Below are 144,179 nucleotides of genomic sequence, written 5' to 3' on the forward strand. Positions count from 1 at the left end.
GAATTAAGCATTAATTATTACCCAAGAGTGTGTGTTAAATGATAGTAAAGACCTGACAATGCAATATGTAATTTCATCTAAGCAGCACTTGTTTCGACCAGATTTGTGCTGAAAAACATAGTTCACTTTGATTTTAGTTTATCTACGAAAATGATTTACGGTATGAAATGTAAGAAAAAGTTATAATAAATGTTATATTTAGAGTGTTTTAGCTCTGTTTTTCTCATTCCCTCTGCTATAAACTACATTGTTCATGCTTAATGCAAGCAAGAATTAGAGAAAGAGATAGAGAGATGGAGAGAGAGAGAGAGAGAGAGAGAGATGGTGTTTGACATAGCTTTTGTAGAGTTGGCCGGCCGCGGTAGTCTAGCGGTTCTAGGCGCTCAGTCCGGAACCGCGTGACTGCTACGGTCGCAGGTTCGAATCCTGCCTCGGGCATGGATGTGTGTGATGTCTTTAGGTTAGTTAGGTTTAAGTAGTTCTACGGGACTGATGACCACAGATCTTAAGTCCCATAGTGCTCAGAGCTATTTTGTAGAGTTGACATTCATCGCCTCTTAGCAGCCAGCTGCGCTTGCTATCAAACAACACATTGATGGCTTGAGGAGCCCTCTCTCTCTCTCTCTCTCTCTCTCTCTCTCTATCTATCTATCTATCTATCTATCTATCTCTCCCTCACTCTGTCTCATTGCAGTCTCTGTTGCGCTAGCTCAAGGTCTCTCTCTGTGTCAACCTGCCAACAGCAAAATTGAAGTCCATGTTCAAATTGAGGTTTGATGTGTGTGTGCGTTTTGCTGACACATTTCAGATCTGGAAATATGACAAGTTACACCCTTTTTGTAATTTCTGTGTGTTAAATGCTTCTGAACAAAACAAAAATTTCAGGTCGTTCAGATGATTTTTTTCACAGCCAAGTTGGCTGCTTTTGGGGCTACATTGTGATTTGTTGCTTCGTTTTCATGGTGTGTAAATTACTGGATGCCTGGCAGTTTCGTTTTAATGGCCGGTAAATATTTCGTTGCTATTGGAAGAAAAAGGGGGGAAGGGGTTCATCAGTGTCAGTCTTTCTTGTAACGTCGACGATGTTGACAAAACTGGATTATGCTTAATGGACGTTCATTCAGGTAGGAGATAAGGCACTTAGTCTATATCACTTATATTCTTTATTTAAAATAGAGTCACAAAAATTTTACATGCATCTTGCACGAAGAACTATGTACGGAAATCACCAACTGCGGCAGAGCATAGTCAACAAATCACGAAGGCGCTTTACGTCAGCTGCGTCGTCGCACGGGGTGGTCGTAGAGCACGGCCTGCAGGAACTGCGGCGAGCTGACCGAGGTGCGCACCGTGTGCTGGCGGCCGCCCGGCGACGTGGAGGAGCGCGCGCCCACGCGCACCAGCTTGTGGTCGCCCGTGTGCTCGTACATCAGGCCCTCGCGCGGCTCCGTGATCGCCTGCCAACGGAACAAGGGCCGTGCAGGGACGCCGGCTGTCACCCTCACAGCTACACAGCCACACTCGCTGGTTTTTTCTCCAGCTCGTGCGACTGCTTATGCACATGAGTACCAACGGAAAAACGCTCCTATCGGAGCACGGAAAATGTGGATATGTTACTGCTTATTTAAATTAAAAGACACTGACTGAAAAGTGGGGTACCTGCTGCCTCATTCCACCTACCTCAGCATCTATTTTTTTTAACACGCAATTCACCTCAAACTCCCAAACGCTCATACACACACACACACACACACACACACACACACACACACACACACACACACTGGTCTGTCGCTGTAAACCACTCACATCCATCCATCCACAGTTGCCCTCTCTCACTCAGTCATTCAGCCGAACTCGCTGTCATTATTTCTTTGTGTCTCTCCTTCATTGTCTCCTGTGTCACAGCCACAGTCCCCTTTGTTGTATTCTACTACTACAGTCTCCTCTCACTCTCGCAGTCACTGTCTCCCTCCTGCTCCTTCTTACTGCTAATATCCCATTACTTCCTTCCTACTGCTGTTGCTTTTTCTCACAGACACTATCACTCTATTCCTCATCGTCATTATCATATACTCGATCTCTGATTATTACTGGGAATCACCCACTTCCAATTTTCTCTCTACTCCTCCCTCCCCCTCCCCTGGCATTGTCTCCTTAACTCTGTTCCTAGCACTACTCTGCCACCATGCCCCTCTCTTTCTCTCACACTGTCACTGTCTCCGTCGGTCTTTCTATAACACGGCCACTGTCTACCATCTTCCAGAACTTATTATTTTTCCGTCTCTTCGCCACTGCCACTGTCTTCTTCTTTCTCAGCATAAAAAAGAGAGCATATGTTCACATACCCAAATTTTGGGAAAAGTTTTAAAGGTGTTGAGGAAGGAAGAATGAGGTCTTTTAAATAAATAGGAACATAGTCGCATTTTTCCTGCTCCGACAGGAGCACTATTCTGCTGGTTCCCCTCTTTTTCCCTGCTGTAGCAGAGCATACAACTCATGAGAAAATAAATTTATCAGTCATTAAAACTTAGGTAATTTATTTATGTGAAATTAAAATAACGCAAAACCAATTTTACACGGCAGACCGGATTTTACGTGAAAAAAACTCCATGTGCTTCAGTACTACAACATAGGGTTCCCAGATGATAACGGGAACATTTTACAGCGTATTTCTCCTTGCAACGTCACTTTGTAAACTACGTTTTAGCCTCACACCGGATTTTAATGCGTATTTTACGTGTACAAGTAGAGTAGCTTTCAACCTCTGTGTCTCGGAAACGGATAAAGATATCGACAAAATTTTCAAAATTGTTCGAGATCGGGATCTTAGAAATACATCGCCAAAATTATAGCTGTGCATAGCCATCTAGGATCCACGGCTGGGTTTTGGTACCCAAACAATAAGTTTTGGGAGTGTTTCCCGACAACGGATAAAGGTTTTTCAAAAGGGAGAGCTGTTTCTTCTAGATAAATGCCTAGAGAATGAATCATTAAAATTTGAGAGATTTGCTGTGGCCATTTATTATTTGGATTTCGCCTCATACCGTATTTTACGTGTAGAAGTAGGATAACTTTGAACCTCTATATTTTGGAAACGGATAAAGAAATCATCAAAATTTTCCACGTTGTTCGAGATCAAGATCTTAGGATTCTACTGTCAAAATTTCAGCCGTTTGCTGTTTATAGCCGTCCTAGAATCCTCGGCTGGGTTTTGATCCGCTGGTGACGGCAAAAATGCAATTAAAGAAACCGAGCAACTGCCCACCAAATATTGGTGCCTCCGTAACTCTCATCAAGCCCACCGTAGACCATATCAAATACTAAGATAACTAAACGATTTGCTCCATTGGCCTTAGCAGGAGGACCCTTTACTGTAGGATAGTGACACTAAGACGTTTCGTCTGTGGGTATACAGATGGCCCGTAGACCAAGGCCTATCCAGAGCACATGACCCTACCTTTTTACCACCAGTAGCACCCGAAGTATGAGCACCGGAAAATCCCTTTTTATGACTGGCCTTTTAGGACATATCAGTCACACAAGCTGTCGCATGCATACCGATGTACTATTCAGAGTTCATTTATACTGCAGTTAAAAAAACTTATGACTTTAGACACTTCTACCCTGCAAAGAGGATATTATACCTTTGTCCAAGTAATCCTAATCAAGTTAGCTTCTCCTCTCACGCCAGTAAAGGCTCGGCAGATATACTCTAATGCAACCTGTTGCTTCCCTGTCAGTAAACAGTAGCACGTGTTAGTGAGTATCAATGGCAAATTGTGATTTCAGTGCTCGTTGTGAAGTGTAGAGTTCTCGAGTGTAGAAGAGTTAGCATTTTTAGCTGGGATAGAAATAACATTGTAACACACATGTACGCACTTACAGTTACTACACTACTGGCCATTAAAATTGCTACACCACGAAGATGACGTGCTACAGACGCGAAATTTAACCGACAGGAAGAAGATGCTGTCTTATGCAAATGATCAGATTTTCAGAGCACTCACACAAGGTTGGCGTCGGTGGCGACACCTACAACGTGTTGACATGAGCAGAGTGTACAACCGATTTCTCATACACAAACAGCAGTTGACCGGCGTTGCCTGGTGAAACGTCGTTGTGATACCTCGTGTAAGGAGGAGAAATGCGTACCATCACGTTTCCGACTTTGATAAAGGTCGGATTGTAGCCTATCGCGATTGCAGTTCATCGTATCGCGACATTGCTGCTCGCGTTGGTCAAGATCCAATGACTGTTAGTAGAATATGGAATCGGTGGGTTCAGGAGGGTAATACGGAACGCCGTGCTGGATCCCAACGACTTCGTATCACTAGCAGTCGAGATGACAGGCATCTTATCCGCATGGCTGTAACGGATCGTGCAGCCACGTCTCGATCCCTGAGCCAACATATGGGGACGTTTGCAAGACAACAACCATCTGCACGAAGAGTTCGATGACTTTTGCAGCAGCATGGATTATCAGCTCGGAGACCATAGCTGCGGTTACCCTTGACGCTGCATCACAGACAGGAGCGCTTGCGATGGTGTACTCAACGACGAACCTCGGTGCACGAATGGCAAAACGTCATTTTTTCGGATGAATCCAGGTTCTGTTTACAGCATCATGATTGTCGCATCCGTGTTTGGCGACATAGTGGTGAACGCACATTCGAAGCGTGTAGTCGTCATCGCCATACTGGCGTATCACCCGGCGTGATGGTATGGGGTGCCATTGGTTTCACGTCCCGGTCACCTCTTGTTCGCATTGACGGCACTTTGAACAGTGGACGTTACATTTCAGATGTGTTACGACCCACGACTCTACCTTCATTGGATCGCTGCATTTCAGCAGGATAATGCACGATCGCATGTTGCAGGTCCTGTACGGGCCTTTCTGGATACAGAAAATGTTCGACTGCTGCCCTAGCCAGCACATTCTCTAGATCTCTCACCAACTGAAAACATCTGGTCAATGGTGGCCGAGCAACACACTCGTCACAATACGCCAGTCACTACTCTTGATGAACTGTAGTATCGTGTTGAAGCTACATGGGCAGCTGTACCTGTACACGCCATTAAAGCTCTGTTTGACTCAATGCCCAGGCGTATGAAGGCCGGTATTACGGCCAGAGGTCGTTGTTCTGGGTACTGATTTCTCAGGATCTATGCACCCAAATTGAGTGAAAATGTAAATCTAATATAATATATTTGTCCAATGAATACCCGTGTATCATCTGCATTTATTCTTGGTGTAATAATTTTAATGGCCAGTAGTGTATATTCGCCTATGTTTCATCTCCTTATATCTGTTCTTTAAATATTTTGGAAATACTTGAGCTATATCTCCCACGGGGAGATACTTGATAAGTATTGATGAGACCCAGGTAAACGAGAACAACGGTTTATTACGACAACAGTAGAGATATTTAATGGCAAAGGAAAACCCTTCTCAGCAAAAATACTTCTCAGACACTAACAGGCAAACGCCTGGAACACACAGCGAATAAACGTAGTGGGACGTGAAGACAATGCCACTGATAATCCCTGCTAAGAGCCGACGCATCAATTGGCCTAGAGCTCCGGTGAAGCGAACTGTAACGTGTCCGCTGTTCACTGAAAATAACAAGCCCCTCCTTGGCTTGACTGTGGCGCAGGATAACCGTTTTGTACGCTATTGCTGCGGTATGTAGTGTTTTCGGTGATGCTTTGCCTCACTTTGAGGATTTTCCTCCTGTGTGGATGGCTAATTGTTTTGGTGGCGGAGTAATGTTTTTCTACCTTACAATGACGGTATCACAATATCATTATACTACACGTTGAAGGTGTGGTGGTGGGAGACTTTAAGTCCCACGCCACCCTCTGATGGTTTAAGTTCAGAGTTGCTGATAAGGGTGACACAACTGCAAAGGTAGTTAGAGTGAGGGTCGCACCAAGGACTGCACAGAATGAGTGGCCATATTAAAACACATACTATTAGTTACCATACTGGGGCGACTGGGCTCTTGTTAGCCATGATCCAATCTGAGTCCTCGAGGATGGTCAGAGGAACAGGGTGGTATTCCCAATGCCAGGGAGTCGTGGTGCCAATGTGTTGCAATCCATTGACTGTGTCGTGCAGGGCGTCGACTTCGTCGTAGAGGGCCTCCCCTTCTCTGAATGGACGTCTTTAGAGGGATCATGTTGGTTTCCTCGTGTAAAGTAACAGTCCTCGTGAGTGGAGGGGCATGCAGGCTCCACCAAAGCACCTTATTCTGCAGGCATTGGAGGGTCTGCATCCAGAAGGCACTAATCATGGCCAAAGCACAAGAGCCATGGGGGAAGACTGGACAGCCGTCTGGTACATCTGGAGCTTGGTGACTATGGTCAGTTCCCTGCTGTAGCAGGAAGGGAAGAATACATTTATCAGCTTCTGCCCCTTTTGGGTGACGTATTCTGCATATCGATGGAAGAGCAGTTTTTATCCATCTGCACAACTAGATATTTGGTATCAGGTGACCATGGGACCAGGATGCCTGCAGTAGTGATGTTTTGGTGTAGGATAGGGCCCCGTTTGGTGGAGCAGACAGCTGCATTTTTGGCAGCATTGAGGGCAATCTTGTCTTAAAGACGCCAGGTGGCTGTTGCGTCCACCTCCCTCTGGAGATGAGCAGTGAGCTGGTCACTGTTGTGGTAGGTGGTGTAGAGCGCCGTATCGTCGGCGTATTGCATCAGGTGGCAGTGAGGGATGACTGGCAAATCATCAACATAAATATTAAAGAGTATGGGAGTTACAATAGAGTCTTGAGTAATACCCATCAACATGTGATGTATGCTCGAGTGTTCCCCTTGCTCAGTAAACAAGAAGATTCCATCAAGGAGAAAATCATCCATGTTCTTGATAAATGTCCAGGATGGTCGTCTGTGTCAGCAGTTTGCACACGAGATTGTCTTCTAAATCCTGTAGTAAGCATTCTGTAGGTCCAGGAAAATCGCTGGCGACGACATCTTGGAGCTAATGCCCTTGCTGATGTGTTCTGTGATCCTAAGGGCTTTAGTTCACCTGACAAGCGGGATGTGAAACAGCACTGTTCTAGACGGATCGTCCCAGCCGCTGCCAGAGGCTAGGGAATTCGGTGCAGGATCAAAGATTGGAGGACATTCGCCACAGTATTCAGAAGGCTAGTGGGTCTGTTGTTGGTAGGCACTGTAGGATCCTTTGAGGGCTTGGGAATGGCAATGACTTTTTGCTGCTTCCACTGTGGGGGGAAAAGGCCAGTTGTGCCACAGCAGTTCATGATATTGATGAATGAGAGTAGTGACTTGTGCAGGAGCCGACAGAGGTGTCCATTTTAAAAAAATGGTTCAGATGGCTCTGAGCACTATGAGACTTAACTTCTGAGGTCATCATTCACCTAGAACCTAGAACTAATTAAACCTAACTAACGTAAGGACATCACACACATCCATGTCTGAGGCAGGATTCGAACCTGGTCGCTCGGTTCCAGACTGTAGCGCCTAGAACCGCACGGCCACTGCGGCCGGCGGTGTTCATTTAAGATTCTGTCCAAACCGAGAGCTGACTACCAATGTTTCCACTGGAGGATCCTTTGGACTTTTGCTGGGAACATAATGTGAGGGGCAGTAAGATGTGGTCGATGTCTGAAAGTGGTAATGTCTGCCAGAATATCGTGTTCATACTGGAGTTCACCAAGTGTAAGCTCCTGGACGAGCAGTTGATTCTGGGCCTCAAATACATTGGCCAGAGTTTCCACAACACGGAGGGCATCATAAGTGAAACCACCCACTGTGCAGATGGGATGGTTGGTTATCAGTACACGCCTCAGATTTCAGACAACAGGCCATTCCGACTTATATTGGTGGAGAAAGGCGAAAATCTTGACCTCCCATTGTTCTGTTTTCCTATCGGAGAGGTGGTGGCAGAATTCACCCTGGAGATGCCTCACGCAATGCTGAACCCGAGGGTCACAAAACTGTTTCCTCTGCTTGCATAGTGGTTCGTCTGTATTTTAGTTCATTCAATGGAGGAGGCTAGGCGTCCAGTGGCGTTAGAGCCCTAGGTGCAATGGAAGCAGAGGTCTTAATTGCCTTCTGGTATTCCTTCGTTAGATAATCAACAGCACTAACCAGATTCACAAGCATTGCCAGCCTGAGGTTTTCCCCAGTTGTATTGCTGAGGACCCTGACAACTTTGTCACAATCGGTGACGTCCAAGGTAGAACAGATGTCCGAAGACAGAGCCACATCAGAAAGGTCCAGGAACACCAGGTCATGATCAGATCCCAGTTCATGGAGTGTTTCCAACCAAAACTGCACCACAATATTCTTGAAAATGGGCACATACAAGGCCATAGACTGACAGAGCCAGAGTATCCTCCTGTTCGAGGAGGAGTCTGCCCTTGGGATTAGCGATGCAAGAATGGCAAGCTGGATGTATGGTATTGAGATATGCCCCACTGAGTCTGGAAAGCGAGCTCAAAAAGTGGCTCAAATGGCTCTACCATCTGAGGACATCAGTCCCTTAGAACTACTTAAACCTAACTGACCTAAGGATATCACACACATCCGTTCCCGAGGCAGGATTCGAACCTGCGACTGTAGCAGTAGCGCGGTTCTGGACTGAAGCGCTTAGAACCGCTCGGCCACAGCGCCGGCTGAAAACGTGCAGAGTGAAGCTTCAAGAAGAGGCAGGTTGGGCTCAAGTTTGCACAACAAGTGTGATAGCTCCAATGTGGGTACAGACAGTTGCCAACATGGCCTCTATATGTTCCAGTGGTTGGAGAGCCTCGTGACTGTGGGAGAGTGCCTTATGGAGGAACACTGCCATGCCCCTATCTTGGTGATGGAGCAGGTCTGTGCGATAGCAAACCATGCTGCATAGACGAAAATTGTCCAACAGTTTCAGATATGTTCCCAATACAAGTAAAATTTCCCCATGATGGTCGGAGAGGGAGGTGATCAGTTCAGTTTTCACCTGTTTAATACCATTAGCATTAAAATACAGACAACTACAACCTGAGAGGGCTGGAGGTTGTGCAATGGGTGATTTGCCATTATAACAAAATCTGACTGACCCCTTCAACCAGCGCGACGACCTTTGTGGGCCCATCCTGTGACTAACGTACCTTCTGACCTGTTTTACAAATTACTGACCTGATGTGGGGATTTTTGTTGTTCTGTCACCAGAAGCCTGATGAGTGTAGTAACTCATTGCTTTCGACTTCACGAAGTTGAGTACTATGGGTAGTTATCATTTGGGTCAAGCAGGTATTTCACATGGTCTTTCTGATAAACTGCCAGCAATTGGGGTGAAAAAGGGGCTGCAGTTCAGTGTTCAGTTTAATATAACTCGTGGGATTGTAAATCATGATAGGAGGGATCTTCTCCTTCTTTGGTGGTGGTGGCGGTGGATTCTGAGCAGTGGGGTCAGGAGGGTGACGCATTGCCTGGTCCATGGCACCAACACATGCGGTTTCTCCTTGGTAGGGAAGCATCCATATCCGAATCACAGCCACTGCGATGGGTTCGAGCGGATGACCATCTAGATTTTCTGGCGCAGGGGGGAACGACAGGGGTGAAGATCCCAGAAGACTAGAGGGACCGACGAGCTGGTGTAGGAGAAACACCACCCAATGGTGCCTCCACATGGTGGTCGATTGTATCAGTGTCTGGAGCTTAAAAGGCGTGACAGGCAGTGGATGAGAGGTCTATCACTAGACAACCATGACAACTGTCAGATGATAACGTGGAAGATCAGTCGCTCATGCAGTGCTGTGGACAAGACATGTATCGGTATCACTGTCAGTGATTACTGGTGACTTGTGGTTGGAGGTACGTTGCGCACAGTCCTTAGACCATTGAACGGTGTCAGTATTGGCAGCATGCCAGGATGGATGTCCGTCAGCAGACTTCACATTGCCGCGTGAAAGGGTGGCCGAAGTTTCGTCTAGCCGTGGATTCCTGTCCTTGTTCCTGTTCATGTTTTGTCGCGGCCCGACTGACAAAAGACATAAATCCTGTCGCCTATAAATTCCAGGGAGACTGGGACACATACAAATAACAACAGTGCCTTAGAAGGCAAAAGAGAACTCAATGGCGACTCAGGAACTACGAATAGCAACGCTGAGTGGAACTCGTGACCTTAACACCAGGAAGAGCACATACTGGCAAGTAAACGAAGTCAGGGCTCCAACCTGGCTGAACTGTGCCAACATGTGGACTTGCGCCATCCTGTACAGCTGGGGTCCAGAGGAATTCGTGCCAATCCGGTTCCGCACAAGTGACACAGCCGAGGCAATAGGGCCCTAACACGGAGGACCTCTGGTGACTCTTGCCCTACCGTCTGTAGTCCCTATTGTGATCGACGCAATACCTTGTACACATCCAACCATGTGATTCTTCAGTGACTGAAGGGTTGCCGATCGCTTTCTCCACTTTTCGATGCATATATACAAAAGTGTGAAGATATCAAATGTAACAGAAGATTGTTAAACTTACAAGATTTCTGATCACACGCTGAATAGGCAGTTGAATTCCCAGCTACAACGCCCTGGCTAAGGCTGGCACACACGCCTGCAACATCAGTTTAGAAGTAGCAGTGTCAGTGACGCGGCATATCGAAACCACACTTGCAAACAATACAAGAAATCAACGTGTGAGCAATGGAGGTGGTTGCTAACCTTGTTAATTGCCACTGATTAAGAACTTGGATGGACGGAAAAATACACAGGGTCTCTCGCCTAAAAGTCGTCAGGCACATTTTCTCTGAAGTTCCCTAAGATATTTGCAATTTTGTTTCTGCATTGTATAGCTAAGTCAGCCAAAACCAATACTGCTCATCACTTTTCCCATGTGATGCTCAGATCCATCATAATTTAGGCACGTCTCACACTGTGAAAATGATTCTGAGATGCGAGATAATAAATCGCGCTCACGATCATCGCGCAGTTGCGCTACGCTTTGTTCTCTGCTTTCGAGAGAGCGTGAAGCAGCTGGGCGAACACGCTACAAACTTAGACGAGATTATCTGCCAATGGACGCCTGCGAGGCGCAAGACTATATACGGCACTCACGATCGGCCCTCAGTCAGGACTCTGTTTGGGTAAAGGTTTTCGAGGTTGGAGACAGTGTGTGGCACTCACGATCAGTACTCAGTGAGACAACAGATGGGATAGGGCAGGCAGAGACAGAAAAACAGTGCCAAGTTCGCCTAGACGCTGATCGACATCGACACCCGCTAAATAGAACGTCAAATTCGTCTAAGTACTCAGAAGAAAATCCAGAAATAATTGTGAGGCATGCTGAACTTCCTTTGGTTGATAAAAAAAGTGCATTTACAGATAATCGTATGACTGGTCCTAAATTGTACATTTTGTGAGGTTCTAAAATGGCAAAAAGAAGCGATGCGAATGTGTTGCTTGGGTGGAAAAGTGCATATTGGAATTTTTCGGAACCCCCTGAGATCTTGAAATCTCTGCTGGGTGGTGGCGATAGTCAAAATAGTTTTGGAAACGCTCTTGCGTACAATATGCGTTTCAAATGACATTTGGCGCGAAACAAAAAACGGAAGGAACATTCATCCTTACCTTTAAGGTTCAGAACCTAATTTACCACCTTACTGCTGCTTAGCCGTCTTTCGTTTCTAATTAAGAAGAAGAGGCAAATATTTGGAATCAAAATTTCCCACAGCTTAAAAACCATCTGACTGCTCTGCTTCGAAAGATGCTGCATCAAGTGAATCCATAAATCCACGGTTTTAAGGCTGCACTAGAGTCTCTTTCGCGAGGACAAAATAATTATTATAAATTTGTCTTTAATGAAGATAAACAACCATCTGCTCGACGTCGGTGCACTGCTTCGGTTTATCAAGAACGTGAGCGGCGTAACATATTATTGCGCTCCCAAGACGATCGCCTTCATGTAACACATCAGTCTTACGACGCCCTACAATATCTCTTAATTCATTTCCATGCAGCACGTGGTTGTAATTTTGGATTGCATCAAATCAACCCTACCACAAGATTGTCGAATATAAACAAAAAAATCACCCAACAATTTTATTTTCACCTAGTACATGTAAGACGAAATCGTTCTGTCTTCCTACAAGGATTTCGTGGACTGTTTAGCCTGTTTATCGTCGATACTTACTGCACTTAAACAACAACCAGAGAGGGCTAGGCAATGAAGATTATGTGCACTTGCGGGAGGCTAAATCACATTACTTCAAACGTTGCATACAGAGAATTTTTGTAAGCCAAAAGTAAATTCCACGTGTTGGAAGTGTCGGGCATACTACAGATAAATACCGGCACAACGTCAGCATTCTCAGTTACTTGAAAAGTAATTTTATACCAGTGTGCATATTCAACACTACCAAAAGTATTTTATAGTGACTGTGCCGAACTTCTGTTTCGCAAAAGATCTTAAAATAAAATCGTTCTCAGTAAAATCAAACCGAGTTCTTTTCTAAGAATAGAGAACGCAACAATAACAGCATTTTGAAAAAAGATTGTCGCAAATAGTTATTTACAATCTGTTTCTGTGAACTAAGGTTTTTGTGTTAATGTTCTTGTAATAGAAGTGTGATAAATGTTAACAGCATGATCACTGTAAAAGATGCCCTCCGAGAACTCGGTCGTTGGCTTCAAAGGTATCAGGGGTTGGTAGGATATTTCCAACGCGTGGACAAGTTCGCGAATTTGTGTTCTCTATGCCTGAGATCCTTGAATTGGAGTGCATTAGTTGGGGACCGTTTTCGTACCTTCAAAAAGCGATGAACGAACAGTACAGCAGTTAACAGCCACAGATCTATGATGATTAAAATTCAAAAACTGAAGGAAAGGAGGGAAAACTAGAACGATGAAGCATCACCAGGTCATTCTCTCCTGGAAACACTGGCAGGAAAAGAAGTTACACCTGGCGTTTAAGTAACATAGATGGGCACATTCCAGTAGGATGCAATGTGCAGACACGTGTATTAGTGTTAGCCAAGCGAGGCGTACCGTATGTTGGACACTTCCCTTTACGGCTTCAAAGAAACAAATATGTTTAACGGGAGGAAATCGTCTCATCGAAACTGTCGTTTCCCAAATTTGTCATCAAGAGGGGAGACATAGCGACCAGAATGTTCCTGTATCTGCATGCCGTGAGGAGTATTTCGCTGGACGACGTGGGCTGATACGTGTCACACGTTGACGAAAGGGCGAAAGGACCCCACAATCAAGGAACAACAAAAGCACCGATAAGCAAGTGTGGCAGGATAAACATATATCACCCTGGCTCTTTAGTGCCCTGGTTGATGTCGTCGTTTGATTATTACTTAAAAATTCTTCACGAAATTCCGGTTAAAAATGCTCTGGAAGTTGGCGTCACGTGGCAACAACTCTTCCCTCCAGTCGTAGAACTGTCAAATGTCGCAAGTTGTTCTAAACTCACTTTAAGGTTTTCTGTAGTTTTCTCAAATTATTCGAGGAGAATGCTAGAGCACTTCCCTGAATAAAGCGACCGTGCTCCGCCTCGTACTTCGTCTCCAATGCCCTCGACATATCAGGAGATTAAAATTTTTCTTCCCCGATTACGAATGATGTGTAGCGTACCTCCCTATGCTAAAGACCGGTGTTTGGAGTTTCTGTAGAGTGCTCCCTTAACTACCTCGATAAAGTCGCTCCTTAGGTGTTACAGCTACATGTACGTCGTACTACGAAAGCCACCTAACGATGTGTGACGGCTGGTACTTCTGGAACCACTAATTGCTGCTTCCCTTCCCTGTTCCACTCTCTAATGGCGTATGGGAAGAATGATTGTCCATAAGCCTCTGTATTGGCTCTAATTTCTCGAATTTTCTTACGTGGTCATTTCGTGATGTTTATGTAGGGAAGCAATATGTTGTCTGACTCATCCTGGAAACTGCTCTCTCGAAATTTCAACAGTAAACCTCAGTTGTAGCGCCTGCCACTGGTGTTTATTAAGCATTTATGTAACGCTCTCGCTCCGACTAAACGATCCCGTGACGAAACAGCTGCTCTTCATTGGATCTTGGCAGTCTCTTCTGTCAGCCGTAGGTGCTCACGCTCATGAGGATGATTTATCTGGACTTTAATAAAAGATACCTCTACAGGAAATTGATTTTCCAAACATTAATTGCTGCAGAAAGAACTTACCACTAGTTTGGGTCCGAATTCGTCTTCGAAGAGCAAACGTACCTGCAGCGAAGGATTGTTTTCCCCTGGGTAGAGTGGAATTATTGAACAACCTAATGTGCATTCCCACGCATCCAGCAGTGTGCGCAAGTGGCTGGTAGAACACAACTGGCGCTTGATCTTAACACAAAGTAGCATCTACAGCACCATTCTGGCCTTCAGAGCTGACAGATTAGCTACTGAGACTCAAGTAGTGCTATCAGCGCTTGCCTGCGTCACTCCTGCAGCTGTTATATGTGTTGTAAACTGCGATTCGTTAGTATCCAGCAGGTTGTTGCACGGGAAATTGCTGTTGTGAGTGTGAACTATAGACCCAGTCATGACTCATATAAAAAAATGGTTCAAATGGCTCTGAGCACTATGCGTCTTAATTTCTGAGGTCATCAGTCGCCTAGAACTTAGAACTAATTAAACCTAACTAACCTAAGGACGTCACACACATCCATGCCCGAGGCAGGATTCGAACCTGGGACCGTAGCGGTCGCTCGGTTCCATACTGTAGCGCCCAGAACCGCACGGCCACTCCGGCCGGCGATGACTTATATAGTGAAACACTATTCACACGTACCAGTTTGAGAGATAAAGTAGACTCTTTCAAAGTACGAAACTCAATGGATCTTGGACTTGATAGTTCAATGTGAAACCCATGCATGCTAATTTTCGTGCAACGTATCGCAGAAATCCTACCAGCCGTCCTGCTGTTTATAGGTGATACAAGCTGTTTTGGAGGCTGGTTGTTTAATACGTAGGAACAAATACTCGCGATTACTGGAAAATATCGTTGATGGACAAAGGAGAAGATCTGTCAATAGGCTCAAACCTCGACACCACTTGCTTCTGTTGAATAGCGCATTTGGTGAATACTTAAGACACATTTGCCAATTATATCTCATCATTTAACAGCAATACAGAAACCAAAAGACGCAGATTAAGAGATCTGCAGTGAATAGAATGTGACAATTGGAACCTCCACCCCCCCCCCCCCCCCTACATTTTCTGACCGCTAAGTCGTACCGTGAAGTTGGGCGAGGAATTGGTCTTGGTAACGCGCGTGTGCCAGTTGAAGTAGCCCAGGTCGGTGCAGCGCGGCCACAGCTTCTTGGCGCCGCTGAAGATGCGCAGCCAACTCTCTGAGGCGATGCGGTGGGCGAAGTCCACGTAGCCGGACACCTGGTGGCCCGCGCGGTCCACCAGCCGTATGAAGATGATCGTCTGCAGCACAGTGGAGGCTGTTCCTGCACGTCTGTGGTATGTTGTACTGGAAACCACACTGACCAGGCGCGTTGCTGTGGCCAAAGTGGTGTAGCAACTAGACGGGTTGCAAGTGCATGTCTAAGGAGCTGGAGCCATACCGCCTGCAGTGCTATCCGCAGACATCGAGCTGTGCCCAACGGAGCATCCACACAGCGAACATGACGGCCTAGTTAATCCGACAGATATTCCATTCGCTTACTCTGAATGCTTCATCGACTTCTAAAACTATATTAGCGCACTGCACATGAAATTAGGCAGGCAAATACTATGCATCACAGCCTCTAGCGTTGATAACGGCCTCAATTCAGTGAGGAAGAGGGTTCAGAAGTTGCTTCAGGTATGCCATATCCAGCGGGAGCCACTCATTGATGATTCGATTCCTTAGTGTTTCCAAATTTGGGGATGTTGACTGCTGTGTTTCACTCGTTGTTACAAAAAAGCGCAAGACATTACTGAGGGATTAAGATCGGACGACTTAGCGCGACAGTCAAGGTGTGATGGGGTTCCTGAGTGTCCGTAGACCAGGGACCTTGTAAACACAACTGTTGCTACGTTGGAAGACGGAAGTGTACACAGCATATACATTCCAATGTGTAGAAGGAAGATCAACACATGGTTATCAGGAATGATCAACCATACATCCTGGTACATGTTCACGATAACCTGAATGATTGGACCCATGTCATGATATGACGAACATCCTCCACACTTTAGGTTAAATGTATCATTGGGTCATCGGTTCACTCGACAACTTGCATCCTTTGAAAAGGATAAAAATCGTCATTCGTCCGAACGCACTACACTCTTGCAGTCACCTAATGTCCAGTTTCTGTGTTTCTTTTGACCACTGAAGACATGCAGTTGCATGCACTGCTCTTAGCAATGACCTTTCGGGAGGTATCTGGCTCCATATGTAACCGACATCGGCTGTCGTCGGCTAAACTTACCACTCCTCTCAGGTGGTTGTCGGTTAGGACCGTTTTACGACCATTGTTCTTATGCTGTGTTACTTAGCTGCGAGTGGTATGCCTCTCTTTCGTAGACACATTGTACAGCTCATGTTAATACACCTACTAATCAGACAACTTAATTCACTGTGTGGTGGTGGATACGTCGAAAAACGGTAGCACCTTTCTTCCAGTCTCCCACACAAGTGACAAGAATACAAACATGACTTGACAGGCTTGACTTACATCGATAGTGGAGTGTCACATGATCGCCTGCTACCACTTCTTAGTCATCTGCAGCGCTCCAAGTGACCTGTGTGCTCTTTTAAGGTGGTGGTTTATATTTTACGTTGAGAGCTTATCAACGTACCACTCATTTTGAACACGGCAAAATGAACTGTTCCAGGAAGTCTACATCGTGACCAAACACCTGACATTACAGTGACACCAGAATGGGTGTAGTCGTCAAAAGAGGGTAGTGCACAGCGACATGTGACTGCTGACTCTGCAAAAGATCCTACAGCACAGAAAGTTCATTAACTTGTCCATCCTTCATTGAGTCAACTCCCCGGGTCATATTTCAGCAACGTAGTCCTTGGTCATGTGTGATGAGGGATGTGAAAGACTTCTACGAAGAACGACAGATACCTCTACTTTTCTTGCCCGTACGCTCGCATGATATGTCGCCCATCGAATGAGATACGTCAAGGATATCGTTGGTCAGCGTCTTGCTCGACACGATTCCCCAGTGAAAAATCGTTGTTCCTTATGGACTCTCATACAAATCACGCAGCGAATTTATCCTGGCAATCTCTGATGGTGCTACATGGTATTTAGACCATCTACACGTGTGAACTAAATAACAAATTGCAATCATTTATGTATTGCCGTGTAATTAATCTCTAGAACGTAAGCTAATTTCAGTTGCAAATATCCTTCTTAAATGTTGTAATTTTCTAAAACGGTAGGATAATTACGATCAAGTGTTTCGAAATATTTGGAAATACATCAGTCACTGTATGAAGGCACTGAAGAATTCCATAACTTATATATTTCACTGCTCCAATGATTTACACCAAAAGAGGAACAAGTATATGTTCCTTGAAGCAACTCTGCAACAAAATATCCCATTTTAATGACATCTGGCAGTTTAGAGGTCAGAAAAGCTATCAGGTACAAGCATACTATAGCATTAAGCCAGGAAGTGAAAAGGGACATAATACTTACGAAGCATTCTGATTTCTCTCGGTTTCAGAGTACTCGAACATGCTGCAATAAGAAACTCCAGCGTCCTACCGACGTTGACGTTAACGTCGACATCATCAAAGGTAGTGCATCAACGCACTGAAGACAGCTGAAAAAGGATCCTGCTATAGCTTTGTTGAGGAGATTACAATGACCTGCAGTTGTAGTAGTTTAGACGCGATAATACTGTCGGTCGAAAGGGGATTTCAAACCACTCCACCGTACGGAGAAAATGTTTCCTCTGTTTTAGGAACAATTTTATTTTATAAATTTTACATTTACTAGATCTCTATAGCTAGCAGAAGCAATTCGCTGCCTTAAGCAGTGCTGTAGAATGTAATGGCAGCGAGTAGGAAGCTGGTTCTTTCGAAGGTAGAGGTGAGGAGTAGACCATACGGCGCGGTAGTCAATCATGCAAGTGGGGAGAAGTACGCAAGCCTCGAGAGCGAATCTTGCTTGACAGTCAATGCGTAGGAGTACTGCAAGTATTCTGAAGTGAAATTCACAATTTTCTTTATTAAATATTAGTCATTAAGATTCAAGTTTGATATAGCAAATACTAGGAGGAGGAGCCTACGGGTCATCAGCGCTTTAATACCATAATATCGCTATGCAATAAACCAGTTAATTTAGTAGAAACTGAACATTGTTAAATTACTAAAGATGTACGAAGAGCTACAAAGTTTTACATATTAAGCAGGAGATTTCGGCCATGCAACAACGTCGCCAGTTGGTAATAGAATACACTGGGTTGGTACATAAGTTCGTAGTGTTTTTCTGTAACTTAATAAGCACAACACATACACATTACAGAGACTTTAGTCTGCCAATTTTGGGATAACTTTCCGATGCTCCGACTGTAGTAATCACATGGTTTTGAAGCGAAGAACTCGTCGAGGTTTGTTCAGAGCAAATTTTCATCCACAAATGAAGTTCCTTGAAGGTTGTTCAATAGAGAGAGGGAAAGGTGAAAATCTGACGGCGCAAGACCACGTGAATATAGTGGGTGTGGAGTGACTTCCCAACCCAATTCATGCATAGTGTTTTTTGTAACTCTAGCAGAATGCAGGTGGGCGTTATCGTGGAGTAGCATCATTTCAAGCAGTCTTCCCTTTAGTTGTTCTCGGACTGCGAGTGCAAGACGTCTTGAGTTGTTGACAATAAATGTCAGCAGTGATGGTTAAACCTGGGGAAGCAGTTCATACTGCACCACGTCGTCACTGATCTACCAGATACATGACATTATCTTTTGGGAATGCACGTACGTCTTCGTGTGGTGAGTTGCTGCTTTGTTTGGACTCAAAACGTTCCTTACTTCTAGAAAAGACGAAATTATATAGCGGTTACGGCGAAATAATATACAATTCGATGACGGAATGAAGAAAGTGGAACTATTGGAACGTGTGTCACAACGTAAGCCACGACACCCGACATACGTCGTAGATGAAGTTGCCAACAAACATGGACATTCTGTAATTAGATTACCTCCCTATCATTGCACTTTAGTGCTATAGAGCTAATATGGGCCCAAATAAAGGGGTACATAGCACGAGAAAATAAGACATTCAGGCTTTCAGAAATGGAAAGACTTTTACACGAAGCTGTTTCTAAAGTAACTGTGGAAAACAGGAGTAGTGTGGCAGTACATACAAAAGCTGTCATTCAGGAGGCATGGAAGAACGAATCCTTATTGGAAGATAGTGTTTCCGAATTAATTATTGCCGTCGGGGAGTCATCTGAAAGTTCTAGCGACGCAGATATAAGCGGCGTTTTCCAGCTGTCGGACACAGAACACGTCGAGTGATGGTAAGCTGCAAAAAAAATTGTACCTTTTGGTGGTGTTGGTGTCGTTGTCTTGGTATTTTGAGTTTTGTGATTTTTTGCGAAATTCATGACACAAGACGGAAATGTAACTAACGGCGGTATATGTGCTGCTTTCTCCAACCCCACGTAAGTTATATCAGCACTTCAACGGTACGCACAATACTATTCTCGTCTTGGCGAAACTGTAGCACCCACCCACTTCCAACAAGCTCTAAAAATAAATTCAAACCTTTCCGAAACTTTTTCTTGCTTTGACGCCCCACGAAAAATGTAAAGGGAAAATGTTTGTCGCTTACTACATTTCTTATGTTGATTTGGAAAAAGTTCAGCGTCAGACGTGAGATTTTAATTTATTACCTCACTATTACTGTTTGTATTGCTCAGAAAGTTTGCAAACATTATCGAAATATGCCACTGAAGACAACATTAAAATTTTGTTGTTGTACGACACGTGGTTTAGGAGATACGGAATGATTAATATTGAGTAGCTTGAAAAACCAACTTTCGTCAAAAGTTAAATATTTCTCTATTTCAGCAGCACAAAATTTTCACTAAGCTAAAAAAAAGTGTTAGAAGGTAGCCCTCGTATCACTCTACTATGTACAGTTGCCAAATTATAAAAAACACGACTTACATTTTTTACAGCGGCAGCTGGCAACATTGCACGGCCGCTCAGCGAACTGTCAAGTACAAAGTAGTTTTAATCGCACTATAGTGAGACTGCCTACTTTACACTTGTCCGTCCTCCTTACTGCTGCGCGGTCTGGGATCCTTACCAGAGAGGATTAATGGGGTACATCTAGAAAGTTCAACGAAGAGCAGCACGTTTTGTATTATCTCGAAATAGGGGAGAGCGTATCATGGATATGATACAGGATTTGGTATGGACACTATTAAAACGAAGGCGTTTTTCGTTGCGGCGGAATCTTGCCACGAAATTTCAGTCATAAGCTTTCTCCTCCGAATCCGAAAATATTTTGTTGGCGCTTACCTAAATAAAGGGAAACGATGATCATAATAAAATAAGGGAAATCAGAGCTGGCACGGAAAGATGTAGGTGTTCATCTTTTCCGCGCGCTGTTCAAGAATGGAATAACAAAAAATTATTGCGAAGGTGGTTCGATGAACTCTCTGCCAGGCACTTGAGTGTTATTTCCAGAGTATCGATGTAGATGTAGATCTACAAGAAATATTGCAATGTTTAAAGCCACTAGCTATTCTGCGACTGCACGATACGTGTACTGCGTGTTATGACACGTCGCAGTTCGCTGCATGACCACTGTGGCGCGTCCAGTAGTCCCCTGTTCCATATGTCGGAGGACTACAACGTTGCGAATGGGGCTTTGAATTAGAAGTTACGAAATACTGGCCTCTCCTACCCTCGCAGCTGAAACTGGGTCCCACGTGCCATTGGATATTCAAGGGCCATTGAGCAGCATGTCATAAATTACTATTGTGTACCCATTTCTAGTCCTCTGATTACAGCACCAGTTCGCAAGGGTATACCACAGAACTGCTTAAGCGCCTAAACAAGTCTGTATTTGCAATGAGAATGATATCAGATGTAGGAGACATAAATATACAAAACTTCCACACTTTGCTAACTTTCATTCTATTATATCATATGGGATCATATTTTGGGGCAATTCATCAAACCGAGCAAAAGGCTTTAGGGTGGAAAAGCGTGTGATAAGAATCATTTGTGGTGTAAATTCAAGAATATCATGTAGAAAACTGTTCAAGGACCTTTGTATTCTAACCACTGCTTCTCAGTATATTCATTCCTTAATGAAATTTGTTGCAAGTAATTTATCTGTGTTTCCAACCACTAGCTCAATAGACAGTATCAAAACCAGGAATAAGAACAATCTACATAAAGACCTAAAATCACTTACCTTGGTCCAAAAAGGCGTTCAATATTCAGGAAGACACATTTTCAATAAATTGACAGCAACCATCAAAAACTTGGTTTCAGATAAAGCACGGTTTAAACAGAGTTTGAAAGACTTTTTGATAGGCAACTCCTTCTACTCCATAGATGAATATCTTAACAAGGACTGTTAAGCCAGCCTGAGTAAAAATGTCTGTTAGATTTCAGTTTTGACAGCACTTGGTGACAACAGTCAAAATTAGGTATTTTGTATATGTTAAATTTGTTAATAATGCATAACAATGTTTCATTCTGGCAGCGCGTTAATTCTGTAAGTATTGCCTGTTGCAGTTTACCACATCGTATTCATCTATTTCAACAATCTCCTGACAAATAAGCGGGGTAGTAAGTATTATATTCAAATGGTTTATGTCTTTATGTAATACTTTCTGACATCTACATCCACGAGAATCATATAATTTTTTGGGTCTGTGGAACGAAAACTGAAACTGAATCTGATCTAATATGATCTAATCTCTGAATATGTATCAAATTACTTGTTACTAGTAAATAAAAGAATACAAGATTTATTACAAGCGTTGAATTATAGAGTAGGTAGAACCGAGGAAAATCAGCTGTGACGCGGCGAAAACGCTACAGCCTGCTCCAGAGATATCGTCCCTCGCGTTTGCAGACATTCCCGCGGCAGCAGTTGCTGTTCCAACGGCTATGAATAGGAAGGAGTCGAGTTTTCGACTGTATACAGTGCATATTGTGTCTTCACCACTATACCGCTCAAAATAATAGAAGCTTCCAGATTACGGTAGCATTCAATAAGTATACCGCCATCTGTAATGGTAAGCTGAAGAATGTTTCATCGAAAGTGCAGCGTCTGCCAGTCAGTTCGCTAGCGGTTTGGAGCGTGGCACGTTAATGATTTCTATATTTTTTAACATTTTTGTTATTTTTCTATACAAATCTAAGAACATTAATACCTTTCAATGTTACAGTGGGCAGCATTTTACGCAAGGGCTGTGGAAGCAGAAATTCGTGGGGCTGGAGCTGGCGATTTTTATTTCTTTGTGAAACAATTAGACGCATTTTTGTAGTTAATTTCTAAGCAGTATGATGTAACATAATTGCAATTTACAGTTTTAGAGCACGCCCAGTCTGCACCCACACGTAGGTCCGTCATTTTATAATCGACGAACCAAAAGTTCACTGATAAGCATTCAGGGGTTGTTCAACGATACCTTCTGAGTATTTTGGTATAAGGGACCCTTGGTCTCCGTTGACTAGTTACAGACTAATAACAAACGCATAATTTATTGTTCGTTACTGCAGTCATTCTTGTTTCTGTGAAGATACCTTCACAACAGTGAAGAGGTCTGAAATATTAAGTAACCAAACGTGCATCACACAATGCAGAACACAGAGCAATGCAACAACCCTCTGACGAAACACTGCACTGCGTTGTAGTCGCCGTCGCTGCAGGAACAGCTGAGCATAGCGTACATGTGTCGCTCTTCCAGAGCACTCAGTAACCCAAACACGATTTGCATATTGGCCAGCCTTTCGTCATTAGTACTGCTGCGTATCACTGTGAACGTACAATGGATACTGCAGGAAAAACAAACACAAGACAAAACTGGGTAGCACTGACAGGAAGGTCGAAGACGAAGAATAAAAGGTGTACTACTGTTGCCAAGAGATGGTACCGTAAGCGAATGGAAACAAGACTCACAGCACATATCGTCGACATTTGCACTGTTGTGCACTAATTTCAGTGTAATATAGATACAAAGCTAACTGTGGTAAGAAACCAAACGAAATGCCGTAGCTCTAACGAGCCATCGTAACTGTCGGTCTGTTATACAAGAATACTCAAAGGCGTCCTTCAACAACCTCTGAAAGTTTGTCGCTGGAGTTCTGGTTCACCGTAGACAGGATGATACAAAAAAAAAAAACTAACATGGCACATCGGGCCTACAACAAGGATCAGTAACCACGCAGGAACCGTGGGTAGCAAACGCCACTAGAGGGCGCTATGGTCACTTGTGGGCTGGCATCGCCGGAAGTTGTTTCATGGGGCCGTACATTCTCCTGGAACCGACATGATGATCGTGATGGTCGCACGTATCTCGTATTCCTGCGACACGTTCTGCCGGACATGCTGAATGGTGTTCCCATGTCTATTCGTCGCCGCATTCGTTTTCCGCACGACGGCGCTCCCGCGCGTTTTAGCAGACAAATCAGGCGACATGTGCATGAACCTATCCCGGCCTTTGGATTGATCGCGGTGGGCGAGTCGCATGGGCTTCACGATCACGCGATCTGGCCCCAATCGACTTTTTCCTGCGGCGTTATCTGAAGGGCCTTATTTATGAAACACCTGCTACATCGCCGGAGGACCTACCGGGCAGCATTGCTGCAGCAGCAGGGTCTCTTCGACATACAACAGGTATCTTTGAGAGGATGCGCCGTTGAATGAAGCGTCGGTGTCAGCCGTGTTTCGATGCATCTGGACAAAACTTTGAGCTTCTCCTGCAATGGACGTCCATTTGCAGCATGTGAATAAATAACAGCAACGCCATTTAGTAGCCCCCCGATGGCCTTTGCGACTCCGGGTTCGTATATGATTATTGATCCTTGCTGTATGGCCGATGTGCAATGTCAGTTTGTAAACGTTTTTTTTAATTACCCTGATGGCCACATCGAGATTAATAATCCGCTGTGTAAGTATTTGTAGTTAAACTACAAGACTAATAAATGAAAACATAGCCTACAGTTCCTAAGTAAAGTGTTCCAAGACAAGTTTCATAAATTTCAATTCCCGTTTTATTAACTACTTCTGCTAGTATTTATCGACATAGACAGGGGGGGATGAGGAGACAAAAGTCAAGTGATACCTCCGAATATCGCGACGGACGTCTTTTTGCCCGGCGTAGTGCGTTAACTCGACGTGACACGGACAAAAGTCGTTGGAAGTCCCCTGCAGAGATACTGGCCATGCTGCCTCTACAGCGGTATATAATTACGAAAATGTTGCAGGTGCAGGACTTCGTGTACGAACTGACCTCTGGATTATTTCACACAAATGTTCGACAGCATTCATGTCGAGCGATCTGGGTGGCCAATTCATTAGCTCTAATTGTTCAGAATGTGCTTCAAATCAATCGCGAACAATTGTGGCTCAGTGACATGGCGCATTGTCATCCATAAAAATTCCATCGTTTGAGAACATGAAGCCCATGAGTGGCTGCAAATGGTTTCCAAGCAGCCGAACACAACCGTTTCCAGTCAATGATAGGTCCAGTTCGACCAGAGGGCCCAGTCTATTCCCAGTAAAGACAACGCACACCATTAGGGAGCGGCCACCAGTTGCACAGTGCCTTGTTGACAACTTGGGTCCATGGTTTCGTGGGTTTTGCGCCACACTCGAATCCCACCATCACCTCTGTAACTGGGACTAATCTGACCAGGCCACTGCTTCCCAGTCGTCTAGGGTCCAACCGATACGGTTACGAGTCCAGGAGACGCGCTGCAGGCGATGTCGTGCTTTTAGTAAAGGCACTCGCGTCGGTCGTCTGCTGCCACCGTCCATTAACGGCAAACTTTGCCACACTGTCCTCACAGATATGTTCGTCGTACGTTCCACATTCATCTTTGCGGTCATTCCATGCAGTGTTGCTTGTCTGTTACAACTGACAACTCTACGCAAACGACACTACTGTCTGTCGTTAAGGGAAGGCCGTCGATCATTACGTTGTCGGTGGTGAGAGGTAATTGGTATTGTCGCCACACTCTTGACATTGTGGATCTCGGAATATTCAATTAACGATCTCCGAAATGGAATGGTTCGTGCGTCTAGCTCCAAGTAACATTCCGCATTCAGTGTCTGTTAATTCCCGTCGAGTGGCCACGATCACGTCGGAGGCCTTTTCACGTGAATCACCCGAGTACAAATAACAGTTCCGCCAATGCACTGCCCATACACACCTTCTGTAGGCGATACTAACACCAACTTTATATGTGCATATCGCTATTCCACGACTTTTGTCTGCTGAGTCTATGGACATTGCACGATATTTCTGCTAAAACAAAATGTCATTTTCAAACTTTACGACAAAATGCTGTTTAAAATACTGTTTGAAATTTCTCTGTAAATCGCCCGAGTGTGGCGCGGTCAACGGCAAGAAACGATTTCATGCAATGTTGCTAGCGATATCACCAAAGATGTGTCAACGTCTCCGGGGCCCTTCAATCCCATGTTTATCTCAACGACTGTCACTTGCTATTAACATCCTCAGTATAACACTCTTACATGACATTACACAGAAAAATAAATTAGAGCAAGAACTTTATATGTCTGCGTTATCTGGAATGATGATATGTAATGGAGGAAGCGCGAGATGTGCTGAAACCTGGCTGCAGACGTAACAAATGAGTAGGTGTCAGTACGCACTCACAGCGAGGTCCCCGCGGCGGTTGGCCCTCTCGCGGTCGGCGAGCGCGACGAGCAGCGGGTCGGAGATGGGCCCGGCCAGCATGGAGCAGTCGCGCTGCTCCAGCAGCGCCGGCGTCTGGAAGAGCGCGGCCGCGCGCCGCCGGTGCTCGAACTGCTCCCGCGACAGGGTGTTGGGGTTCCTGCGCAGCAGCCGGTGCCGGCCTCACACACCACCCGCCTCGTAGCCCTGCCCTCTTCCGCCACTTACCACACTGCTACTCGTTACCTACCACTTCACTTCCATTTTCTGCACGCAATAGACCAGAATTTTCGCAGCAGTGGTCGTCAAACTTTTTTACTCGAGAAAAAATACTGACATTCTGGGGCGACGCCTCGGACCGCACAGGTATCGGTCGTATTACTAAATAGTTACCTACATAAATTAGTATTTTATGAGCCCCTAATATACCACCTATAGTAAGCGAGCGGCAATTTGACAGTTGGCAGCCAAGCACCGATCGTTAAAAGTCGGCACCTTTCGAAACATTTCGTGTCGACTGTTCTCTGTTTCACTTTCCTGCTCATCCACAGCGGCGCCAAAGTTGTAACAACGTACTTGCCTCACAACGTGTTGTGTTTTCTATGTGAGCGGGTGATTACCGGTAGCTGCTTAATAACAGTAATTATATTTAAATGCATTATGCAACACGAGAAATGCTTATTAACTGTTTCTAAACTTATTTTTCTTCTACACGTTGCGTTGTATTACAACAGTATTAATTTCATATTCCTCGGCACATACATGTGCCGCATTCCAGCAAGATCGTCTATACAGTCTGGTCCACTGACAGCGACCGGGCCAAATATCTCACGAAATAAGCAACAAACGAAAAAACTACAAAGAACGAAACTCGTCTAGCTTGAAGGGGGAAACCGGATGACGCTAAGGTTGGCCCCCTAGATGGCGCTGCCATAGGTCAAACGGAAATCAACTGCGTTTTTTTTAAATAGGAACCCCCATTTTTATTATATATTCGTGTGGTACGTAAAATATGAATGTTATAATTGGAGCACTTTTTTCGCTTTGTGATAGATGGTACTGTAACAGTCACAAACATATGGCTCACAATTTTAGACGAACAGTTGGTAACAGCTAGGTTTTTTAAATTAAAATACAGAACGTCGGTACGTTTGAACATTTTATTTCGTTTGTTCCAATGTGATACATGTACCTATGTGATTTATCATTTCTGAGAACGCATGCTGTTACAGCGTGATTACCTGTAAATACCAGATGAATGCAATAAATGGTCAAAATGACGTCCGTCAACTTCAATGCATTTGGCAATGCCGGTATGTGTAACGACATTCCTCTGAACAGTGAGTAGTTCGCCTTCCGTAATGTTCGCACATGCATTGACAATGCGCTCACGCATGTTGTCAGGCGTTGTCGGTGGATCATGATAGCAAAATATCCTTCAACTTTCCCCACAGAAAGAAACCCGCGGACGTCAGATCCGCTGAACGTCCGCTTCGACGACCAATCCACCTGTCATGAAATATGCTATTCGATACCGCTTCAACCGCTCGCGAGCTATGTGCCATCATGGTGTACGTACATCGCCATTCTGTCAAGCAGTAAAACATCTTGTAGTAACATCGGTAGAACATACGTAGGAAATCAGCATACATTGCACCATTTACATTGCCATCGATAAAATGGGGGCCAATTATCCTTCCTCCCATAATGCCGCACCATACATTAACCCACCAAGGTCGCTGATGTTTCACTTGTCGCAGCCATCGTGGATTTTCCGTTGCCCTATAGTGCGTATTACGCTGGTTTACGTTACCGGTGTTGGTGAATGACACTTCGTCGCTAAATAGAACGCGTGCAAAAAATATGTCATCGTCCCGTAATTTCTCTTGGGCCCTGTGGCAGAGCCGGCCGGAGTGGCCGTGCGGTTCTAGGCGCTACAGTCTGGAACCGAGCGACCGCTACGGTCGCAGGTTCGAATCCTGCCTCGGGCATGGATGTGTGTAATGTCCTTAGGTTAGTTAGGTTTAATTAGTTCTAAGTTCTAGGCGACTGATGACCTCCAAAGTTAAGTCGCATAGTGCTCAGAGCCATTTTGAACCCTGTGGCAGAACTGTACACGACGTTCAAAGTCGTCGCCATGCAATTCCTGGTGCATAGAAATATTGTACGAATGCAATGGATGTTGATGTAGCATTCTCAACACCGACGTTTTTGAGATTCCCGGCTCTCGCGCAATTTGTCTGCTACTGATGTGCGGATTAGCCGCGACAACAGCTACACCACCTACTTGGGCATCATCTTTTTTTGCAAATCGTGGTTGACGTTTCACATGTACCTGAACACTTCCTGTTTCCTTAAATAACATAACTATCCGGCGAACGGCCCGGACACTTGGATGATGTCGTCCAGGATACCGAGCAGCATACATAGCACACGCCCGTTGGGCATTTTGATCATAATAGACATACATCAACACTTATTTCGTGAGATATTTGGTCCGATCACGATCAATGGACCACCCTGTATAAATCACGAATCCGTGTTACTTCCGTATCAAAATTTATACCACAGCAGTACATCGGTAGGAGTCGCGCACGTCAGTGAGTTGTTACTACTGGCAGACAAACAATAAAACATTCTCCCTCTCACATCCTCTGATCTCGTAGTGGTAACGCCACTCCTCTGCCCCTGACATAAGCTGTCAATTTTATTCAGCTCATGTCCGAATTCACCAGCTTCAGTTAAAAGTAAGCACATCTTTAAAGTATTACTGTCTCTGTAATTATATTTGTTTGTTACTGGCCAGGAAAACTACGCTCGTAAGAACCTCTTAACGTTAGTTGAGGTTTTTGGATTCGGTTGTTAGAAGCATTTTCTGTTCTTCATATACATAAACTGAGGATGAGTGCTCGCTTCTGCCTGCATATTCGGGCTAGTCTCAAGGACTACTGTAGTGATTTGGATCGGGTTTTGACTGCCAGATAAACTGATTCACCAGGAAGATTTGTGTGTATAATTTTACAAATATATCGTTAAAATTGGATTGAAAACGATGCCATTGCCACATAACTGTACTGTCACCGCATCTGCAGACAACAGTGCAGCTTCAGCAGAATCTGAGTCTGATCTGGCGGTTTACCAGTAAAGCGCGTGCCTGAAAACCGAAAGCTCGCGGAATTTAATCCGATCGGACCACGGATTTTTCACTGTCTTATAACCTAGCATACATCTCTCAATGAAGCAGGAAATCGCCAGAGGCAGAATGAAGTTCGGATTCCATATCAAACGGTATAGTAGAAGTATAGTAGAACGGTATAGTAGTGGACTAGTGGTAAAGTGCATGCTTGGTAACGGAAGCGTCGTGGTATCGAATGCTTAAATAATTGATATGAAACTCATGATATTCAGTTAACTAACGTTGTTCTCTAACTTTTAATCATTACTCTATCGAGTGCCCCTTCAAATAAATTACGGCTTTCAAGTGGTCCGGTCGTTGATACTTTGCGTTACCAGTGCGAAACCGGGGCGGATCGCTAATACGAGTAAAATATGACTGAGACCTACTAAGGAGACTGCCTACACTAGGCTTGTCCGTCCTCTTTTAGAATACTGCTGCGCGGTGTGGCATCCTTACCAGATAGGATTGACGCAGTACATCGAAAAAGATCAAAGAAGGCCAGCATGTTTTGAATTATCGCGAAATATGGGAGAGAGTATCACTGAAGTGATACAGGGTTTGGGCTGGACGTCATTAAAAAAAGGCGTTTTTCGTTGTGACGGAGTATTCTCACGAAATTCCAATCACCAACTTTCTCCTCCGAATGAGAAAATATTTTGTTGACACCGACCTACATAGGGAGAAACTATCACCCTGATAAAACAAGGGAAATTAGAGCTGGTACGGAAAAATGTAGGTATTCGTTCATTCCGCGCGCTATACCAGATTGTAATAATAGAAAATTATGTAGATGGTTTGATGAACCCTCTCCCAGGCACTTAAATGTGATTTGCTGAGTATCCAGGTAGATGTAGATGAAGATATAGATGAGATCCGCGAGCTGCACGGATATTTGATTTGAGGTACATGCGGCCCACGGACCATAATTTGACAACCACTGATTTACAGGCTTCTTACATTTGAATCAAATTATACCTAATTTCCCAAAAACGCCAAAATATCCTAATGCTGATTACAAGTATAACGAAATAACTTCAACTGGCGACGCTCTCTACTTTCCAAGAAAAACATTAGCAGGAGCAGAGCAGTTGGTAAAAATGTGCAGTGGTTATACATTTCCTGGAGTGTTTCGAGATGTATACTGACGGTATCGAAACCACAGCTGAAGGCAGAGTGGGTTCCGCATTCCTATGTCCATGGAGAGGATGCAAGAAATTGATTCCCCTCCCCAGTGAGATACCGGGTGATTATAATTAAAGTGCAGCAACTCACATGCGTCGTATGGTAGCGAAACTTGGTACACATGGTAATGCGTTAATGTGGAACTGATTTATACTGGAAAAAATTAGTTCTAATTTTGGCTAGCAGCTGCAAATGTGGCGTTGCACACTGTTTGTACGGCAGTGAGACATAAAACAGATCGATAATAAGTTGTCAGAGTGCAGGACAAGTAAAAGAGAAAAAGAAAAGGAAACTTCCCACGCCAAATTGTGGGTGCTTTGGTTTACATTAATCAACCGTGTATGTTTGATGTCATGTATGTATGAGTTCTGACCCAGTGCTTATGCGAAAGCGTACATCCATTGTTATAATAATTTTAGCTTATCCAAAGGGACAAACGAGATGTACATCATCATGTCGGTTAAATATGATAACAAAATTGTTTATCTACACCTTCAAAACATTTTTGTAATGAATATTGTGTTTCACGGCATTTTAATTATTACGTAATGGCATTTTCGTACTATTACTATTTTTGTATGTTTGACTCCTTAGTCTTAACGTAACAGTTTACATAAGTCACGAATGTTGTACTTCTAACTTCCAGCGCCAGATGGTGGGTACTATGTTTTTCAAAAACTGTGTTATACATTTCATGTTATTCATATATTATTCTCTTTCCTTTTCTTTTTCTCTTTTGCTTGTCCTGCACTCTGACAACTTATTATCGATCTGTTTTATGTTTTGTAAGTTGTTTTTTTAAAATACAATACGCCAGTGTATTTTAGATGTTTCCTTCCCCCTTCGTCTGTTATGTTTTTTACGTACCTTTTTAAATTTGAATTACTTCATGAGTCACAAATGCACAAGAGGTATTTTGTGTTAATATCTTGCAAAACAAGTAATATTAAGTCTTCACGTGACACATGTCACATAGTGGGCGTTCCAAGCCCTGTCACACGGAGGTCTGCTGTACAGGCTCAGTTTATGTGATCGCTCAAAGCTTGTGGATATAGCTTGATACCAGTGCCTACCAATTTTAATTGTATATTACAGGTATGTTCCTAGCAACTGTTATGTTCATACGCAGGTGTAGTTGTGATTTTCGGTTTTATACTCTCTAGCCGGCCGGAGTGGCCGAGCGGTTCTAGGCGCTACAGTCTGGAACCGCGCGACCGCTACGGTCGCAGGTTCGAATCCTGCCTCGGACATGGATTTGTGTGATGTCCTTAGGTTAGTTAGGTTTAAGTAGTTCTAAGTTCTAGGCGACTGATGACGTTTGAAGTTAAGTACCATAGTGCTCAGAGCCATTTGAACCATTTTTTTATACTCTCTGGTCGTTATGTGAAAACTTTTAACTTCTAGAACTGAGGATGGTCACTAAGTGACTGAAAATCGATTTTGCTGACAATAAAACAACAAAATGCGGCCAATGCTGATTTTCCTTCCAATTCTATCCACTATTTGGTCGTGGTGCACACAACACGCCATGGAGTCGCCAATCAATTAATCTATTGTTATACTAAGTGGTTTATGACCACATTGGGGTTGAGTTATAACCCCCTGGGGATAACCCATCCTTCTGAGAAACTGTCCACCCCACACCCTCCACCTCCTCCTCTCCCACCCAAATGCAATAGAGACGCCAGTCCTGGGACACCTTTTTTGTCACCCTTCCACAGTTCAGTTCTAAGCCACTTTTCTCCCTCATGGGAAATCTACATCTACATCTACATCCACACTCCGCAAGCCACCTGACGGTGTGTGGCGGAGGGTACCTTGAGTACCTCTATCGGTTCTCCCTTCTATTCCAGTCTCGTATTGTTCGCGGAAAGAAAGGCTGTCGGTATGCCTCTGTGTGGGCTCTAATCTCTCTGATTTTATCCTCATGGTCTCTTCGCGAGATATATGTAGGAGGGAGCAATATACTGCTTGACTCTTCGGTGAAGGTATGTTCTCGAAACTTCAACAAAAGCCCATACCGAGCTACTGAGCGTCTCTCCTGCAGAGTCTTCCACTGGAGTTTATCTATCATCTCCGTAACGCTTTCGCAATTAGTAAATGATCCTATAACGAAGCGCGCTGCTCTCCGTTGGACCTTCTCTATCTCTTCTATCAACCCTATCTGGTACGGATCCCCCACCACAAGCAGCGGGCGACAAGCGTACTGTAACCTACTTCCTTTGTTTTCGGAATCCCGCCAACCCTCCCCTCCTCTCCCCAACTGCACCCTCCCACTTTCCCTCCCTTCCCTTCCACTTCTGAATTACTGGGAAAAAGACGCAGCCTGTGCTTAGATGCTGGAGAGGATGGATGTCATGACGCTAAATTCAAATCAGTGATAGTTACATTGCAGAACATATATCGTTTATTTATAAAACTCATTTTACATATTTTTTAATTAATCATTTTTTGAGAGACTAAATTCCTCCCCTCTCCTCCCCCACTTGTCAACTGGCGTAAAAAGGCTAGAGAGAAAGGCACTCCCTTTATTTTTGGTAGGAAATGTGTTCAGTTGACAAGATGTTGAGAGAGGAGCTTAATAAGTGTATTACCTGTACGTATACAACTGAGGATGTGTCCATAGCCTCCTACATAAAGAATGGAAGGAGGTGATAATGGATGAGTGTAGGGAGAATATTTTTCAGCAACTAATGGCGAATCAGTAGGATGTGTTGAGGATGATTTCCCAGCTCACCGAGACTATTGCAGTACTGCAGCTGTTCATATTTTTTGAAATGGCCTCTCAATCCACAGCACAGAAGATAACTTTGTTCTGTTGCATTACTCCGGACTGAATGAACCAGAGGAGCTTGTCTTGATGCATGGGGCTCGACTGAGGACACTTAAAATGGGTTTCGTTCCACTGGGAACCAACAGGAACGCTGCATTCCTCCCTCCCCCATCTGCAAATTGGAGGGTACCAAAAGGAATGCTGAATCTAGTAAAGTAATCATGACGTCAGCGGGTGGGGCAGCTTCCCAGGTTCATGTCATAGTCAGTCAGTGTAAGAACCATGAAGTGCTAAAAGCAACTAAGATTAACACCCACCTCCGCCTCACACAAGAAACTTAAAATTAAGAGCTTGTGGTTTAGCTCCATGCCTTTGTTCAGCTCCATGTCTTTTGTGTGTGGAATACTCATTGTTTCTTCTTCTTCTTTGTTCAGTGAGCTCTGACGTGTCCAGGCCAGCAGGAACCACCGCCAGTTCATCCGGACCTGCAGCGATCTCCGGCCCATCATGACCACCAGCAGCAGCAGCAGCAGGACCGTGGGATACTGTAGCACACTTGACCAGCATGTTGAAGCGGGACAATGAGCTGCTATTACTCATCCCGCTCCTCGATTTGTGTAATGAAGACATCCATCCAGTACCTGACTCTCGGAAGAATTGTGCTAGGGACCCTATACCATACAGTGCAGGTCAATATTGGTCTCTGACACACACGCCATCCCGTAACATTCCAGTGTTACTGCAAGGAAGCGTGTTTATGTGGCAGATGAGAAGTTACCGATTTATCCCGCTGCTCAACTGCTTTCACGTCAACTTATAATTTAACAGTTAGCTGTTCAAAGCGCTTAAATATTGGTATAAAAGCATCAGTGGACAGTGACTGGCGTGACTGGCGTGTTGTGTTAGAAATTGAAAATGGATTGAGAAGAGCTAAAGCTGGTTTACAGAGTTGGAATGGGATGAACTGCCGACGATTTAGAGCACTGCACTAATACGGTGCCAAAAGGAGAAGCTAAAGGAACACCATTCAGTTTGAGAGAAATACAAGCTGAATTCTGTGAACAAAAGAAAGTTTTATGTACTAAACTCTGCACAGGTCTGAAGATAAAGATGGAACCAGTTGATTTTTTTGATGTAGTGCACCCAATGTATGGCTGGTAAATAAAAATATGTCTGGTACAGCAAATCATGTTTATTTTTTTTCATACTGCTCATAATAATGTTATTGCTACCTGTATTCTCACTACAGTGTCTAGTACATGGCAGCAGCACCGAGCTGTCTGAATCACCTCGTCACCACAGTCAACGTCTCCAGTCATTGTTAAACTAAATGACAGATGGTACTTTCATGTGTATATATACTCTATGAGCATTGCAGCTCAGTTGGTGACATGTATATATATGTATATAAATACCTATTGCACTCCAAAAACTGACGTGTTGGTATGATGGCGGGGTGAGTGAAATGTCAGAACTTTGTTGTAAGTGACTGGTCCTGTGATGGTGTGGAAGAGGACCCGAAGCAGAATGGGATATTTCTACCCAGTAATACACAGGTGATAACTGTAGCTCAACTGAGCTGCAACAAGACAAATGTTCTCATGTCACTGCTAACAGACCCGAATGGAATCTGCTTTGACTCGTATGTGTATTTTCAAAAACGTTATTTTGGCCCTAGTACCAGCTCCTGGAAAAGAAACTGCAAGAATTCGATAACGCACATGACATTTAGTCAAAGCAGTCAAGTCCCTCCTCCAGAAAAAGTAAAGCCAAACACCGTATTCATATTTGATGGTGTTGCTGTGGAAAATCAGGATCAAATTCGACGATATTTCTGTTTTGGTCGTCATATGGGCCTTGACGTATTTTATTTGAGTCAGATATATTCCAGAATACCGAAACAGCTGGTGAGGGACAATGCAAACCTCATCATAGCCTTCAAACAAGATACTGTGAATTTAAAGCACATTTACCATGCTCATGTAGAAACTGACATGTCACTCAATCAATCTGTAATGATATGTGGAGATTGCTGGAATCACACACAGTACAGGTTTCTTGTTATTGATAAATTATGAAAACTGTATAACATTAAGTATAGACGAAACTTGCGGGGGTTTCTTTATAAATAGCTATGAGAAAAAGTGATGAGTTGAAAAATGGTTCAAATGACTCTAAACACTATGGGACTTAACATCTGAGGTCATCAGTCCCCTAGACTTAGAACTACTTTAACCTAAATAACCTAAAGACATCACACATATCCATGCCCGAGGCACGATTCGAACCTGCGACCATAGCAGCAGCGCGGTTCTGGACTGAAGCGCCTGGAACCGCTCTGCCACAGCGGCCGGCTAGGTGAGTTCATTAGTTAACATCACAAAACAGATAAGTTTGCTTGTATGTAAGGCACTCACCCCAAGAGACAGATGTGCACAGACAGAGAATGCGTCTGTAGATACATGGAAAATTTCAGCCACTCGAACACATATCGAGACTGAAACTGATTAACGACTTCGATCTAGGGTTAAGGAACTAGGGACATGCAGCCGGATGATTCTGAGAAAGGAGGTAGTCGACTTATCTGTGAAGTTTGATAGAATTTAAACGAATGTACACAACTTAACTGTAAAGATTGATAGAATTGGACGGAATGTTATAGGGTGCACCCTGCAAAGGAGTCTACTTATTATTCAGGAAGATAACGACTAAATATAAGGTCATTGCGGCAAATTAGGTTGTTCGAGAGAAATTATGACTGCTAAAGTCAGGACATTTTTATCGAGAGCAGACACTGAGAGAAACCCTTAGCCAGTTACTGAATCTCTCGATGAACTCTTAGCGCATTTACGCAATGACGACAGCGTTGCTGATTTCATTAACTGTCACAGTGGTGCTAGGATAGACAAAACATTTGGTGTCAGTGGTGAAAAACCGTACATGTTGGGCACCCAGCCTGTAAGTTTAAAAGAAAAAACCATACAGATAGGTGACAGGGAATTTCAGAGAACAACTGGCCTAATTAAACCTCTTCTACTGAATCCCAGAAAAACAGTAAATTATTCACCCAAAAATATTGTGATAGGATGAAATACTGCAGTTGACTGGTGTACATCAGAAAGTGGGAAACTGGTGACGTGCGAAATACAGAACCATTACAAAACCTCTATTAGATGTTCGATACAGTATTGGTGATGGTATTGACATCCAGCAGAAAAGAGTAAGCAATCGATCCCACAGTATATATGCAACGACGGTCCCAGTGAGCTAAAAGATAGACTGCGGCTCATGGCATCAGCTGCTGCTGGTAATACTGCTTATTTGAAGCTCCAAGCTTAGAGAGAGGCTTATATTAAAAAATGTATGGTGACAGTAATTCAAGAGCTGCTCAAAGCAGGACACAAAACATACCCTCGTAGGCATGTTATGATTAAAGGTCTGCATGACTTATGGCAGGCTAATCTTGTAGATAAGTGGAAGTATTCTTTCTCAAATAATGGATTCAAATATATTTAATGGTCATTGATACATACTCCTAATTTGCCTGGGAATTTTCTGTGAAAACAAAAATGGTGAGAGATGTCGCAGAGGTGTTTGAACATTTGTTGCTGAGAGTGACGAATCGATGCCCGGGCAACCTCCAAACTGATCATGCTGGAGAGTTTTACAATAGGTATTTCAAGACTGTGATCGATAGGTATGTAATACATCACTACTCAACATTCACCTACCTGAAGGCAAGTATCATGAAATGTTCGAACAGAAAAATAAAAACTCAAATATGGATGCATTTTAATCTTCACAGCTCATACAAATGGATGAATATCGTCGCAGAAATAGTTGCACAGTGTAATCCAACCAAGCATAGCAGAATAAAAATGAAACTAATCAAACAAACATAGAATAATAAAAATGAAAACAATCGACGCTCATGATAATGAACTACCGATAATGAATACTATCGTATTAAATTATTTTGTCCACATAAACTTAAATTTAATGTAGGTTTTTTTGAAAGATATCTAAAAGAGAAGACGTCATTTGAGAAGTCATACCTTTCAAACTGGTAGAATGAGATGCTCACAGTTTGAAAAATGCAGAGACCAAATCCCAGAACTTACATCTTAAAGGATAGAAATGGCACTGAAATTTCAGGATGCTTTTACAAAGAGGAAATACAGAAGAGTTCAGAACCACATGAGTTTCTCATAGAGCGTGGCATAAGGTGTTGAGGGAATACATCACCAGTTAAATGGCTTGTTTTTCCTGCAACCAAAGCTGCTGGACTGACTCCTGACAATTTGCTGTATAATGGGGTACGCGGAGCAGAGTCAGCACAATAGCATAACACGCATGATAGGAGACACATTCTAGATGGTGGTGGTATTCTCGACAAACTTCCAGCTGAATTGCACATTCTGGGGCACAATTACTGTGGACCTGGTTTTATTTATTTATTTAATCGCATGGCTATGACACCCCGTCGGGAAGGCCGTTCGCCGTGTGCCGGTCTTTCAATTTGACGCCACTTCAGGCTCCTGCAGTCGATGAGGATGATAGGATGATAATGAGGACAGCGCAACACCCAGTCTCTGGGCTAAGAAAATTCCCCGACCCCGCCGGGAATCGAACCCGGGCCCAGAGGATTGACAATCCGTCACGCTGGCCATTCAGCTACCGGGGGCAGACTGTGGACCTCGTAAAAGGCTTCAAAAACGGTTGGCTTTTCGTGATAAGGGGATTAATCTGCTTGATGAGGCGTAAGCTCTCCTAGAACGTCATGTTGCGGATCGAATTTTATCTGATAAAGCCAGGGAAATATGGGCGGGAACGTATATTGGTATGGGGCAGCGCATTGTAGTATTTTTAGTCGAAAAAACCATGCGTAGTAAAATTAAGTTGGGCTTGGGTGTGAACTGTAAACAAGTAATTAACGGCGCACGTCGTGCACTGAATAACAAGAAGAAGAAGACAACGACGACGAAGAAGAAGAAGCCATGGCAGGTGTGTTTAAAGAGCTGTATCTTAACAGCAATAAACGCAGGTAAAAGCGCCCTGAAGCATAAAGGACTGGTTAAAGCACCCCAGAATCTGCCAGTACCAAAGACATCAGGTGAGATTATCCTCTTCCTCATTCCTGCCCTCCCACGTATCTCAGCGATGGGTTCACTGACTGGTGGTGCACAGCTATCGCCAGAACAGTCATGAACGCATAGAACTCTCTGGAGCAGCCAGAGAAAGCAAGAATACACAACCACATGATTGAAGCAGCAGCCCTCGGGAAAGTACTATACCTGAAACCATACAAGAAAGGTCTTCATAAATAAAAGAAGCCCATTAGCTATCCTACCAAACAGATCCGTTACTAATACAGACCTGCTCAAGTATGTTAGAAAAAAAAATTCAGCATTCTAAGATTCCATGGTGTGTTTATGTGGGATACATAAATCTGGAGAGTGAGGAACTGTAAATTTAGATTTTACTGTGGTACCAGGAACCAATTGGGTAGCGTATATTAAGAAAATAACATCTTCTATTTCGACTCATTTGGAGACCTACAGCCATCAGAAGAGCTACACCGACAGAAGATGTGTGTTCTACAATTTTCATCGCCACCAACACTGTAATATTTACTTGTGTGGGCATCTGTGCATCATCTTCCTCCTAAAGTTTACGAAGATGGGTAAAGAAGGAGGTGCATTAAACATCCACTCATCAGTAGAAGTTCAGATGGACTGTCATATACACTGACTTTAAAAGAATAATAGTCAGTATTACACGCAAATTACATCCTACCAATTGAATTAAGCTATAGGTAATGGAGCATTGCACTGATTGGACTGGAGATATACAACAACATTCCGAATATCACTGAGGCTAACAATAAACTTCATTTCGCAATTAATGGTAGAACAGAAATTGTGGAAACAGAACCTGGTGCGTACGATACTGACGATTTAAATGATGTTTTAAAACGATTTGAAAAGGGTTTATGCTACGTGCAAACATCAATACACTTAAATCTGAAATAAAGACACTGAATACGGCGATTGACTTTCAGCAGGAAGGTTCAATAGGACGGCTACTGGATTTCACAAAGGGCAGGTTTTCACAGATCCTACCAGTCAGTAGTTATACATCCTGTCAGTATAACCCATGTTGAGTGTAACACTGCAACAAACTTTTATCTCAACAATAGATTGATTCATACAATATACGAATTCTTTCCATCAGCTGGAACAGGCTATAAAGTCTTTGAGACACCTACATACGCTACCTACCTTCTAGTCACAGTTTAGACATTGGACTATGCAGAGCTGCATATTGTGAACCAAGATAACCAAGTGCGTGGCAAGGAAATCATTGTACAACTACATCTAACGTGGACCGAACAGCGACCTCGAATATGCAGCAATGTGTCAGGACCGGAAGCGGTGGCGACCTTCAACTGGCTACGATCTGCAGTGGACCCAACAAATCTCTCGACGATAATAAAGACCCCGTCTTGCTGGGAGACCACAAGCGGCGGCAGCGACCTCAGCCAACCGGCACATGTCGAAGGAAGAAGCGACGATCTTTAACTTGCTGGACCAGAAGTGGCAGTGACGACTTTCAACTGGATTCGCAGCAGCTTCCCTGCGTCCTCATATTTTCAAAGACAGCAGGGGCAATGCAGAGTGCGGCACTTCACAACAGAACAGCAACGTGATAACACGTCCGAACTACGAGTTTCTTTCGGCTGATATACGAGTAACTAGCCCAGTGGAATACGACGAGTGCACTATATGCCAGGAATACTTCTCGGATAAACCTTATGCTTCAACCACATTTAATAAGAACAATAAAATTAAGATTATCATCCAGCACTAAGGCGCTTTAATCCTTCCAAGAAGGAGTTTCATATATCTTGATGGGTCATTTGCGAAAAGGGACGGTACTGCTGCAGTGGCATCGAACCCTGCACGTAATGCTTTAGCGTTTCTGCTTCATGAGATACAATATGAACTTAATGGGGTCGGTTGGTCATACATGCAATGTAGGCATAGCATCTACTCTTAAAACGTATTTCTCTGCTTCTCCATCGGATCTGAATGATTTATAAAATTCTGGATGGTTTATTGAAGAGCCAGTGGGTAGAACAATGGAAGAGACCAAAAGATTTACAGCTTGTATACCTCTAAAACTGCTTATGGCATACTTTGAAGACATGTGGAGAATTGTTCTGAATCCTGACAGGAACTTGTCCTAGCATGGAAAGCAACGGATAACAATTCATACATTTATAAAATTCCACACATCACTGTATCAGACAAGCAGCATTTGAAGCTTTTAAAAGTTCTGATTGCTGGTGTATTTATATCGTTATCTTTAGCTTCACAGGTGGTTTTCGATTACCCAGTGCTATCAACTGCAAGCAGATGTGGGCTATTAAAGCCTCTGCTCAACTGGAGACAGCCAGGTTAGTCGTACTTGCGTTTCAAACCAACAGAAGAGGGTATATAGCTAATTATTCCACAGAATTTGACAAACGCACGTTAAGAGTCTACCTACACTCTGAATTCTACCCATATTGTAATTTACACCAGCAGTGGAATGAAAATGTATACAGCCTAGCATATGACGTGTATGCTAGGTTCCGTCCTTCATATTATACTTATATCTGGACCTATAGATGTATGAACTGAACCTGAAGCTTTGGCAAATTTTCCAGGACACACTGAAACATGTAGTCTAGTTCTGACCGCTCACCAGTGTTGTGCAACGAGCTGTATACTTGAACAGGTGCTGAGTCATACCCAGAGCACCAGAGCATTTCACAATGGCATTCGAAGGTGCGAACACCATTGGACACACATCAATGATGCTGAGTGTAGACAGTTCATATTTGAAGAAGTTGCATTCATAGCGTACACAGAAGATGCCGGTATAACAGAGACATTCTCAGCAAACATTGCATCGCCAGGGTCTTTCAAGGATGTGAAGTGTGCTAAAACTGGATAACACGTTTCTACTACGGAATTCACTTGGATGTACCCTACAAAAGTATGGTAACCTCACTTCAGTTACTCGACCACACGAAGACAAGGAGAAAATCCCATGGATGCGTCGAATCTTCAATCTCGTTGCTATCCAAGACGTGGAAGTCTACAGGTGTCCTGCTCTCCGTCGACTCAAGAAGAAAATGTGTGAAAATAGTGCTGTGTCTGTTTATGAAAATGTAAAATTACTTTTAAGACAGATTAATAATAAATGAATTTTCACCTCACAATCTTTGTATGATTTCCTTTCACCCCGCTCCCACCTTGATACTATACAGCTTCGCCTAGATGCTACATCTGTGGTCTTCTTCAAGTAATGGTGATATAATTTTAGACATGTTTGCGATATATCTTGGGAAACGGACACTGTCACGTGCCTCCTCCTCCCATAAGCGCCCCCCCCCCCCCATAAGCCAACCATTCCAAATACTTTCTTATTATCCATGTTAAACTTCACCTTCATGTTCAAAACTAATGTTATTTGTGTACCACACACCCTTTATATATACAGTTGGGATAGGTTTTTTGCAGATAACAACAACAAACACGTACGGTAACTCTCGTTTATTCAGTTGCCACAGATACAATTTGATTCTTCGGAAACAATTTGGTTCTTGAGGTACAGTTTGGTTCTTGAGATGCAATTTGGTTTTAATATTCCAATGCAGAGATACGTTTTTTACACAATAAAAAAATTCACTGGTAGTAATGTTTGCAATTTTCAGATATATAGCTCTACACTCACACTAACACAGAGATACAACAACAAGAACAATTCTGATGGACTGTGAACTATGTATATATACATCTACAATTAAAAACTAATCAGAATTGGATGGCTTGTGGCAGGTAAAATTTAGAACTATTCTATTTACATGATGTGCAAGGTGAGTATATATATTTCTGCCATACAATTTTTTTGTCGATGCTGGCGGTGTACAGATAATTTACAAGTACTACTTTTGTTCACGAACATGGTGCACAGATACCTTCTTACATGGTGTATATCTACAAGTGTATACAGTACAGATTCCCCACAGATATGGTGTACGTAAATAAATAAAGAAATATTTACATGACACACGCACACACACCGACACACACACATACACACACATGTATGCAGACGCATGAGCACAATAACTTACACTATGGTAAAAGGGTCATATTACTCTGCAACATTTACACCCAATCTCCCTCTCCCCCTCACATACAATCAGAGTCCCCCAACCACCTCTCTCTCTCAACAAGTGAATAATGTGTGTCCATGAATAACCCTTTTATCATCATGAGGTGATAGGCCGATTTTAGATTCCAGCACAATGTAAAATCCTCTCGATCAAATACTACTTTGCTGCACCATATGCTGCAGCTGCAGCGAAGCACCTCGAGTACTATTGTACACGCCGCTTCTCAACTTGTGACCCATTCGTTTCATCTTTCTTTAGAGTGATAACCTTCTTGTTCTGTGGAACAATACCATAATGATTGTCGGCCGTGTATGAATACGTGTCAAATTCTTCACTGTGGCTCCTCACTGCTTCATATGGATTTTTTTTTTTTTTAGGCCAACTCGAAAGTTCTACTACCACTTCCACATAAGGATTAGTTTTCACTCAAGTGAAGTCTCGCAGGATGTGGGTACTGCGATGTTTGCGTACGTCTGGTTAATGTTAACCATTAATACGCGCTCATCTGGAGATAGATGGGGTCGAAAATCGAGCAACGGGTAGCGGTTTGAAGGGCAGAGGAGGGAAACAAGTGCCAAGGCAAACGCCATGGGAAGAAAACGTCTGCGACACTTAGGTCGAGTGGTAAGAGCAGTAGAGGGTGTTTTGCTGACTTATTCAGGTCATACAAGCGTAAGTTATTGTAATAGCGTGTATCGTGCAAGAGGATACCGTGTCAGTGCCATTGGTCGCTATGATAACTAAGGAGTCTGGTGCAGCAGCGCAGTGCGTTGCCTTGAGACCTCTGCGGCGCTGTGTAGTCAGTGATTTGGCACAGCATCATCAGGCTGGTGCTGAACGGCGGCACTGTGTGATCAAAGGGAGCTGCCGCCCCGTGGCTGCTGGCTCGGGCTTGCGTCCGCTATCACGGGAAGACGTCCGTGCAGTGGCGCTCACAACGCCGTGTGGGTGGCTAAATAGCGAACTAACTAGTATGCTGGTTGAGTAGCGGCAGAACAGGAATTTTTACGACGTACTACTTTGTATGTGTAGACCAGTTTATGGCTTTCTTTCACTATCAGTTTCAGCAATGTGTAATTGAGGCAATTTTCATCGATATTTCTTCTGAAGATACCCTGTTTTATCACAATTCATTGATGTTTTCCGGTGTGTGTGCTTTTATACCTGCACATATGAAATTTTTATATCTGTAGCAAGCACGGAATTATTAGAAGAGGCTCTTTTTCGTCGCAGTATTCCAGATGTGTTCCTGCGTCTAGTTCCAATTTTTCCGCATTACGCGGTGGGTTACAAAGCGTTTTTCGGTGTGTAGGCGAAATTATGTTTTTTTTTTTTTTTTTTTTTTTGTTTCAGTTATCAATATTTGAGCATTTTTCTACCTGTGGGCGAGTGCTTATTCATGATAGCGTTCTTCTATTGTTCCACCAATTTCAAGCAGTTGTCTTTGTTTGAATTTCCGACAGCAAGGCTGTAGGGTGATTGTCAGCTCGGTTTCCCTGCCAAAACAAAGAAAATTCTTCCAGATGCGGTTAAAGCACAATTTCCTGCCAGCAATGGCCCATACACCAAAGCGAGCAATTCTGGTTCATTCAGTCTGGGTTAGTCCATAGGACGAAGTTGTCTCCAGCCCTGTGGATTGACTGGCCATTTCGAAAAAAATACGAACAGCTCCAGCACAGGCAATAGTCTCTATGAGTTGTGAAATGCATCCCCAACCTATCACACTGTATCACCATTATTTGCTGAAAAATATTCCCCCTACACTCATCCATTATCACCTCTTTCCATTCCTCATGTAGCAAGCTATGGATGCAGTCCTCAGCTGTATGCTTACAAGCAATACACTTATTAAACTCATCTCTCAACATCTTGTCAACTGAACACATTTGCCACCAAAAATGAAGACAGAACCATCCTCTCCTACTTTTCCCCCACCAACTCACAACTGGGTGAGGAAAGTAGAAGAGCCCTCTCTTTCGCAGACTGAGTGAATAAAGAATATGCAAACTTAATTTTATTAATAAACAATATACCGAGCGAGGTGGCGCAGTGGTTATCACACTGGACTCGCATTCGGGAGAATGACGGTTCAATCCCGCGTCCGGCGATCCTGATTTAGGTTTTCCATGATTTCCCTAGATCACTTCAGGCAAATGCCAGGATGGTTCCTTTGAAAGGACACAGCCGATTTCCTTCCCCATCCTTCCTTCATCCGAACTCTAATGACCTCGTTGTCGATGGGACGTTAAACTCTATTCTCCTCCTCCTCCTCCTCCAATAAGCAATATATCTTTTGCAATATAATTGACACTGATCTGCAGTTTGCATTGTGAGATCCTTCCTCTCCAGCTGCTCGACACAGATTGCATCTTTTTCCCACCAGTTCATAAGTGGGGGAGAGGAGGGGATGGCTGGGGAATTTCCCAGGAGGGGAAAAGAGGCTCAGAACTGAACTGGGGAGGGGTGACAAAAACAGTGTCTCAGGATCGGTATTCAATTTCCAAACGGATGGAGGAGGAGAAGGTAGAGTGGGTGGGGTGGATTGTTTCTCAGAATGATGGGTTATCCCCAGGGGCTCATAAATCAACCTCCATATGTTCATAAACCAATTAGCATAACAATAGATTAATTGGGGGAGGGGAGAAGTGGAGAGAACCACTTAGCAGCACAAAAGGTTAAGGGACACCTGGGTTGAGGAAGGGTGGGGGTTACATGAAGAACCACTTAGCAGAACAGTAGGTTAAGTGGAAGGCGAGGGGATGGGATGGTTTAATTTATCAATTTAATTAATTATCAATTTGATATCAAAAGTGTAGAATCGGCTGTACCCCATTATTGGCATGTTATAACGGTGGAAGGTATTGATGAGATTGCTGTTGCTGTAACTTTCCATGCAGTACGTCAACTGGGTAGTACTAGTGTAATGTCACAAGAATTGTCCATCCCAGGGTCTGCTTTACCAAAAGTTTTACAGTCTGTTTCACACTGGTACTTGTACAAGATCCAGATAGTGCAACAACTGAAACCTCATGATCTGCAGCAACATTCAAAATGGTTCAAATGGCTCTGAGCACTATGGGACTTAACTTCTGAGGTCATCAGTCTCCTAGAACTTAGAACTACTTAAACCTAACTAATCTAAGGACATCACACACATCCATGCCCGAGGCAGGATTCGAACCTGTGACGTAGCGGTCGCGCGGTTCCAGACTGTAGCTCCTAGAACCGCTCGGCCACCACGGCCGGCAGCAACATTCTGAATATGTTCTTCAGTTCCTGGTATGGGCAGAAGTTGATCATGTGTGTCCAGCGAAATATTCTGTGAAGTGTCAAGGCACGTTTTATGCCACATCATGCAGTGAACAGAGCACTGCCGAATCTGGGGTACTGTTAAACCACATGTTGTGCATGAAGAGCCATTGCACCGACTATATGTGATTGTGAACTGAGGATTCACAGGCACCTTTATTTCTGGTACATTCTTCTTTGAAGAGAATATACCCAGAGGGGCTGTCAGGTGTAATATCTGGTTATCAAGACTTGCTTGTACAACATGTGATCCCTGCTTTGGAAGAGCATAACTGTATGGAAGCCACTGTTTTCATGCAAGATCGGACAACACATGTCGCTCGCGCAGTGAAAGATCTGTTTAATGCAACTTTTCACGAATGTGTTATCTCCAATCGAGTGCATGGACTACAAGATCACCTGATCTGAATCCAAGTGACTTTTGGCTCTGGGGATATTTAAAAGAACACTTCTCCCAGGGTCACTTTCTGTATCTACCTGATCTGAGGACCAGTGTACAGGAACACATTACTCATATTCCACTGGAACTTCTGCGAGCAACAGTTGATCATGTCGTTTCACGGATGCAGCGTCTGGTTCTCATACTGAACCAATTGTGTAAGCGGTGGTTAACAATAGAATCAACATTATACCTTTGTCATATGTTTGACCTTTCCTGTCCACGTCTCGTTCGTAGTACATTATATATGGAAACATTTCTATATATCCTTCTTGCATTTACACCGCCAGATTTGCATCTGCTGGCCAAAATTAGAATTAATTTTTTCCCAGCGTAAACCGGTTCCACACATTAGCATATTATCAAGTTTCGCTGCCATACGATATTTACAGCCCACACTGGACCTCTGTGAGTAGCTGCACCTTAATTATAACCCCACACTAAATAGATTTCTTTTTTCGTAGAAGCCACAGCTATATATGCAGCTTTACGTTGCTTGCAGAGCCTCGCATTAAAAAAACAATTTGATTTTAACGTATTACAAACGCTTGCTCCACGATGTACCAGCCCTTCTCAATAAACATAATCCACTGGTAATGCACATTATAAAATGCACCAAAATAAACGAAAATTTAGAGAAGAAGGTGAACTAGATATAGATCAAGAGACACCGTACCATTAGAAATAATGGAATGGTCGATCACTTACTAACGTCTCATTTAAAAATATTTTATTACCACCTAAAGACTACGTTATATAGAAGAAAAATACGGCAATGGGAAGACGAATATCAACCATCGATACCTAGTAATGGGAAATATTGTGAACAAATACAGCCAAACATTCCCTCAAAGCTCCGAGTCCACGTAACTGAGACAAATAAAAAGTTTATAAGGTCTGTAATTTCCATCATACGCAATCATCGCTCATTTCTCAGCCACCTTCACCGAATTAAAAGAACGTGATTAACCTTATTGTTAATCTGATTGCTTATCAGCTGGAGATTTAAATTACGTACTCTTCGAATGTAAACTGTATGCAAACCATCACACTGATTTCCTGCTACAGTTAATCAGATCTCATCAACCATTACCTTCTCATATAGGCAGCTCTACTTCATCAAAATACACAGTCCAGTCACATCAGTGTGACCACATGTGTGAAGCCTGAATAACCACCTTTTGCGGCGTGGAACGCTGCGAGGCATACAAGAGGAGAGTCAGAGAGGTTCTGGAAGGTACAAGAGAGGGATGTGGAGCCATACCGACTCCAGTGCGTGGCCAACTGCGCTAGGTTTCTGAGATGAGCATCCATGGAACGAACTGTCAGATGGAGGTGGCCCCGCAGATTCTCGATTGACTTTAAATACGAGGCGTCTGGTACTCAGAGGAGTACGGTACACTCGACCTGGTGCCCTTCAAATCACGCACGTACGACGTCTGTTAGAAAAGCATGTCACCTTAGGCCACGAAAAAAACTGGCTTACTTGAAGCTCTCGTGTCCTGACACAGGATAAAGGGAAGTTAAGGGATTGTGTTCACTCAGCAATTTCCCAGCGGTGAGAAGCAAATGCAGAAAGACAAATTCCCAGTGAAGGCAGGTTGATGACTTGGATCAGTGCCAAACAATGTCACATGTCATCTACGAGAGACGCGGTTTTTGGGACTCGATAGGATGCTTGTAGAAAAAGACTCATGGAATTCAGGGGCCTGATTAACACTGTTAATTTTCGATCAGACTAGCTGCTACACTGAAGGCTAATTCCAAACATTATAAAAAGCAAAGGAGGCAATTGTTTGCACAACAGAAATCAGTGTCAGAGGTCACGGGTCAGGTGCTAACAGAAGTAGCTAACACTAGCAGCACGTTAAGTACAAACTAGAGAGCAGCACTCCAAGTGAAAAAAAACAGACATGTCGCAGCTTACCGAGGCTTGCCAAGAGCAACAGAGAGTCGGCGCCCCAGCGGTCTGACTCAGAACTTCTTCTGGGTTTTTAAAGAATCGTGGCGGCGCACCATTTCTCCCTTCTTACAGTCGACTCGCCAGTCCACGGACACTTAACAAGTTCTGGCCGCTCTGGCGAGTCGTTCTGCATCTCCAGGGCGTCTCTGGCCAACCACATTTAGATTTTTCCCCTACTCTTGCTCTGTAGGCAGGGATTCTTGTGGATTTTACATTAACAAACTCCAAGTTTGGATCAACAGCGTTCACCTGAAGGCTAAATGTCATTGTCACTCTTACTACGGCCAGCAGCAACACTTATACGTCACTCAGCCCCGCCCCCCGCCCTTCTGTGTGTGGGGACTGCTGTAGCAGCACTCTAATCTGTGTAAAGCCACTGACGCTGCAGTTCTCAGGAGCAAGTATCAAGCTTGCTGCCTCTGCTAAGACGGTCCTTTTCGTGGCCATCTTCTACAATGACGACTTACGACAGCGTCTAGGCGGTGATAAAATTATCAGTTAATTCTCTGAAATGAAGCTTCTCCCCTGGGACAGAAGCACAGAGCGTCTGCAATTAATCTAGAGTTATTATTTATCTCCAGTAACCTAAACGCTATCACTTTTGCCTGCTCTCTGCATTGTAACTCTGATTTCCTACCTTGGAGTGCCCTTGATGCCTCCAAAGAACCTTAAGCGTAACGGTGTATAAGTCATTATGTTGTCAGCATATGACAAAACATTGGATACATAATCACCTTGAAAGCCCTTCCGTTGGAACTCCACACACTTGCTCCAGTGCTGCCGCCATTGTTGGAAGCATGCCGAAAAATCCTCTTTCGCAATTGACTTTAGCTCGTCAGTCGTTGCTGCCATAATGTCCACCCTTGTGTGAAATCGCGTTCCTTTCAATGGCGCCGTAAGTTTGGGGAACAGCCAGAAGTCGCAGGGGCCATATTAGGAGAGTAAGGAGCTTGCTAAAGCACAGAAATATGTTTTTTCGCCAAAAAAAGTCTGAATCAAGTGCGAGGAATGCGCTGGAGCATTGTCTGATGGAGGCACCAATTTCCTGTTGACAGGAAGTCCGGTTTCTTACGCTGCACAGCTTCACGTAAGCGACGGAGGACATCCCTACAGGACTCTCTGGTGATTGTTTGACCCTGTGGCGTGTAATCGTGGTGTACCACACCGCGGAATCAAAGAAAGCAGTCAGCATCACTTTGACGTTTCTGCGCATTTGGTGGGCTTCCTTTGGCCTTGGTGACGAGGAATGCTTACACTGTGATGACTGTGATTTGGTTTGCACAGTGGTTATGACGTTCACCAAGTGAGGGTCATTGTATGTGGTGTCCAGCATGGTCCTTTGAGACTTCAAAACGAAGTAACTTTTGTTCTGCCGTCAGCAGCTTCAGTACGGAATTCGCGGACACTCTCTTCGTGGCCAAATTTTCGGTCACAGGGGAATGTGCCGAAAAAATGGTCATGCCCATCTCTTCCGAAATTTCTCTGATAGTCACACGATGGTACCGCATTACCACAATGTTCATTTTGGCAATGACCTGGTCATTTTGGCATCTGATGGCCGACGAGCTTGGCTTGCTTTCCACCGATGTGCAGTCATCTTTAAACCAAAATCTGTGTGATGCCCACAGCATCGTCACCGAAAGCCGTTGAATCTTCCGAATACTTTCCTCCTGGCTTTCACCCAATTTGTGGCAAAATTTGACGCAGTAGCGCTGCTCCAGTCGTTCCGTCATTTCCATTGCAATGAAAAACCGACGCAAGCATTATACACTACCTCGCTCAACTGCTGCTTGCCAGCAACTGACGCTATCGACAAGCGGAAAAAAATCACGTATGTGCACGAAGATTCAGGATCAGCTCATGCAAGGGCGCTATATTTAAACCCATCAGACGTTCGGAAAAATAAAGTCGGACACCTTTGAAACAGACCTCATACACTGCGAGCTGTGTGACACGTTGCACTGTCCTACATCTACATCTACATTTATATACCGCAAGCCACCCAACGGTGTGTGGCGGAGGGTACTTTACGTGCCACTGTCATTACCTCCCTTTCCTGTTCCAGTCGCGTATGGTTCGCGGAAAGAACGACTGCTGGAAAGCCTCCGTGCGCGCTCGAATCTCTCTAATTTTACAATCGTGATCTCCCCTCTCGAAACCTGGCCAGCAAGCTATACCGCGATGCAGAGCGCCTCTCCTGCAGAGTCTGCCACTTGAGTTTGCTAAACATCTCCGTAACGCTATAACGCTTACCAAATATCCCAGTGACGAAACACACCGCTCTTCTTTGCATCTTCTCCATCTTCTGCGTCAACCCGACCTGGTACGGATCCCACACCGATGAGCAATACTCAAGTATAGGTCGAACGAGTGTTTTGTAAGCCACCTCCTTTGTTGATGGACTACATTTTCTAAGCACTCTCCCAATGAATCTCAACCTGGTACCCGCCTTACCAACAATTAATTTTATATGATCATTCCACTTCAAATCGTTCCGCACGCATACTCCCAGATATTTTACAGAATTAACTGCTACCAGTGTTTGTTCCGCTATCATATAATCATAGAATAAAGGATCCATCTTTCTATGTATTCGCAATAGTTTACATATGTCTATGTTAAGGGTCAGTTGCCACTCCCTGCACAAAGTGCCTATCCGCTGCAGATCTTCCTGCATTTCGCTACAATTTTCTAATGCTGCAACTTCTCTGTATACTACAGCATCATCCGCGAAAAGCCGCATGGAACTTCCGACACTATCTACTAGGTCATTTATATATATTGTGAAAAGCAATGGAAATGTCGTGTGGCTAGGGCCTCCCGTCGGGTAGACCGTTCGCCTGGTGCGGGTCTTTCGATTTGACGCCACTTCGGCGACCTGCGCGTCGATGGGGATGAAATGATGGTGATTAGGACAACACAACACCCAGTCCCTGAGCGGAGAAAATCTCCGACCCAGCCGGGAATCGAACCCGGGTTCTTAGGATTGACAGTCTGTCACGCTGACCACTCAGCTACCGGGGCGGACGTGAAAAGCAATGGTCCCATAACACTGCCCTGTGGCACGCCAGAGGTTACTTTAACGTCTGTAGACGTCTCTCCATTAAGAACAACATGCTCTGTTCTGTTTGCTAAAAACTCTTCGATCCAGCCACATAGCTGGTCTGATATTCCGTAGGCTCTTACTTTGTTTATCAGGGGACAGTGCGGAACTGCATCGAACGCCTTCCGAAAGTCAAGGAATGTCATATACCTGGGAGCCTGTATCCAATGTTTTCTGGGTCTCATGAACAAATAAAGCGAGTTGGGTCTCACACGATCGCTGTTTCCGGAATCCATGTTGATTCCTACAGAGTAGATTCTGGGTTTCCAGAAATGACATGATACACGATCAAAAAATATGTTCTAAAATTCTACTACAGATCGACGTCAGAGATATAGGTCTATAGTTTTGCGCGTCTGCTCGACGACCCTTCTTGAAAACTGCGGCTACCTGTGCTCTTTTCCAATCATTTGGAACCTTCCGTTCCTCTATAGACTTGCGGTACACGGCTGTTAGAAGGGGGGCAAGTTCTTTCGCGTACTCTGTGTAGAATCGAATTGTCCTGCTGGTAGATCCCATCGTACCGAGGAAAAAACAAACTGCATGGTCCCCAAGGATAGATGCATATTTCTGATTATCCACTGTGCCTTCCAGAATTATGAGATCACCCAGAGGATTCCACGAAAACATTATTCAGACATTAACACTCACTCCTCTGGCCTGGACCTTCCCGACCTTTGTTGCAAGGCTGCACACACCAACGGCGATCTGTCTGATGGAGCCTAAAACCTGATTCATCTGAAAAGACCTGTCACCACTCAGTGGATGTCCAGTAGCGATATTTGAGTACAAATTCCAGCCATTGTCGGCAATGCACAGCAGTCAGCTTGGGTGCAGCAGCAGGCACCTGCTGCAGAGGCCCATACATAGCAATGTTCGCTGAACGGTCGTTGTTACGGCACTGCTGGTTGCTCCTTGGTTCACCTGCACGGTCAGCTGCCCAACAGTTACATGTCTATCCGCCAGTACACGTCTCCGCAGGCGACGTTCATCTCTATCATCCTTGGCTCGTCGCGCATCGTAGTTGCCTCGGCGCCAGTTTTGGACAGCGCCATTTTGCCACGCACAGTGTCCTATAACCACGGCGGCACGCCAACATTTACAAACTTAGCGGTTCGGAAATGTTTCCACCCTTGGCCTGAAAGCCAATCAACATGCCCTTTTGGACGTCAGATGAATCGCTCCCTTTCCGCATTACGACAACGACTGCACTACTTTCTGAGCTCCCCCAACGCGCTTTATGTGCCCTCTACTGCTAGTGCTGCCAACTGCCGTTTCTGAGTGGTAATTGCACGTTGACGTCGGACATAGGCGGCGGTGACATTGATGTGACTGGAGCGTGTAGTATTTTTCTATTAAAACTAACTATGAAAAATTTAACTATACCTAATCTTAGAGTGAAAAATCCTAGAAAATTCCTGAAAAAGGGACATAAAAGAAATCGGCACGTTCACTCCTTAATTACCTACCTGACATTTGCACGCTACGACACCAACATACATTATTGTTCCTTTACCCGCTATCACAGTGCAGTATCACGCAATATCACATTGTCGGGGCTTATTTTCTCCTGACATAGTGAAACAAGTTTTACAAGTAGACGGAAAGTATTTTATTTATTTCCTCCACTATTTTTTGTCACTACAAAACTGGAAATGAAATTATATTAGTTTAAATAAGAGAAAATGACGGAATGTGAAGTGAATTAAAAGTATCCCTTTTTTCTTCATTTTTATGCAACTACATTTTGGCGCGGGGTGCTGAGAGAAACGTTCGTCCGTCAATGGAAGTGCGCTTTATGTGCCCACCTTCCTGCTATAACACACACTTCTGTCTGTAAACAAGAAACTATCGGCGTATGGACTGAATATTTAGGTAATCACATAAGGATAGTACAACGACCGAGCCACAAAATGGAGTAACTGCGACTGAGTTGTTGCGTCATAGATATTACAGTATACAGCTAGCACTCAGGCACTGTATTCTAGGAAATTCCTCTAGTTATTAAAGAAATCTCTTTCCCAAACATGCAAGTAACTGTGTCCTGTCCTTTACGTCTCAAAATAGCAACACATATGACTATAACGACGATGATGCTGCAGCACACACATTCATAGAAAAGGACTTTGGTGGGTGTTTTCACTTTACAGCATAGGTTGTACTTCGGAAATCTATGGATAGTAATTGTGATATTGAATTCATATCGTGTTGTGAGGCTTATAGATTCGTGGAATGTCGAGATGTGCACAGAATGATCACTTTCTGGTTCTCAGATGAGATGAATGATGTTAATGTGTTATTACTCTTGCATATTTCGTCGAACTCCACGTTCAGGTGAAACACGTTCACTCTGCATGGTAACTAACCAATGCAAAAGTTCAGAATTATACGGAACTCAGCGTTTCAGAAACTGCCATTAGTGTTCTTCAAAGGCATCATATGGCCTGTCTTCAAAATACCTATAATGAGTATTTTACCCTGCGGATGAAGTGTGTTCCAGACCGGGACCCTAACCCAGAACCTTAGCTTCTGCAGGCAACTCTTACCTGGTGAGCTATCTAGGCTCCGCAAAGCTGTGAGGGCGGGTTGTCACTCGTCCCGTGAAGAGTGCTGCCCGCAGAAAGTAACGTTGCGGGTATGACACCCAGTACGGTACAAAGTTCTAGTCTGCCGTATACAACACACAATATCTGCATATTCAGCATTTTTAAGTCGTTAGAAGCCACCTGCACAATTAAATACGTGATGCTGAAGTCTGACAGTCTCGCAATCACTCACAGTAACAAATTTTCAATAAGCAACAGCCAACTGGGACTTACACAACGCTGTTTAATAACAGCAAAAATAAGGAGGTCAGAGGTGCAAGGCGAAAAGGCATATTTGGGCAGCGTAGTAAGCGCGAGGTACTAGCGAAAACAACAGGAACATTTAATACGTTTTGTCTCTGGAATTCGAAATTGAACATTTTTGCTCCTTATAAATATTTCTGTTTCCTTCCACGATACTGACCTTCGTTGCTAGGAAATACTGTGTACAGCCAATGTCTAGTTCTCTATGGAAAATCCACCTCTCAGGAGCTTTATCAGCACCGACACGAAAAGTAGCGGCATAGTTAAAAGCACTAGTAGAGAGCTTCGCGCTTGTCGGTGTGCGAGTAGCTGCTATATTCCAATCAAGGGTTTAACAACGAAGTGAAAACCTCACGGAGTCTCCTTCACGCCCTGCCGACTACAGTCAAGTACGATTACTACGGCACGCAGCTCACACATCAGCTCACTGCCGCACTTAATCGCCATCTGCGCTCGCAGCCACTGGGTCAGCGCAGCTGCAGCCGCAGCTGCAGCCGCAGCTGCAGCGTTCTTGTATCCTGACAGCCCAACAACAAAAAGTCGAATTGTTAATAACGATGATAAGCTTCCAGACAGTATAGATTCAAATTTCATTTAGCACTATTTGCAAGGTCAGTTAAATAAAATCCAGCAAAACTACGCAATACGCTGCACAAAGGATCAAGAGGAAAGCGCAAGAAACGAGAGAGAACTAGCAGCAGGAAAACATCTCGCAAACATAGCATATTTCATGTATGTGAATACATGTCATGTATAAGCATATAGTCGATATTTCAAGAGAAGACAGCTAAGTTGTGATCTGTTTATCTTTCCGTGCACCTCATAAAAGCGGCACAGAAACTCCGGCTGACTCAGTCTTAGATATTCCCAAAATCTGCCGCATCGGTAGCGACTGATTTTTTTTCCAAAAATATCCCGAAGGTCTTAAGAACAATCTATTTTTCGCTGCTTTTTCACGGTTCTCTATGGAAAATCCACCTCTCAGGAGCTTTATCAGCACCGACAGGAAAAGTAGCGGCATAGTTAAAAGCACTTTTTCATGTTTCTCTACAGAAAGCATGGCAACTAAAAATATTTTTTACAGGGCATACGAACGACAAGACCGCCTGAGCACGACTGGAAGAACAAAGGCAGAAGGAAGGAAGATGATCAGTGGTTATCAGAGACGGAGCACGGATTAGGAAAGCATAGGGAAGGAAACCCATTCCGACATTTGCCTTAAGCGACTTAGGGAAATCACGGACAACCTATATCTGGATGGCCGAATGGGAATTTAAACTGCCGTATTCCAATGTGCTAACCACTGCACCATCTCCCACAGTTCGGGACAAAGAAAGTGACTGTCCAATTCTATTTGAAACACGAGCTACACGAGTGTAGCACTGAATATGGCGATTGACATGAACAGAGAAGTTTTTAAGTGTTTTACCGTGCCTCACTGTGCAACGCTAGAATAACAGCGAAATAACTGGTAGAGCCTTTACAGTGACGTCATATCAGGTGTAGCGCACTGCGTACGACGACGAGTCGTTAGGCATGCAAAGCGGGCGTTGTTTACATTGTGTTGCAAGCTACGATGAGCACACTGTTGCAGACGGTGATCAGACTGTCGGCGACTGGTGATCGGAGCTCACCTGTATCCCAGTTCCGCGATGGTGCGGGCCGCCTCCCTGGAGCGCAGGTACAGCAGGTCGTGCGCCGTCACCAGCGAGTCCAGGTAGTCCTCGTACGTGAGGAACTGCAGCAGCCACTGGTCCGTCGCCGGCTGCTTAGACATGGCGCTGCTCTAAGCCACGCTTCTGCACACACCAACACAGGCGCTACAGTGCTCAAGGCGAAAAATCGGTTAATACGAAACACTACTGCGTTCCCGTCGAGGTACTGTGTCTTTTCACTTTTTTTCTTTGGATACGAAACAAAATTTGTTTATCGCGAAAGATTTCGCTTCTCAGACGAACAAATACACTGCTAAGCCAAAATATTATGATCAATGACCACCGCGAAGTTTAATGCCGGCTGGGGCGCAGCGGATAAGTGAAGGGATAAGGAGAGTATTAAAGAGTTTTACAGAAAGGGCTTAATCGATAAAATTTTGATATGGAACGCAAGTCTGGAAATGTACCATTTGGATGTAAGACAAGTTTGAAAATCGGATCACAATTAAATCTTCGGCTCAATTCTAGTGTCTGATTCCACACATTGGTTCTTAGCAATGACGTCATACCTAAGGCAAAGACGCTACATGGAGGCAATCTTTGAAAGCAACTGATCATATTCGTATACAAACGAATGTAGCATACGACAAAAATACAATCACAGTTCAAATGATTAATTACTAAGTCTTGCGAAAGATATTCGTAAACAAAGGAATGTAGCGTACGATTGTGGTGTCACCGCCAGACACCACACTTGCTAGGTGGTAGCCTTTAAATCGGCCGCGGTCCGTTAGTATACGTCGGACCCGCGTGTCGCCACTGTCAGTGATTGCAGACCGAGCGCCACCACACGGCAGGTCTAGAGATACTTCCCAGCACTCGCCCCAGTTGTACAGCCGACTTTGCTAGGACAGGTTCACTGACAAATACGCTCTTATTTGCCGAGACGACAGTTAGCATAGCCTTCAGCTGCGTTATTTGCTACGACCTAGCAAGGCGCCATTACCAGTTTATATTGAGATTGTTATTAATGTATCAACAAGAGCGATGTTCTCCAATTATGGATTAAAGTTAAGTATTCAATCAACTACGTTCTTTATTTATTAGACTCAACTCCTTTAATTGTTCCAGACCTCACGCCTGTCTGCGTGAGCTAAGACGCGTGCATTTCGGCCTCCTCTAGCAACACGGTGTTGGCTCTTCTGCCAATACATCAACGATAAAATTATAATTCACAGATTATTTATTAGGCACGGACTATATCGAAACGAACTGAAGATAACGGGAATAAATACGAACAAAACAAAAGAGAAACATATATGTGTGAAATAAATTACTGTCGTAATTTATACGAGTAAAGTGCGCACAACCTTTAAATTCAATTACAGTATAGCACATGGTGCAGTCACATTATTATAAAATAGCGTTAATTTTTAATGATAATTATTGAATCTAATGGGACTACCGTGGGAATGTGGGAATTTTGTGCGGGAAGAAACTAAAATGTAACACAACAACGGAAAAATGAAATAAATAGTAACGTATATAAAGCAGTAGCATAAAATGTGAAAAACCGACACAAAAATCCTAAAAATCCAGCTCACAAATAAAAAAACAACTCAGAAAAAGCAGGAAATAATGGAATCGGACACTAGAACTGACCTATATACATTAATTCTAATTATCGATTTTATTATTTGTTACTTGTGCGTAGCAGTTAAGAGATAAATTAAAAGTGCAGTAAACCTATTACACTGAAATGCACAAACTTCCTGGGAAAACGTTCTAAATAATTAACCAAGCAATGGTTGAAATTGGTAACTAGAATTGACCTATATATGAGTTCAATTTTACTTACCGAATCCAACCATTCGATGGTTCATAATTTTGGACGTGTTTGCAGTGAGTGTGTAAACCCAGTTTTTGTAGGATTTCTACAGTTCTTGTTGATCTCTGAACTACTGCGAAAAAGTAACGAATATTATAGGTACCGATCCTAAGTTTTCTCTGTTTTTCAAAGTAGTGAAGATAGGAATATCAAATGTAGAAACCCTACAACACTGTAGTGCACACACTTATTGAAAAAACGGCCTGAATACCAAACCGTGGAATGGCTGGAATCGGAACCTAATAGGTCAATTCTAGTTATCAGTTCCAGTATTAGTTACTTTTTCCCATGAGTTCAGAAAGCAATTACAAGTGCATAAATCCTATTACGTTTCAGTATACACACATACTAAAAAAACTATCTAAATAATGAACAATGTAATGTTTGGAATCCGTAATTAGCTAGATCCTATATGGCTTAAATCTACTTACTAATTTCAATATTTGTTACTTTTTGTGAATTTTAATTACTTCAGTACTTTTCTTTCAGGATTTCTGTGTCAGTTTCTCCAAATTTCATGCTAGTGTGCTTTTTGCATTTCAAGTATTTTATTATTTATTTCATCTTCATGGTGTTGTGTTACATTTTAGTTTCTCCAGTCCACAGCCTCCGCTTTCCGGCGGTACTCCCGTTAGATTGAATAATTATTATTATAAATTAAAACTATTTTACAATATTACGATTTCACCACTCGTTATACTGTAATGAAATTTAAAGATTCTCTGTGTTTTTCTTACTCGCATAAATTACGAAAAAAAGGAATTTCAAACAAATTGGATTCTCATTTGTTTTGTTCTTGTTTATTTACGTTCCCCTCTATTCTTTTCGATATGATTCGTCGCTAAGTAAATAATTGCGTGAATTGTGACTGTAATTTGGTCGTGTGCTACTTTCCTTTGATTGCAAATATCATTCGCTGCTTTCAAAGACTGCCTTTATGTACGTCCTTCTCTCTGATATGACGCCATTGCTCAAGCCCGGAAATGAACCGTTTCGATGTAAGATAAGTTTCAAGATCGGAGTCAATGAGCTGTGACCTGTGGGCTCTACAGGAGCTGTTCCACGTGGCTGTCCTACTGTGTCTTGCGCGAGGTGTATTTCCCACGCATGCGTTCATACACAAGGTCCACAAGTCCTGGCGCGCGTCCATAGAGCACCATAGTCAACCCTCCCTGTAATGAACGTACCGCTTTGTTGCAACCGCTGTCGTAGTCCGACGAAAATGGTATGCGGCAGACTAGGCGAGCAGAAAAACGTTCTCGATCATACGCGTTGAACAGCTCTACCATTACCACATACAGTGAAGCGTGATATTCCGATCTTCAAAGTCATCTTATATCCAAACGAACAGTCCTGGACTCCTTTTCAAAACTTTATATACTAGCGGAGCAGAACAAAGTGAAATGGGGAATCACTGTAGCGGCGATGTGCGCCACAAATAGGAAATCCACTGACATAGATGTCTTTGACAAAAGCAGACTGTCATGGCCCGGGACCTGGGGACGACCATCTCATAAATGGTGAAGCTGGATAGCTGTTCTCGTGCTGCTATTGTGATCGTCTGTGGAAAGTGCTTGAAACGTGATGAAAGTGTGAGTATGCGAAAAGGCGTTGGACGTCCACCTCTCATCAGAGAACGTGGAGGTCGCAGGCTTGCCCACTCTATAAAGCAGGATAGGCTGCGATCTGTGGCAGATCTGATCACTGAATGCAATGCTGGTGCAGGCACAAGTCTTTCAGATCGTCGATAGTGAACCGCGAATGAATGGTGACATGTAGCCTAGTCGTAAGAAGCACGTTTCTTGTTATGCCAGGTCGTTACCCAAGCAAAGGGCTGTGCGAAACATGCGCTGCGCCACAGCGCAGATCTGCATGGTCAGTCTTATCCTGTGGGGGAAGTTCACCTCGGCTTCTATGGGATCTCTAGTGCTAATCGAAGCCACCATGACAGTAGCAGACTGCGAGAACATTATTGTGGACTACCTGCGTCCCTTCATATTTAATGGCTTCCTCAATGTCGACGGTGTCTACTAGCAGAATAAGTGTTCGTGTCACAAAGCCAGAATCGTGTTACAGTAGTTTGAGGGGCGTGTCAGTGAACTTGCGTTGATGTCTTGGCTACCAAATTCGCCGGATCCAAACGCGATGGAACACATGTGCGACGCTATCGCGCGCCAGCACCGCTCCCACCAACCACCGACCATAATTTATGGGAACTGCGAGACACAAGCGTAGACATCTGGCGCCACATATCTCCGAAAACGTACCAACAACTTCTTGAATCGATGCCACGCAGTATCCGCAGTATATTGTGTTCCAAAGGTGGGCCAACACACAATTAAACCGATGGTCATAATGTTTTGGCTCATCATTGTATACCTGATTTCTGTAGGCACATCACCCAGACTTGTTATTTTTTGCATTAGACAGAACAAAGTAAACTATAGATGCTAATGTTGCTACGTTACCGGTGTTCTTTGGGTACTGCACAGTTGGTGAAGTATGAGTTGAAAAGAGTTCAAAAATGGTTCAAATGGCTCTGAGCACTATGGGACTTAACTTCTGAGGTCATCAGTCCCCTAGAACTTAGAACTGCTTAAACCTAACTAACCTAAGGACATCACACACATCCATGCCCGAGGCAGGATTCGAATTTGCGACCGTAGCGGTCGCGCGGTTCCGGACTGTAGCGCCTAGAACCGCTCGGCCACCCCGGTGAAAAGAGTTCATTTGCGTTAAAATCGTTTCATGCCTTTTAAACACGGCTGCTGTAAATAACTTTCTCACGTTCAGAAATCCAGTCGGAAAGAGTCACCGATTCGCTTAAAATAAGACGGAGTTGCTTATCGTCGAAAACGGAGGTCGAAAACGGAAATTTGTAAACCGTTTCATATTGCAATCTCTACAGTGTCGAGGATAATTAAAAACTGAGAACAAATTGCGCAATGTTCGATTGAAGCAGGAAATGCATGAGAACGGCTAAACATGAACTTGCAGAGACTACATTACTGGTTTGGATACATAAGCTCTGTGTCAGAATGCTCCCTATCAGGAGTTCCAACGCTGGAATGAGCTGTTGGGTTCGCAAAACAGACTGCTGCTGTGTTTTCTGCAAATCCAGGAAAGAGAATGGCACAGCGTCAGAAAATGTCTGCGTTTAGGGTAACGAAATGTTACTGACTGTGACTACGGATTCATTGCAGTCTACATTGCCTTCAGTACGTGAATAATACGACGCGAAAAATGTCTTCATCACCGACGAAACTGGAAAGTTTTATCACTGCTTTCCCAATAAAACTTATTGTTTAAAGGATAGTCGGGTTCAGGTTGAGAGGGAGCGAAAATCTCAAAGGAAACAATTACCGTATTGCTAGAATGTAGTTGGATGATATGAAAAAGTACTTTGTCATTGGGAAAAGCTATTACTACACTGTAATAAAATTTGACGCGATGGAAAAATAGTAATTTTTTCCGTATACGTTGTCCAAAATTAAATTCTTTTAACGCAAAAAAATCCAGTCGTCTAAGTGTCGTACTAAACATTCATCACTGCATTTTGTGTTTGATGTTATTTTGTTGTTCATAGCAATGGCAACGGGCGACAGCTTAGTCTTCAGCATGCAAACACGGTTGGAAATTTGTGGTAATATCTTATGGTACCAAGCTGCTGAAGTCATCGGTCCCTAAGCTTACACACTACTTAATCTAAGCCAAACTAAATTACGCTAACGACGACACAAACACAACCATGCCCGAGGGAGGACTCGAACCTCCGACGGGGGGATCCGCTTCCAAACACGGCTGGACAACACAACACTGTAGATAAATTAAACACATTAACGAATGTGAAATCTGCTTCACCCAGGAAATAGGAAGGATGTGTTAATCGGAATACCAACTAAAAATGTTAAAGCCTGTAAAGCTGTGGCGTAAATGTAGGCCCAGAAGCGCCCTCTCTCGTTTTAGCGGTAATATCAGGATATGCCAGACTCAGTCAGGTGCTCAAACGAAGTGCAAATGTGCAAAAATGTGCCATTTAATCTGTCTCGTTAATGTGACAGGGAGCAATATGCAATGGAGTGACGAATGCGGAAATATACTGTTTCCGACCGAGTCTCGATTCAATCTATTTTTAACTGATGCGTGACAGATGGAAGACTCAGATCTGACTTACCAATTTTGTTATTTATCCTCGCTATTGAATCCTTTTTGGTAGATCGAAAGAAGGATCTCTCAGGTATAAATTTCCGGCGCAGGCAGATAATCGATTTCCCGTCGTGGTGGGTGTTTAATCACGGAAGCTGATCAAATAAAAAATTTAGGAAGACTATCGAAAAATTTTCCAGACGTTCTGTAGCAAAAATAAATATACTGCCAACCTTGTCAGTAATCAGCAGGAAGATTAATGTGGTAATGGGATGGTTCTTGTGTAAAGGATAAATTTTAGAGATCATTTTAAAGAGGCAAACCCTCCCAGAAAAGAAAAATAGCCTAAGTTAATAGATATATCGACAAAGTAAAAGGCTTTACTCATGAAGAACGTGTTGCGTGATTTGGGAACACGTCCAGATAGTTAACGCCGCTTGCCTCAGGCTATAAAAGCAGTAAGATATTATTATCTGAGACCCCCTATTCACATGAATAATATAAATTAAATAATTTTAGACCACTTCATTAAGTAAAGCTCTCGGAAAAAATAATATAAAACAAGAACCTAGAACAATGCACTAGATACATGGCTGTATACTGAAGTTAAAGGAACGTGCACTAATCAGCTTCTAGTAGCGTATATATGTCAATAAATATACAAAGAACTCTAATTTTAAGGCTTCACCTACATACATACAAATAGAATTCGACAGCTAAAACAAGTTACACAATCCAAAAAGCACAGTGAAATATGTCCCTGATGGTATATTCCGAAATGGATAACACTGTTCGTACAGTGTACTGATAAATGGAAATTCAGATTGCTTATTTCATAGAGTAGTAATGCCAACTCTACCGATAAAAGTCTATAGGCTACTCCGGGGCATTATCTCAGTTTTTTTGTATAAAAAACTCACAATGTCCTATGGCTCATTTCACTGTAATTTCTTACCACAATTTATCTTTTTCCCTCTGTTGGACTGAAAATATCTACATAGCAGTGCACACGTCGACGACATGCGCTTTGTTTTATTCCTTCACAATACCTACTGTTGATAACAGTAAAGCCCACTTTCCTGTCCGACCTCAGTGCTGCATTCAATGCAGTATCGGTTTTGTTTTCCAGGCAGTGATAGTTGTACATTAACTATTATATACAGCGGTACGGATAGTTTTATTTACTTAGTTTTCTTGACAAGATTAGGATCATCAGATCTTATCTCATCATATACACTAAGACAAAATAGAAAAAAAGATGCATCATGAAGGAATTATCCGAATGGGACGGAAATCGGAAGATATGATGTACATGTAGAGAAAAACAAATTGTTACAGTTTTAGAAAAATTGGATGATTTATTCAAGAGAAAGAGCTTCACAAATTGAGCTAATCAATAAGACATTGGTCCACATCTGGGCCTTATGCAAGCAGTTAATTCGGCTTGACATTGATTGGTAGAGTTGTCGGTTGACCTCCTGAGAGAAGAGGGCCCTGCCCATAATGCTCCAAGTTTTCTCAGTTTGGGGAGAGATTCGGCGACGTTGTTGCCCAAGGTATGGTTTGGCAAGCACGAAGACACGCAGTAGAAACTCTCGCAGTGTGCAGGAGGGCATTTATCTTGCTAATACGTAACACCAGAAGGGCTTGCCATGAAGGGCAACAAAACGGGGTGTAGAACATCGTCACGTACAGCTGTGCTGTAAGATTGCCGTGGGTGACAGCTAAAGGGTTCTGCTGTGAAAAGGAATGCAACCGGAGACCATGACTACTTGTCTGGCCGTATGGCTACAACCAGTTTGGTATCCCACAACTGCTTGCTTCGTCTCCAAACAGGTCTTTGGCCTGGAATCTGAATGACTGGAGTGGAATTGTCTTCAGTGATGAGTCCCGCTTCAAATGGAGCCCCGATGAGCAGCAAAGACGTGTCTGGAAACGCCACAGACAGCGCTGGGAAACCTACCTAGCTGTCGCCTGCCATACGGCCCAACAACCGGGAGTGATGGTCTGGGGTAGCATTTCTTTTCATAGCAGGACACCTTTGGTCGTCATCCGCGGCAACCTTACAGCACGGCGGTACGTCGACGATATTCTACGCCTTGTTTTGTTGCCCTTCATGGGAAGCCATCCTGGGCTTACATTTCAGCAATACAATGCCCGCTCGCACACGGCGAGACTTTCTACAGCTCATCTTCGTTCTCGTCACACCCTGCCTGGGCCAACAAGGTCGCCGGATCTTTCCACAACGTAGAACTTTTGGAGCATTATGAGCAGAGTCCTCCAGCCACCTCGGCATTTTGACGATCTAACGCGCCAATTGGACAGAATTTTACACGATATCCCTCAGGAAGACATTCAAAAATTCTGTCAGTCAATGACAACTCGAAAAACTGCTTGCATAATAACAAGACGTGGGCCAACGCCTTACTCACTTTCTCGATTTGTGAAGCTCTGACTCTGGCATCAACTGGAAAGACTTGCACCTCGGCGGCCTATCTTTCCCAAGCGGGGACTCACGATCATCAACGCCATACGATTATTTCATTTTTTCTTGAATAAATCATCCATTTTTTCTTAAATTGTAATCATTTGTCTGTCCGTAAATGTAGATCACAACTACCGATTCCCATTCGGATAATTCCGTCGTGGTGCATCTTTTTTTTCTTTTTTTTTCTTGTATTAGAGTATACCAAGATGTTCTACATATTTTACCTTACTTTCACATAACGATACAAGTGATAGAAAATGACTTACACTTAAGACGGGATGCAGAAGTTAGAGATATTTAGTTGAGCAGTAGAAAGCAGTGGTGGCTGTATAGTAAAAAGCAGAGCTTACATTAGCTTATGAAAAGCGGAGCTAGAAAGGCAGTCAGGCGCGCTTAAACTGGGGGTGCACAATGAGGGTGGCACAGGGGGAGAAAGGGAAACGTGATAGAAACATAAGGAATGAAGAGAGGGGAACAGAGTAGCGTGACTGACTGATAAGCGAAAAAGAAGAACGCGTAACTGCGAGATGGATGCATTTACTTTACAGTTAGACAGGAAGAAAATGCTGATAGTTGTTCATTTTTGAGGAAATGTTATCACATTAAAGAAGTAAATGCTTCAATCTGTTAGCCGGCCTCTGTGACCGAGCGATTCCAGGCGCTTCAGTCTGGAACCGCGCGACTGCTACGATCGCACTAGAATCCTTCCTCGGGCATGTATGTGTGTGATGTCCTTAGGTTAATTAGGTTTAAGTAGTTCTAAGTTCTAGGGGACTGACGTTAAGTCCCATAGTGCTCAGAGCCATTTTAACCAACCCATTTTTCAACTTGTTCTTCAATGCGATATAGCACTGAATTGTGTGCAGAGAACAGAATAGATTCTTACTGCAACGTACAGTAGCAACGGAGGCATAAGCACATTTTCTTTTCTTTTTGGTTGAACACAGCTACGAAACTACATAACACTGATGAAAAGTAGCCCGATATGCTCTTCGTGTATGAGTTCACTGAATAAAATGGAAGAGTGGCACCACCACGCTATACTGAACTACACCCAGAGCGACGGCAACCTCATCACAGTAATTCTGCATCTGGCTGAGGAATGTTGCTTTATTCCGTATCCTTTTTTTTTGCGTTTCAGTGATTGCATATTACAGATTTTTTCACTGTTTTGTATGTATTTTCGCAGAAACAAACCAGATGAATCACAGCTACATTATTCCTCTGAATTTAGAGAGCCCTTTGGTCTCTTATACTAAAAGACTCAGAAACTATCCCTAAATAACCAACAGAATTTTGCCGGTGGAGCTCAGGTTCGTTCTGTATTTCAGAGCAGTTTTATTACACCGTTAGAAATCTTTTAATTACGAAAGTGACATAAAAAACACAAGACGATGGTAAAGGCCGAAGCAAGTAGTAAAGATAGGACTGAAAATTGATGTTTGAGACTTTCCCGTACTCAGCACTCGCTGTACACATTAAAAGGAGAGCATCAACTACAGAATGATAAATTAGTGCTTGGGTACAGAGGGAGAGGAACGTCATGATACAGAAGAAGGAAAATGGGATAAGGAATACCACCACATTGGAGCGACAGTGCTTCTGTGCTCCACTTAGAAGAAGTTGAAAAATCTATTTTGCATGTGTAGTTCTTGACGACTGCATAAAAGTCCTCACTCTATTAATGCTACACTTGGCATTTCCTTTTTTGTAGTATAAAATAGCCTACTTAGCCTATTTATGACCCTAACTAACAATGGTTGAACAGATACTCAACAATTAAATTAGGCCTATATGAAAAACGAGATACTTCGTGTAAACTCTAGAAAAAGTGTCGAGTAAGATGAAAATAATGGTTGAAGTGACTGCTCGTGAAAAGCAGGAAATCTGGGATTTAGACTAGGTGTGCAGAAATTTTCAATAGTCACGACATAACGTCACCATTTGATTGACATGCGTAACTGTTAGTATACAACATGCCAATTAATTCCTTCAAAAGGAAGGACATGACTTTTCACTTATGACATGTAACTGCAGAACAAAAATAAAATTTGCAAGGCACAACATCTTCGCAAGAAATGTCTGCAAACTTTGATTTCATTAGAGAGATTCTTGTAGATTTATTCAACTCTTCCACTTCCGTCTTGCTATATTTTTCTGTAGTATATTGGAGGCTTGTGTATGATCTGCGTCACATAAATGTTGAATATGTGTGTGAGATTATACATAAAAAGGAGAAAAAAATAAACAATGCGAAACTAAAAAACATACGGCATTCGGTAAAAATCCCTAATTCGTTCCACTTTCAGTAATTTTGGGGTGCTATGACACCATTTCGAAATTTCTCTGCAGCATAATTTATTAGAATAGTCTTGGCAATCCGTCAATCATAGCACTGTATCAAAAATTTAAAAAAAATAGCTGCTTATCCCTTCTTTTTTCTGTAGTGAAAAAGTAGCATTATCTGAACTGTTAGTCTTGTTGGCAACGAGTGAAATACCATTCCAGTTTGCTCTTCACGGTTTTAAGATAAGTTGTTACCAGACATCAAATACAAATTGCTATGGTGGCATCGAGACGTGTAGGCAGAATCTACAGTAATACTTAACGGAATCTTACATTCAAAAACCTACTCCGTATCCAAGTCTCGTGACCAGCATGGCAATGTACAAAAATTCTCGTTCTGTACAGCTGAATACTCAGTCCAGAGATATTTCCACCCTATGGTTTGAAGGCATGAATGCATAAATTACACTGTTGAAATGCATATATATTCGATATCGCGAATGCCCTCAAGTCATTCCAACAGCTAATGCTCACACAGATGCTGCTTATATTTAACAACTTTCTTACCTTGAAAGAATCAGTGGTTTCTACTGAAGAGGCTGCGTGTAAAATCGTAGAGGAGAATTAGCGACTTAGATCCGATTCTTCGTTCCTTATCGCGAACATTGAAGAAAAACACCGTAGCGCCGCAGTAGTATAGCAAAACGTACATTCCGTGTCAGCAAAATAACCCCATGTTGTCATTGTCTCACCCAGAGATAAAAAAAAACGCTCCAAGATCCAGAGATAAAGTTTAGAAAAAGGAAAGGAAATATGATGAAAACATTATTCTAAATTGCGTAAATATGGGTCAGTATTACATTTATACAATGATGCCGTGCCCATGTATCCAGAACAAGTCAACAACTAAAGATAGTTCAAAAGTTTCTGTGTTAAATGTGTAAAAACTAATCTTAATTGTACGACAAGATGGCGATCGTTATTCATCTGCAGTCGACTCTACATGATGTCACCACTTCTCGAATATTGATGGTATATTTTCTTTTTAATTTGGCTTTCTATTAGCTGGCGTTCAGCAGATCGATTTGTGAACTTTTGGTATCGGCGGATTTTCGTTGCATGCAGCTGTTGGCAATTCGTTATCTTGGTCGTAGCAAGTCAGGTGATGGTATACGGTAGCAAATGAGAACCGCTCAGTCGTCGTCACGTAATAGCACAACTTGAATTCCTACGAGTGGATCGAGCTGCAATTATTTTCATAGTCTCGCTTATCACAAATATGTAGCTGTTTTTTCTGATTGCATGACGATTTCCGAGGCTGTAGTTATGATGGAACCTAAGAGCACAGCTTGCTGCGAGAGAAATAAAATATCAACTCATTCAATTTCAGCGAGTGAAACAAAATATAAATTAATTTCATTTACTAAGCAAAGCAAATTTCGAACGAGAATATCATTGGCTATCTACCAATCTGACTGGTGACTCGTCATGTTGTCTTCCCACTATTCAATGCGCTAGCCATGTAGTTCTTAACGGTGAGAAGACGGCAGCGCTGCAGCAGAACAGTCGCAAGCCCATGGCATATTTGAACAGAGCGTCACGTATGTCTTATAGCTTCCGAGAAGCTAAAGCCTCACAAAAAAAAGAGACATCGTGCCTTTACATGGGAGCCTTGTAGTGAGGCTGAATTTCGTTGTGATCCATTAACTGCATATGTTAACCATCGATGAGTCGCCTTAAGGAGAATGAGTAAAAAATATGGGCACTGTAACGAGTTGAAATGGAAGGATGAAGCGGTTGGTATGTGTTACTCTGGTGGCAAAGTCTCACTACCAGTGCCTACCAGGAAAGCTAGAATAACACCTAAAACCTCTACTTCTGTACTAATGTAATGAATCGATGTTTTTATTTTAATATAAAAAGGCAGTACAATATATGCTTTCAGATGACTTCATTTGGGTTGTGCACAAAAGTCAAAATGTAAGGTTCTCCACCTACTTTTAGGATTCAAGGTAAAATTTATCATACGACTGGCTCTTCGCTTCCATCATCAGCAAAAGATTCTACAGATTTACTTCATGTGGGATGAAACCAATGAAGCCGTCTGTAGAAGTAATGATATCCAAAGCGTGGAAGAAAGGGACGGTTTTGAATATTCATAGATCGTTGTAGAGAGACTCTAATAACCACTTTTAAGACGCTGGAGAGAAAATACCAGAAGAAGATTACAGATTGGTGATCCATCCAGACCATACACGAAATGACGAACACGAGTTATGGTCAAACCTCCATTCATAAATGAAGTAGTAGTCTTCGTCACAGGCGAACAGTTCGCAAGTCGCGACATCGTTTTCTATGCCTGCGACAACAGACTGACCACGCTGTCTGTTACAGATAAATACTATGATGCATTACAAAGTCCACTAATTTTTAACACAGGATAGAAAGTTATCATTTTCAAATAGCGCAATTGAACCCTATATCGGGTTATTCTTATGTAACAAAAAAAGTAACATGTATGAACAAATGCATGATTTTAGTATTATATCACGATACAAGCAACTGACCATCCAGTTTTATGTCTGATGTATGTAAAGGTAGAAAGCGAGTGACCGCGATACACACCATTAAATCATGTTAAGCTGACGACAAAGTGTTATATTCATCTTGAAGATGGTGTGGCAATTGATCCAAATGTATATCTTAACAATATGGACAAGAAGGAAATTCTATCCTCTTCATTTGTAAACAGTCCATGATACTTGCTTGAGGATACGCAAGACGCATTCGCCTACGTGCGCAAGTATGGTTGTCCTGATTTACTCACAACCTTTACAAACTAGCGTGCAGGGAATTGTTACCAAGACACTGCTATTGACTGCTTTTAGGTTAAAACTGAAGAATCTAATGTCAGTCTTAACTAAGGGACAAAACAAAGAAGACACGCACCACAAAGGAATTATTCGAATGTGATGGAAATCGGTAGATGTGACGTTATGTACAGAGAAATAAATTATTACAGTTTCAGAAAAATTGGATGATTTATTCAAGACAAAGAGATTCACAAATTGAGCAATTCACTAACGCGACCGTCCATCTCTGTCCCTTATTCAAGCAGTTATTCCGTCACGGCTTTGATTGACAGAGTTGTTGGTTGTCCTCCTGGTGGACAACGTGCCAAATTCTGTCCAACTGACCCCAAGATAATTGAAGGTTCCTGACCATTATGTTTCAAACTTGCTCAGTTCGGGAGAGATTCGGTGACCTTCATTGCCAAGGTAATGTTTGGCAAGCACGAAGACAAGCAGTAAAATATCTCGTCGTGCGCGCGCAGGCGTTATCTTACTGAAATGTAAGTCCAAGATGGCTTGCCACGATGGGGAACAAAACAAGGCGTAGAATATCACCGACGTACCGCTGTGCTGTAGGGGTGCAGCGGATGACATCGAAAGGGGTCGTGCTATGAAAAGAAATGTCACTCCAGATCATCACTCCTGGCTGTGGAGCCGTATTGTGGGCGACCGTCAGGCTGGTATGCCACCGCAGTCAGGGCCGTCTCCAGACACGTCTTTGATGGGCACAAGTGCTCAGTTCGTAAGCGGAACTCATCGCTGAAGACAATTCTACCCAGTCAATGAGATTCCTGGAAGAGGATTATCACAACAGTTTATTCGGGAGTTTTAAGATAAAGTTGACAGGTATAGTATTTCTCAGAATCAAGAACTATCAGAAGAAAATTTATTGGAGACTTTCAAGATAAAGCTGATTGCTCTGTCGTCAAAAAGTATTATCAGAAGGTTTTATTAAACAATTCGAAGGTAAGTTTAACTGGGAAGGTATTTCAAGGTGCCAAAATTACAAGACATTATACAGTAAAATGCAGCGCTTCGCTCCGCCGGCTCTCGACATGAAACAACACATTACACTTCATGAGTCACAGCTTCTTCTCGTGAATACTCTGCGGCCACTCGCACCTGCGACACCACCTAACAAGTGTCCCAAACCCTTTGATTTAACGCAACAGTTAAATAAGTGGCTGCGTAAATGAATATGCTCAAAGCACCCTTGATTAGCAAAAACAGAAGTGTACGCGTATAACATTTTTTAACATTCTTCATTAACACAGTCAAGATAAACACAGCATTGTTCTTAAGAGAAGACTTTCTAAGTCTAACTATATCTTGCTGATACTGTTCGTTCCTAACAGTCACATCTTCTCAAGAGAAGCATTTCTAAGTCTAATTAGCTATACCTTGCCGACACTGTTCATCCTTGACAGTCCTAAATTGTACAGTTAGGTCTTATTTTTCGCTTTCTTTGGCTTGCCGTGAGTCCAGTGCAAGACTCTCATTTCCGTTCTACTTGGCCACAATGATTAAAAAGCTATTGCACTGACATCAACATCAAGCCTCTTTATTACTCCTGTATTCAGCATTTTTTGTAATTCTTTTTCTATGCCTTCTTTTCTGCCCCGTGAGGCTTGATAAGGCGGCTTAAAATGTAGTTTATGACGTTTTATTTGTGTAGGGTGCGGTGGGCCTTTTATTGTTCCCAGTTTCTAAAAAAATCTCCCTGAACCTTTCAATTAATTACGATAGCTGTCCAGCTGATACACTTCCTGTATTAAAAATTCCATTTATTTTGCTTTTCTTCCCGAATAAGCTCATTTGCTTCTTCCTCACTAGTAGTAGATATACCACTTCAGGTATCATTTACTAAATTTTCTTCTTCTGCTTCCGCTTCTTCTTCGCAAGTTGTCAGTTGTTATATGTGGGGAAAAAAACATTGTATTCTATCCACCGTCGTTTCGTCATTAAATTTCTATTTTTTCTCCTTTTGCCCTGTCGTAAAACTTTGTTTTATTTTTCCCATAACCTATCTCTGTATTGTACTCTGTCAACCTATCCGAGACTATAATAACTTCTTCTCTAAAATTATATTCGAATAAGCGTCCATTCAGTATGATTCTCCTTCTGTTTCAACTTGCAGCATTACTTAACAGTCAATTTTTTTCCTGTACTCATCTACAGCTTCTTTTAGTTTGAACCCATTGATTGGCAAACTCAGTATTTCATCTCCTGACTCCAGTAATTCGTTATACACGTTGCTTACTCTTGCAAACATCTGGCTTCCCCAGTCGACTAATGATTTAGTAGCACGCCCACATATTTTGACCTCAATTATAGGTGTATCTACTGCCTCAGCTATAAATATAGTATCCTCTTCTAACAGGTCATCCGTTTGTCACTTAATATTTCCGTTTTTATTACATAAATATTTCTCTCTTATTGTTCGAGGCTTCTCCATGGACGTTTCAAGTCTTGCTAACCCGGAAACCCCTGTGTGTTTACCGTGTTCTTATTGTCTACCAGATCCCCTTCACTTCTTATACTCCATCCTTCATATCTAGGTTCAGGCTTGGCAGGCTCTTCTTCCTCTCGACCTCCTGTGTTGCACCTTAATTTGTGTCTCCGTCGGCCTTTTTATGCGCTTCTGCTGCATAACCATCACTCTTCTTTATGCCGATCGAGACGTACTATCTTTGCCGTATCTTCCTTGAATTCGTCGGTTACGTTATTAACCTTAGCCTTGGTTTCTTCTCGAATTATTTCCTGCAAACCGCTTCAGTATTCTTTGATTTCTTTACACGTTCGTGCACTGCCTATTGCACTCCCGAAACTAGATTTCTCCTCGTTCCAATATCGTTTCATACCTTGGTTTCCATTTTTCTCATCTTACACATTTTCTCATCCATATTTTCTCCCATGTTTTAAACATTTCCTTGAAGTTCTCCTCTTGTTTTTTCAATTTTTATCGATTTTCTCTCCTATGTTCCCCAATTTGTTATCAGTATTCTGAATTATTGATGGTGCGATTACTTCGATTGACGTTTTAGTCTACTTTTGTTCCTTCCGCATTTCTCTCAAAGCTTCCATTAATTGTTCGATATCGATTTTGGAGTTTCTAGGAACGTGTCATACCCACTATCTTTGCTCGCTACAACTGTTTTTCGCCTGTCTGTTCTGGGTGTGTTCACGTTTCCCGCGTTTATCGTTTGCAATGTTGCTACATTTCCATCTCCTTCTTGTGCTATGCTCTTCTCAAAGCAGAATTCAGTCTGGTCACCGTTGAGATATTCCTCCCCACTTTACTCTTTTTCCTGCTTGATTTCACTTCCCAATAAAAGTTGTTCCTCTTCCTCTACATTTGACTAATACGCATCCTCGCGTGATACACTTTATTTTTTGATCTTATCCATCTGCAATTTCTGCTCCAAATTTGCAATTTTAAGTTTACTGTAATGTTTCCTGAATATCATATAATAGCTATCTATATTTAAAATTCTGAAATGTCACTTTTTGTTACACGAATAATTAATTACTTCTTAACCTGTGCTGCACTATTAAACAATTTCTAGAGTAATAATTTTTGTTGATGGCCTTTAGCAACTTGCGACACTTGCATTCTATATTTTCTGCTGCTGCTGGCTGCTATTCGTTGTGATGTGGCGTCTGCTTGATCCCTTGTCTCGTTCTGTGGTCCGGATCTTTCTTCTTTCTTGTAGCCGTTGTTCCTTCATATCGAAACGTTTGGAAACTACCCTTCCACTCGTTCAACCCTTCCGAGTATGCACGCAGTTCGTCTTGTCTCGCATCGCCATATGTATTTTGACGTTTTATTTTTCTCTTCATGCCTGCATTCGAAGATTTGGACAGTACAGTAATGCCACCGGTAGACAAATGTAACTATAGTTGACCAGCTTAGCGCCCTATACTTCGCCCGCTGCAGTGATTGTTTTTCTTTTATTGAATTTTTATTTTGTTAGCAAACTGCAACACCTTCCAAACTTTTCACGCTAGTTTAGACCATAGAAAAATGGTCTTTTCAGAATGTACTTCCGACGAAAAAGCGATTCTGGCAGCTAGAGCCTTAGCTTTTTGTCAATCATGCCTTCTGAGTTCTTACGATGATATTTCCATAGAAACTTTAATCTCCTAACACGTATTTCGTTATATCTAACCGAGAAGTGAAATATCAGTTTTCATTGACTTAGATTTAAAAAATTTTTAATCTAAAGAAATATTGTCTTAAAATTTTTCGTCCTCTATTTCACCCTCTAAGGTGTTGAATATCCAAAAGCACTGAAACATGTTTTTTTTTTTTTTTGTTGCTAACCGAGAAGTCAAATACTAATTTTCATAGATGTGGTAGCTTTAAAAATGCTTTAGTAGTTCTTTAATAATGATTTATTTTCAAAAAATCTCACCCACTGTTTTACCCCCTTAGTGGCTGAATTTCCTAAAATCCTGAAACATGTATTTTTTTACTTCTTACTGAGAAACCAAATACAAAGTTACATAGATTTTGCTTCAAAAGTGGTTGCGTTATGAAATATTCCCACAAAAACTTTCATCCCGTATTTCACCCCAAAGGGGATTGAATTTTCAGACAGAGTGAAATGCGTATTTTTAATTTCCAACCGAAAAGCCAAATTAATTTTTTTATAGATTTAGCTCTAAAAATGCTTTCATAATGAAATATTATCACAAAACATTTCATTCCTTATTTCACTCCTTTAGGAGTTGAATTTCCAAAAACACTGAACGCGGATTCTTGATTCCTAACTCAGAAGTCAAATGCCAGTTTTCAAAACCGTAACTTTAAAAAAAAAACTTTAGTAGTTTTTATAACGATTTACTTTCAAAAACGTTTCAGCCACTTTTTTATCGCCTTTGGGATCAAATTTACAAAAATACGTATTTCTTTATTTCTAAACGCGAAACTTAATATGTACCAATTTTCGTAGGTCTAGCTTCAAAATTGCCTTAATAGTGACATATCTTCGAAAAACTTTTCATCCCATATTTCACCCCCTTAGTGTTGGTATTTCGAAAAATCCCTTCTTAAACGACGCCCACAGTATAAGATCAACACCATCTCCAAATTTCAAGCCAGCAAGTTAGAAGATTGCCTTTTCTATCTATAGATTATTACTTACTTTAGTCTGGCTTGTTGGAAAAACAGGCATCGGCCATTCATAACTAGCCAGTTATGGAGTGCGAACATACTCCTAAAGTACATGCGCCGATAACTAGAGTTCTGATTTTGAGTCTACAGTGCATGCCTTATCTATTATCCCACGCTATTATACAATTCATTCCCTTCCAAAATATTCTAATAGTAATGAAGAGGTTGTAATATGTGAACACTTTTGTACAACACGGTTAATTTGTTTGCCTTTAAATTCAAGTATCATGTTCCTACTACTGATCTCACTCACTCTACAATTACAGTCACTCGTGTATCATGGGCTTCTATGAGTTCACCATTCCCGATCGTCATTTAATTATATAATAGCCTCCCCCAATATGAAATTGATCCTGAGCTTCAGAATTCTCTCTTTGCTCATAAACACCAGCGTCCTATTTGCGACATGGTGACGAGACATTACAGTCTCTCCCTAAACCTTTACCAGCTGCCGATGAATTTCGGTTATATGTTTCGTCCCCAGAAATCGAATAACTGAGCGGATTTCTTCACGAGACCACTTTTGCAAATGAGTCGCCATTTGTGTTCAGCGCTGTAGGTGGTGATTGGCTGAAACTGCAAAGTTGCCAAAGACATGTATCAAAATTACCGCACATCACTTATTTCTGCATAATAGACGAAACTCCAGGAATATAGGCCTTGTACCGTTTCTGATCACTCCTCCCACATTGTTTATTACAGTGGCCTGCTCTTTTTCCAGTAGCAGTTTATAGTTGTCCGTTATGGTTGTTGTTTGCGCCATATTCTCTTGTTTTAGTTCTCCTCTCCATTTCCAGTTTTCTTTTGTGTGCATATAACATGTTAACTGGACTTAAAGGAACAAATTTTTAATAGGGAACTGTTTAAGTCAATGCGACACATTGGGAATAACGTTTTTGGGGGAAACAGTCATAATTCGGCAACATCTGTATTTGATGACATTGAGGAGATTAATGACCAGACGTGCTAGATACCGCAAACCCGTTATCTGTTTGTGACGGTTCTGATGATTGTGATCGCGATTAGAGTTCAGTAATCATAAGTGTATATTGCAACAGTCAACCAGCTTCTGTTTTGCATGCACACCGCTATTCTACATCTCCAAAACATCTATTTATGGAGGACATATTTATTAAAGTATCAGCCTCAGCGTTTTTCTAATGTTAGATGCCACTCCCCAGGATAGGTGTTTTTGAGCCACTTTTTCCTTTTGTCTCTTTTATGTGATGATCACACTCTAGGTTGTCTCAGATGTTTACTTGCAAGTGTTTTATCGCCGCCAGTGTTTATCAGCAGTGGTGTACGGGAAAGCCTCTTTATAAGCAGAAGTTACCGTTACCTGCGTTCGGGTTCCTGCAGCAATTATCCTCTCCCACAATTCGTTACAGACGTACAACATTGTAATCTTGTTGTAAACAGCCAGAACTTGCGCAGTACAGTGATACACGCTGCAAAACTCCAGTCTTCGATGATTGTGGTCCTGTACACGAATCATTAACTGACTGGCAAAGTGTTCCAGTGGCTCCTTAGAGAATCCACGCTTGCACTGGCTTGTCTCATCTCCCTCCTGTATTGCTGCGTAATCTTATTTGATGGCATGTATTTACATAGTTTTTTCGTCCCGTGCTCTATGTAAAGTGGTGTAAGAATTCTTCGCCGTATCTCTATTAAATTGTACGTATGTGGTGTCATCTCACTTTTTGCAGTACTTATGCTAAAGCTCCCCAGATTCTGCTACAAATTCCGATTATTTTGCTTATACAATAGTGTAAATACATGATTTTTGGAGAAAAATTGTCGTCCGACCGGCTCTAGGCGCTTCAGTCCGGAACCACGCGGCTGCTACGGTCGCAGGTTCGAATCCTGCCTCGGGCACGGATGTGTCTGATGTCCTTAGGTTAGTTAGGTTTAAGTAGTTCTAAGTGTAGGGGACTGATGGCCTCAGATGTTAAGTCCCATAGTGCTTAGAGTTATTTGAAGGAAAATTAACATTGTCGGTTGGAATAGTTGTGCAGAGTATATATACAATAGGCTACTACGTACAATAGACTACAGTATACCTGCAAATACAGTCAAATGGTATAGCATTTGATGTCTGACAAGACATCAACGATTCAGGTGCTAGCGGCTGGAACTCCGTATAAAGGCAGTCGTCTCTGTGCGGTGTTAGTGTACGTGTGTGCGTGTGCGTGCCATTACTGCAGATAGGAAACAGATGCATTTAGTGACAGGCTGTGTTGTGAACATAAACTGCGCTAAAGGCATATCACGCATTGCCTGGCGGAACGCTAGAATGAATTCTGACATGTCCACTGAGACGCTAGAGACTGAATTGATTAGAAGGTATGAGGATCTAGTTGACGAAAGGCTAGTGTTTCAACAAGATAACGCAGCTGTAGATGTTTCTGGTACAACCAAAAAGTGGTTTGTAGATAAAGGTATCGATGTCTTGCCCTGTCCTGCACGTAGACCGGATTTGTGACCCATGGTGAACCTTTGGCAAACACTTGCAACGCGTGTTTATCTCAATGGCAGGCAATTTGAGCCTGTATGTGAGCTAAAAACAGCGATACAAGAAGAGTTGGCTGCAAGAACTACAAACCCTAACAAAATTAATCCCGAAGAGAATTTTTGAGGTAACTAGGAAGAACGGAGGTTGATCAAAATACTAACAAACAGGACAGTGAGTGGATTTATACAAATTTCCGTCCAGAAAACACAGACGCCTTACTTTATTACTCTTGTTATGAAAGAAATTTTATATTTGCGTCCTGATTTTTTATGTCTCATATGTGTTTACGAGTTTTTAATAAATTTGATACATGTACCTTCCAGACATCGTACTATTACTTTCATACGAATCTTCCCTTTATACCGATTTCCACTACTGCATACTTTTTCTAACTGTATCTACAAATCTCTGTAATATAAAATGGATTCATAACTGCTGCTTTACAAGTGTTAACAGAATCAAGTATTGTTCCCTGCAGTACACCCCGATACAGCATCAATTTGCTGCTACCTTAGTGGAGTGTAAATGATGCCTCTGGAATGCTGTTCCCAACTTCGCAATGCACACTTTTTAGTGAATGATACGGAACTGTATAGTGTAGGTCAGTTTTTTTCGAAGGAAGTGAAAAGGTAATAACCATCATACTAATAGTAGATGCACATATATATTACTTGTCTCAGTATAGAATGTTGATTTGCGAAGTTTCGCTTTAATAAAACACAATTGCATCGTTTGGACGTATAAAACTATACAGCATTTTCTGCAAACTCTACTGTAGTGTTCGTGAGTGTACATCTCTAACGTAATGTAAAATATTCGGAATATCCGAAACATCTTCTTATCCTCCTTGTCTCCCATGTCCGAAGTGTACTGTGAACTAGCGCGTATTGCTATACGAACTGCCTCCAGAAAGTAATGCAATTCTTTCGTTTGCTGGTACTTAAAGTGACACCAGAGGGTTTCAACCGGTTCCGTTAGGTGGCACAAGGGGGAAAGGACTCTCAGCTTCAAAACTATGCCTTCGCCAGTCTGCTCTGAGCAGTTGGAGCGTCAGGACCACTGTCTACACGCACCCATGTTTAATTCATGTGTCACGAAACTCGAGCAACGTTATGCGATAAAGTTTTGTTCGAAGCTGAACAAATCTCTTGCGGAGACCCACCAAACGATTGTGAAAGCTTACGGGCTATCGTGCTCTATCGTAGTCACAAGTTTTGGGCTGGTTGAAAGCGTTTAAGGAAGGCCGGGAAGAGAGGGTCGGGAGACCACTCACTGGATGGCTGTCAACCAGCACAAGTGACTATAACTTGCCCCGTGTGTGCGAACTGTTAAGAGTCCCAGATGATTGTAGAAACTCTCAACATTCCCAAAACAATCGTACACGTTCTGGTTACCGATAAATTGCACATGAGGAAGATGCGTGCCAAGCTGGTTCCCAAGTTCTGACGTACGACCTGAAGAATTACCAGGTGACTGTAGCGACTGGACTTCTCGAACTCATGGAAAGTGAATCTTCTTTCATAGACAATTTCGTTACTGGGAATGAAACATGATGTTTTGAATACGACACACCAACGAAACGTCAGAGCTGCGAGTGGCACACTTGGAATCCCCAAAACCGAAAAAAGCAAGAGTGAGCAAGTCGAAAGTGAATACTATATTGATGTCTTCTTCGATGCCGAAGATATGGTCTGCAGAGTTCGTCCATCAGGGCCAAGCCGTGCACGCTGTCTACTATGTTTATGTGCTGGAAAAACTGCGTCCGAGTGCGAAAGGAGATCTCCACTCCCTGGGAGCTCCACTATGACAATGCTCCAAGCCACGCCGCTGTGTGCGTCCGTGAGTACCTGGCGAAGCACAGCTCGTCGGTGTTGCTGCAACGCACCTACTTCTTTCTATTCCCACGGACCAAGGCCACCCTGAAAGGAATTCATTTTGGATCGACTGAAGCTGATACCTTGCAGGATCTGTACTGTGCATGGTAGATTCACTGGAAAAAGTATGCAAGTGCACAAGCGAACTTCTTTGAAGATAATCTAACGTTTGTAACGACATCTGCAGTAAATCTACTGAATAAAAATAAATGCATATCTTTCTGGGCACACCTTGTATGTTACAGTAGTACTGTGTTTTATGACATGAATACTCAGAAGATGGGAATAATCTGCTACAGAGACTGCATACACTGTGCTTACCGTTGTCGAATACCGACATCAGCTATTCCAGTAGTGGTAATACGTGACCCAAGTGTATTTCTCTACTCCCACAGAACAATTAAATTACAAAAATAGTGCTACATATACTGGAAATACGTATTAGGGAGTGGTTTAAGTCTTTTCGACGTATTTGTACTTTTTCTTAAGACTTGTTGAGTAACATATTTGCAGGATGCAATCATAATTCGGTAATATCCCTATATTTGATGCTGTTCTGGTAAACAATGTTCTAGATTGAGAAAAAATATGTTTTCCTGCTTTAATATAACATCTCCACCTCAATAGCATTTAATATGTATAGACAACCATACAGACGGTCAAATACAAACAATCTATTCCACAGCTTGAGATTATATTTCCTAGGAATAATCTCTAACATGCCTCCAGCTATCGCAATATTGCTTCCATGTAGGAGAAATGCTAGTTTTCTCATGAGACCATGACTTCGTAATGTTTCCTCTATTAATTAACACACATGGGGTGTTGTCTCTCTTGTATATCTAATGCCTGCAGTAAAACCCTGTTGCTTCTGACGCAAATTTCGATTACATTGATTGTATAATGCGGATTTTTAAGAGTATCCATAATCAGTGTAGGTGACGAATTATAACAGCTATATATGGTGTAACAGGATTGTACATTTTTTTTATGCAATACATCTGATACAGCATCAAGTCACTACTAGCTTAGCCAGGTATAAGTTGCCTGTGGAGTGCTATTACCACAACACAAAGCATTTGGTGCCATACGATGGAGAAGGTTTTAAGAGTAGTACTCCATTGCGCATAAAATCATGGGTTTTAATCGTCTGGAAGACCACCTGTATCAACAAACACTGCTACTTTCTCTCAATTCTACACTTTGATACTAACAATTATGATTCTTTAATGCTGTTCAGTATTTTCGAAGGGTGTGTAAAGATCATGGAATAATCATAACTGCCATGTTTAGAGCTGACCTATGGTGAGGTATTACCTGGATCGATACAGAATGTTGATGTGCAGTATATCACTTTTAAAAACTAGCTATATCCTTTGGACATACATAATTAAACTGCATTTTTTGCTTACTGTACTGTAGGATTCGTGACCGTGTATCTCCAAAACAATTTAAATATGTAGAACATAAAAATGTCTACTTATCTTATATGGAATAACTGTACACTGATTAGCAAGAACATTATGACCACCTACCTAATAGACGGTATGTCCACCCTTGACTTGGATAAGAGTGGCAGCATGTTATGGCATGGAATCAACGAGGGCTTCAAAGGCTGCTGGACGGAGCTGGCACCACATCTGCACACCCAAGTCACCTAATTCTCGTAAATTCTGGGGAGGGGGCAATTAGCTCTGACACCATATTCAATCAAATCTCAGATGTGTTCGACTGGGTTCAGGTCTGGAGAGTTTGGCGGCCAGCACATAAATTAGAACTCACCAGTGTGTTTCTCAAACCACTCAATCATTCTCCTGGCCTAGTGACAGGGCGTATTATCTTGTTGAAAAATGCCACTGCCATCAGAAAACATGATCATCATGAAGGTGTGTATGTTGACTGCAACCAGTGTACGATACTCATTGGCCATCTTGGTGCCTTGTACCAGCTCCACTGGGCCCATGGATACCCACATGAATGTCTCCCTGAGCATAATGGAGCTGATGCCAGCTTGTCCCAATTCCACAGTAAAATGGTCAAGGAGCTGTTCACTTGGAAGACAATGGGTTTGTCCCCTCCCTTCAGCATGATGAAGAAGGTATTGTGACTCATCAGACCATGCAATGTTCTGCCATTGCGCCAACTTCCTGTGCCTATGGTCATATTTCAGTCGTAGTTACTGATGTTGTGGTGTTATGATTGGCACAAGCATGGGTAGTCGCCTGCAGAGGCCCATCGTTAGGAGTGTTTCGTGCGCACTTGAACTCTGCCCTGCATTAAAGTCTGGTGTTAGTCCCAGCACAGTTCGCCACCTGTCTCATTTTACCAGTCAGCCCAGCCTGTGACGTCTGATACCTGCAATGAGATTGTGGCTGCCCAACCCCATGACTTCTGGACGTGGTTTCACCTTCGATTCGCCACCTGTTGAATACACTCAACACAGCACTCCTGGAACACCTTACAAGTCGTACAGTTTCTGAACTGCTCGTTCTGAGTCTCTGGGCCATCACAATCTGCCCTCGGTCAAACTCAGACAGACTCCCCACCTTCCCCATTCTACACAAGGACAGCACTCTCACTGATACTACATGCACCACGCATGCATCCGACTAGCAGTCATTCCTCGCCAGGTGATGCTGTTATCGCTGGATGGGTTTTTGTTGGTAGTAGGTCAGTGGTCACAATATTCTGGCTGATCAGTGTATTTGTGGGTAAGATTAGAAGTTTATAGTACTTTTTTTCTGAATACCTATAGAATAACAAGGTGTACATTATATAGGGCACCACATGCTGATACAACATAATCATCCTTTGAAAGCAGATTCCAATGGGAATGGAGGGTAATAAACAGAGTAGATGGACAATATTCTCTCAGAATAAAGTATGAATGAGTGTTACCATTGTTAGGCGGTCATAGAGCTAGATTTTTCTAAGAATCTGTAAGAATAAAGCTGTATTTAAGACAGCTAAAGTCAACACATCTGTGTGCAATTCACTAACTAGAATTGTAATATACCCCACATCCACCACAACCCATGTGTTTTAGTTTATTTAAGGGTTGGCTCTGACAGCTAGCATTGTATGTTTACAGAAGTTTTTCTGGGCAGACATTTGGAGGAAGAAGAATAAATGCTCTTGTAAACACTTTGTAGATACTATAGTTAGTTGAGGGAATTGGAATCACTGTTTGATGCTACAGGAATTAAACTACACCTGGTAGGATGGTGAATAAGAATATGCACATTCTTGTACAGAAATCTTGATTAATCATTGCATATACGTTTACACTCAGAACATGGAAAAATACGAATGGGAAATACAGGATATCTACATTTACTATACATGCTAATGTAAAGTGGTCAGATGTTGGCATACATGCAGAAAAATAATGGATTCGACGGTGCTTAACATATTAGGTAATACATGGATAACCTGTTAATAAACCCCCATTCGATAGGTCTTAAGAAAAAAAGCACCATAAATTGTTACTCTTCCCACAAATACTATTATTCTGCAGGTCTTAAGAAATAGATTAAGGTAAACACCTATTAAAAATTACTCCTTAAGATGCAGTTAAGGTGGAAAAACTGGAAATAGAATAGATTAAGGTCAGAAAAGAAACTAAACTGCTTTGTTTGGCGAAAACAGTTTCCAGAAAGGAAAACTGAAGACTGTCACCAGTAAAAAAGCAGGCTGTACTAATGTGTAGGCAACGCTCACTTTAAACAGAGTATATGGAAAAAATCCAGATATGAATGGGGGAGGGGGGATGCAAAATATCTGCATGCAATGTAAACGCTACGTTAATTTGTCAAAAATGATGACGTTTTCTATTACATTAGGGGATACGTGTTGTGTGATACGTGATTTATTCGTCTGATTATGTACAATTTTCAAATAATTTGATTTGATGTACAGGAGACATGTCAAGGTTTACAAAAAGAAACTTTTTCTCTTTTTAAGAGAAATACAAACCTTTACATTGTATTTTGCATTTCTAAGTTACAGCTACACAAGTACATAAAATAATGCATGTAATACAATCCCGGCATTGAGACTGTGAAGCTGTTCAAATGGTTCAAATGGCTCTGAGCACTATGGGACTTAACATCTGAGGTCATCAGTCCCCTAGAACTTAGAACTACTTAAACCTAACTAACCTAAGAACTTCACACACATCCACCATGCCCAAGGCAGGATTCGAACCTGCGACCGGTTCCAGACTGAAGCGCCTAGAACCACTCGAGCACTTCTGCCGGCTGTGAAGCTGTCCTCAATGAATTCTTTGACATAATAATAACACTTTTCCACCAGAAGAGCAAAGAGAAAACTTTTCCTTGAACCAGGCTCCATCTTAAATATATTACTGCCTTTTATTTTATTGAAATTTTTAACCCCATATAATCTGGCGTTTGGGCATAAAGTTTTAATCGATGTTTTGTATGTTGATTTTTATATAAGAACACCACATACATGTGTAGTGAGGGGAGAGAAAGTATTTTTAATTTTTTTTTTACAGTGGTCGACAGGATTCCCATTTTTTTGCAACGCACATGTTTCTAATTACTTTCTTTTGTAATACTAGGAGTTGAATTTCCCCAGAAGATTATGCCATAACGAACAAGTGACTCAAAGTAACAGTGATAAACTACCTTTCTGGTATCCATACTTGTGGCACCTGACGAAATACACATTGCAGATACCAGGCTGTTCAGTTTATTTGCTAAGTAATCTATGTGTACCTCCAAATTTAAATTTTTATCAAGATTTAGGCCTAATAACTTCACTTGGTTTGCTTCTGTGATATCGTGATCGTTGCAAGTTACCTTTGTTTCGGTCCTTTCTAATGATTTAACTTCAAATTGCATCATTTTGGTTTTAGTCCGTTTTGATGGAAGCAAGATTCGAGTTTTTCTAAAGTATTTTTGGCTTTTTCTAGAATAATTTCGTATACCTCGTTTTCAATTAGAACTGATGTATTGTTATCAAATAAGACTGTACGAACATCAGTAGCAAGTGTTAGGTCATTTACGTAAAAAAGAAACAGACAGGGACCCAGTATCCAACTTTGTGGGACTCCTTGGGGAACTGTTTCCCAGTCTGAGGAATAATTGATTGCATTTGAAGTTAAAATTACTCTTTGTTTCCTATCTGACAGGTAAGAGATAAACCATTTTAAAGCAGTGTCCCTGATTCCATACATTTGTAGTTTGTGGAAAAGTAATGCATGGTTCACTAAATTGAAAGCTTTAGTTAGATCACAGACTATTCCTGTGACCTTTCTACCCTTATCTAACGTGGAGCATATTTTTTGGATAAACTCATTTATAGCATTCACAGTGATTTTACCCTGTTGGAATCCAAACTAATTTTTAAAAATTATATCATTTACAGTAAGAAATTTATTAATTTGTTTTGCTGCAGTCTTTTTAAACAGTTTAGAGAAGACAGGCGAAAGAGAGATAGGGCGGTAATTCCCCATATCTTCTGTCGATCCTTTTTTGAATAGAGGTTTGATCTCAGTATATTTCAATACATTTGGAAAGCATTCCTGTTCAAAAGATTGATTTATAATCATTGACAGTGGTTGAGAAATAATGTATTACACACACTTGATTGCAGATGTGGCTGTTTCATCCCAACCATGGGAGATTTTGTTTTTTAGAGACAATATTTCCTTTTCCACAACCCCTTGGGTGATTTTTTCAAATTACAAATATACAAAAGATATCCTTATAAGCCTCTTGTTGGTGATCACATTTTTGTTAATTTGTCAAAAATGATGACGTTTGCCATTATATTATGGGATATACAGAAGATACCATTATAAGCCTCCATTCTCATTTGGAACTGATTTAAAAGGGTGGTTATATTCTGGATGATGTACATTTTGTTTTTCCATGGAACTTAAGAATAAAGCACCATAAACCTCTATTGTTAGCCACAAATATTTGTAATCATTGTTTGATGCTGTCTGCCCCTGGTAGCTGAGTGGTCAGCGCGAAGGAACGTCATACCTAACGGCCCAGGTTCGATTCCCGGCTGGGTCGGAGATTTTCTCCGCTCAGGGACTTGGTGTTGTGTTGTCCTAATCACCATCATTTCATCCCCATCGACACACAAGTCGCCGAAGTGGCGTCAAATCTAAAGACTTGCACCAGGCGAACAGTCTGCCTGACAGGAGGCACTAGTCGCACGGCATTTCCATTTTATTGTTTGGTGCTAATTATCCATGGGAGATAAGTAGACATTTTTTTATATCTGCATTGCTTCGATTACTCCGCACATCCAGTGCCTTCCTATGCCCTATGCCAGCTATGGAGGCCCACTGTTAGGAGTGTCCAATGCACAGTGTCGTCAGACACACTTGTTCTCTCCCAAGCATTAACGTCTGATTTAGTCCCAATGCAGTTCACCACCAGTCCCATTTTACCAGTCTGCCTAGCCTACGACATCGAATATGTGTAATGGTGGGTGCCCATCCAGCCCCACAACATCTGGATATGGTTTCATTTTGGATTCGCCACCTGTTGAATACCCGCAACACAGCACTCCTCGAACACCTGACAAGTTGTGCAGTTTCTGAAATGCATTTGCTAAGCCTTTGGGCCATCACAGTCTGCCCTCGGTCAAACTCAGGTAGATCGCCCACCTTCCCTGTTCTGCACAAGGATAGCACTCTCACTGATACTACATGCGCCATGCATGCGTCTGACTAGGAGTCATTCCTCACCAGAAGATGCTGTTATCGCCTGGACGGGTTTATATTGACAATATGGAATGGACGGTTTGTGTTTGACCCTGTGGAGGGTTGACTAATTCTATTAAATGCTAGTGATACTGAAGTGTTATATTAAAGCTGGGGAAACATATTTTTTCTCAATCCAAATCATCACTCACCACAATCCCAAGAAATGGAAGGACATTACCGAATTACATACCTAAACTGGAAGGTTGCACAGGTCACACCAATATTCAAGAAAGACAGTAGGAGTAATCCACTAAATCACAGGCCCATATCGATAACGTCGATATGCAGCAGGATTTTAGAACATACAGTGTGTTCGAACATTATGAATTACCACGAAGAAAACGGTCTATAGACACACAGTCAACATGGGTTTAGAAAACATCGTTCCTGTGAAACACAACTAGCTCTTTATTCACATGGAATATCGTCTCAGTTATGTGACTGGATTTGTGATTTCCTGTCAGAGAAGTCAAAGTTCGTAGTAATTGATGGAAAGTCATCGAGTAAAACAGAAGTGATTTCTGGCGTTCCTCAAGGTAGTGTTATAGGGCCTTTGCTGTTCCGTATCTATATAAACGATTTGGGAGACAATCTGAGCAGCCATCTTACGTTGTTTGCAGATGACGCTGTCGTTTATCGACTAATAAAGTCATCAGAAGATCAAAACGAATTGCAAAACGATTTAGAAAAGATGTCTGAATGATGCGAAAATTGACAGTTGACCCTAAATAACGAAAAGTGTGAGGTCATCCACGTGAGTACTAAAAGGAATTCGTTAAACTTCGGTTGCAGGATAAATCAATCTAATATAAAAGCAGTAAATTCATCTAAATACATAGGTATTACAATTGCGAAAAACTTAAATTGGAAGGAACACGTAGAAAATGTTGTGGGGACGGCTGACTAAAGACAGCGTTTTATTGGCAGGACACTTAGAAAATGTAACAGATCCACTTAGGGGACTGCCTACACTAAGCTAGTCCGTCCTCTTTTAGAATACTGCTGCACAGTGTGGGATTCTTACCAGATAGGACTGACGCAGTACATCGAAAAAGATCAAAGAAGGACAGCACGTTTTGTATTATCGTGAAATGTCACAGAAATGATACAGAATTTGGGCTGGACATCATTAAAAGAAAGGCGTTTTTCGTTGCGACGGAATCTCCTCACGAAATTCCAAACTTTCTCCTCCGAATGCGAAAATATTTTGGTGATGCCGACCTACATAGGGAGAAACGATCACCACGATGAAATAAGGGAAATCAGAGCTCGTACAAAAAGATATAGGTGTTCGTTCTTTCCAGGCGCTGTACGAGATTGGATTAACAAATAATTGTGAAGGTGGTTCGATGAACCCTCTGCCAGCCACTTAAATGTGATTTTCAGAGTATCCATGTAGATGTAGACGTAGAAACCAACCCCTATTAAAGATTTTGAGTATAAGATACATACTTAGCACTAATTGTAACTTAATTATTCTGCAGAAGAAGAGAAATACATGTGGCTCACATTTTGCCATTAATGGAGTAGTGGGTGTCAGTATGTATCCAATGGTAAGTGTAGTGTATGCTGACCATTTAGAAATTTTTCCATCTTCTAAGTCTTGAGGTAATACAACGTGGTATTGTTATGACATATAGTAATATGCACTTGTTTACACTATATACCCTACGGTAAAAAAGAGATACACCACGAAGGAATTATCCGAATAGGACAGAAGTTGGTAGATGTGATATACTTGTACAGGCAAACAAATTAATACAGTTTCAGAAAGATAGGATCATTCAATCAAAAGAAAGAACTTCATAAACTGAGCAAGCACATGAAATGTTGGTCCACTTCTGTTCCTTATGCAGACAGTTATTCGGCTTGGCATTGTTTAATAGAGTTGTTGGATGCCTTCTTGAGGGATATAGTGCGAAATTTTGTCCAATTGGCGCGTTAGATCAATAAAATCCCGAGCTGGTTGGAGTGCCCTGCACATGATGATCCAAATATCCGCAGCTGGGGAGAGATCTGGCGACCTTGCTCTCGAAGGTATGGTTTGGGAAGCATGAAGACAAGCAGTGGAAACTCTTGCCATGTGCAGGTGAGCATTATCTTGCTGAAATATAACGACGGCCTGCCTTGAAGGGCAACATAACGAGCTGTATAATATCGTCGATGTACCGCTGTGATTTAAGGGTACCACTGATGACAACGAAAATGGTCCTGACATGAAAAGAAATGGCACTCTAGACCATTAGCCCTGGTTGCCAGACCTTATGGTAGGCGACAGCCAGGCTGGTATCCCACCACTGTTGGGTATGTCTCTATACACGTCTTCGCCAGTCATAGGAGCTCAGTTCAAAGCAGGAATTGTCACTGAAGACAATCCTACTTCGATCAATCAGGTTCCAGGCTAATGGCCTGTTTAATTGATGCGTGTTGTTCTTTGTTTGTTTACTCTGGGATGTTTGAGTCCATTACTGTATTTTCTTCTTCTTATTGCACATTATTTTCTTCCAGTATTTGTTGTACTTGTTGTTTGATGTTTTCTATTTCTGACTGGGGTATCCTGTTATTTTTGATTATCACACGGATCTGATCAGCTAGTCGTTGTTCTGTTAAAAATTTTAGTTCTGGGCATCTGGTAATAAATGTTGTGTATACTTGTGATCTGTATCCAGTTGTGTTGGTTACAAGGTTTGTTGCTTGGTACTAACAGAACATGAGGTGTCGATTAACTTCTTCTGACCATCTCATCCTCTGTCTTTGTTTTCCTTCTAGGGTGGTTGCAGGAAGCATATCCTGCAAAACACCTCTATTTGGATTTAAATCATTTTCCAGTTGGCTAGCAGTGTCGTTACCATTGTGGGCGGGCATAGGGTTTAAGCGTCGTCCCCGACCATGACGGCGCTTGTCCGAGGCTTCTTTAGTTCTGTCCTGAACCAACTAATCACACTAAAATGGGGGTTAGCCCTATTAGTGGTTTGTTTCTTTCGTCGCCTTTTACGACTGGCAGAACATACCGGAGGCCTATTCTTTTCCCGGGCATCCATGGGATTTATTATTATTATTATTATTATTATTATTATTATCAAGCATCAGATTGAGAAGGGGAAGTCACATATACTTGCGTGGATCCCTTTCCCGTTTAGAAAGTGCTGCGTACCATTGTGGAATAGCGAGGCTTCGTGCGAACGATGTGCGATTTGAGAAGTGAAGTTTGCTGAGAAATTCCCGGACATCACTCGCACTGAAAATGTACCTAAGGGCCAGTTTAAAACTGAGTTTGAAGAATATTACAAGGGGGAAATATAAGTAGTATGTTAACGCCGGCCTCGACTGTTCTGTCCACACAATGACACGTCGGACACGGTTGGCTCTGTGGAAAAAAACTTGGCACATAGAAATTGAATGATTACGGTTGTCCAACAACCAAAGCAAACGCAGTTTTAGCGTAACTGACACTATAATTACGAGCTTGGATTTAAAACACATATAACATGTTACACTTACGTCAATAACAATGACAGAGCCTGAGTGGTTTGAAGAGTTTAGAAATCACGTAGAAATGTTCATTCATTAACCACTCTGCATTTTCCACACATACTAGTCTCACATGCAACAAAATAACAGTATATCTCTGTAGATGTGAACAAATTACAAATCTTATAATGATGCTTATATAATGATGCGTCCGAAGAGAGTGATATAGTCCGGCAGTGGTCGATGGGTTGCGCGCTTGCTTTTTCTAAACATTCAAATGTCTTCAGAGTGTTTTTAATATCGATGTTTGTACATGCGAGCTGAATTAGTCCATAGTTTCTTAGGCGCATCAGTGGTGCTGGATTCATTTTTCCTTGAAAATCGTCAAAATATATCATTATCATGCATAGTTAAATATTATTCGTTGACAAATAAACGGCTCTTGGCCTCTTTCGTTACTCAAATCAGTGTTTTTATGTGACGTGATGTAGCGGTGTGAAACTACAACATTTCATCACCTCCCATGTGAAGAAAGAGAATTCCTACTGGAGTCTCGTGATCTACACGTAATTCCAGTGATGTTGTAGTTGCACACAGTACGTGCATTCATGTAAATTGTCAAAATCACACTCATAAATTCATTAACATATCATATACATCATAATATTTATCAAATAAGTGCATAGAAGTGTTTATGCCTTGAACTTAAAAGTCCATTGTGTAGTAACCGCAACCAACAGCGGGAACGCCTTAGGCTGCTGATCGGAGCCGCCAGGCGGGGAAGCCGCCGGCGGTGGAGCACGCACCACCAGGGTAAACACAGGACGAGTCGGACGACAGACCAACGACAACTGACAACAACCGACCACGACCGACTATGAGCGACACAACAAGGACGAGAAACAACGGAGGCTCGTGGAAACCACAACACCAAACACCAAACGTAAAGCCACTTGGAACCAGAGCCAGGTAAATGTCAACAACGAGCAACGACCACGAGTCCGGCTTTCGCCGCCGTGCAGTGCGGACGTGTTGTTATTTCCTCCTGCGGAGCGCGCGCGCTCGCTGTTGTTTACATTTCAGCGGCCGTCACTTACGTGTCGCTTACGTGCACTAGAATCATGGCCAATCGTTTTCGAAAATCAACTTTACGTTTCAACTTCTGCAACGACTACGCACGACCAAAGGCCTTGGAAGTGGAACGCTTCCTACGCGACGTTGCTAAGATCTCAGCTTCTGACATCTTGGGCATCCATTTGTCCATATTAAGCAGTACTGAGTACGTCAAAGTCGTCAATGACGCGGTATGTGAAAGAATACTTCGTGACACCAACCATGGATTACGCTTTTGCCACGCCGACGGCAATGTCGGAGCGGTCACTGTCGACCATGCCGGCTTAGGAATGTGCACCATACGAGTTTTCGAACTCCCGTTCGAGCTTCCAGCGGAAGACGTTATCGCGGCTTTCCGCCCCTATGGCACTGTACATGGCCACACTGCCGAACGCTGGGCGCAATTCCAAACGTACCCTGTTCTTAACGGTGTACGGCAGATCACCATCGACCTCCATCGCCACGTGCCATCTTACCTGCAAATTAGCGGGTGCCGCGCGGTTGTCATATACGACGGCCAACCCAAGACCTGTTCCGGGTGCGGCAAAGAAGGCCACCTCAGATCTGAGTGTCTTCAGCGACGAATCACCCAATTGCCAGCCGCTACCGTGGCACCTCCGGCTCCGACGACGGTTTTACCGATCACCTACGCATCGGCGCTCTGTTCTCCTCCCACCGGCCGCCGCCCATCGGACCATGCACCGGTGACCCTTCCAGCTGCTACGGATACCGCTGGGGCCCACGCGTCGCGCTCAAAGCCTGACGCTACTCCGGCGCCACTACCAACAGCGACGACTTCCGACACCCATCCGCCTGAACATATGGACGCCCCTTCATTTGACGTTCCCGCGACGGCCTTCCTCTCAGAGCGACGCGACTCCCTCCCGTCTTCCGACACGGAGGGACGAACCCGCAAACAACGTTCACCTAAGAGGCGCAAGAGGAGGCGCCGTACGGTCTCGGAACGAGACGGATAACCACCCCCCGATGCTCCAGAGGCCGTCCGACCCGACGAGGCCTCGGAGAACCTACACGACGATATGAATGACGACAACATGACGCCGACTGTGGATACGTCGATGCCGACTCTACTGGCTCGCTCAGGTGCTCCTGAACCAATGGACTCCACAGATGCGACTGCCGCCGAGACGTCCTCTGCCCCTACGACCCAAGTGGAACGTACGACCATCACAACGACAACGCCTTCAATGGTGTGGAGTGAGGACGTCGATGAGGAGCCGGACCACACGCTGGGGACAGAGTTACCCCAGACGGAAGCATCGTTACGCCTCTGATAATGCCGTCAGGTGGCGTACGGCACGACTCACCGTTGCCTCGTCCCTCTTCATCCTCCGCCGGCGGAGTTCCCCTCCACGGCGGGTTACGGCTCCAAACCTACCGAATAGCGACGATCAACACTAACACCATTAGCTCACCCGTGAAACTTCAACTGCTGCGAGAGATGATATGGGCGTCGGACATCGATATCGCACTACTACAGGAAGTACACCTGGCCACACTACCAGACGTCGCGGGGTATAACACTTATCCTTCTCCTGGTGACCACCTGGGACGCGGCGTAGCCATCTACGCCAGAGAAGGCATTCCAGTGGCCGATATCACATACCTTCCATCTGCCAGAGGCATGGCCGTCACTGTCATGGGGACGCGTATCATCAACATTTACGCTCCGTCAGGCTCCACCCGCAGACGCGACAGGGCACTCTTCTATTCAGAAGAAATCGCTCCTTTGTTTCTTGGACGCTGCGACCATTACTTGCTTGGGGGTGATTTTAATTGTGTCTTGCACCCTAAAGATCAAGTGCCCCACTACAACACCTGTCAAGAACTGCGTCTTGTCGTCCGAGATCTGTTGCTCCGCGACACTTGGGAAGTTCGGCACGGCGACGCGCATGGACATACTTACCAGACGAGTCACTCCGCGAGCCGCCTTGATAGAATTTACGTCTCTCGGGAACTCACACCTGCAGTCCAAGGTGCAGAACTTTGGCCCCTGGCCTTTTCGGACCACTGTGCCTACATCTGCAACATTCTCTTCCCCAAGCAAGTGGTTTGGCGTAGTCGTGCACCGTGGAAGCTAAACACCTCCCATCTTCATGATCCCGAATGTCTTCAACGTGTTACCGAGACATGGGCCACCTGTGAACGTCGCTTACCTAAATACTGCACGACCTTGACCTGGTGGCTAGAATGTGCCAAACCTGCCATTCGACGTACTTTGATTCAGTATGGAAAGGAAGTTGCTATGTGGCGCCGGCACACTACCGACTATTTCTACGCCGTTCTCCGCGACCTGGACGCCCAACCGCCCACCCCCGACACCCAGAGGGAACGCAGCAGGATTGAGGCGCAAATTGTAACTTTGACACGCCGTAGACTGCAGGGGGCTATGGTGCGAACCCGACGTCAAGATTCGGCGGAACAAGAACATCCGACCATGCATCATATCGCCTCCGATAGGAAACATCGACGACGACAACTCATCACCGAGATCACCACCTGTCGCGGCCAGCACGTCACTTGCCAGGCCGAAATCGTCAGTGCCTTTGTCGACCACTACCGCACAATGTACCAGGAGGAGACTACCAACAACCACGCTGAGGAGGCTGTGTTACCACACGTAACTCGCACCCTCACCAACGACGAAGCGAACGAGCTGCTGGAGCCCATTACGCGTGACGAAATCCACGATGCAATCAAAAAAGGTGCTCTGAATAAGTCACCTGGTGTCGACGGATTGCCGATAGAATTTTATCGCGCCTTCTTCACACTAATGGCATCACGGTGGACAACGATGTTTAATGAACTGCTGACGATAGGGAACGCCGTACCGCCATCCTTCGTCACGGGAATTATTATACCCATCCACAAACCGACACCAGGTGTGACGACAGCACATTACCGTCCCCTGACTCTGCTTAACGCAGACTGTAAAATTTTTACACGCCTACTGGCAACGCGATGCCGCAAGATCCTGCCTAGCATTTTATCCCCGGAACAGACAACTCCGGGCGGCTCAGTTAATATAGAAACGGCCACAGGAGAATGTCGCGATTTAATTGCACTGGCAGCGGCGTGCAGACTCCGCGCCGCAGTGGTTGCCATTGATTTTGACAGCGCATTCGACAAATTGCGGCATCTTTTTCTGTTCTCAGTGATGAACCGCATGGGTTTTCCACCAGCCTTCATCAACGTGATCCGGCGTCTGTACGGCACCGCCGAATCTCTGATTCAGGTTAACGGCCGTGTGGCGGGACCAGTGGCGATCCGGCGTTCCGTACGGCAAGGCTGCCCACTTTCGACCCTACTGTATGCCATAAGCCTGGAGCCACTCATCGGGAGTCTGACGAGCCACCTTTCTGGTCTCACATTGCGACAGCACAGTTTTCGATGTCGTGCGTATGCGGACGACCTCCTCCTCTTGATCCGCTCACGGAGTGAAACACACACGGTACTTGATTTGATATCAACGTACGGCACTGCAGCGGGCAGTAACATGAATGTGGCTAAATCCGCGGCGATGCCCATTGGACGCGGCCTCTCACACGAAGACTTAGCACCTCTCCCGTGTGTACAACAACTACGATATCTTGGTATCATTTTCACCTCCACCGTGCGCCGCTCCGCTGCCATCTATTTTCAGCGTGCACTCCAAACTATCCGCACGACGGTGCGACAAAATCTTCTCCGACGACTCGATTCTTTACAACGTGTCCAATACCTCAATCAACATGTGGCGGCCAGAATGGTCCACATCGCACAGGTCCTCCCGCTGCCATCAACTAATGGCCGCAGCCTCCAGGCTGCCCTTGGATACTTCCTTACGGCCGGTACGATCTTTAAGGTCCGCTGCGACACGCTCACCCTTCCCCCGCGAGCAGGAGGCCTCGGCCTTGTCAATGTGCGACTCCGAGCGGCGTCCTTGTACATGTCCACCATGCACAAGCAGTGGCACGGGGGGCACCTCCCTTACGCGCAGCTTGCTGGAAATTCTTGTGCCCGCGACCATAACACCACCAGTACCAGTCGGACACATCAAGCACCATCTGACGCACATTTCTGATTTCATCGTCGACTTCAGTTATGCTCACACACACTTACCGACCACGCGTTCTCCTCGACCTAAAGATTTTTACACCCCTCTCCTTCGTTCCATATCCAGCAACAATATCGAACTGAGACATCCGTCCACGCGGTGGCCAACGGTTTGGCGTCACATCCACCAGCTTTTTCTTCCCTCCAACGTCCGGGCAACATGATACCAAGTCGCAAATCATCGCCTTCACGCCATCGGACTACAGGACTCTCCACTTTGTTCCATTTGCCACCTCGTGGATGACGATGTCCATCAACTGACTTGTACTGCCACCAGTGACGTCTGGAAACTTGCCCGACAGTTCGTTGCCTGTTACCTCCGCGTTCCGCCGGACTCGATTGACCCACGGACTTTTATCCATCCTGAGAATACTTATTTCCCCGCCTCCAAAAATCATGCGATTGTATGGGTCAAGGGATGGACGATCACCTACATGTATAATGGTGGCGACAAATCACGCCTTGATTTCTGGCAGTACTTACAAACCGCCCACAGTGAAGTCGAACAGCGACCACGCTACCGCGCCTTCTTCGCCAATTACCTACACGCGATCTTTACTTCACCCCCGCTCAGTTGGATGGTGCCACACGCCGACAGCACTCCCGCCCCCCCTGCTGACATCTGAGACTCCCCGCGCTACTTTCTCCATTGTAACCCACAGTGGAATAGGCGCATGGACACGCGCCTCCTTTCTTTAATGCACTACCCCAGACAACACTGGTCTTTCCCTCACTCCACTGTATATTGCTTCACACCTCTTAGATTACATCAGACTTATTATTCTTTTTTTCCCTACACCATGTTATTCAAAAAAAAAAAAAAAATTCCTCGCCTTGTACGAGTATATTGTCTTGTGTTATTTTCGCCGGAAGGATGGCATTTCTGTTGTATTCAAGTTTGTACCAATAAAGATCTTCTTTTCATTTACCCTTTTCCTGGTGAAAAAAATATAAATAAAAAAAAATCAAAAAGCTAAAAAAAAAAAAAAAAAACCAGAACGCAGTACCGCCGAGATAGAAACGAAATCCAGAGCGAGTACCAGACTGGCTGGACTAGGGTTTTTTTTTTTTTTTCCTTTACTGTATTTCAATTCCCCAGCATATGCGCTGCTCTCCAGCCGAAAGACATAGAACAAACAATATAAGACAGTGAAAAATATACAAAGGAGAGAATATGGTGAACATAGATATAAAAAAGGGGGACATCATGGAAGGCATTTGACAAAAAAAGGGGCGACTGTAAAATGGAGATAAAAAACAGTTTAAAAGTAGGGCACACAAAAAGCCACACACTGCGACAATTAAAAGAACACAAGGCACAGTATGACTGGAGCATAAGAAGTATCGACTGATGGCGTAGCACATAAACACTGACGGCGAACCTCAAGGCAGTACACAATTAAAAATGACACCTCTTGACGCACAGGAGAAACAGCACTAAACACAACACTGACGTGGCACACTGATGATGATCAAAACGGAGGATCTGCCAGGCGCAAGGAGATGAGGGAGACCGGAAGAAGGGAGGGAGGGAGGGAGGGAGGGGAAGAGAGGGGGGAGATGGGCGGTGGGGCGCGCTGAAGAGGGCCAGGTAGAGAGGGATGTGGGAAGGAAAGAGGCAAGTATGGGGTGTAGGGTCTCAGGGGGGGGGGGGGGGGAAGGAGGAAAATTCGCTCTGGGAGAAGGAGGGGAGAGGAAAAAGGGGGCGCTGGGTAAGGGGGGAACAAGGCCAGGTTATAGTCGGAAGGAAGGGTAGATGTCACGGCGTAGTTCGTCATCTGGGAGGGGGAGGCGCTGGAAATTGCCCTGATGAAGGAGATGGAGGGTGTGGAGGTGGAGAGAGGGAGGGATACAGCGATAGAGGCGCGGCAACGGGCGGGGGGTGGAGAGGAAAGAGGAAACCAGAGGGTGGAGGGGATCAAGCCGGCAGACAATGTAAAGGATGCAGAGATGTTGGAGGCACAGGAGGAGGTGGGGGAAGGGGATCAGTTCATACAGGAACTGTGTGGGGGAAGGAAGGCGGATACGGAAGGCAAGGCGGAGCACATGGCGTTCAAGGATTTGGAGGGCCTTGTAAAAGCGGGTGGGGGTGGAGATCCAGGCAACACTGGCATAACAGAGGATAGGATGGATGAGGAATTTGTAGGTGTGGAGGATGGTAGAAGGATACAATCCCCATGTCTGGCCAGACAGGAGTTTCAGAAGGTGGAGGTGGGAATGGGCTTTGTGCTGGATGGTCTGGAGGTGAGGGGTCCAGGTGAGATGTCGGTCGAGGGTGAGGCCAAGGTATCTCACGGGGGGGGGGGGGGGGGGGTGAGCTGGATGGGACAACCATAAAGGGTAAGGTAGAAATCATGGAGGCGAAAGGAGCGAGTGGTGCGGCCTATGATGATTGCCCGGGTTTTGGAGGGGTTGAGACGGAGGAACCAGTAGTTACACCAAGTGGTGAACTGGTTAAGGTGGGATTGGAAGATATGTTGGAACTGTTGAAGGGTAGGATAGAGAGCCAGGAAGGCGGTGTCATCAGCATACTGGAGAAGGAGGACTGGTGGGGGTGGCTTGGGCATATCAACCGTGTACGAGAGATAGAGGAGAGGACAGAACCCTGTGGGACGCCAGCCGTGGGATAAGAAATACCGGAGTTTGTGTTGTGGAGGGTGACATAGGAAGGACAGTGCAAGAGGAAGGAAGCGACCAGACGGACAAAATTGATAGGCAAGGCGTAGGTTTGGAGTTTAAAGAGGAGACCGGGATGCCGTACATGGTCATAGGCATTTTGGAGGTCAAGGTAAACAAAAATGGCGGAGCGACGGGAGTTGAGATGGAGGGACAGGAGGTGAACGAGGTTTAGGAGTTGGTCTTCAGTAGAGGGGGGTCGGAATCCACGCCTGGTAAGGGGGAGGAGGTGGGTAAGGTGCTGATGGATACAGTGGGAGAGGATGGATTCAAAGACCTTACTGAAGAGGGAGGTGAGGCAGATGGGACGATAGGAAGAGGCAGCAGAAGGGGGTTTGTTGGGTTTGAGGAATAAGAGTATGCGGAAGGTCTTCCACAGGTCGGGGTAGAAGCCAGTAGAAAGGATGACATTATAAAGATGGGCAAGGACAGTCAGGAAGGAATAGGGGCTTTCTCGAAGGAGGCGGTAGGTGACACAGTCGTGACAAGGGGCCGTGTTGCGTTTGGACCAGAGGATAAGTTTAATGTCTTGTGCTGTGATGGGACTGTTTATGTCAGAGGGGGGGGGGGGCAACTGCCCCAAGTACTGCAGACTAGGAGCAACTGGAGCGACCAAGGTATCGGCACATTCCATGACGGTGGGGAAAAGAGAATAATCAAAGTGGGGTGATTTGGGATGGAGAAGACCTCGGAAAGGTGGGAAGCGAAGTGATTGGCCTTACTGAGGTTGTCAGGAAGGGGGCGATCGTTATGGAGAAGGGGAGTAGTGGGGAGCGGAAAGGGAACCAGTAAGGCGATGGAAGGCACACCAGTACTTGGAGGAGTTGATAGGGAGGGTGGTGTTGAGTCATGTGCAAGTCCGGCGCCAGTCTCAGCGTTTCGTTGCTGTAATAAGGTTCCGTACGTGTCACTGTATTTGCCAGTGGCGTTGGAGTGTATCCCTGTCACAAGTGTGCAGGAAGGAGCGATAGAGGCGGCGGGATTCACGGAGGAGGAGGACGGCCTGCGGAGGGAGAGTGGGATGGTGTGGGTGGATGGTTTTAGTAGGAACATGGGCCTCCACAGCATCAGTAATTACTTTCTGAAGGAAGGACGAGGCATGGATGATGTCAGGATGGTGATAGATAAGAGGGTGGCTTTCGACCTGGGTGGAGATGGAGTCCTGGTAGGCATCCCAGTTGGCACGGTGATAATCATGGACGACCTTGGGAGGGGGTGCAGACATTATGGTGAGAAGGACAGGGAGGTGATCGCTACCTGTGGGGTCAAGGTCGATGACGGCGATACGCCCAAGGAGGTTGGCAGAGGCAATGACATCAGGGGTGGTGTCACTTTCAGGTCGGGTGTGCTGGGGAAGGGGAACAAGGTCACCTTGGATTGTGGAGAGGAACTGATGCCACTGCTGAAGGGTGGCAGGAGTGCAGCTATGGATGTTGAGGTTGGTGGCAATCACATAGGTGGAGAAGGTGTGGTCAATGTGCGAGATGAAGTCATAAGGAAGAGGAGCAGTGGGGCAGACATAAATGGTGGCACAGGTAATGGTCAGGGAGGGGAAGAAGATACTGAGGATAAGGTGTTCAGGGGGGTCATTGAGGAGAGGTTGTGGCCGGACGGGGATTTGCTTAAGGTGGCCAATCACGACTCCACCCTGCGCACGAGGACCAGGAGCATCAGTGCAGTGGAGGATGTAGGGATAGGTGCGGATAGAATGGTGGGGCAGGAGAAAGGTTTTGTTCAGGAGGAAGGTGTCAACCTGGTGGTGGGTGTGCATGAGGAGGTATTTGTTGGAGCAGAAGGAGCGAATGTTCTGGAAGATGATGCGATACTTGTGCCATGCCATGGTGGGAAGGAGGGGGGGGGGGGAGGAGGCTTAAACTAGGGTGTCGAGGCGGGTGAAGGTGAAGTGGGCTTGGTTGTGGGAGTAAGTGGCGAAGGTGTTCAGGTGGAAAACGGAACGAGCGGCTAGGGAGATTTGTTGGAAGGTGTGGGGGCGCTAAAAAGGGTGAATGTTTTGGAGTACAACGGTAAGGAACCGGATGATGTCCTCAGCCATTGGGGTGGACGGAGGGAATTGTTGGGATGAACAGGGGGATCAATGGGATGGATAGGAACTGTAAGCTCAGGGGTGGCTGGAGGGGGTTTAGCTTTACACTTGTGGGAGTAGGTGGGATGGGGGCCATTGCATGTGTTACAGGAAGGAGGAGCAGCGAGGTTGGGGCAGTTTTTGAGAAAGTTGGAGGCCTTGCAATGGGGACAGGTGGGGGGGTTTTTGCAGTTGGGAGTCAGGTGGTCATTGTACATCAGGCACCGCTGCAACTGTAGGACTGTGGAGGGGATTTGGAGGATTCAGCAGGGTGGCGATGGTGGTATATCAGGGCACCCTGGGTGAGAAGATGGTCAATGGAGGGGGCGGACTCAGAAAAGACCCGCATGAGGTTTGTGGGGCCAGAGGCATTGTGGATACGGCGGGCAGAGCGGATTTCCAAGTCCGGGTGCGAGTTCAGTTCTGCCAACACTTCATCCTCTGTGATCACCGTGCTGAGCTTGGTGATCACAGCTGTGTAGGTGGGGGGTCGACAGGGAAGCTGGGGCTGACGACGAGTGGAAGTGGAAAGGAAAGGTGTCAGAGAGGTGTGGGAGCCAAACATAACTCATGGGAGTTTACGAAGGAGGTTTGTGTGGAAGGATGGGGATGGTGACTTGATAAGGACTGAGTCCCTGCGGGGAATGAGTTGGGAGATGGGAGCACCAGGTAAGTACTTTCGTATTTCCATGGTGAGGGTACAAGCATTGATGAACTTAGGATCGGGAGTTGACAGGACAAAGGTGTGGAGGGTAGGGGCCGGGGTGTGGGTGGCTGGAGGAGGGGTGGTGTCCATGGAGATGACAGGAGGAGGGGCAGGTGGTGTTGACTTTTTGTGGGAAGTAGTGGGAGCAGAGTCGGTAATGACGCGCTTTTGGGGTTTTTTGGAGACTGGGTGGAGGGGAGAGGAACAGGAAGGAGAGGGAGGTGGAGGGTGGCAGATCCCTGTGGCGTAGTGGAGGTGACGGGAGAAGCAGCCAGTTCAGTGGTGGCGAAGGTGGCTTGGCACAACGTGATGTGTGCGGGAGATGCAGAGGACGAAGCGACAGGGTGGGTGAGAGAGGGGAAGCCGACCACCTGAGGGGTGGCAGCAGAGGCGGCAACAGAGGCGTATGTGAGGGCAGGGGTAGTAGTGGGAGCCATTGAGGGTGTGGAGGCTGGAGGCAGAGTAGAGGTGTGGGTATACAGCAGGGGAGGAGATGGGGGGATGGATAAGTGGGGGAAGGGGAGGTGAGGTGTAAGGAGGGAGGCCAGGGGCGGCACTCCAGGAAGTGACTGTGGGAGAGGGGGAGGTGTAGATGACAGTGGAGGTGGAAGTACTCATAGGGGACAGACGGACGGACGGACGGACCTACGGATGGACGAACAGCTACAGCAGCGAGCGGCGGGCGGGTGGGCAGGCAGACAGACAGACAGGATCTTCGAAGACAGAGATTCCACCCTGAGAGTAGCCCAGGCGTTGCAATCTGACGCTTTTGAAGGAGGGGATCCAACCCTCTAGATGCTGGACTAGGTTTTTTTTTTTTTTTTTACTTTATTGTGATTTTAACACCTGAATAATCAGGAAGGCTGGCAGTGGCATACAATGCCGCTCTTCAGCCAGAGGATACACAAAGAGAAGAAACACTGAAAAGACACATAAGTTACAGAACGGTGGCCAATAAAACAGTAGATACATAAAGACAAACACGAAGCCGTTCACACTCGACGATAATCCACACTGCAAACTGTTGATACGACGCACAAATACTGAAGAAGACGATGGCACTGGTGAACGATGGAGTGTGACGGTGAAACACTGAACACTAAACATGACGGCACACACGAAACACTGATGGCTGTGATCTCCGGCGCGCGAATGTCCACTGATCGTGTGCGAGTCCGGGGACCTGCCAAGAGGGGAACAGGGGTGAGGTGGGGGAGAGGGGAGAAAAAGGATGCTAATGGCTGAGGAGACGGGGGCAAGAGGAGAGGGACAGGGGTGGGGAGGCCCAGGGGAGGAGGGGGGAGAAAGGAAGGAGGGAGGGAAAAGGGAGAGAAGGGAGGAGCAAGCACAGGAGGAGGGCGGGAGGATCACAGTTGGTAGGAGGGGTATATGGAGGGGAGGAGGGCATCATCAGGGAGGGGGAGCTGGCGGAAGCCACCTTGGGAGAGGGTAAGGAGGGTGGAGAGATGGAGACCGGGTGGGACGAGCGAATACAGGCGTGGCAGCGGGCGGGGGTGGGAGAGGATCGGGGAGACGAGTGGGTGAGGAGGATCGAGCTTGTGGGAGGTGTACAGGATCCATATCCTTTCAAGAAAAAGGAGGAGGTGGGGGGAGGGGATGAGATCATACAGGATCCGCGTGGGGGAGGGGAGACGGATGCGATAGGCGAGGCGGAGAGCATGACATTCAAGGATTTGGAGGGATTTATAAAAGGTAGGGGGGGCGGAGATCCAAGCCAGACGGGCACAACAAAGGATAGGGCGGATGAGGGATTTATAGGTGTGGAGGATAGTGGAGGGGTCCAGACCCCACGTACGGCCGGAGAGGAGCTTGAGGAGACTGAGTCGGGAGCGAACCTTGGCTTGGATTGAAACGCACACTCCGCTGCAGAGTGAAAATCTCATTCTTGGCTTGGATTGTCCGGAGGTGGGGAGTCCAGGAGAGGCGGCGGTTGAGGGTTATGCCAAGGTACTTAAGAGTGGGAGTGAGGGCGATAGGACGGCCGTAGATGGTGATATAGATATCAAGGAGGCGGAAGGAAGGGGTGGTTTTGCCTACAATGATGGCCTGGGTTTTGGAGGGATTGACCTTGAGCAACCACTGGTTGCACCAAGCGGTGAACCGGTCAAGATGGGATTGGAGAAGGTGTTGGGAGCGCTGTAGGGTGGGGTCAAGAGCAAGAAAGGCGGTGTCATCGGCAAACTGGAGAAGGTGGACGGGTGGTGATGGCGGCGGCATGTCCGCCGTCTACAAAAGGTACAGAAGGGGGGAGAGGACGGAGCCTTGGGGCACACCGGCGGAGGGGAAAAAGGTGTAGGAATCAGAGTTATGGATGGTGACATAGGAAGGACGGCGGGAGAGAAAGGAGCCGATCAGACGGACGTAGTTAATAGGAAGGGCGAAGGTTTGGAGCTTGAAGAGGAGACCGGAATGCCATACGTGGTCATAAGCACATTCGAGGTCCAGGGAGAGGAAGATTGCGGAGCGACGGGAATTAAGCTGTTTGGAAAGGAGATGAGTGAGGTGAAGGAGAGGGTCGTCGGAAGAGAAGGACGGTCGAAAGCCACACTGGGAAACGGGAAGGAGGCGGTGCTGGCGGAGATGCTGGTGGATGTGTCGGGTGAGGATAGATTCCAGGACCTTGCTGAAGACTGAGGTAAGGCTAATGGGACGGTAGGAGGAGACAGCGGACGGCGGTTTGCCAGGTTTAAGGAACATGAGGATACGGGAGGTTTTCCACAGGTCGGGGTAGTAACCGGTGGACAGGACTACATTGTAGAGCCTGGCCAGGGTGGAGAGGAAAGAGACAGGAGCGTCACGAAGGTGACGGTAGGTGACATGATCGTGACCAGGAGCGGTGTTGCGTTTTGTGCGGAGTGTATCAATGAGATCCTGTGTAGTGATAGGGGCATTGAGTTCCGTGTGTGCAATGTTGTTCAAGTACTGGAAACCAGGAGCGAGGGGAGGGACAGAGGTGTCAGTTCGATCGCAGATATCCGGGAAGAGGGAGTAATCGAACTGGGGATCATCGGGGATGGAAAATACATCGGAGAGGTAGGAGGCAAAGTGATTGGCCTTACTAAGGGTGTCAGGGAAAGGGTAATCATCATGGAGAAGAGGATAATACGGGGAGGGTTTAGTTCCGGTAAGGCGACGGAAGGCCGACCAGAACTTGGACGAGTTTATTGGGAGGGTAGCATTTAAACGGGTGCATGTCTGTCGCCAGTCCCGGCGTTTCTTAGCCGCGAGCAAATTACAAATGTGTCGCTGTAGTTGCCGGTGACGTCGTAGTGTGTCCGGGTCACACGTGCGGAGGAAGGCACGGTAGAGACGACGGGATTCACGGAGGAGGAGGACGGCCTGTGGGGGTAGGGTAGGTCGGTGGGGGTGGACGGCGACAGTAGGGACGTGGTCCTCCACGACCTCAGACAAGGTCTGCTGGAGAAAGGAGGCGGCATGGGTAACATCGTCAGGTTGGTGGTAGGTGGAGGGGTGGCTATCAACCTGGGTGGAAAGGGTACCCCGGTAGGCATTCCAGTTGGCACGGGAATAGTCATGGACGTACTTGGGGGGGAGGGTCATTACAAGGGTCGGGGCGGGGGCGACAACCGTCTGAAATGGTGAGGAGGACAGGGAGATGGTCACTACCAATAGGCTCCAGGACATCCACCGATATGCGGCCAAGGAGGTTGGGGGAGGAGAGGATAACATCAGGAGTGGAGTTGGATTCGGGACGGGTGTGCTGGGGGATGGGGATGAGGTTGCCTTGAAGGGAGAGAGGAACTGATGCCACCGCCGTAACTGGGCAGCGGAACGACTGTGGATGTTGAGGTCGGCGGCGATCACCTAGGAGGAGAAGGTGCGGTCAATGTGGGAGAGGAAGTCGAAAGGAATAGGGGCGTTGGGGCAGACATAGATGGTGGCACAGGTAATGGTAAGGCCGGGGAAGAAGAGACTAAGGATCAGGTGTTCGGTGGGGTCGGGAAGGAGAGGTTGGAGCCGAACGGGGATCTGGCGGTGGTGACCAATGGCAACTCTGCCACGCGCAATTGGGAGGGGATTGTCGGAGCAGTGGAGGAGATAGGGTGAGGTGTGGATGGAGTGGTGGGGTTGGAGGAAGTTTTCATTGAGGAGGAAGGCATCCACGCGGTGGGTGGCAAGGGTATGCAGGAAGAGGTTCTTGTTGGCGGGAAGGGAGCGGATATTGCTGAAAAGCTGGACTAGGGCAGAGCGGGTCCCTATATATGAAACTGGAGGGAGCGGCTATTGGCCGCTGTCTGAACGTGGCTTAGTGGTGGCGCCCTCGCTGCGCGAGAGCCGCTGCGCGCAATAGCCGCCGCGGAGGCGGAGCCCTCTATGGGCTGACCACGTCCATTTGTTCTGCCACGTGTTCGACTTCCGCGGCGGAAGGTACTAGACATTGTTTTCGCACTATTATGCTTCAGTTCATTGTGGTCGGTACCATGGTCATTTGTGTTGTCTGTCAGCGGAGAGGCGGTGACCTTCGTTCTTTGAAAAATAATTGTGCAATACACTGATCTAGCTTCCATTTTCTTAAATTTAATAAATTCACTCTTGCTGAAAAGAGAGAAACTTATAATCTAACATGAAAATCAGAGGTAGGTGGCTTATACACTAACCATTGTCTGTACATTTGTACGATGTTTTAGTTAGTTTAGGGGTTTTCTCTCTTTTGTAGAGTTTCTTTAATGTTTGAATTCACGGCATTTGCTTATCGCTTAAATTTACACTAATAAACTTTCATGTTGCAAACGAAAACAAAACACTTTGACGTTCTGCGCTGTGGGTAGTCGATGGTAGTCTGTGGTCTTGTCTCACCGTATCTTGGCATGGTTAGGTGGGCTAGACAAGGACGTTGCGAAGCTGGAGTCTCATTATGTGAAATGTTCGTCCATGTAGATAAATGTCCGCGACGTGCATTTTTTTTATCATGAAACAATAAACAAAACCTGAGTTAGGTTCTGCTTAACACTAAGCTGACATCACTAATAAGGCAAGGGATAAGGATTTACAAAGCTAGCCTGAGTACTCGCTCGCTTCATTTATATACTGTTCAGTAATATCTTATTTTCGCTCCGAAATGAGTGTACCACTGTTCGTGTTTAGTGTACAATCGGTACTTGACATAAGTCCTTAGTTTGGCTGCATTTATTGTTATACAGGTGTCTATATTCGGGAAAATGTAGACCTAGATATTTTGAATTGCCGCTGGGCACGCGGCTGTTAAAAGTCAAGTCAGCTAGCATTGACAGAGGCGAAACACTGTTGCCGTAACTTACCTAGCCGTTCGCACGCAGTACAGGCTTGGCGGTTGTCGCCGGTACTCGCGGGTTGGCTAAGCTGCCTTCGAAGTACTGTATTGTCTTTTCGTTGATAACTCATTACTTGACTGCATCGTGAGTGTGCTCGACGCATCTGCGAAGCTCACTACAGGGCGAACTTCACTTTGTGGTCCTTGGATCGTTGCTGTGATTCGTCGTCTGCAAGCTGCAAGACTCGCCTGCAGGTAAGGACCTTTAACATTTTCAGCATGCACGCTGGAGTGAAAATTCGTAGCACTAGTTATAATTCTCAATGCCTAACGTGTCTTGTGATGTTTTGTGTTAATCGGTGATTATACACTTGAACTTAGTCACTTCCGATTCATATGAGTAAAACACAAGTTTATAATTTTGTCACTCGTTGATTCACATGAGCAGTGCACATGGTCATACTTTGTTCGTTTCAATTTACGAAGAAAAATTGCTACTGCTCACAGTGTTTGCTTAATCACTAGTATGTACAGTTTATTTACTAGTCAGTTTCTTTGGTGTCGGTATAACAATTCAGTTTCGCTTTCAGAGTAACTTTAATTTTGAATTATGTCTCAAAGATACTCTTTAAAATTAATAGAGTTTTTACAGATTTGTTACTTTCTCGTTTATGATTTTTAAACCATTTACTTTCATTGATTATGCATTAGAGACAATGGTGTCCCTACTCGCAACAACGAGAACGTAACTTTAGCCAACTGTAACTGTCACGGCATTCGGATATTCAATTTCATGTGTTCCAGTCGATAAAAGTAATAAAGAAGACAAACGTCCGACAATTGACTATTCGCGGTAAAATCCTATCATAAAATGCGAGATCGCGGAACGAAAGTTATCGAAAGGTTTAAAAGAAATTTGGAAGATGCGCGGAGTTCCGAAGTGTTATAATCCTTTGCATCCAGTGTATGATCGCATTCCGTTTACATGCCCTCCATTCAACTACTGATGCTCACTTAGGATGGGAATACGATAGGTAGGAATTCATGGATATTTATATACTGAGACGAAAATGTTAAAGTTCCTTGAAATCTTGAAGACAAAAAAAATTTCGTTGACACTTCTGCTACATCAAAAGTATCAATGAAATCAAATTACTTCTAAATTTACCTCTAATACTATTCTCTATCTATTCCGGCCTACCTTTTATTTACAATGTCCACATCAGGTTGCCTCCTCGTGGGGGGTGGTATTTACATTTGGCTTCTAATAGAAGAACAGTACAGATTTAAATTCGTAGACTCATGTGTCACTCCTTTGTAATGGTTGCACACTTCTTGATAAATAGCAAAAGGTTTTGGTCTTCGTTCTTGTAACGCTTCAATATTCTAGTAGCTTGATCATATCCTTAAATGTGGAAACTTTCATTTTGAATAGGTGTGGTCACATTATCTCGTTTTCCAGTGCTGTGCAGTGTTCGCTTCGCGCGGCGATCCGTAAATATTTAAGCTGGGCGTGTCAAGGGACAAATGACTAATAAATTCCGTGCGTTTGCCGTCAGGATCACGTCGTATGTTGCCTTGTTTTTCTTCTTACTGCTCAATCCTCTTGGTTCATTATCTCACTTGCCGTTGGAGTTTCTTTCATCATCCGCGCGTCTATATCTGACGTTACATGCGTTGGTGACGAATAAATGTTCTCTCTCCATCGTGTCAGGCCGTCTGTGCCTCGTATAAAATTATCTTCGTCCTGCATCTAACAAAATTCATCGTGTAGAATGTCGGAAGTCGGCTCATCGGCTACGTCCTTCCTTTGTATTCAAATAAAACCTGAATATAAATCGGCACCCATGGCCATCAGTCGCATAGGACTTCATCTTCTTAATAACTAATTTAAAACAAATCCGATAATTTCTCCTGCGAATCTGGTCGGCGATTTTCTTTAGTAATTTTCTTTTCTTCTTCCCTCTTTTCTGTGCGACAGTGTCTTTACTCGTGGATTCATCCTTCTTTTTGTCTTTCAGCGGTCTTTTTGTAGATGTGATCGGCAAAATCTTCCTCAATGGTCATTATTATTTCCTCGGCTCGAAGCATACTTCTTAATGTCCTGATGGTGGTATAGACCCTTTATTCTTCCAGACACGGGATCGGCTATCAGATAGCAACCAATGTGTGGACCCTCGTACGAGTATCTCCACTATTTATGTAGACGGTGCAGTAATGAAGGTTTGTAATGCGTCCTCACTAATACTTTTTCATTAAGTTTGTAGTCTACCACTTTCCCGAGCTTCTTATCGTGTGCTCTCTTTCTGATATTCGCATGAACAGTATGTGATATTATGGCCTGTCTGAGTTTTTCATCGAGTTCCTCTTCATCACTCTGAATTTTAGGTATAGGATCGATCCACTCGTTGAGTTCCCTTTGATTCGACATTAGTTCTGCTGGCGTGTAACCGGTTGACAAGTGGGGTAGGTTACTAATTCCACTCATTTTGTTTGGCGTGTCGGAATATTTGTGCGGATGAATCGGTTGAATTCCTTAAATACGTGTTCTGTTAAGTTTGACTGTGGTCTGAATTTCGAAATCAATATTTGCTTGATGTTGTTCCTTGCGAGAAAACTTCTGCATTGTATGCCGATAAAGTTCGAGGCATTGTCCGAAAGTATGGCCTCCGGTTTGCCGAAACGTGGAAACAGTCCTTCTCTGTTCTTCTTATAATCGACGGCGCGTTTGACGACTTCGTCGCGTACAGACGTTTATGTTTTGTAAACAGATCTAGAAGTGCCACAACGTATTCCGCACCTCCTCTTCCTGTCGGGAGCGGTCCAGCTAGGTCTGTACTTACTATCTGCCATGGTTTCTGGGTTAATATGGCGTTTAATGGCATATCATTTGACAGATTAAATAGCTTGTCTTTCTGGCATACTAGACAGCTTCGTACGAGTTGGTGTATCTTTCCGTGCAAATTAGGATACATTGATATTTTCTTCTTGCATTTTTCAGGACCGAAGTGTCCCCAAGACAGGTTCCACATAGGCATGGGGTATGCACACGCACCGCTTCCGGCTTCTGTCGTCCGATGAAAAACTACTCCCTCATGTAATTTGTAAGATTTCGCTAACCGATGTTGAGGATTTAACGTAAATATTCCCTTTACTTTATTCCATTTTCTATCGGCATCTTGCAAGGTATTCATCTGTCTGCATAGTTGTAGGTAGTTTCGGTGAATCGGGTCTTTAATTAACAATATCTGTCCATTGCGTAATTGTTCCTCAAATTCACAATTTTCGGGCATTCCCTCCGACATGCGTGATAGGGCATCGGCTATGACATTGTTCTTTCCTTTAATGTAGACAGTTTCAAATTGGTATTCCTGTAGGAAAAGGCACCACCTTGTTAACCTCGGGTGCAGTAATTTACAAGAAAGGAGAAAGCTGAGGGTTTGGTGATAGGAATTTTTTATTTTTCGGCCATATATATAATAACTGAATCTCCCAAATGCCCATACGACGGCTAAACCTTCCAATTCCGTTACTGAGTAGTTTCGCTCAAACTCCGTCAATACACGACTCGCGAAACCTTCAATTCTGATTTTCTTCTCTCGGTTTACTTGTTCTTCCAGGAAGAGACAAGCGCCTAGACCCTGAAAGGAAGCGTCGCAAGATATACAGAGGTCTTCATCTAAAATTGCATGGCTCAAGATATTACTAGAGAGTAATGCTTCTTTTATCTCCTTGAAAGCTCGTTGACACTCGTCCGTCCAATTCCACGGAATGTTCTTTCTCAACAGGTTGTGTAATGACGGATGGTTAAGACTTTGCCCTGATAGAAAACGTCGAAAGAATGACACCATTATGATGAACCCTTTAAGTTGGCGTTTCGTGGTGCGTGTAGGAAAGTTTTCTATAGCTGCAAGTTTCTTGGGATCCTGTCGAATTCCTTCTGAAGATATCACGTGGCCTAAAAATTTGATCTCTTGTTTCCCCAATTTTGACTTCCTGGTGTTGGCAGTAACTCCGTAGTACGTTAACTTCTGAATACCTTCTCGATCAACTGGATGTGCTTTTCCCATGAAGCGGTGGCAGTTAGCAAGTCATCGACGTACACCATCAATTCGTCTAAAATTTCCGGTCCCAGCACGTAATCCAAAGCCGTAATAAAGATTCCAGAACTGACATTCAAACCAAACGGAACTTCTTTGAACTGATACGACCGGCCGGCGATTGTTGTGACAGGCGAACCTGCCAGTAGCTACTTCTTAGGACAACGCTAGACAGATACCTTACATCTCTAAATATCAGTAATCTCTCCTCAAGCGGTTCAGGCTTCGTGCAAACCGGTGATATTATTTTATTAATGTTGCGAGCGTCCAGTACCAACCTTACGCTGCTATCTTCCTTTATAACAGGAACTAAGGGGCTGCAATAGGGTGAATCAGAGTTTTCGATAATGTTCCACTTGATCATTTTTCTTATCTCGTCTCTAACGGCTGTCTTCTTGGATTGCGGAACCGCATAGGTGGTCTTGCAGTATGTGTCATGGGGAATGACCTTCAGGTCGAACTCAAAGCCTCTTATTATCCCTGGTTTGGTAGAAAATACGCGTGAATATCTCATTAAAAGATGGAATAAGTCTTGCTGTTGGGCGTCTTCTAGTTCACGTCATTCCGTGGATTTCTGGGTTATTTCTTCTTCAGCCGGTATTTGCTTGTCTTCGTCACAATCGGCAATGTGTTGGCTGAAATGCAACAGGTGATCGTTGCGCGCTTTACCCTTCCGGTACAGTCGGCGCATCAAAACATGACGTTGTCTATATGCTACTCTTGTCTTGCCACGCAAAAGTTGAACCATAATTGCTTTCTCTTTGACTGTTAACTTGCGGAGTGACTTGGGTGTAGAATATGGGCGGATTGTATGTTCCAAGCCGCTTCTGATTTTGTTTAATTGCTGCTGATTACTTGCATTCGTTGCTTACTGTGGTAACACATTTTGATGGTATTGTATGACTTGGTTCTGCTGCTGAAAATTGTTATGAATTCGCGACCCATTTTGGTAGCCTCCATCGTTTTGTTCGCCGTATTGGTTCTGTCCGTAGTTGTTACGTTGGTAGCCGTTGCCGTATCTATTTCGTTTGTAGCCGTTGCTATCATGGAGGTATAAGGAGGGGAGATGGCACTATGGCCGTCTGCTGTACGTCTGTTTGAAGGCGGTGGGCGTGGTCGGCCGCCATGTTGGATTGGTCAAAACAGTAACAGGGCACTTGTCAGAATTGCGTGTTCTTCATATTTAACGTTTTGTCTGCGAAATAATTTCAGATGATGTTGAGTGTTACAATGTTTACATGCATAACACAACGTCAGACTAGCTTTTTCAGGCGTTTTCGTTTTGTTTTTAATGCGTTTTTGCCCCAGCTATACAACTGATTTGGTCTCGTTAACTTAAGTGTTTCTTTTGGATACGAACTTCGAATGATGAAAAATAATAGTGTACAAAGCTCTTTTCAAACTCAAATCACCTTTTACTGTATTTGTGTCGATGTAGACTGAAAGCAGAACCCGAAAGCTAATGCTAGTTTACATACCGGATGATATTTCTTACTCATTTACACACTTATACAAAATTTCATTTGTAAATACAAACATCGTTTGTGCTTCATCAAGAAAAATAAGCATATGATAGTGCTTTTGTGAATGTCAACACAGCAAACTTGTACAAGTATACACAATGTGATTTTCAGTACCATTGTAGTTTAAACATCTGAACATTATGAAATCACAACTGTTGCTCTGTGTGTGATTATTAATAGCACAATAGGCCTATATGTCAGATGATAATTAGGAAACCTTCCTTTAGTGTATAAGTCAATACGTCATTAAGTAGCAGTTTTGATGCTAATCATGAACTGCTAAACAAATCTCAATTACACAAATTTGTGTAAAGGACAACACTGCTATTACAATCACCAATAGTTAAATTAGGATGCCCTGCAAACATGCATGCTCAAATTTCAACCTGCAAATCAAGCTGAACACTTGCTGATAATAGGTACTTATGTGCAATAGTCTGAAATTTCACTGCAATGTATAAAACATAATGGAAAAGAGTGAGGCACCTTTACTGTTTCGACCTACCTCTTTTTTTACTATAGCATTTAAACTAGCATTAGATTTACACAATAATGTTTTATCACTCACCTTTTACAATTACTGTAACATACCACAGACTTCCATGGGATAAAAGTTGCAAAAGTAAAGGATAAAATAGGAGAGAAACAATAAATGGCATACTATGATGTTTTGTACATTTCATCTCACTAAAACACATTTTAAAGTACAAAGTATCAAGCTGTGTTCTTGCATTATCAAATTGTCAGTTTCAGTCTCATTATAGCCTATCCACTAACATTCCATATAATCATATGTGAAGTGTGGGACTAACAAAATTTTTGGGAAAGTCAAACAATGTAGTTTTGAGAAACATTTTAATCTCTTGGATATAGAACAATATTAATATTGACATTTGGGTTACAACAAAGCACTTACATTTGTTCAATGTCCTCAGGTTACACAATATGTTTTGTGCCAGTAACAAGCCAACAAGACAATTATATCTGGACAGTGTTATAACAAATGTAAAAATAAGTAAGTGTGGATTGGGCTTTTTAATATTATGTAGCTATCAGAACATGAAGTAGTATGGCTGGAATTGGTGATAAAAAATCCCACAGAACAATGTGAAAAAAACCACTTTCAGACCACAGCTGTATATCATAGGAGTGGTCCAATTTCCTGGATCAATTTACAAATAAGCCCTTGAAAGCCTTAGTGGTGTAAGTCAAGAAACACAATTTTCCTTCTGAAACCACTAAACTCTCATTACAATGAACTCCGTTACTAAATGCAGTACTCTTTAAACTACATGTAGCTACAAATTAAGGTAATCATTTCACCATCAAAATACACCACAAATAAAAATTGGCCAGCCCTTTACAAAATTCACAATGGCTATATATACCCTGGAGAAGAAACTGTTTAATGCACTGCCACCAGAAGCGCACAGTACCTCATTAAAATACTTGAGAAATGTTCTCCAAAAGGGGGTAAAGCCTTGATATGTACCCTCAAACACAGCTTTGAAAGAGAAAATTAAATAACAGAGGAAAGAAGTGTGGAAAGCAAAGTTCACAAATTCATTGACCTTTAAAAAGAACTAATTTGGTGTACACTGTTCTCAATTTCTTTTCATCGAGTGAATCTGTTACACATTTTGCAGCATGTTTCTGACGTGTCAGCGGGTACCTTTTTGCAATAGATTTGATCAGCAGTACCAAGTGATTATCTAATGGGTGCTGATCCTTCATGTGCTCTCCCAATTCCTCAAACACAGGCTTGAACAGAAAAGTGCCAAGTACCTCTGACACACATTTAGTATTAAGATCTTTCACAGGAACCCTCCTATTTCCAGCACTGTATTTTCAAAATACTTTTTCGGAACACATACAAATGTCAACAACATCGTCAGATGGTGAAATCAAACCACCTCTACTCTTTCTGTGTATAAGAGAATAGGCAGTATGACTCCCTTCCGCTCGCAACACTGACAAGAATGTTTCACACTGTAAAGCTCTCTCTAAGTGACGAACCACAAATCCTGAAATATAAACAACAATATGGGTTGCCACTTCAGAGAGAATCATTCCAGCTTCAATGTAATCATGATCATGGCTCACCAAATGGGTTTCCATTTCTAATAATTGCCTACGTTCAGTGGTAAAATTGATTTGTTGTTCTACAGTCTGACCACTGTATGTCAAAATAGGGATCTCTTCCAGGGCTATACAATTGCCTCTGTCTGATTCACGAATTTCATTGTGAATCAGGAGCCTCTTATAGGCAGATATGAAGTGTCGAGCTGTTGGATTGTTATTCCACCCACCACGACTACGGATTGCACTAAAAAGCATCTCCAAATGATCTTGGCAGCACTTATAAATGGGGAGGAACTTCAACAAAGGTGCAGAGGATTGTGGTCCAAGCTTTGTATAGAGGTGCAAGACACTAGAAATACACACTCGGAAGCCAATGAAACCTGTTTTCCTGTTACTGTCCACAACTCTTTGTCCCTGACACACAGTAAGTGTTTTGATATATGTCTGAGCCTCCATTAAAAATTCTTTAACAACCTTGAAATTATGAACATTCAAAGGCTGCTTCCACTTATTCTGCAGAAGGCTTCTGGAATTTAATATATCAAACAGGCAGTTGAATATCCTTATAAATTTTATTGTAGCAGAAGCATCTTCAAAGCCTGATATCTTCATATCGCAGCAGTACTGCATTGCGTCTGCCACGTAAGTGCTGAGCAGCTGGGCTGCTAACCTAACTTTCATTTTGGTATTCACAAAATTGATGTGGCTACTCGTAATGCTGTTGCCTAAGTGGAGACCTTCTTTCACTTGTAACTTATGCAGTAGTTCAAATAGGTACCATGAAATTACATTACCTTGCCCACCCCAAATATGTTTTCTCTCCCCTAATGCATTTCTTACAAGTTTTAGCATATGGGGTGGATCTAACAGAAATGCAGCTTCAAAATTGTTACCCTGAACAAAAAAGGTGGTCTTTAATCCATCAACGTCAATATTGCACCCCAAGCATTTGGCCATAGATATATTGGAGGCACAACCGTCACACGAGAGAGACACTACTTGAATGCCACTGGCACTGGCAAGGCTAATGCATTGTTTAACCAAATGAGCTTTCTGCTCCCCAGTCAACCCACATGTCAAAAAATACCCTACTGGTAACTTCCATGACCCATTGATTGAGACTAACATTAATACAAAGGCCTCTTTAGCTACAGGTAAACTATCCATAGCAACAGAGGATCCCATATCTATGTACCCATAATACTGTGTTCCATCAAATTCTATGTGTTGCCTGATTGCAATTTCATCCATTAACAAACTGCATAGAATTTTATTAGTCTGATCCTGATGAGAAGCTTTTGCTTTAATAATGGCAAATGCATCCGTGGTAAAGCCAGGAGCACCATCCACACCCTCGTACCACCTCGCTAGTGTTATTGGATGTGGCAGACACATGTCATAGCAGCATCTAACATATTTACACGCTTGTGGGGAATAAAAGTTTAATGTAAGAGCAAACGAATGTAGCTCAGGACTGTAAGTTCTAGGTACACTCTTACAGTTTGCCTTTGCTGCCTGTCGTTGCAACAGCTGCTTGTGCATTCCAGGTATGCTTGCAATAACACTTAGACTGTCTTCATTCACAAAATGTTTTTTTCTCAGTTCTTCCATCACTGTACTCAAACATGCCACTTTTTTTATTAAACGGCGCTTGGATTGCTGAAGAACTTTGATTTTCTTCCTATAATTTTAATTTTTTGTCAGCAGCACAGACACATCCCTCTTAAGGTTCCTCACTATTAGTGTTTCTTCAGGATTTACATCCAATGGTGTGGTGGGATTAGCAGGATGAGAAGCTTCAGCCTGAAAGCCACTGGTAGTGGCTTCATGTTGAGTTCTGCATGTAGAAGTTAATTTAACTGTACATTTTGATGTCTGCTGCCTTTGTGTTGGTGGTCGTCTCTTCTTCTGTTCCTACAGAAAACAAAGATTGAAAACAAATAAAAACTGTTCAGTTACACCTTACAGCCTACTTATAATTATTTGCATTCCATAATGCATTTACAATATTTGTAGATTCTGATTGGACTTGTTACTATTTATTTGCACTACAATGACAGTACAGAAACACCTGTGGATGTGAGGGAGTAAGAAACCTGCCTTTATGGAAAGCTGCATTTGGGGGGGGGGGGGGGGGGGGGAAGGGTCGATGTACTCTCAGTGCACCAGTGCAGTAAGAAAGTGCCAATTAGGTGGTTTTGATCCACTGTATGTTTTGAAATAGTAGCAATATACACTTGAACATATGATATATTAGACAAACTATCTTACACAATTAAGCACTTTTTTCCAATAAGATAATTTGTCACTGCCCAAAACAAGAATAAATGCAATGCTGTTACTGGGGCATTTAAGTAGTGTTCTTTCACTACAGACACCAATGCTTACAGGTGTGAAACTATTATCAAAGAATACTGATTCAACTTGTTGAATTTTCCAAAATGGATGATTAAGTAATTAACGAATGAAAGAAGTAAAATTAAATATGACCAAGAGGAAGAGCAGATTATGGCAGTTATAGCTTGACTTAATGCCTGAAGTCTCATTACACAGAAATAAAATTACACAAAACACAGAAACTCTCACGAAAAAAATAGAAATTTACGCCCGAAAATGTGATAAAACTATGAAAATATTGTTACATGGAATAACTCCACTGTAATCCGCACATGTTATTGGTTATAGACAAAAACATAACTGAAATTAGAGGCCTAATTAAAACATTCATACTTTCTGCCATTGTACGTTTATTTCCTAGTTTTACAGGAATTCAGAATCAATATGCTGATTTCACGTAGACTACCTTTTGTAAGTGAGGTGGAAAGGCAGGAAAAATTGATGGTACAGCATTTTCCCTGTTCCGAACACTCGAAACTGAAGTTCGGTCAATATCTTCTTCTCAAAAATGCTGGGAACATACTTTGCTCCATTTGTTATGTATCCAGTCTTTCCTTCTTACCATATGAACCCACAGAGCTCTACGAGCTTCATTGATCGGAAATCTGAAATAAAATAAGAAGAAAACAGTTTCACTAAACGTAAACAAGGCCGCACGTCTCACGAATATAAACGACAAATATTTTACGAACGGAGCCACCACGCATGGAACGTGATTCCTTTTAACTTGGTAGCACTATTCCAACGGTTAGTACACCCGTAAACAACGCAAACCGGCATTATAAAATGTAAAAAACTTCCGCAGCTCTACACAGTAGCACAATCGGAAACGAGTCTTTTGACCAAACTGCAATGGCGGATCTCGGTTTCTGTCGGCTTCAAGTTTGTGACGTCATGGCATCTCCCCTCCTTATACCTCCATGGTTGCCATAGTTTTTCTGATTGTCATTATAAATGGGGTTCTGTCTGACTGTTCCCGCTCGCGCTGCAGTGGGTGTCGGCGGCCGGTGGACTTGGTGTTTGATATCTGTAATTGTGGTTATCCTGAACACGCGCGTCTTCATGTATCAGGTCTAAACTGTCCAACACGAATAAGAACATCTCCTGGTCGTCATCCGGAACATTTACCAGTTTTTCCCTTATCGATATAGGCAATTTCGACTCAAGAATCACTATTACATTTTTAGTGGTGATTGGTGTATCGCAATAGCGAATCTTCCTCAAGTACTTCTCGAAATACCTCCTTAGGCTCCCAAATTCGGCATGAAAAGGGTCGGCATTATACACTTCTTCTCGAAGTCTCTGTTGTTCTCTTGAGCTCCAAAACTTATGCAGAAATTGGTGTCCGACTTCGGCATAGGTATGACATGTATCGAGCATCTCTATTCCCCATAACGCATTTTCTCCTTGAATGAATCCAACTGTATGCGTTGGCGGTCTGACCAACTTTCTGGGAATACGCCAGAAAATCCTTTTAAAAATACGACAGGTTGAATGTTTCTTTTCTCTGGTATGAATTTTTGAAAGGCTCTATGCTTCAATACGCTTTCTTCTTTCAATAGATTTGCAAGCGATACTTAAGCTATTTGTTCCGGTTGTAAAGGTTGGTAGTTCTGCTTCGGTACTGATCGTGTGGAAGCTTGTTGCTGGCGGTCGAAATATTCCGGCGAGCTATTTACGGTTGGTAATTCGCTTTGGGATTCGCTCTGCGCGTCATTGTTTTGGAGATAATTTAAGCGGTGTTGCATTGTCTCAATTTGACTGTCAAATTTGCGTTTCCACTCTAGTAAATCTCTCATTAATACACGTCGAATCTGCCCTAACTTGGCTGCAGACTGTGTCTCCTGAAGTTCCGGGAGCAGCTAAGACTTCTAGTGAGGCCGATTTTACGGCGCCTTTGAGCTCGTTCGTTACCTGTTGGAAATTTCTCTGTGTTTGGTCTCCACCCAATCTTCGTATCTCTTATTCAGTTCTGTGGTGCACGTGTCTAAGCCACGCTTTATTTTACTTCCAATATTCAACTTAGCCATGTCATCTGACAATTGTCATTTTATCGTCTATTTTCTTGATATTGTCTTCAAATTTGTTGACCTTTCCAGACACTTCTTCGTACTTTTTCAGCGTCTTCGCCGCCCCAGACTGGTACGCGGTTACTTGTAGCTGAAATTGGTCGGCAATTGATTTCATGCCATTTTCCAACTTCACAATTTAGTCTGCTACCGTGGAAATGTTACTATCTATTTGCGCACGTAAGTCGGTTTTAGCCGCATCTACTTCATATTTGAGACCTTCTTTTAGTTCGCCCTTTACCGAATCTATCTTACTTTCCACTGTACCAAATTTGGTTTTCATATTACCCTTTACTTTGTCGATTTCTGAGAGAGATCGATTTGTGAGAGAGATCAATTCTTAGTATGATGGCTATTATCTTTACACTTCCTTTGAAAAAAACTGACCTTTAGTACACAGCTCCATGTCATCCACTAACAGGAGTGGTTTGCGATTTTGGGAATAGCACTCCAGTGGCATCATGTACACCTCACTGAAGTAGTGCTGACTCGATGCCGTATGGGAGTGTATTGCTTGAAACAATATCTGATTCTGTTAATACTTGTCACATAATAGTATAACTGATTATATTACAGTGACTCATAGATACACTTAGAAAAAGTGTATATGCAAAGTAACCGGAATTTGTAACAGAAGCTGAGGAGTTTTAATGTAACTACTTCATATAAGAGTAAGATGACACGACATATGTGTACTTTAATTCCGTTATGACTAAGCATTGTAAGTTATACATCGAATTACGTAATATGGGGGTCGAATAAACTATATAAACGTATGCCATCAAATAAGATTATGCAGCAATACAGGGGGGCATGATATCACCTAAGATAGTGCAAACATGGCTTAGGTAGAGGTATGCTTCTCTAAGATGCCATCGAAATATTTTGCGACTCAGCCTGTGTGAGATCACTATCATCGAAAACACATGTAAATTAAGGTTTCGCCGTAAGGAACGGATACAGAAAGGAAAAGCATATGCCTAGCAGAGAGAAATTTTAAGGGAGTATAATCCATCAGCTAGAAAAGTGGCTTACAGAACATATGTTTCAAAGATTTTTGAAGTATTGCTCGTCAGTCTGGTATCCTTACCAGGTCAGATTAACAGAAGCTGTAAAGAAGTTCTGACGTGGAACGACCCTAATGCAATCATTTAGACAGCAGCTTTAATGGTACACACTGCCAAAGAGGTTTTACGCATGACTGACCAGTTTTACTGTTAAAACTCCAAGTGAATATATTCCAGGCAATATACATATTACATCCTACAACACATATCTCATGAAATAAGCACATGTTATAAAGTGATGTGCTGGTCTTGCACATCTGATTTTCGATATACACAATAGCGTCGTCTCGGAAAAGCTTTATGTAACATGGAATGGAGGAAATATGCCTTAAGTTTAGTGCGTAATGGTTTTATCAGACTTTGGCCGCCTACTACAGAATGTAACCTACAATGGAACTTTGAAGCAGACTTAGTAGGTCACTGTTATTACACACCCATTAAACGAATATCGAACAAGGGCAGTTTGGGCTTTAAAATCATTTTGTTTATAACGAGAAACATGCTTCTGACACCAGGCATAGCATCAAAGATGTCAGGAACAGTATCTGTTTGTGCTGACCACAGCCACAAAATTCAGAAACGAAACTGCAAATATTTGTCAAAACATATGAGAAAATGCACCTAACGACTCTTATGAGGGACATGCTATATCTCCAACCACTAAGATAGTGGTGGTATTGTAGGTAGTTGTCTGGATATTTTTGATAAGATAGTTTATACAGACTGCACGTCGCTGCAAGTGTGACAAATTCGCTCGAATAAGTTTCGTAGTTAGACTACCGATCAATGGAAAGAGGCGTGACGATTCTGCTGCTGCTTTCCAGTGTGGTGGACTTGCTGAGAATTGTCTTACCTGGCTGGGCAGGTTAGCAGGTTGTGTGACCCCGCGTGACACTGTGGTGCAACGCCTGCGGCCTTCAGCGCTGGCTGGTGGTTCCAGTACCCTCTTCCAACATAGCATGGCTGTGGCTCTTGCTGTGATTGATTTGTTAGTAAAGTCATCATAACCGACTCACTCCTTCCATAAGACATCTGGTGGCACAGAGTGACTGGGTAAAAAACGACAGCGGGCTATTAGTGTAATTCTAGATTCTAGCGATGTCTTGTGTGTGATCTGCAATTCAATTCTTAAATGGCGTTTTCTGTGTGTGTGTGTGTGTGTGTGTGAGAGAGAGAGAGAGAGAGAGAGAGAGAGAGAGAGAGAGAGAGGATGGACTTCCAGCTGCAGGTCTATGTCCAGTGTGAGGGATAGATTAATACTTAAGTACATTTATCTTTATATTCTGCCTGGGGTGGTGGCAGCTGGTCCCTGCTGCTGCTGCTGGCACTTCCACTTCCAATAGCATTTCAGGTGTGTGTCTGTAGTACATGGGTGCAGATAAGAAATGTGAATCCTCAAACCCTATCATGTTCGCAATTCCATTACATGTAAATGTGAAGGACGTTATCATGAGGGGGAGAGGGTGGACGGGAGCAAGCAGTGGCTATCAGTGTATTTTTTATGAACCTTCATGTTGTAACTGCTGTGTGTCTAGATTGTACTAAATTAACCCTGCACCCACACAGTGTGATTGTTACGTGTGAGTGTACTTAAAATTCGAGAACCATGTGGGCTATGCCCTTTGATTTGGCAGCCACCTTTTGTTTTATATTTCTCATCGGGAAACAACTATTATGCTGCGAGAAAATCATAGCAGCCATTTTTGGGCAACGAGTTATAATAATAACCTGCAGTAGAATAATTGGATAGTAACAACTAGGACAATACCCCAACTCACTTTTTCTTATTCTGTCTGGTAGTGGTGACTAATCTATGCTGCTGCTGATGATAACATTTCATGATGATCCTTTCTCCATTAATGTCATATGGGATTATTTTTTGGGGTAATTCATCAAGCCAAGCTAAAGTTTTCCGGGCACAAAAACGTGCAGTAAGAATTATATGTGGTGTGAACTCAAGAACATCCTGCAGAAGCCTGTTTAGGGAACTAGGGATACTAACTACAGCTTCCCAGTATATTTATTCCTTAATGAAATTTGTCATTAAAAATATATCACTTTTTCAAACCAACAGCTCAATTCATGGAATCAATACTAGAAATAAGAATAATCTTCACAAGAATTTAAAGTCACTTAGTCTTGTACAAAAAGGTGTGCATTATTCAGGAACACACATTTTCAATAACTTGCCAGCAGCCATAAAAAGCTTAACAACCAATGAAATTCAGTTTAAGAGAAGCCTAAAGGATTTATTGGTGGCCAACTCCTTCTACTCCATTGATGAATTTCTTAGTAAAACCAACTGATTTGTATATAAGTACAACATAACTTCTGCACAATTTCAGTGCAGTAATGTGTTCAATGAAAATTTGTGTGTGTGTGTGTGTGTGTGTGTGTAAGTATAATCTAACTTCTGCACCATTTCAGTGCAGTAATGTGTTCATTGTAAATAAGTATTACAGTAGTTGTATTACATGTTTATTACCTTATAAATAAATAAAAAACGTTTTTTATTTTAAATTCAGTGCAATAGTATTTGTAAAATGACTCTTAGTGTTCATTAAAAATGACGATCATTCCACTTGGGACCTGTGGAATGGTACATTAGTTTATTTGTTTTAGTTGTAAATATTTGTCATGTATTGTTGTTTTTCTGACATGTTCCACATCCAGGAGGACCTCCTCACTACGGATCAATTGGAATGAAAGTAAATCTAATCTAATCTAATCTAATCTAGTATACAGAGTACAAGGGAGGAGTTAGTCTGATGATTAATAAGAGTAAGGGAGTTTTGAGGATCATTATTTTTCTGGACTGGTGGGGCAGAATCCTTATTTTCGCTAATAAATAATAAAGCAAGTGGTCATCTGTCACACTAGATACCTGGGTAAGAAATTATAAGAGTACCGTAATAATAATAATTTCGCATGACTCAATGGCCTGGTGCAAGTCTTTCTATTAGGTGATTCTTCAAGATAGGTCATTAATAAAGGTGATAGGGGATAAGGCGGCTAGTCCATGTAACTGGCTTGTAAAAAACAATAGAACCTATATGTCATGGAAATTGGTGCGAGGGGGGGGGGGTGGAGGGGAGGACATTGCCCTCAGATAGAAGTCACACAACTTCCTCAGAATGAAGGACATTGACCATGAAAGTAAGGATGACATTGACTTTTGTCCTTGATGATAAGGAGAAAAATGGGCCATTGAGGCGAAATCTGCCTCGATTCACTACTGACGTTTGATCTCTGAAATGGTGCACAGAAATGAAAGTAGTTCATTGTTTATGTACATGACCTACCGTTTTGTTTCGCCTATCTCGACGACTTATTGGTGGTTTCTTCTTCATCACAGCAACGTTGTGAACATCTGATGCAATTTCAATGGCTAATCGATTTTTGGGTTATCATTACTTCCTCCAAAACCGCCTTTGGTGCATCCTGGGTGACAATCCTGGGCCACAAAGATTTATGCAGATGACATCATTTCCTGAACAAACTGAGACTATTCGGGAAATTGAGACCACGAACTTTGTGAAAACTCCACCAGTTCCTCGTAATCTTGAACTTCTATCACCTTCACCGACCCAGCACAGCCTCCACTTAAAAGCCACTGACAAACACTCCTGCTGGTCCTAAAACTAAGGGCAACCGTCCCATTCCTTGAACAGACCAAATGGATGCAGTTTTCACTGCTGCCAAAATCAGCCTTGTTGATGCTGCATGTCCGGCTCACCCAGAACATGATGCTGGCTGGCACTGGTGGTTGATGCCAGCCAGCACACCTTAGGTGGAGCCTTGCAGCAGTACATCAATGATTCCTGGAAATTGTTGATCTTATTTTTACAGACGCTCAAGCCTACACAGCTCAAATGGAGTACCTATAACATGCATCTACTCCCACCTATGAAGCAATCATCTGCTCTCTCCCATAACTGGAGGCCAGGAACTTTGACATTTGCCTGCCATAAACCTATTATCTACATCTTTCAGTGAACCAACAGTCGCTCCTTATCATTCTACTTCTGCCATGCAGAATATGTCTTTCAGTTCAGAAGAAACTTTCGGCCTATCTTGGAAAAGGATACCACTGTTGCCGATTGTATGCACGAATCTCCTTTGACAGCATCCAAAACCCGTGGCACACTCGCATTAAGGCCACTGCCACACTTTTTAACCATGGCTACATGTGGTCTTGAATCTATTCAAGACTGTTGCAGTCAGGCCTGCTACTTTGTGACTTGTCAGCACAGTAGGGTTGGCTGGCACATTCATGCTCCCAATGACGATTTCCCTGATGCTACAGGGATGTTTACCCACGACCATAATGACATGGTTCATCCGCTTCCCATCTCTGATGGCCAGCGCTATCTTTTAACTATCTCTGATCACCTCATATGTTTGTCAGAGGCGACACCAGCTTCTGACATCTCAGCTGAAACTGTGGCATGAGCATTTGTGAGTACATGGATAGCTTATTTCGGTTCCCACTCCGTATCACCACAGCTCGTGGAAAGCACTTTGAATCCCAGCTGTTCAATAAGTTTCCCTTACTCTGAGGTACTGAATGTCACCACACTCCACGTATCACCCAGCCAGCAATGATATTGTCAAGTGATGGCATCACACTCTGAAGGCTACACTACTTTGCCACGACACAACGTGGGCAACTGCATTTCCCGTTATACTCCTTGGCCTCTCCATCTGTTTCAACATGGACTTCAGCAGATCACTGGCCAAGTTGGTCCATGGTGACCCTGTTTGGCTAACTAGAGAATTTGTTGAGCTCTGTGTGACCACTTCTTTCTCCATCATACCAGCCTACCTCAATAGGCTGCACTCCCATACTGCACACATCTATCCTCAACCTGTCTCCCTTAATACCACCCACCTTCTTTTATTTGTACGGATTTGGCTGTGGTCATGCATGTAAAGGTCTAGATTGAGTGAGTCAGGTCTGGTTACCAATCTCTGAGTCCAGTCTTCACAAGATTATTGGGCAATGTGGCCATACATTGTCCTGGGGGACACCTCCCCATCTGAGCTTCACTCTTTGTGCTCCTCTCAAACTTCCCTGACTCCCCATCACCACTAAAACCTCCCAAGTAAGCACACCCAACGATTCAAGACTGCCAATTGGGGGGAGGGGGGGGGGGGGGGAGCGGCGTGGGAGAAAGTGCGTGTGATGACTACCACCTGTCCACCTGTCCACCTGTGACAGCCAAGCACAACCTGCTACAATACAGCCATCTATTGGTTAAGCTGCAAACTTATAGTGCAGGCCGCAACACAGACAGCATGTTTAGCCAAGCTACGAACTTACAGGTTGACCACAGCATGATGCATCAAGATCAAGATCAAGGTGATCAAGAATTTTATACACCGTAGATCATTTTACAATGATATTGGCTTCGTCATGCAAGATGTACTAGTACATACAGAATAACAAAATAAACTTCTGTCAATACATTATAGAATACATTTGAAGCATGGCAGTGTACCAAATTACAAATGATAGCTTTTAAAAGTTAACGCAACAAGCTATCTTATAATCTAATATAATATGATATTTTATTGTTTATAGTATAAACTTTGTAATTACACACGATTAACCACAGCACAAAATAATATGTTTAACTACAGACAACTTTTAAATGCTTATATTCACCTCAGGCATCTCAAAGAATTCTTTAATGTCATAGAATGGATGATCTGACAGCCAGCTGTACCACTTAATTTTAAAAGAATTTGTATCCATAGACTGAACATGAACCGGCAGTTTATTGAACATTTTGAGTGGGTTAACTTTTTGGGAATTTCCTGTTCTCGCTAATCTGTGGCGCGGTATGTCTAAATTACCATTAGCCCTGGTGTTGTGTTCCTGTATTTCCATTCTGGCAATAAATTCTGAAATATTATTTTTAATATAGAGTACAGACACATAGATGTATAGATTTATAGTTGTAAGTATTCTGAGTCTGGAAAAAAGAGGACGACAGCGCTCCCTATGACCTCTTTTACATATTATACATATGACTTTTATTTTGTAATTTCAATACATTTTTGATGTGAGTGGAGTGCCGCCATATAATCAGACCATACGAAATATGTGACTGGAATAGCCCAAAGTATGTCACCCTGAGGTACTCCAAGCTCACTACCTCCCTTAGTTTCAAGAGAAGGTATGCCACCCGAGATATTTTTTCACATACATGATTGACATGTTCCTCCCAATACAGTATTGAGTCAATGTGAATACCTAAGAGTTTTACCGACTTATTGCCTACTTCATTTGATGTTCCCATTAAAAGTTGTTGTGTTTTGTCAGGGTTGCATAGGAGCTTATTGGCTGCAAACCGGTCCAGGGCCTTATCTAGTGTTTCTTTTGATAGGTTATTCAGATCTGAAATGTTCTGATGCGTGGTAAGTAGTGTTGTATCGTCCACATAACACACAACAGGGTGAGCTATATTTGTAGGTAAATCATTAATAGCGACAATGAAGAAGAAGGGTCCAAGGATAGACCCTTGTGGTACACCTGTGCTGATTTCCATGATGGAAGAATTTAAATTTCTGACTGAAACGGATTGTTTTCGGTTACTTATCACAGATAAAGTGCTCCCTCTCACCCCATAAAACTCTAGTTTCCCCAGTAGTATGTCAACAGGAATGCAATCGAAAGCTTTGCTTAGGTCACATAATACCAGTGATACCATGTTATTATTTTCAAAAGCTGTTAAGGTTTGGACAATGATTTCCAAGATGGCACCTGTTGTGTTCTTCCCCTTTCGAAAGCCAAACTGATTGTTACATAGGATATTGTGTTTTTCAAAGATGTTGCTTATTTGCGTGTGTATCAGCGCCTCAAATACCTTTGAGAATATTGGAACAATGGAGACTGGTCTGTAGCTTTGGGGGAGATGTTTGTCTCCTTTATTAAAAACTGGGACAACTTTTGATACCTTGAGTGCATCCAGAAAACCTCCAAATTCTACATATTTATTAAAAATATAAGCTAATGGTTTGGCGATTGAGTGTATTGCCTTTTTAATTATGTTATTTGATAACCAATAATAGTCCATACTTTTAGAACCTGAAAATTTGGATACAGCTTTTATAACATCAGCAGGTGTGACAGTCCTCCATTGAAATGCCAGGTTAACAGGCAGTGGTGTTCCAACAAGGTTCATTGCAGATGAATTTGTTGCTTTGATACTGTTACTTATTTCTTTAACTGAGTTTAAAAAGTACTCATTTAATTCTTCAGGATCAAGCAGAGCTGTTTCTGTGCATTTCAGTGTATTCTCTTGTTTTATTATTTGCCAGGCTGCCTTGCATTTATTGAGAGCTCTTTCTATATAGTTCTCCACTGCTTGCTTTTTTGCCAGAAGAAGTTTAGCTTTATAGTATTTTTTGCGTTTCAGAAATGACCTATGAATGTTCACACTCTGTTCTGCCCCTTGGTCAGAGGCTTGTGTATGCATCTGGTACAGCATATGCAAGTTTCCTCTAATTTCTACTAGCTCTTGTGTGAACCAGTTCAGACTTTTCTTTTTCATTTCATTTGGATATCTATTTTTTTTTTTTTTTTACTGGTGAGCAAGAATACCATAAATCTGTGTACTTTTTAAAGAAGTTACCAAAGCTAATTTCAGCTTCCCTTTTTCCAGATTGACAATTATATATGAAGTCCCAATCTGCATTTCCTAATCTATCAACAAACATATTTATGTACTCTTCCTTCTGTCTTCGTACCATTACTACTTTAGATTCTTCAGTTTTAACTGACTGCCTCTTACAGAGTGTAAGGAGTAGTGGCTCATGATCTGCAAGTCCACTTCCTGCAAGTCTAACTGTAAAATTCTCCCTATGGACATTCACAATAATATTGTCTATACAGGCATTTTTATGTGTGGCACAGTTATTTGTACAATAGAGGTCTAATGATCTTAGCATATTTAAAAAATGTCCTAGCAACTGGTCTCTGTGTGTTTACCATTTCTATGTTGAAATCACCACATACAGCAATTCTCGTTTTACTCTTCAATATTTTTTTAATTATTAATTAACATTTTTCAATAAACAAATTTACATCACCATCTGGCGACCTATATAGACTAACTACCACTATATTTTCATTCATTAGTTTTACACAACTTAACTCCCCATCTAGCTCTGAGGAGTATGTAGATACATTAATTCTGGAAAACATTATTCCTTCTTTGACAAAAATTCCCACTCCACCATTCTTTCTCTGTTGTCTACATATCATGTCTCCCACAACATACCCTTGGGGATTGAACATATTTACTTGTTCTTATGTTAACCAGTGCTCAGATACACATATAACATCTACATGCTCAGTGTTACATAAATGTTCTAATTCCAAAATTTTATTTCTAATGCAACGTATGTTAACTTGTAGAAAAGTAAGTAGTTTGTCTCTGTATTCCTCTGAGAGCAATTTGACTTTATATTTGAAGCTGTAGGTTCCGTTAATGTCTTTCATCTTGATGCACTGTGATCATATGTGTTATGATAGTCACATACCTGTTCATCCACTTGATGACTCACTTTGTCAACTGCTTTCATCTGTGAAACCCCTGCTGATCCCACCAAAAGTCCTGGTCCCTCGGTTGTGGTTTCTTTTTTCGGGTTGACTGCCGTACTCCACGTGTTGGTATTCTCATCCCTTGAGCTTGATTTGCTGTTCTTCTTTTTGCAAGTAGGTCTCTCTTCTTATATGGTGCCTTCTTTCCTTCCACCTCATTTGCTGCTTCTTCAAACTTTTGCACTGTCCTCTTGGGTAAGTTTATTGCTTGAGTAATTGTCCTCTCCACACAAACAGAGTTCACTTTTAAGGATTCTGTTGTTATTTATGCTGGAGTTGTGTCAGTAACAATTCTCACTGATTCTTTATCTGAGACTTCAGTATCCTTCCATTTAAGTTCTATTGCTGTTTTGTACACTTTCCTGTTTGTTTCCACTGATTCGTAAATCCTTGTGGCAATTAGTTCTTTACCAGTTGCATTACGGTGTTGTCCATGTGCTGTATAAAGCTCCTTGTTACTAGAAGTATCAATAAAACAAGTGTTATGGAAGCCTTTCACTATTTTTTTTAGTTTTCTGTTTGCAGATTGAATTTCTTGGTTTACACAAGACCATTCAGGCAGGTCATGTCTATGTGGTGCACCAACTACAATCACCTTTGTATTTGTATTTAGTAATGCTGACACGGCTTTATGTAGGGAACGAATTGCCAACTTGGTTTCATTCTTTGCTACATCATTAGCTCCTGCCCAGATAACTGCAAAATCTCCACTTGTCAACTTATGGAGGTCATTGCATTTTTTTAGTATTACACTAGTGGGGGCACCTGGTATCACCTTCCCTTCAACATCATATTTATTTGAAGGTAAGTTTAAAATGTTTCTTGCACAGTCTCTGCCATGGCTACCTGAGGCAATGAATATTTTGGGTCTCCTATTCACTGACTGACTCTCAGGAACAAAGGTTTGCATTTTCATTGCTGCACCCATAGATTGATTTCCTTTTTGAACTGCGTTCTGTGTTGTGCTATGCACACTGTGTTGTGAATCGTGATTTATGTTGGGTGCATCAAATCTGTAGTTTTTGCACATTTCTATCTTGCCTGATTCTCGCTTCTGTAGTTCGTTTGTTAGCAAACATATAATTGTTTTCGAATACTTAAGTTCCTTTCTTACTATTCCGAGTTCATTCTGTAACTTTTCGCACACTCACGTTTTTAACGGGTCTGTTTTGATTTCGTCCATATCGTCACCGTGAGTACGAAAACAATCACTGCATTTCCAGCTTTTCACTCTATTCGTTGAATTTACACACGAGTAATGGAATTTCCTGTTACACTTTACACAACACACGCCTTTTCTTGCTGTTTTGTTACAGTAACACGGTTTGTTCCACGCTTCCTCACTTATTTCGTAAATAGTATTCAAATTTTCCGAACTGGTCGCGGCCATTGTGCACTAGTACACAGACCTGCCAGACACATAAAAATAGAAACACAGGACCCTAATGATGGAGGCTATAAGTGTAGCACCCAATACCTACCAACTGTAACGTTATCTCATTGGGTAGGATTATGCAGCACAGTAATCTCATATGTTCCCTCCACCAAAAATACTCTGGGCTCAGATACAACTGCACTCTCACAGACGCATTGTAGTTCCAGTAATCGCCTGAGTGATGAATTACGTAGACTCATCAGTGGTCACTTGTCTGATGGGATATGTCAGTGGTTGCAGTGATCATCTGAGTGACAGATTGTGTACAGTGTTTTCGGTGATAGCTCCTGTAACGGGGCATATACAGTGACTAAGAGGTCACGTCTGCTATGGGTAATGGTTCAAATGGCTCTGAGCACTATAGGACTCAACATCTTAGGTCGTAAGTCCCCTAGAACTTAGAACTACTTAAACCTAACTAACCTAAGGACATCACACACACCCATGCCCGAGGCAGGATTCGAACCTGCGACCGTAGTATGGGTAATGTTTCGTGAGATTGTGATCATTTCTGTGACTGACTTCTTGTATTAACAGTGTTATCTGTAAGTGTCAGCTTAGTGAGAAATTCTGCCTTTTATATGTCAGAATATACCTTTTTTACTTTCTGTGTAGATTATCACCAAAAACTATATTTTGATGAAAAAGATTATAGTCATGAGAGAAGGTGCAAGCTGTGAGGAGAGGTGTTAGCTACCTTATGGTTTCTAGTCACACTGGCAGAAATTACGAGGACCTGTAATTCAGTACAGCTGTATCCCCATAGTGATTATCTAAAATGATTCCTCAGATCTGCAGTGTTAATTATAGTTGTCAGAAGAAATACTTCATAGTAAAACAAATCAAATAAAATGAATTATGTTCATCTAAATATTATGAATTTATTTATGTATTAGCTGTTACCCTTCCTGCATTTGATACCAGTACATCACCTGCCCTCATGTGTCTGCCAGTTCGAGTGAGCATAGCTCTTGGTCAAGGTTGCTACGTAGAAGGTTGGGCCAATGTGTTCGGCAGCGATCGGGCGCTTCCGTGTGACGTCACTGTCGAGAAGCGTCAGCAGCGCGAGACGTTCGCATACGGCACTACTGCGATTAAACTAACATTAATTTACGAAAAGTGAAGGGCAATATAATGAATTATGGATTCGATCGAAGCTTACCAATACAGGGAATGAACGTTAATATCTGCTACGACTGTGAAACTCTTATATTGTCTCTCTGGTAATGACAAAAGTAAAACTACAGATTTGTGGCTCCCCCTCAATTTATATTCTATTACTGAATATTTTTTGTTAGATAACAACACTCTGGTATGCTTCAGTCCATTTTTTATATATTTTACAATTTTTAATAGTACTGGAAACGCAACAATTACAAGAGCTTTCAGTTTACTAAACACATTTTGTGTATCACAGTCGGCAATAGTGTGTACCATCTTTTTCATGCAGGTATTAAGCAGCAACCATGCGTCTAGTTAGTTAAGACATTACTACACATAATGATACAGAAGCCCGGTTTAATGAACTCACATTCAAAAATTTTAAGAAGAATTTAAATACCTTAATCAGATCTGGAGGGGACTGCAGAAGCTCTCCACCTATGTGCTGCTTTCTGTTGCTGCTGTTTGGCCCTCTGTGCCTTTGCAGATGTGTTGAGGTGCCTTATCCGGATGAATGTTCTGGTTTGAGCGTGCACTGTAATGACCTCTTGAGGAATAGTTGGAAATTTCCCAATTAAAAGTCTCGTCAGGTTTCTGATCACATTGCCGTCTTTACACGGACTGCTGCCATGAAAATTTAAAAAAAGCACCTCTAACTGCTTAACAACATCAAACCACTCATCTGAAGGGATGATTAAGCCACCACGAGACAGTTTCTCAATCCACCCAGAACTTGCATGGTCTTTCGACACATCGAGTGTCTTACCACTAGGATGACCAAGTGATTTGTGAATGGAGACGCACCTGGAGGCAATATATCCAGCGATGTAGCGGAGACCTTCTAGAGAACACTCTGAATCTTCTATCAAAGGTGGAACAATTAAGTCATGTACTGTAATGTCCCTCATTTGTTGACCACCTTCTATCATTGACAACGCCTCCTCAATGCCCAGTACAAGCCCTGTAAACAGGTTGGAAGTCAAATAATTTGTTTCAGTTTCCGCTGAGACTGGACAAGAACTGCGTAACTGAATGTCAGCAATACTTTTGTTCATAACTAAAATACGCAAACGGCTTTTAAATTCCACTGGTAAGGGATGATCATAGGCTCTGCCAATTGCTCTTATCTGGGAAGATAAGTTTTCAAGGCAGTCTTGGTTGAACCTTGAGGTCAATACACACTTCAAACCGTAGCCATGTTTTAAATCCGAAAAATAAACAAGCAGTGACCGAATCGAGGTGAGTAATCCCTTTTGGAAAGGAAGTAAAGTTTTATGATTTCCCACTCTCATTTTTCCACAGACGGAGTAGAATCTGCGAAGAACTTGCTCCTGCGTCTCCTTACACAACCCAAAAGCACTTGAAATTGGTCGTTTGCCCACAGGTACCCTTGAATTCATAACATCAAAAGTGTCGTTCACCAATATGAAGAATTCTGCCGTGTCTCTTTCTTCAGGCATTACAAAAGAAATTGCTTCTGATACAGCGTTGGAAAAGAATTGGCAAGCAAGATGAACGCGCTGTCGATCTCTTCCGCAAACTGTCAGATGATGAGCAGTAAGCTTAGGGCACAGTTTCAGTTCTTCATTATCTTTCGACAATAGCTGCTCGATTACGCGCTTTATTATCGTTCTTCTGTCACTTAATGAGAAACCATCATCTAAAAGGTGGTTTCTGAGAAGTTTCACCATATGTGGTACATCAGCAAATACCCAAACACGTTTCGTTTCATCATCTGGGTTGGTGAAGCACGTGTTTACCCCCCAAATCAAACACTATACCAACTACGATAACTCCCACTTTCTGCGTCTCTCTGACGATACTGATCAGTGAATCCCGATTCATCGTAGTATCAAAGTTATAATATACGGGCTGCTTCCAGGTTCCACACAAACCACGTGCCACAACAACCTGTACCTGGCTATGTGGTCCGGATATGGTGTCAGTTTCTTGGTCGTAGCATATGCGACTGTCCACATTCATTTCGTCAAAGCTTAACACACACAGCTTCTCTGCTTGACTTTAGCTTGTTGCTTGCTTATTCATTATGTACATACAATACATCAGTCAAAATTCCGGGAACACAACGAAAAGAATTGGATATCCATCGTTTTAACGTAGAAAATCCAGGTAATGGTATTCCCATTATATTTCTTAAATAAATATAAGTTTTTCTGGACAGAGAGGGCAGAAGCAAGGTTTTGCTTATATCACCCTGGGTCCAATGGGTGCTCTTCTTTGATTTCAGAAGACATTCAATTTGTGCGTTCGTAAACACTTTTTTTTTAAACTTGGTGTACTTTAGTTGTCACTTTAGTACTTCGTTGATACTGAAGGCTTTGGCATAGCTTTCTCTGTCTGCTTAATGCATGAGCCAGTAATTTGTTTCTCGTTCTTAGCGTGTTGTTTTCAGCTATCAAACGCTTATTTTTTTTCTGTCTGTAGCGATAATTCCTTATGAAGCCTCTTCATTTCATCCTCGATGCGGCCTTTTTGAGTTTCTGTGCTTTGATCCACTTTTTTTTTCGGTGACAGTGAAGCTAGTCTGTTAAGTGGACGTTTACGTGTTTCACGATCTTTCCTTCTGTCATTTCTTTCTTGGACAGAAGACGAAGCAGCAGCAGTTGCAGATGTGGCTTTAATGAGATGCAATGAAGGAACTGCAGTCGGCTTTAAGATCTTCTTTGGCGGAAGTTTCATTAATTCAGCTTCGAGATCCCGTAAATAATCGTCTTCTTTAAAATGTACGCTACAGATAGTAGCATTTTTAATGTTAATACCATCACTTCTTCTACAGAGCTGAACTCACCGAGCACATGTTTCAGGATCTTTCGGAAACTTATGATAGGAAATACTACTCCGTTTAGTCTTCTGATTACAGTTTTCACACACAGTCACGGCACAATTCGGCATTGTTAAAGTGTCGCAGAAAGAATAAACTCGATTCAACACGATAACAAACAGCAGCAACACAAAACTTACGCGCTTCAACACATGAGAAAGCGCGCGCGCGAACTGAGCGGAGTAGACTTGGCCACTGTTTCTGTGTTTCGATACAGTGTATCGATACGTGGAACTGATTCAATGTTTCGGAACGGCTACGGTTCATTGTTTCGAAACAGTGGTTCTTCATTTCGCCCCTGTCTCGGACAACTGGACCAGATTCGATCTCGAGCCAGACACAGAAACTGTATCGTTGTTTCGAAATAAGACTGTTTCAGTCCACCTGTGATTGGAACGGACTAATTGTATCGAGACAGTGATGTGTCATTCCGCTCTGTGTCGGACGAGATTCGGGCTCGGCACAGGTACTGAAACACAACATACCACTTCATGAAACACTTTCAAGAGTGTCGAAATCTTTTTGACAAGCAATAGCATGAAGCTTAAGATATCCGAAAATAAAACTTCGTTTCTAGGTGACTGTCATATTCCGAAATGGCGTAACATCTGCTTTATAAACAATAACCAAACAATAAAACAACGCATACTATTCACATTCAAAATAATAAATATGTGAAAATCATTCGGTTAAATTACACTTTTTGATAACATACGCTTCTCTGTTCATGTACAGTAATCATATTAAGAAACGTAAGTAAGCCTACAACATTTTGATTAAAAAAAAGGCGTAGAGTGACAGTTATTAGACATATACATAAATTTGATGTAGGTATAATTGCAAGCAATCTGTTTGACATATCACTGATAGTGTAATGGTGAACGGGAAGGACTAGGAAGCATGGTGAATTTATAGTAACTGTTCGAAACATCTTGAAAGACAAACTTTTTTTGTTATATTTTGTTATTTATTCGAATTATTTGGCGTTATTTGTGAGTCTCTAGTCACTGTGCCTGGGCCCAGGAAATGACCTGGGGGGGTCTCTGCAGACATCATGAGACTCTGGCATAAAATGGGGGTGATGCGCGATTACAAGAACTCAGCAAGAGAGTTCTCACAGCCTCTGTCACCTCAATTCTCCAACTTCCTACCTACACGTGGTGCCCCTGTTAAGCCGAGCAACTCAGCGGAAGGTTGGGTAACCAACCCCAGCGGGAAACTGAGTCGGTGAGCAGATAGGAGTTGGAGGACAGTGGAAGGCAACGGGAAACCACCACTGAACTATCCCAAGAAAACCCCATGGCTTCGCTCAGCTCAAAATGTTCCAGAGTTTCAAGTTCCCCGATCGGATCTCCGGGGGGAACCAGGTTGAGAAGAGCTTCACGAAGAGTAAGATGGTGCAAAGAGAAGCACTGCATACGAACATGGAATGTAAGATCCATGTATCAAGGAAAACTAGATATAGTGAAAAGAGAAATGGAGAAAATTAACATCGACATATTGGGAATAAGTGAAATGAGGTGGACTGGCATGGGAGAATTTGCTTCGGATGGCCATATGGTGTATTATTCTGGGCACGATAACAACAGAAGTAATGGAGTAGCCTTCATAGTTAGTGATAAAGTGAGAAAAGCTGTGATGGGATGCAAATATAAAAATGATAGAATGATGTCCATCAGACTTCAAGGTCAGCCCCTCAACATCACAGTAATTCAAGTTTATGCACCAACAACCAATGCTGAAAAGGAAATTATTGACCAGTTCTATGGAGATTTACAAGAATTACTACTGTCAACACCAAAAAAGGATATCGTCTTCATAGTTGGAGATTGGAATGCAAAAGTGGGAAATGAAGCTGTAGAAGGTATAACAGGGAAATATGGTCTTGGTACAACAAATGAAGCTGGACAGAGACTCCTAGAATTCTGCCAAGAAAATTCATTGATAATTACTAATACACTGTTTCAACTACCAAAACGACGCCTATATACCTGGACTTCGCCAGATGGCCAACACCGGAACCAAATTGATTACATACTTTGTAATCAGAGGTGGAAGAGCGTGGTTCAGTCAGCTACAACAAGACCTGGGACTGACTGCGGATCAGATCATGAGCTCCTGATTGCAAAATTTCGGCTGAAACTTCAGAATGTACCAAAAAGTATCCCAACTTGCAGATACGACCTTAACTCCATACCCTCCGACTATGCTGCAGAGGTACAAAACAGATTTAATGTATTACAGCTGGAGGACAAAAGCTCGCAATAGATGTGGACAGAAGTAGCTAATACTGTCAAGGAGGCAGCAGAGAAACACATTCCCAAGAAAAGGAACAGTAAGAAGGCTAGATGGCTATCAGTTGAGGCACTGCAAGTTGCAGAAGAACGAAGGAAAGCAAAAATCAAGGGAGATAGATCAGCTATGTTTGAATTAAATAAAGATTTTCAGAAATTAGCTAGAAGAGATAAAAATATATTCTTTAATGAACAGTGCAAGGAAGTTGAAGATAGTAACGTAATGGGGAAGACAAGAGATCTTTATAAGAAAATTAGAGAAATGAAAGGAAAATTCCAGGCAAAAATTGGAATGATAAAAGATAGAAACGGGAAAGATCTGAGTGAAGCGGAGGATGTTAAGGAAAGATGGGCAGAATATGTAGAAGACCTATACAAGAGAGAACTGCATCATGACAGGGCTCCTACTGCTGATGTTAATGTTAATTTAGAACTAGAGCCAGATATTTTGGAGAGCGAAATCCAGTGGGCCCTTGAAAATATGGCTGATAACAAAACTAGTGGACATGATGAAATACCAGCAGAATTGTTTAAAGTCACTGGAAAGGATGCAGTGAAAGTGCTGCACTCAATATGTCAAAAAATATGGATCACGCAGCAGTGGCCAGAAGACTGGAAAAGATCAGTATTCATCCCCATTCCAAAGAAGAAAAGTTCTAAAGAATGCTCAGATTACCGAACAATCGCACTTATTTCACATGCTAGCAAAGTTATGTTGAAAATCTTACAAAATAGACTTCGCCAATATCTAGATCGAGAGCTGCCAGAAGAACAAGCTGGATTTAGGAAAGGAAGAGGAACTAGAGATCAAATTGCTAACATTCGGTGGATTATGGAAAAAGCGAGAGAATTCCAGAAAGATGTGTACCTCTGCTTTATTGACTACGCCAAAGCCTTTGACTGCGTCGATCACAACAAATTATGGAACGTACTGAAAAACATGGGTGTACCAGATCACCTCATTCATCTGATACGGAATTTATACCTTGACCAAGAAGCAGCGGTGACAAGCATTGTAGTGTTGTAGCCGAACGGCGTCTTACGTGGTGGAGCGTGAGTAGAAGCGTGGGTGTATGCATCGTGCTACTGGAGTAGCGAAACATCATACAACATACGCATTGTAGAACAATTTCAATTTTTTTTAACGTGTCTCCTATTCATTGATGTACAAAACATGTCCCTCTTACCATTTCATACTTTTAGGGAACGATTTTTTTTTAACTTTCTAAAGTAACCAATGTTCTACCTCCACACCAAATTTAATCGAAATCAGTTCAATCCTTTGGTCGTGAAAACATGAGTGTGGCACTTTCGAATTTAATAATACTGTCACGGAAGCGTGGGTTAAACATGTCGAGAGTTGTATAAGCAATTTATTAATTGCATTGAATCGTTTACGTAGAACATATCAACCAATAAAAACATTTTTATAAATACGATGAAGTTCAAAACTCAAAGAGGAAATTACGTTTTCAAAGAGTATATATGTTACCCTAATTCGAGCTATATTCAATTCATCTGTCACTGAGTTAAAATGAAACCCTGAATACAGAAAATAGTAACAACCTTTTATGTCTGGCCTAATACGTGTACATTATTTTTACGTACGAGTAAACATTTGTTCATTCCAAAGAACTACCACCAAAGAGAAATAGTATCTAGAAATACAACTGAACGAACTCCAATTGTTGTCAACCGAGGCTGGTTCGTCAATGGGGTATCCGTCGAGAAATAGTTACCGGTATGGTTTGTGTTTGTAGTTTGAAAAATTTAAGCCACTGCGCTTCTTATTTCACATTGCTCTACTGCAGCAGAATCGCTGAGTGGCAACTGACCTCCCGTATATTTTCCGCAACTAAATCGAAGTAAGTACCGTACCGTACCTGATAATAGTAATCAATATTTCTTGTGGCTTCTTTTTGATAGGCAGTGAAATCACGTGCAGTATTTCTTAAAGTGTCATGTTGAACAAATGGTCGAACATTTGATGATGAAATTGTAAATGGCAGTCGAGTAATGAGTACGGTGTGCAAATTAATGTTATGCTATCATTAGACTATCCAGCCAAGCCATACTTAGCGCTTTGTACGTGAAGCTGAAGGTTGTGAACGCAGGTTTAAAATAGGTTAGTGAAGTACTTTACCTAAACATTAATAGGCATAATTTCACTGTACACCTCGCTTTAGGATCAGCCATAGTATTTTAAAAAAGGAAAATCCTGTTTATTTAAAAGTCGTATTCTCTATACGTTGATAGATATATACTGCAAGTATATGCGTGTTTTTAAAGACGTGTTTATTTTATTACGATTAACATTATTTGACCAGGCTGTGTTTTGAATTATTTTATTTGCACTCTGTTTCCTGCACTTCCCCTTCTCAGGTGCATGTAGAAATATAACACACCATGGAAACAGGGAGCCAAACGTTGTTTTGTCGATGAACTTGAGAATATGCAGTGCCCAAAACTATCAGTGAGAATGAAATGATTTAGAACGCTTACTAATGGTATAATTTCCTCCTCCAGATTTATTTAGGCTGTGGTGCCCTACCAAAAGAAATTGATATTTGCTTTTTAGTTAAACACAAGCCAGAATGTGCGCCCAGCCCATAAGCACTGGGGACATCCAGTAGTTGAGGTTTGTCCGAATCACAGTCGTTCATTAGGTTAAATTTTACTTACAACAGCGGTAGCGTAGTCTGCTGATGTTGACTGCGATCGTTGAATATCTGGAATTATGTGACGTTCATATTAATGCTAACGTTTTGTTATAAAGTGCTTGCTATACAAGGATATTTAATTTATTGAGCGGACAGTGGTGCAGATGAGGGAAAAAATGCTTAGAGCATTTGTATTTTTTTCAAAAATCGGTTTCCAAGATTTGGAACCAAATTACAGAAAAAATAACTTTAATACAGTGTATGCAGGGCTATAAATTATAGAAAATTACAAGCTATTCCGTATGTTTAACACACAACATTTTTCAGTTGCTTGTCCGTTGGCCTGTGCTTGCAACAAGATCAGCTGACCAAAGCTGCTTTCAGCAGTAACAGCCCGACACTGTTCGTGAGGCCGAAGATAGAACTGGCCAAACATAGTGTCAACCCCCTCCCCCTTTTATTTTAAAAGCTCGTACAGCTGTAGTTTGTTTGCTGGTCTCCACATCGTAGCGCTAAATGAAATATTGACAAGAGTGAATGTACTCTTCACTTTTATGTTGGGTTATTTCCAAGAATGATTGCCTATCGAAGTCCAAACGATATGAGCTTGAGACCGTAAATCGATCATGTGACTCCACTGGCGGGCGTTCTGATCAATTATTTGTGATCTTCATTTTTATCTGTTTTGCATCGTTCCCTTAGTTGCTCTAAATTACACACCTCCGCGAATTATTCGTGAGTTGCTAGGGAAACCCAGATGATTTAAGTCGTTAGTTGGTTGGATGTCTGGTGTACTTGACGTTTCTTCGGCGGATTCTCTCACATGGAAGAATCTAATTCCAAGTTTATCAAGCGTAGAAAATTGTTCGGCTTATTTCGCACATATGGAGTACTACCAGTTGAGGAAAGAAAGGACTGTGTATACTGTGATGGTGCGAAGTGTGTAAAACTTCGTAAGAACAGCTTCCATGCTGAAATACCGTTACACTTTTATTGCGGACAGTGCAGAAAACGAACGAATTTGAGGAAGAACACGTGGTTCGACTATTCCAAATTATCCATCCAGACCACCGCAATGGACTTTCACATGAAAGCATACCGACGACGGGTAAGGTCAGTCGTCTCCATTGCAGTGACAAGTATTTTTGTAACGCTTTTCTTTTCTCGTTACATAACGCCCGCCACCAGAGTCGCATGGTCGATGTACGATTGCACGCTCGATATCTATCGTTTGAACCCCTCGACTTCGATAGGCAATCATTCTTGGAAATTACCTTATGTTTTATAAATTATGACAGTGTCAAAGTTGAGAGTCTTTTGCTTTCATAATTCTTAAATCAATTGCATGACACAAAAATTTCTCAAATTTTCGTATAAATGCTTTTAACCTGATACATTTTTCTCCCTGAGTTACAATTTATCGCAGGACTTGCTAAATTTTGTTGTGTGCTTTTTTTCCAATACCTGTTGTATTGCCTATTCATTTATTATACACTACACTGCAGGTAAGTTTTTTACCACAACCAAGATTTCAGAGTGGGACCAAGCCAAAGTCCTTATTTATTCTGCCTTGAAAACCATTTAAATTTAGTATTTTATCTGTAAATAACTTTCTCATATTTCCGATTCTTTGTGGTTGTTTCTTTTAGTTATTTTCTGATTTCTGTAATCCATGTTTACTGTATACTTCTTTTGCCAGAAATATTTATTTCATTAACATGTTCTGATATGTTTCGTAGAGGCTCTGCCGGTACTTCAGATATTTTCTGTATATTTTAGTAGGTCTCATTGTTACTTACCATTTTCCAGTCATCGGTACTTTACACTGAAACCCATTATGTAGGAATAATTAGGAAATTCTAATAGTGCGTCTTTCACGTATTGCTATACTTCTGTTGTAGATATTTTTGGCTGAACCATATGCGTTACCCGTTCATTTACTCTTGTACCTATTGGCAATTTTTCTAGTTCATTCTGCTACATGGTCTCTCCAAGATATTTAAACGTAATAACTTCATCTGTTTTGTAGCTACAAACAGACCTGACATCGACGGCGTCTGAACAGAGACAGGGAATAGTGACAATGATGTCGTCATAGCGACTATGGCTACCAAAGTTAATATTGTAAATCAATTAAGAAGGCTGGGAGAATATTTCCGGTAGAAAGAGCAGATAAGCAGTTGTTAGAATCCCACCTACATAATGAAATGATATTATTTAGTTCCAGTATAACTATAGGGTCAAAGTTTGAACGGACTACGAATAGTATTCTGAAAAAGTGTGTGCCGAGTAAGTAGATTAAGGGAAGAAAAGATCCACCAGGGTTTAACAATGAAATTCGGAAAATGCTGAAGGCTGTTGCACTCGGTTCAGAACAGAACATGCAAATGACGAGACTTAGAGATTTGCGCATACGAGTATGCAAAAGATCGATGCATACAACTACACAATCATACTTATAGCAAAGTATCTTGCTTAGGACCTGAGGGAATTCTGGTCCTCTGTAAGATCCCTAAGCAGGTCTAAGGCTTTTGTTCGTTCTCGTTGACCAACCTGGTGTAGCAGTAGAAGATAGCAAAAGGAAAGCCAAGGTTTTGAATTTCACGTTTAAGAAATAGGTCGCACAGGAGAATCGTACAAACGTGCCATTGTTTGAACAATAAACAGACTCCCGTGTGCAAAGCACAGTAATAAGCGTCGTTGCTGTAGAAAAACAGCTGGAAGTGTTGAAAAACAATAACTCGACAAATCCTGATGGAATCCCCGCTCGGTTTTAGAAAGAGTAGTCTACAGCATTGGTGCCTTAGTTTTCATTTATTGCCAATCTCTCACCCAACACCAAAGTCCCAAGTGACTTAAGATTCCTATATATAAGAAGGGTAAAACAACGGACCCGCATAATTACAGACAAATATCCTTAACATCTCTCCGTTCGAATATAATAAATTTCCTTTAGAGGGAGAAGCTTCTGTCCACGAATCAGCATGGTTCAAGAAAGCATCGCTTGTGCGATCTCCTTTTCTTGTAAGAAATCGTGTGAACATTAGCTGAAAGTCAGCAGGAAGGTTCCATGTTCCTAGATTGCCAAAAAGCATTTGACACGATGCCCCACTGCAGACTGTTTACGAACTTTTCTTCTTGTACAGATGAAGCTGTGGGGTCATTCCATGTTAAAGAGACTTTGTGACAAAAAAATTAAAATGACAATATTACAAATATAACCTTAAAAATGTAAAGTTAAAAGTACATTTGTTCATTGCAAAATAATCATGAATATGAAAAAAATAAATTTCTACCTTCACTAAGTGTTTAAAGTGCACTACTCTATGGCACCAAAGAGAGGCATGTTTTATGCTATTTCCAGATGAATATTAGTTGTGTTATCTATGGCTGATTGTTCTATTGTTACAAAGAATATTGAAGTCAACATTGTTATAGCTCATAATAATTCATTTTGCTGAGGTAAGCTAATTGCATTTCTTTATTTTGTTAGTTTTATAATATATATGCAGCTTGTAACACCCGTAACAAAAAAGATACAAAAGTTTTATTTGTAATCTAGTAAATTTGTTCTGTACAATACCTTTCTGTAAAAGTGAGGTTATGCACATATTTTACAATATCATACCATTACATGGCATTTTGAAATCTTATTTAACACTCTTAGAGTTGTTACGTGTGTTACTAATTTTTGTTTCGGGTGTTACTTAACACATGCGTAACACCCGTAACTTGAATTGGAAGGTTTAATGCCACCTTAATCTTTAGTAGGCCTAGGCCCTACATTTAAATTATCACCAAATGGTATTATTACTAATGAATAAAGTTTCTTAATTATGTTTATGACATATGAAAACAGTTTTGCCGGCCGGTGTGGCCGTGCTGTTCTAGGCGCTTCAGTCTGGAACCGCGTGACCGCTACGGTCGCAGGTTCGAATCCTGCCTCTGGCATGGATGTGTGTGACGTCCTTAGGTTATTTAGGTTTAAGTAGTTCTAAGTTCTAGGGGACTGATGACCACAGATGTTAAGTCCCATGGTGCTCAGAGTCATTTTTGAAAACAGTTTTAAGCATGAAAACTAAAATTTTTATTCCACTGCATACCTTTATTTAAGCACTACACCTACATTATAAAAGTTAATTAAGGCACTAACCTGACTCAACTGACATCCTCCTAAAAAGTTAATTAAGCCCAAAATTAGATTACATATAGTTTCTGTTTTCTATTCTAACTTTTCCAAGAACAACAATGTTGCTAACCTCAGTTTTAAATTTTATATAGGCCCAGTAAACTGCTCATTGAGGCAGACTCTAGTCATTCATAAGAGCCTATGCTTAACAATGTCTTTTACTTTTATCTCTCTGGACAGCGTTATGTTTATACATATATATGCCTACATTATCATGATTTCTGCCTTCGGAGACCATGGCACCAGTACCAGCAAGGGGAAGAGTGAAGAAGTACCAAGAAAAGATGAAAGAAAACCATGAAAACAGAGAAGCTTACTTGAAGAAAGAACGAGACGAATTAAGAATATTGCAGGTTAAAAAAAAAATTGAAAAATAATCAACGTCTTAGAGATAAGAATCGAAGAAAAATAAGAGAGAGAGAGAGAGAGAGCATTCAGAGAAAAGAAAAAAGTAGAACTCACAAGATCAAAAGTTCCAAATGAATCTTCTCCTATTGGGACTTACAAGTGTAAAATACATTTGGTAAAGCTGTGAAGAAAGTGTTGAAGGTACTTCCAAAAAGCCCCAGTAAAAAATTGGTGTTATTAAAAAGATAGTTTCCGATATAATTGGCTCTGAAACTTTGGATTGACAGCTGAATGGAATTTTTTTGCCAGTTGACATGGTAAAGGAGCCATGGATGGCATAGGAGGTGCACTGAACAGGAGTGTGTGGACAGCTGTTAGATCTAGGAAAGTTATTATTAACAACGCAATTGACTTTTATGACTACGCTCTGAAGAATTTTTCTAAAATTAAGGTACTATGGGTTGATAAGATAACAGTGGAGCATAACATTCCTATTTTGGATGAAAGGTGGAAAAATTTACAAGCAATTCCTCAAATCCAGGGCTGCCATCACTTTCGGGCTTATAACATAACTGATTTGCTGGTTTCAAAAACAGCAGAGTCATTAATGACAAGGATGTCAGTATTTATTACTGAGGATGCCAAAGTTAAAACATTACATGCAAAAAGATGCATAAACTTCTATGAAGTGTGCAGTTCTGATGATTCTGATCAGGAGACTGTTTCACCATCTGAATCACAAGACAATATTGGGAGTGCTTGTGAGTTAAGCAAAACTAATAAAATTGAAAAGTCTGATTTAAAATTTGGGTTATTTGTCTTGGTTGACATTCCAAGTGACATAAAGAAGCCAACCCTATCCAAAATTCAACACCTTTACTTGGGAATCTGCCAGAGTGAGGTTGATGAAGAGGAGGATGTGAAAATAATGTTTCTGAAGTCAGTAGGAAAAAATAAAACACTTTTTAAGCTAGATGATGTTTGTTTTGTGAAATTCAGTCAAGTAAGGCAACAACACCAGAAATCAAACAAGGTAACCGTTTGTACTATGAGTTCAATTTTGAATTGGATGTTGCTGGAAAAGTTTATTAAATGAAGTTTTTAAACCTATCAATAATAAGAAAACATTTTTATCATAAATTTATTAGGCCTACAAAATGAGGTAAATGTTAAGTAAGTAACGATATCTTGGCCTAGTTGTACTATAAAATTGTAACAAAATTTTTTGTGTAATAAATAGCTTTATCCTTCAAATATGTTCTCTTAAGTACATACTTTTATTCCAAATAAACTACAATACTTCTTTTCTTTTTATGCAATTGTAAGAGGTAGATTTATTCCTTCAAGAATCAAATCTGATGCATCTACGTAACACCCGTAACATTTAATGTAACGCCCGTAACAGCAAAAAATATAGATATACTGAGTTATGATGTCCAAAAAAATAAAAATTTATATTTCAAAATAAAATTTGGGGCAATACCTCTTCACAGTTGTTTTACAAGAATAAAAGCTTCGTCAAGTTTGCAGAAATTAGAGAATTCCCTAACTCATAACTGGGACCAGGTCTACTTTTGGTAACACCCGTAACACTACTTTTTTGATTAATAACTAGGAGAACAATAAAACAATTCCAGTATCAACATTTCTAACATGAAATATAATGTAAGCCTTAAAAGTTTTCAATATTAAATTCAATAAATATTTTTCCTTACATTATTTTTCCTGATTTTAAAATGTGTTCATGTAACACCCGTAACTATGGAATTGCCATGTGGTTGATTCAATTTGGGGCTTCTCAACTCAAATGCATTCAATTTTATTCAGGTTTTGCCAACAGAATGTTTGTAAATCAAATGTGTGAGTGTTTGGCATACCTTGTGTATTGTAGGTTAGTTTGTGGAGCCAATGATTTTATTGTGCCTCCAATTCCATCACATCCACTCGGCATTTACAGCAAAACCTTTGAGGTGATATAACAGGTTGGTGAATAAAAAATTGTTCTTGGCTGCAATCCGATCAGTGAAGAAGTATATGATTTTCTGCAGATTTGTCATTTTTTTGTTTCAGTAAACCTACAAGTTTTGTCAAGATGACAAAATGTATCATGTCTTAAAGGGTGTATGCTATTTTTAGTTTATAATTGCAGTTATTATTTTAAGTTTATTGGTGATTGGTTTCACCTCATCAGTTGGGGTGAATCCAATCACCATTGTATTTTGTATGCAGGAATGGAATCAGACTTCCAGTGGAGTGAAACTGATCACTATTTTGATTTTTGAAAAATATATTACTGTATTTGCAACAAAATTTTCTAATTTGTAGACTAAACAAATTTTTAGAATCTCATTAAACTTGAGATTTTTGCAATAGAAACACTTGACTTCTCGAAATTTGACAAACAAATATTAATTTTTAGTTGCTGTTGGTCATAATAAATGTGAACAGTATTTACTCAATGTCATAATCATCTATCCTGTAAAAAA

The 144,179-nt window shown here is 42.7% G+C and overlaps 1 protein-coding gene across 1 annotated transcript; it reads right to left on the reverse strand.

Annotated features, from left to right (window-relative positions):
• Positions 1-1,274: 1,274 nt before the first annotated feature.
• Positions 1,275-55,627, reverse strand: LOC126482222 (cilia- and flagella-associated protein 299-like). The gene is made up of 4 exons (XM_050106201.1): positions 55,485-55,627; positions 25,808-25,985; positions 15,213-15,410; positions 1,275-1,457 (listed from the first exon to the last, which is right to left on the reverse strand). Exons 1-4 carry the CDS (start codon positions 55,625-55,627, stop codon positions 1,275-1,277), a joined length of 702 nt encoding a protein of 233 aa, XP_049962158.1.
• Positions 55,628-144,179: the final 88,552 nt, after the last annotated feature.

Source organism: Schistocerca serialis, chromosome 5 (genome assembly GCF_023864345.2).
Source record: "Schistocerca serialis cubense isolate TAMUIC-IGC-003099 chromosome 5, iqSchSeri2.2, whole genome shotgun sequence".
Lineage (NCBI taxonomy): Eukaryota > Metazoa > Arthropoda > Insecta > Orthoptera > Acrididae > Schistocerca > Schistocerca serialis.

Coding starts and splice junctions, on each gene's coding strand:
- LOC126482222 (XM_050106201.1), bottom strand. CDS start 55,627: ATGTCTAAGCAGCCGGCGACGGACCAGTGGCTGCTGCAGTTCCTCACG. Junction 25,986..55,484: donor ATCGCGGAACTGGGATACAG/GTGAGCTCCGAT, acceptor GCTGCTGCGCAG/GAACCCCAACACCCTGTCGC. Junction 1,458..15,212: donor ATTCCTCGCCCAACTTCACG/GTACGACTTAGC, acceptor TTCCGTTGGCAG/GCGATCACGGAGCCGCGCGA.